This window comes from Ascaphus truei, chromosome 1 (genome assembly GCF_040206685.1).
Source record: "Ascaphus truei isolate aAscTru1 chromosome 1, aAscTru1.hap1, whole genome shotgun sequence".
NCBI lineage: Eukaryota > Metazoa > Chordata > Amphibia > Anura > Ascaphidae > Ascaphus > Ascaphus truei.
Genome location: NC_134483.1, coordinates 275,096,609 through 275,221,440, shown reverse-complemented (window position 1 = coordinate 275,221,440; position 124,832 = coordinate 275,096,609). Strand labels below are relative to the sequence as shown.

Here is a 124,832-nt window from a genome sequence, read left to right as displayed (position 1 = left end):
GCTGGATGGAAAATCCAGACCACAGATTACAATGGCTCTAGTTCTCCCTCACCTGCTCTTCTAATCACATGCACAGGTATTTAGAGCAGAGAGGTTTTGCATTTCTCTCTCTCTCCTTGGAGCCTGGGGGCTGGGGGTGTCGCTACTCTCCTGCATCCAGTATCGAGGTTGACGGCCTCTCCACGTATCACAGTACCAGAGGATTTGCCTGGACACCGCAAACAGATAAGACAAACAAATGGTTACTGCTGTTGCTAAAAGACTGTGCTGTATCTTGTGACCCTAAATGAGAGAGCATTGTTTTAAGCTGGGGAACCAGTTTAGTTGGCCAGCAGCTGTTAGAGAGACTGATTCTGATGTGTAGTTTGATCCCTGAAAGGGATAGGATTTTGTTTATATAATTTGGTTTCTTTTTACTTGAAATAACAGTGTGGGAAATACTGTAACAATGAAATGAGTGAACTGCTGAATGAAAGTATCTGAGTACCTCTAACCTTCACATGTTAAAGCTGCAGTACCTTACTTGGATGAAAATAAAGCAGGCAGAAGCCTGAGTTAAGCAGCTTAATACTTTGCATGATCCTGTTTTTGTATTAAATAACCCTAGAAGACTGTGTCGGGAAGAACCCAGACAGACGTCAGCACTACAAAAGAGGGGCGTTTGTCACAATATATATATATATATATATATATATATGTATATATATATATATGTGTGTGTATATATAGTCTGTGTGTGTGTGTGTGTATTGTGTGTGTGTGTATATATATATATATATATATATAAATATATATATAATGTGTGTGTATGTGTGTTTGCGTGCGTGCGTGAATATATTTCTCAAAGTTGCACAATGTTAATAAATAATTTATTCTCAACACATGTCTTTTTTTTTTAATTTTTAAAATATTATATAATATACAAACACACACACACACACGTTCCCCAGTGACACACAAACACACAGAACACTTCAAAGTGACACACACACACACACACACTGACAGCTACCAAGTGACACACACACACACACACACACAGTGATACCCGCCTCCCAAGCACGCTTGCTGTCTCCTCTGTCAGGACAGCAAAAAGCTCCTGGTAGCGCGAGCGTCAGCAAGCGAGAGCACTGCTCAGCGACGCTCAGTGCACTATGTCCGAGGCCTTAGTTTTCTAAGGAAACGGTTTGCATCTATGTAAAGATCAAAACTGCTGTGTCCCTTCATAGGTGCAAACGATAGACCTTTAGATAATACACTTTTCTTTGTTTCTGATAGGGTTATCTTCCTAAGGTTGAAGACATTCTCAGTGTTTACTTGGCACTCCTTTTGGAGTCCCTTGTGTTTTCTTCTACCCCTCTTTCCTCTGAGAGTCTTCCTCTTTTGGAGTTGCCACTTGATCCCTTCTCTATTGGTGGTTGCTGTTTGTGGTTTGAATCCCACAAAGTTGAAGGGCCCTCCCCTAAAAAAGAAGAAGAATCTGTGCTATTTTGTTTTTTCAGGTCTTTCTTTTCTTTATTATCTTTACTCTCTCTTGAGTCTAGTGAATTGGTCCTACTCTGTTGTTTCCGTGTCCTATCTTCCTCTCTTTTGTCTTTTTTTGATTGGTTTATGGGGGTATAATTAGCTCTATCATTACCTCTATATGGTTCTTTTTTAGGTGAATGGGGTTTTCCCTAGCCATGCTATCCTTATTCTGGTAATCACGCCTCTCCTCCCTTCCCACCTCACCATGTGATTTTTTGTCATAATTAGTATGTCTCTCTCCATGTGTATTCTTTCTATAGTCATTTTTATAATATTTCTTAAAAGTCCTATTTTTTGTTCCAACTTCTTTGTTCTCCCTTTCTGTAGTCTTCCTCATCTCTACGTAGTTTCTGAGTTTTATTGTTATCTGTGTCTCTTTCTAAAGTTTCTAGTTTCTTTTGTAACAGGGCATCTTTCTCTTTGAATTCTTTAGTATTTTCAAAAGGGGTTAATTTCTCTTTTATTTCATTTATTTCTTCATTTAATTGTTTAAGATGAGCTTTCTGTTGTTTGATGACTAAGTCAATGAACCCATGGGAGCACCTGTCTAACAATTCATTCCAGCTGGCCAGAAATGCCTCATCCTCTAAATCAAATGATGGCTTATTGAGCACTCTTAACCCTCTTGGGATTATATCACAATCCTTATATTGCTGTAAAAACACTACATCTAACCACTTCTTTGTGTCTCTAATCATCAATTTCTCTAATTTCGTGAATTCATTAGTGATCAAATTCTCAACATTCTCATCATTAGAAATTTCTTCCTCATCTACTACTTTATCAAAATTAATCTTTCTTTGTAATCTTTTGGAAAACACATTCACATTGTTTGTGCAAATATCCATAGTGTAAGCGTGCTGCCCACTCACCCAAAAAACAACCAGTATATTGTGAAAAAAGTGATAAAGGCGCGAACAACTTAAAAGAAACTGTGATAAAATATAAATAAAAGTGTTAAGGTGATGAAAAAGATAATGTTTTTAAACACCCAGCTCAAACCCTCTGGTGGGACCTGTTTCACGGGTTCCAACGGTTAAAGCAGTATCTCAAACAATCCAGGGGGAGCATATGGGGAAAAGAAAACAGAAGGTACACAAATAAGTGCAGACGTAATGAATTCAATGGAATTTCAGATTGTGTCTTGGCTCATATGGTTAATCTACTCACAGGATGTCAGCAAGTCAAAGGCAGTTGGCAAATAGGGTTGCCACCCATACAGATCGTTGCAGTCAGGACCCCTCTTTCAAACGCTCCGTCAGCAATCAATGTATTATATGTAGGATGAGAGAGAAGACTACATAGTGCGATCAATTTGATAGATAAATCTTTATAAAACGAAGGTTTAAAAATGCGCACTTACAATGTGTCAATAAAAATCATGCATTTATCACACAAATGGTGAAAATGGAGGTTTGCCGAACTGCTCACCGCCTCCCTTGGGTATTCGGCTGGCTCCCACTGCTAGGTGTCTGAAATTAGAACTCCCCTCTTTGCGCCCGTCAGGAAAGATGACGTTACGGCTGCAGGGCTGGTGTGCTACGGATCGCCTCCAAGTCCAAAATAGGTCCACTCAACGTGTTTCGCCCAGCTAGCAAGAACTGTTGTCGGCTTCGTCAGGAGTGTGTGTAATGGTATACAGATGGCTCTTATATACCCTTTGCATGTGCTCAATCAAATAAATAATCAATTAAAAAATCTAATCAGCTCTTATTGAACTCGGGATAAGTCTGGATACAAACTTAGGACATCTTGTATCTTTAAAAGGTTATACATAACTCTGAATAAGACGTAATCAATGGTTATGACACATGGAGGAACATACATAATAATTCACACAGTGTATTTGATGCTACGCATCCAAAAGAGAGTGATCATATATGATACAATATAATGCAGTCCCCCTGTTGGGCGACATAGGTTATAAAATGTCATTAGACAATTACATTTTCAATTGGTGAATCCTGTCACCACCGTGACATAGTATGGTATTGATTTTAAGGGACTTATCCTTGTACAGTCTATATATAATAGGGAACTCAATATAAGATAAAATAAAGATCCAATGAAATTATATCAGATATATATATATACAGTTTTGAGGGGTTCAGAAACATCAACCAAATTTCGCTATCTTAAAATCCTCTTGGTGAGATTATCTATTAGATTTTATCTTGTCCTTAATATTCGTTGCAACACATCCAACAGAGGGTAATCACTCATGATGTAAATACAACACAATACAATCCCCTTATTAGGCAATATAGGTTATGAAATGTCATTGATCGATTACATTTGAAAAATGATGAATGAAGTCCTCACCTTAGCATAGTGTAATAATTATTTATTTACGGGGACAATTGTCTGCACAATACATGTTTAGATGTTATTCTATGACCAAGGAGGCGCGAGCTTCCCCCCCCCCCTTCCTATTACTCCTCTACATAAAACATACAAATAACGAGAGGACACATTTATGGAGGTAAAAGGCCGCGGCTTATTTATTAAACACAAATGGGGATAGCGTACCACCTGTCCGCGCCAGAATGCTCAGAGCTGGGCAACGCAAAGGGGGCACCCGGAAGTACGTCCCGGTGACCTACCCCCTCGCTTCAAACCCCCTGGTTAGCAGCCCCGAGCCACTTCTGGCGGGACAAGCACCTACCCCCCCCCAAACTGCCGCCGCGACAAAGCAATTGGTCCACTGACCCCTCCATCATAATCTTGTCTTCCTTGTTTCAAATATTCTCTTACTTATCTGCAAAAGAAATGTTAACACTGAAAACAAATTTTTTTTTTTTTTTTTTTTTAATTAACTTAACTCAAAGGGATGGGTGGGTGGGAAACTGCTCCAACGCCACGGAACAAGTGACAGTTGCTTGTTCCTTGGCTCTAATTTGAAACCCAACCGCTCCAACTGACTCCCTGATCGCGCTCGCGACCACCAAACCAGATTGGGGGGGGGCACACCCCCCGGTCAATTGCTGTTGCCACCCATACGGGCTAGGCCAGCTCTATATATAGCATAGAGCCTCTAAAATGGAGATTAGGTAAGGAGCTAATTTTAGGAAACAGGGGACAAAGGGAACTCACTAAAAATATGAGGTGTATCGAAAATCTAGTACAGTATGTGTATATATACTTATCATATTATATTCAGAGACATTACATGTAGGTTTGTGTGAAAAAATATTTTATCCGTTTGTAATTGTCTCATTTTCAATAGGATATTGGAGGTGGAAATGGGTATAAGTTTGTTCTACATCTTACAATACATACCCACTCATGGTAAACATGGTAAACTAAAATTAGCTCCTTACCTAATCTCCATTTTAGAGGCTCTATGCTATATATAGAATAACATCTAAACATGTATTGTGCAGACAATTGTCCCCGTAAATAAATAATTATTACACTATGCTAAGGTGATGACTTCATTCATCATTTTTCAAATGTAATCGATCAATGACATTTCATAACCTATATTGCCTAATAAGGGGATTGTATTGTGTTGTATTTACATCATGAGTGATTACCCTCTGTTGGATGTGTTGCAACAAATATTAAGGACAAGATAAAATCTAATAGATAATCTCACCAAGATGATTTTAAGATAGCGAAATTTGGTTGATGTTTCTGAACCCCTCAAAACTGTATATATATATCTGATATAATTTCATTGGATCTTTATTTTATCTTATATTGAGTTCCCTATTATATATAGACTGTACAAGGATAAGTCCCTTAAAATCAATACCATACTATGTCACGGTGGTGACAGGATTTACCAATTGAAAATGTAATTGTCTAATGACATTTTATAACCTATGTCGCCCAACAGGGGGACAGCATTGTATTGTATCATATATGATCACTCTCTTTTGGATGCGTAGCATCAAATACACTGTGTGAATTATTATGTATATTCCTCCATGTGTCATAACCATTGATTACGTCTTATTCAGAGTTATGTATAACCTTTTAAAGATACAAGATGTCCTAAGTTTGTATCCAGACTTATCCCGAGTTCAATAAGAGCTGATTAGATTGTTTAATTGATTATTTATTTGATTGAGCACATGCAAAGGGTATATAAGAGCCATCTGTATACCATTACACACACTCCTGACGAAGCCGACAACAGTTCTTGCTAGCTGGGCGAAACGCGTTGAGTGGACCTATTTTGGACTTGGAGGCTTTCCGTAGCACACCAGCCCTGCAGCCGTAACGTCATCTTTCCTGACGGGCGCAAAGAGGGGAGTTCTAATTTCAGACACCTAGCAGTGGGAGTCAGCCGAATACCCAAGGGAGGCGGTGAGCAGTTCGGCAAACCTCCATTTTCACCATTTGTGTGATACATGCATGATTTTGATTGACACATTGTAAGTGCGCATTTTTAAACCTTCGTTTTATAAAGATTTATCTATCAAATTGATCGCACTATGTAGTCTTCTCTCTCATCCTACATATAATACATTGATTGCTGAAGGAGCGTTTAAAAGAGGGGTCCTGACTGCAACGATCTGTATGGGTGGCAACCCTATTTGCCAACTGCCTTTGACTTGCTGACGTCCTGTGAGTAGATTAACCATATGAGCCAAGACACAATCTGAAATTCCATTGAATTCATTACTGTACGTCTGCACTTATTTGTGTACCTTCTGTTTTCTTTTCCCCATATGCTCCCCCTGGATTGTTTGAGATACTGCTTTAACCGTTGGAACCCGTGAAACAGGTCCCACCAGAGCGTTTGAGCTGGGTGTTTAAAAACATTATCTTTTTCATCACCTTAACACTTTTTTATTTATATTTTATCACAGTTTCTTTTAAGTTGTTCGCGCCTTTATCACTTTTTTCACTATATCACTCATATTATGAATGTACAGAAATAATAATAAAATAAAAAAAGTTTAAACACTTTCCCACTCATGCTTGCAAAATTATGCAGGACACCCTGTGCTCATGCTTGGAGAGTTGGTGATGTCACCGCTCTCAGTGACAGCGTGGACGCAGCCTAATTTTGCAAGTGCGAGCTGCTGAAATATGTAAGTATTTAGACATATTTGTATTTACATTGTATACCGTTTAATAAAGGTTTTTTTTTTCCATGTGATTTTGATTACATCAGGCAGGGGGGCTCGAGAAAATTCATGGATAAAAAGGGGAGCTCGGCATAAAAAGTTTGCTCACCCCTGTAGTTAAGACATTCCCCAACATATATAGCAAGATAGTCTTGTTTTCTAGTGTAAGGGGGTCACTCCAGGTTCCCCTGCTTTTCCTTTGCCCCCTGCCTTACCCCTGTGACAGTGGGGGAAGGGGGCGGCGACTTCTCCCGGTGGGCGCCGCCATCTTGGTTGTGACGCAAGGTTCGCGCAATGCGCAGAGGTTGGCAAGGGTAGCGGTGGCCATTACAAGTGTGCAGGAGCTCTGGGAAGTTGCGCAGGTGCAGTTAAGCGTAGCGGCAGCCATTACAGCTTCGCACAGGCGCAGGAGAGATCGCGCACGCGGTTCCCATAGGAAAGAGGTCCTGAGTGGACTACATCTCCCAGCAGCCTCTGGGGAATGCCCTATGATCCCTGTCACATGCAGTCAGACAGCCACTCATGCTGCAAAGAAGATACAATGTTGTGTGCAGACAGGGATTGTTGAGTCAGGCTGAGGACACAAAGGGGGAAAGAAGAGGGGCAGAGAGCTGGGAGCTTATGCCCTAGGCCAGAAATCCCCAGGCTAGAGTTGAGGCCCTGACTCCCCACTAGTGAGGGTGGGTGTTCATAGGGACGGGCCTTTAGGTAAGGACCCTGTGCCCCTTCAGCTGTGTGCTAGGCAGGGACCTAGTGACAGACCCTGTGCAGTTCATTAGTGTATGGAGAGAGAGAGACCCTGTGCAGTTACTAGTGCAGGGACCAGTGTAGTGTATGCTGCATGTTGCTGATACAGAGACTGTATTGCTGATGTTGCTGATACAGAGACTGTCCTTATGGTGGGACGTTCGGCTGGACCCCATCCACGCGGAGGTACAGATCAGCGCTGGACCAAGCGGTGCCGGTAGATCCTTTGCGAAGACACCCAGGTGTAGAGACACCTGGGCAGGTATTTACAACCTTCCACACGTGCACCAAGTTTAACTTGCTCCTCACATGTGACAGGCCTGTTCACACACTTGGGTGGGCTTGGACTCTCTGGACACGGGGTTGGGAAGGGGGTGTAAGGGTATAGCCCAGTAGGGGCTAAGGAGGTTATAGCCCAGTTAGGGGAAAGGTTATAGTTGCCAGCTAGTGGCAGAGGGTGGTACATATATCTTGTTGTGTATTGCTGATGTATGTGTTAAGTTACATTCTGCATATAGTAAAGACCGTTGCTATTTTACATCCAGTGTATGTGTTCATTTGTATGTGTCCTGCGAGGAACAACTCCCGCTCTGCTGGGAGCCATCGCAGGTGGAGGCGCTGAACCATATAGTAGTAGTAAGAGTAATTCACCCCAGGTTCCCCGTGGCGGAAGCTCAGCCCTCCTGGTGGCCAAACAGGTACAGCACCACACTGATAAGTAGTCAGATACACCTACCCACCCTAATATCACTTAGGGTGCACTATTTTCTTGTTTAATAAGACATTCAGATTATACAGTATGTGAAGATATTCTCTAGTTTTGTATGTTAAAATTATCTTTCTCCTTATTGGATTAAGATATTATTCTCTTATTTGTAGATGAAGACATTCTCTTTAATCTCTACTGTATATGAAGATATTCCTATTTAGATAATATTCACTAATTTACATTATTGTTCGTACTCCATTTTGTCTATTTATTCAACGCCAATAGTTGATATTTTGGCATATAAATGTACATGTATGCTCCTTTAACTACCTGTTGGTGTGATTGATCCTATGATAGGGTTAGTTGATCCCTGGGTTTCAATGTTTACCACAGTTTTTTTTAGACTTTTTAGTCTTTAACAGACATTTTATTAAAATTGATAGTTACTTATCATTATTACTAACTTTATATGCTTTTTGTTATGTTGTTAGTATTAATTAATTAATTGTTCAATGTTAGTTGATGTTATGTACTGTTATGTTTTACGTTTTTATCAAGCATGTGTGTTAGGCATTTTCCTTGTTTCAACACTAATTGGACGGCTATTAGTTAATGGTGCGATTCCCATAGGCTGAAATACTGTTCAGCTCCGGTACTTAAACAGTGCCTGGGAATCCTAAAACCAACCCCCTTAAGAAGTGTCGCTCTGACACGAGACGCGTTGTGATGAGGTCATATGCAGCGAAGCACTGTCCGTGACGACGGGTGACGGGCAACGGAGCTGCCATCCAACATAGCCATGAGGACACAGAGTATAGAACTGATCTGGCTTTTTGACTGGCTGGAACCGCTTTCCTTCCTTTTTATAACTGGGAACCTTTGCATTGTGGAGCTCCAGTGATGTGAAGTTTGTTCCTCGTGGTGTTGCGGATGATTGGGATCACTGTGATCCACATTTATTTTATGTAAGTTGTATGTGTTCCATTTGCATATATAAATTGTATTTTATTTTGACTAATTTTGTCTTTGTTCTTTTTCCTTTGCCCCCCTTTTGTGTGTTTACGTTTGGAAATTGCCCCGCAGATCACGGGAGACTGGGAGCGGCATGGAGAACTACATAGACTAAGGAGATAGAAGCCAAGGACAGTGAGCACCACTTTTCTTTAAAGACCCCCTCTATACACACAAACACACTCGTCAACCCCACCCTCTATATACACAAACACACTCTGCAGTCCCCATACACACTGTGCAGCCTCTACACCCACAAAACACACTGCAGACATCCTCCACCCTCTACACTCACAAAACACACAGCAGCCCCCCTTCTACACCCAGAAACACACTGCAACCCTTGTAATCCCACAAAACTGCAGGTACACACACAAAAACACACTCTGAAGCTCTCATCCACTCTCTACACCTACTGACACACTGCAGATACACACCAACAAAACAGATTGCAGCATCCACAAAACACACACCAGCAGGCCCCCCTCCCTACACCCTGCAGCCCCTGTAAACCCATACACTGCAGACACACACACACCAACAAAACACTCTCCACCCACAAGACACACTGCAGCTCCCCTCTCTGCACCCACAAAACACACTGCAGAGACACACACAAACCAACAAAACAGGCTGTCACCTCTACATCCGCAAAAACACACACCAGCAACCCCCTCCCTACACCCACTGCAGCCCCCTGTAAAGCCACACACTACAGGACAGACACACACACACACACACGCAAAACACTCTGCACCCCTCCCCACACACTGAAGACACACACACACTGTAGCCCACTTCTACACACACAAAACACACACACACCAACTAAACAGATTCTGCTGCCCCCTCTACACCCACAAAACACACACCAATAAAACACTCTGGTGCCCCATTTACACCCACAAACACATGAACAGAATAGACACACACACCAATAAAACACTCTGCAGCCCCCCCCCCCCTAGAGCCACAAAACGCACAACAGACACACAACCCTTTCCCCTCACTCTCCTGTGAGGAGCTATCTGCAGGCAGGGTAGGGGAGCTGTCAGTGCCTTGCTGCTGCATCCTGTCCAATCACCTCCCCTGTATAAGAGCTGATCTCATTCTTTGTGAATGAGAACTGAAAGCTAATTGGTTGAAAAACTTGGCAGGGTGCCAAAAATTCCAGGCCATTACCTGCCAGGTCAGGGTTCCTACTGCTCTAAGCACTACTAAGCATGGCTATTATGCATAGCACAACACCCCAAACTGCACGGCATTAATCCATTTGGGAGAAGGGAACTCGTGCAGAATAGTGAGAGTCTGAATACGGCTCAGACATGGGTTCAGCTTTACTGTAACTCTATCTTATTGACTATCGTACCTAAAACATGGTACCAAGGAAGGAACATCTTGCTGTCTCTATCTGCTTAAGACTTTGTGTATCTCATCATTGTATAGACACCTGGTGGAAAACAAATTATATCTATGGCGCTCGGCTTATATAGAATAATTATACATTTGTAAAGGATATATACAACCAGAAATGATGATGCTGGCAGATCCAATATGATACTCCACGTATGGATGATCAAACATGAAACGAAAAATAAAGATACATAGTACAATACTGTAAAACACTTAATGACAAACAGAGAAAACAGATGCTGAGATGAACAGGTGACTATAATGATTATAAAAAAACACATTTAATATAACACAATGAATCATACAATTAATAAACACAATTAAAATAACAAATGAATGAATATGGGTCCCACTAGTACAATCCTGCTGTGGCAAGAGTGCCCGCTTACCAGAAGATGTAGGAAGTAGGCAGTGGATAATCAGAGAGTATCCCCTCTCATCTGTGGCTACTCCATGCACTCCTCACCGACATCGGCGCCATGTTGTTATAAGCCATGGCTAGGGTATGGGACGGCAGCCCTGCTCACGCTGGGACAGACCTCTGCAGCTCTCTGTATTCAACAGCTCGATACATATGTACCAGGGAAATCCTACTATCGATCGCCTGTAGCAGATTCACCAAATCCATGGCCCGCTGTGCTGTGAAGATGGTAGTGCAAATTTGTCCGCGATCACTTGGCGGGAAACTCGGTAGGTAGTGAAGCAGTATGTACGTGGGACCACCCTATGCATTTCGGAAGACCAGGCTTCCTTCCTCAGGGTCCATGCTGTCAAAAATATTATATCTGCAACACATGTGTAGCTTGCAAATATAGTACGAAGAGTCTTTCTTTCACCTCTACTAAAACTGCTAGAACACATACTATTAAACAACATATTACCTGCATTAGTATTAATGTCATCTATCTCCTTGAATGTCCTTGTGGTCTGCAGTATGTGGGTATGACCACCAGGCCCATAAAACGCAGACTGTACGAGCATATTTATAATATTAAAAAAGGCTTGATCACACATAGCGTATCTAATCATTTTCTCCAGGCGCACGATAAAGACCCCAGAGGTCTTAAATGTATGGCCATAGAAGTCCTCGCGCCTCATTGGCGAGGAGGCAATATCACTACTCTTCTGGTGAGACGAGAATCCTTTTGGATCTATGAACTTCACACTTTGACGCCTATGGGTCTTAACATAGATTTTGATCTTAAATCATTTCTACATGTATGTATTCATTATGTCACCTAGCAGTTGAGATATCTCTACTGCGCATGTCCAGGACTTTAGAATTAGTATACTGTACCTTTAAATTGGGACTATAAGTACATGGACGCACAGGGACTTTATTATCATTTACACACCCCTGAGGAAGGAAGCCTGGTCTTCCGAAACACGTAGGGTGGTCCCACGTACATACTGCTTCACTACCTGCCGAGTTTCCCACCAAGTGATCGCGGACGAATTTGCACTACCATCTTCACAGAACAGCGGGCCACGGATTTGGTGAATCTGCTACAGGCGATCGATAGTAGGATTTCCCTGGTACATATGTATCGAGCTGTGGAATACAGAGAGCTGCAGAGGTCTGTCCCAGCGTGAGCAGGGCTGCCGTCCCATACCCTAGCCGTGGCTTATAACAACACGGCGCCGATGTCGGTGAGGAGCGCATGGAGTAGCCACAGATGAGAGGGGATACTCTCTGTTTATCCACTGCCTACTTCCTACCATCTTCTGGTAAGCAGGCACTCTTGCCACAGCAGGATTGTACTAGTAGGACCCATATTCATTCTTTATATTAATTGTGTTTATTAATTGTATGATTCATTGTGTTATATTAGTGTTTTTTTATAATACTTAGTCACCTGTTGATCTCAGCATCTGTTTTCTCTGTTTGTCATTAAGTGTTTTACAGTATTATACTATGTATCTTTATTTTTCTTTTCATGTTTGATCATCCATACGTGGAGTATCATATTGGATCTGCCAGCATCATCATTTCTGGTTGTATATATCCTTTACAAATGTATAATTATTCTATATAACCCGAGCACCATAGATATAATTTGTTTTCCACTATACAGTATATCACCTGACGTCAGTGTTATATCGCAGGCAGCCAGCTGATCACCTATACTATATATTATTAACTTCAGGAATTAGCGCTACCTTATCTGTTTTTTCTATTGTATAGACACCTACCTTTGGGTTTAAAACTACAGAGGCAGCATGCACAACAGATAATTACTGTGTCAATCATCCCTCAAGTGAAACTTTCGGATCCACAAGAAAGCTGCAACAGAATCTATTTCCAGGGCAATCTGCAGCTGCTGTCCTAATAGCAATACTTCTATACACTACATTTGATCACATATGGTATATACCAATTCAATAGATATACACTAATCATGAACAGTATTTCTGAAATGAACCTTAAACTGTGAGTGAACCTGCTTAAACTTGTGTGTATCTCACAAACTGCATAAGACCCTTACCTTTGGGTTTTAACTACAAACACAGCCTGCACAACAGCAGACTTCTAGTAACTCTCTCATTCAGTGCCAGCTCCAATTAGAGATGCTGCATGCACAGTAGCTTAATTTAGCTCCTAGCAATTGTCAAAGAGTCTGTCCTGCGCTTCCGTGTGCAGAGCAGCAATCTGATAATGTCAGACACTGGGGCATAACACGAGGGAGCTCCGCTTGGCCACAGTTAATTTATTTCCAAAATTAATTGGTTCATTCAAATGTGGACATTGTAAAATATGTCCGAATATGCTTAAGACAAAACATTTTTCAAACCATGATGAAACACGTAGATTCCCTATCAGAACCTTTATATCATGCCAGACCAATTTTGTGATTTATTTACTAAAATGCGGATGTAATAAACAATATGTAGGGCTAACAAGTAGAGCCCTAAAAATCAGCATCATGGAACATCTTAGACTTATTAAAAATCACGACACGACACATCCGGTACCAATGCATTTCAATGTGTGTCCGTTGGGTTCTGTAGAGAATTTTCAATGTTGTGCCATTGAACATATTGCATTACCCCCTCGGGGAGGGGATAGAATAAAGATCTTGCATCAGAGAGAGGCCCATTGGATATGTACATTAAACTCTCTACAGCCCAACGGACTCAATATTGACTGGGATCTGCGCTGTTTTCTTTAAGATTATCAGGATCATATGTTTCTAGGGTGAGTGCATTTAGTATATCCTATGATAGGATTGCTTTAAACTTATGCAATTATTTTGTTCATTATGCCTAGAGGCTCTGTGGCTGTTTCTTAACTTGTATCTCCCACACACACACCCCCATCTTTACCCACCCCTTTCCCTCCCCCCCCTCTCCCCTTCCCTTCTTTTCCTCTCTCCCTCCCTCCCCCCCACCTTCCTGCAGCTCCCCTTCCCCTCCCCCCCCCCAGCCCCTCTTTCCTTTGTTCTCTTCTTTTTTCATTTACCTGGTTGCGCTTAATATACAATGTTGAAGCAGCAAAATTTATATGTTCATTACTTAGTGTGCGGTTTATGGTTTTTCTGTAATGAAATGCATGCACACATTATATAAGTATGAGGCTGCTAAGCAATATATAATATTGATTTAAGGGATTCAACCAGGCACTAGCAGTGTTTTCAGCAGTTTTTTAATTTTCTTTATATACCCTTAATGAGTAACCTGAGCCTAATTCAATACATGCTTAGATTATGAATGCTAGGACATTCCAAGAATCAACGACATGGTATCCCAACAACAGTTTATTTATAGGATCACCTTATATGGGGAACTTGTCAACAGGCATAGGCATTGAGGTGGTTAATGTTTTAATCTTTTATGCCGTTTTCGCGGGCTTTTATTGTATTTAATCAGGCAGCTTCCGCTTCTCCCCACTCCAAGACGAAGCCCTATCCTTGAGGGTGAAACGCGTAGAGGGGGAGAATGCGGTGTTAGCCCTTGTGTGTTTTGCCAATAAAGTTTGTTGAAGAACTCCAGGAGCCTCTCTGACTCAGACATGCGCAGTTGCGCTGAATCCACCATTGTTTCAGCTCCTAGCAGTCTGAAACTGATCACTAAGGGCTGGGACCCGCTGCGCCCGGCGGCACGGGCGACTACACAGGCTTTCCCCACCAGCAGGGGAATCCTCCCGAGCCGGTCCCGGTCCCCCCTGGCTGCACAGCTCACTACACGCTGTGACGCGTCAGCCGCTAGGGGATACAAGAGAATTGTAATCCCTAGCTTCGACGCGTCACGTGGTGTGGCTGTGAGCCAATGAGGAGGGGAGGCTTTGGGAGGAGAGGCTTCGGGGAGCGGGGAGGAGTGTGGAGTGTCTGCCTCTGTGTGTGTGTGTGTGTGTGTGTGTGTGTGAGAGAGAGTGCCTGCGTGTGTGTGAGTGCCTGCATGTGTGTGAGTGTGTTGCTTGTGATTACTTCAATCAGCAGCTCCAGCCCGAGCCCGTGGAGGGAGGGGGGGGGGGGGGGAAGAGTAGCGGGCCCCTCCGCTCAATCCTCCCACTCCCGCCCACCTCCCGCTCCCAACAGACCGCGTATCGCGGTCTGTGTATGTCAGCGCCTCGCCTGTCTGCAGTGCGGGAGCGCTGATGGAGTGAGCGGGGCCTTAGCCTAAGAATCCTGCTTCAGTCAGTGCTAAATTCTAATTAGCAATCATCCCTCAACAGAAACTTTCTATGATCCACAAGAAAGCTGCCCGAAACATCTATCTCCAGGGCAAATCTGCAGCTGCTGTCCTAATAGCAAAACGTCTATACACTTTTTGATCACATATCGTATATATCAATTCAGTAGATATTAATCAATCATGAACAGTAGTTCTGAAATTAACATTAAACTTATTTAACAGCCTTAGTGTCTTTGGGGCTCTATTTATTATTATTTTTCTCTTAACCTGTGTACTCACTACTGCATGCATGAGGTATGCAGTAAACATATGTTAACACTGCAATCAGGATCGCAAGTGAGTCCACTTGTACCACCTGTGCACACTAACACTTGTGCTCTCAACTTCTAACGTGACGTATTCATGTCTATTACCCTAGACACACAGACCAGAGATTTCTAAGAACCCTCTGCTACACTAAGCGCCAGTCTCCTTTTGGCAGATATCCCCACCAACTGTGTCGGTCGTATTCTCTTGGGATCACACGCAACCTCTGCAGATAGTATATAAAAGTAACTAGTGTTCACCAGAACTTCAATAGATACAATTAGTCTATGACACAGACATTTAGCACTCTTTATTTCATTTTTGTGCATGTATCAGTTTACTAAGAAGACTTGACACTAGTTACACTAACGGGCACTGGTTACAGGTACATTATTTACCATACCTAGAATAAACCTTTTACAGTGAGTCTAACCACTGAATTATGTGTATTATTTCTATCACCTGTATGCCTATTTTAACAAACGTATTAAAAGTTGTACATTTTAAGTAACCAACTTAACAAAACCAAACAGTGAGGACAAGACCGTCACAGAGGTCCTGCTAAGCAGAATCTTGCTGCTCCAATACCCAGCTCTTCATTACTCTTTTATATCTGTGGTGCACCAACTAAGGGATTTCTTTCTTCTCTGTAACCCAGTGTACGTTTGTCTGCATATCCACTATCTCCCAGGTAGCACACAGATCTCTGCATTACGGGTTAGAGTGAGCTTTTTCTCAATTTATATATTATCCTTACTAGAGCTGCATTTTCCTTTAAGTTAATCCATTGTAGTTATTTATTTGCCTACCGCATACATTATTCTATGCACGGTTTATTTAATTCACTATTCTAATTTGAGCGCTGGTATACGTACGTACGCTTGTGTGGGTAAAAAGTGACAAAAACCCTCCACAGTAAAGCATATAGGAAATGGAAATATTACTGTATGCACATTTGCATGTCTTAGACAGGTCTGCAACCCCACCTTTCACCATTATCACCCAGCACACAGCACTTCCACTGCAGCAAGGGATTCTTGGAAATTACATGGAAATGAGTACACAGTGCCACCCTTTGCATCAAAACCATATAACATGGTTCCTTGTAAGCTTTTGCTTGCTGCATTTCAAAGCTTTAAGCACAGCTTAGGTTAAGATGCATAGCCAGTAAACCCACCCACAGACAGCCGTTTCGACCTTAATGGGTCACAGTAGGGTGGGGTTGGTTATACTGGCTTTGCAAAATGAAGCTTAGGATAGGGTTCACCACAAATAGTTACATTATGGTGCTAAAAAAAAAAGTGACAAAAACCCTCCACAGTAAAGCATATACTGTAGCAAATGAAAATATTACTGTATGCTCATTTGCAGGTCTTAGACAAAGCAAAGCCAGTATAACCAACCCCTATATCCCCTGCACTAAGACACACCCCTACAAATCCTCCTCACACATTCTCTTTCTATCCATGCTTCTGGGGGATCTCTCCCAATCCTGGTCCCTGCCTTATTTCTGTATGCTCTCATCCTCGCCATCCACATACAACTTCTCCTTCTGGTGTCAACCCCTCTAACCTCACATATATCCCCTGTCACCATCCCTCCTCTCTCCCGTGCCGTTTGGAATGCTCACTCCCTCTCTAACAAGTTCCTCTCTGTGCATGGATTTCTTTTTCTCACCCTCAGTTCCCGTTTGCTATAACAGACTTGGCTCACGCAGTCTGACTGCACTGGAAGCTGCCCTCTTATGGTGTCCTTTCTCCCATACTCCACCCCCTGACAGCAGGGGTGGAGGTGTGGGGCTCCTGCTCTATCTGCCATTACCAAACCCTTCCTACCTACTCCTCCCTCTTGCTTTTCCCTCCTTTGAGGCCAACACTATCCTTCTCCCATCCTACCCCTCTTCCCAACTCTCCATCACTTCATCTATCACTCACCTATCTCTTATTCATCCCCCTTCTGTGTGTCTCACACTGAATCCTGGCTCTCTCTGACTCCTGTTCTCTTTGGGGACTTCAACTGACACATTGATGACCTCTCCCTTGCGCTTCCCGCTTTCACTCTAACCTCTTCTTTTGGTCTTCAACAGTAGACTGCAGCCAGCACCCACAAGGATGGCCACTATCTAGACCTGGTTTTCACTAAACTTCAGATTTCTCCATTTCCCCTTTTTCTCGCTGACCAGCACATCTCTTACTTCTCCCCTTAATCTTTGTAGAGACCTGCGCTCCATTAGCCTACCAGCATTTGATTCCACTTTACGCGCTTCCCTCTCTGTTCTGCTACAGACCCAGCCAACCTGGTCAGGAACTACAACTCTGCACCATCCACATGCCCCGCTTTCTCTGCTGTTCACCATTTGAACCCCAGACCCAGGCTAAATTCCCACATGTGCATGCTGCACTCATTCCTCAGAACATCTCTGGAGGAACTCCCTCTCGCTGACTTTCACTACAAATGTATGCTATCCTGTGTCAACTCTGCCCTCAAGACATACACACTGTTGTGTCTTTGACTCCCTACTCAGACCACACTCTGCTGCCTGTTCTGCTTCCTCCATCTCACCTCAGGAATTTTACTTGAAATAGTCAGCGAAGGTGGAATCCATACGTCAGGCCATCCCCTCTGTATGCTCTTCCCATCCTACCCCTCTTCCCAACTCTCCTCCTGCATTCCTTGACACGCCGCTCACAGAGGATGTGTCATTGCTGATCTCATCTCCCTCTACCACTTGCCCTCTTGACCCCATTCCCTCCCATCTGCTATAAGCTCTTGCTTCTACTATAATCCCTTATGCTTACATTTTTTTTAACTCCTCCCTCTACTCTGGTATCTTTCCCTTTTCCTTCAAAACATACAACAGTTATACCATTACTCAACAGCAACCTTGATCCTACCCATCTTTCCAACTATCGACCTGTCTCCCTTTAAACTCTTTGAAAGTTTTGTATTCTCATCACCTATTCTCCTAAATCCTCAACAATCTAGCTTCCACACTGCTCAATGCACTGAAAACCGCCCTCACTAAAATAACTAATGACCTCCATGCTGCCAAAGACAGAGGTCATTACACTGCACATATTACTCGACCTCTGCAGCATTTGATTCTGTGGCCAACCCTCTTCACATTCTCCATACTCATGGCATCCGTAACAAAGTTCTAACCTGAATCTCCTCTTGCCATCGTACTTCCAGTCTCTTTCTAACCTCCATCAATCTGTGGGGTACCCCAGGGCCCTGTCCTGGGACCCTTTCTCTTTTCACACTCTAGGTGACCTAATCACATCTCTTGGGTTCAAATATCACCTCTATGCCGACGACACAAATGTACTTTTCTACCCCTGACCTTACACCTGCTGTACAGACCAAAGTTTCTGAATGTCTCTCTGCTATATCATCCTGGGTGGCCCTCCGTCTACTTAAATTTAACAGAAACAGATCTCCTCATGCTTCCAAACCTAGCCCTATTACCTCCTTCCACATTGTTGCATTACTATAATTCATCCAGTAGCCCAGCACGCTGTCTGGGGCCACACACTACTCATTCAAAAGGTAGCAAAAAAAATAGTTGTTTTTTCCTCTGCAATATTAGTAATACATGCCCTTTCCTCTGTTGCTCAACTGCATCAACTGACAGACCCTCATTCTCCCATCTAGACTACTGTAACCGCCTGCTGTCTGGCTTTCCTGCATCCCCTACAATGTATACCAAATGCTGTTGCCAGAATTATTCTGAATTCTACTACAGACGCGCATACCAGAACACCCTCTTTCGGTCTCTGTATCTACTCCCTACCAACCGATTAGGTTTTAAGCACTTTGGAGCAGGAACTCCTTTTCTTAAATGTTACTTATGTCTGAAGCACTTCTCCCCTTTGTGTTTATATTTGTTATTTATATGATTGTCATGTGTATTACTGTGGTGAAGCGCTATGTACATTAATGGCCATACATATATTCCAGTTGACATACATTCCTGGTGTTTTCCAGTTGACATAGCAGGTATTTTACCAAATCTGTCAAAAGAACCTTCCCAAACAAATTTACACCTTCAGGTCAACAACCAGATTTTTCATACTGTATTGAAAGATCTTTGGCACATTGAAGGGTGGAGAGCATAAGCAGGTCTAGCAGGTTTCCCAATTTAATTTAGAGTATAGGAGTATTTTTTTTTAATCTGTTGAACAGAACCACAAAAAGTGCCCACTCACCAACTTGGGTCAAATAGTCAAAGTGCAAAATGTATAGAAAGTAGCATTCCAGATGTCCTTGTCTGAAATGTTGGCACTTAAGCAATAAATATTTGTGCTGATGGTTCTCTATACTTTATTTATCCTCTCGGATGCCTTCATAATGACCATAATAAATACTGTAAATAACATAATAAGCACATATTGCAAGTCCAATATCTAAATAATTATACTTTAGATTTAAGTTTAGTTTCGTCTGAACTCTTCCTGGAACATTTATGGTAGCCACAAAACTCCTTGTTATATCCATAAAGTGCATTCAAATTAATGGTCTTGATCACATCACAAATTAGTGAATATATCCCTTAGATGAATTGTTATAAGCGCAAAATTGGTTGTAAATGGATTAAATTTAATCTATTACCAGTGATGCATGCAATATATCAATTTGCCTTGTGATATAAAAAAAAAAAAAAAAAAGCCTGGCCTTGTTGGAAATAAGAGTTACACACTGCATTCAAAGCTTCTGATTTATTTCATCATAGAACTGTAAATAACAAAGTTTAGATGAGATCACACTTTTTAGAAGTGACCGTTACAAAAGCTGTTCAGATTCTCTTTATTGGCACATTAATTCATAAATTAGCTTCTTGGCTCTGCAGAATTGCACGCAACTTCAAAGGAATTTCCAGCTCCTGTGAAAGAAAGATGAAATTAAAGACCTTCATAAAGACTTTGGGGAAAATACTATACCAAATACAGATAACCAAGTGGCAAAGTTTTGGGAGTGTCCAACTTCCCTCCCCTTCTAAATAAGGAGATTCAAGCAGATTTACATTTTAATATTATTTTTGTAACTTTAATAGCCAATGCATCAAAACATAACCCTGTAATAAATGGCAATTCTCATACAAGTACTGTAACTTGAAAGCTGGTTTAAAATAGTTTGTAGCTCTGCCTAAAAAAGGTATACATCTTAAATGTCAGATTAGTAGTAGATACAATGTCCTGCATCCTCTATTTTTACTTTCTAAATATTAAACTAAGGAAATTATAAATTGCAAAATTGGGCACAATTTATATGAACTATATCTAATATTTATTAAAGATATTTTCACACCAGCTTAAAGCAGTCTCAGGACTACACTAATGAATAGGTTGTAATATAAAGCAGTGCAATACATTACTGAATAGTTATTGCAATGCACCATGTTATATTGAATAAAATAGCATTTTTCTATTCAGCACTATGTTCATTAACATTCATCAAAAGACTACATAAATGGCAAAATCACCAGGTTGAGATGTCTGCCTCTTGGAGGCAGAGTAACATTTCATTACATCAACTCATTTCCTACTAAAGCCCCAATTCAATAAGCTTTATATCAGGCGAAAATGAAATTTGAGTCAATTACAATGATGGGTCACCTCAAACTTTATAAGGGGCCTACGAGAACTCATACAGATTGTTGTCCATGGGTGTGGAATCACCGGCAAAGCTCTTCATATTGGAATGGGTGTGTATGACTGTGCACACCACTTGCCCAACTACTGTACAATAATACTTTGTGTAAAAGCCAAGACTTAAGTGGCTCAAGTTGAAGTTTGAAACTGACTGAGCCAGTCCTATTTTTAATCAGGAAATTCACAAGCCATAATGCTTTGTGGGAACTAAAATGATTAAAATATTGTATTCTATCCTGGAGCTTGAAAACTACGATATTAACAAGTGGATGGCATGCAAAAGATCTTACCCGTTCAGTATCAAACCCTTCTGAATCAAAGGCGTCATTGACAAAGGTTTCAGTTGACGCAAAGTTTTCAGTTTCTTCTTCTACATCCTTAGAAGCTTCTCGAGTCAGAGTTCTAGAAGATGCAGAGCTTAAAGTTCTGTGAACATTTTTATAAAAATACATTGGTTTCAGGTTTTTGTCTGAAACAAGCAGTTGTTACTCTAGTCAGTCATATTTTTTTTTTTTTTTTTTTAACAATTAGAATCTACTTTTGGAACTTCTTGTTGTGCGAGATAATTGGGGTTCATTTACTTGATAATGGTGCATCTACAGTACTTGAAGAAAACCAAGTGCCATTTGCATATGGATTTTGTGCAGGTTATGGGTTGAATGGAGATTATCGATTCTCTATATCACCATGTCAAATAAACCAAATCGATCATGTTCTGCTCTATATATCAAGCAACACTTCAGCTTTCCCTGCAAGTTATTAAAAGGGCAATGTTTGCTTTCCATACACATGTAAAGTGATTATCTTTAAAAATGTTTTAGAGTGCCGCTTTATAGTTGAAATCAGACATTTTTCTTTGCTAGAACTTGAAATTAGATTGTGAGCTCTGGGAGAAGTGTCACCTTTATGTCTGAAGCACTTCTTCCCACTATGTGCAATTAGTATGTATATGGTTGTCACGTGTATTACTGCTGTGAAGCGCCAAGTACAAGTGTTTTGATAAGGTATTAAATGGCAAAAGCCTGAAGCCTTATTCCATCCATTAAGTTTATAACTTCAAGAATTATTTTTGTGATCAAGGTCAGTGTCATACACAATAGGGACTTGGTCTCTAAACTATTTTAATGTGCAATGGGAAACACCATTGTTATCCTCAAGAACATTAAAAAATATTGCCAGAATCCAATTCTTCTCACAGGCAGAGTTCATTTCAACATTTTATAATGTTGAAATGACAGTTACAAGTTTGTATTGCTGAAAATATACAAATAGATAGTTAGGTCCAGAAATAATTGGACACTGATACAAGTTATTTCAGCTGTTTACCAAAATAAATTCAAGTTAGTTAAATAATGAATATGGGCTTAAAGTACAGCCAGTCAGCTTTAATGTGAGGGTATTTACATTCATATCGGAGGAAGTGTTTAGGAATTACTTCTCTTTAGTATATAGCCCCCTCTTGTTCAAGGGATCAAAAGTAATTGGACAATTGACACAAAAGCTTTTTCATGGACAGGTGTTGGCTATTCCTTTGTTATTTCATCAATTAAGCAGGTAAAATGTCTGGATTTGATTCCAGGTGTGACATTCACATTTGGAAGCTGTTGCTGTGAACTCAACATGCGGTCATAGGAGCTCTCAATGCAAGTTAAACAGGGCATCCTTAGGCTGCAAAAAAGATAATCCAGAGAGATAGCAGGAACATTAGGAGTGGCCAAAAACCGTTTGGTACATTCTGACAAAAAAAAAAAAAAAACGCACTGGTGAGCTCTGCAACACAAAAAGGCCTGGACGTCCACGGAAGACAGTGGTGAATGATCGTAGGATCATTTCCATGGTAAAGAAAAAGCCCTTCACAACATCCAGCCAAGTGAAGAACTCTCCAGGAGGTAGGCATATCATTATACAAGTCTACCATAAAGAGAAGACTGAGAGCAAATAGAGGGTTCGCCACAAGGTGCAAACCATACTGTAAGACTCAAGAATAGAAAGGCCAGATTATACTTTGCCAAACAATATCTAAAAAAGCCAGCCCAGTTCTGGAAAAGCATTTTTTGGACAGATGAAACCAAGATCAACCTGTACCAGAATGATGGGAAGAAAAAAATATGGCGAAGGCTTGGAACGGCTCATGATCCGAAGAATACCACATCTGTAAAACATGGTGGAGGCAGTTATGGCATGGACATGCATGGCTTACAATGACACTGGGTCACTAGTGTTTGATGATGCGGCAGAAGACAGAAGCAGACCGATAACTTCTGAAGTGTATATGGATATATTGCCTGCTCAGATTCAGCCAAATTCAGTGAAGCCGATTGGACGGCGCTTCTCTTTACAGATGGACAATGACCCAAAACATATTGCGCAAGCAACCCAGGAGTTTAAGGCAAGGAAGTCGAATATTCTGCAATGGCCGAGTCAATCACCTGATCTCAACCTGATCGAGCATGCATTTCACTTGCTGAAGACAAAACTTAAGGTACAGAAAGATGCCTGAAAAAAAACAAAAAACAAACAAAAGACATCTGCAGTAAAGGCATGGAAAAGCTTCATAAAAGGAGGAAACAGCGTTTGGTGGTGTCCATGCGTTCCAGACTTCAAGCAGTCATTGCCGGCAAATGATTCAACAAAGTATTAAAAATGAACATTTTATTTATGGTTGTGTTAATTTGCCAATTACATTTGTGCCCCTGAAATAAGGGGACTGTATGAAAATGGATGCAATTCCTAAACGTTTCATATGATATTTTTGTTCAACCCCTTGAAATAAAGCTGAACGTTTTCACTTCTATTGCATTTCGGTTGTTTCATTTCAAATACATTGTGGTGTACAGAGCCAAAATTATGAAAATTGTGTCACTGTCCAATTATTTCCGGACCTAACTGTATTAGTGGCCATGTCTAAAGGGACAGGGCACGTGTAAAAATAAAATAATAAGTGTGCCCCTCTACCTCCACATTGGAATAAATAATGTATGTTTGAGTAACCAAACCCTGCTTGGAAGATTAAAAATAGGTTCCTTTGCCAGAATAATCAGATTGGCAAACCAGTGTCTTTTTAGCCATAAATGGGACAAAAATCAGCACCAGCTGATCCTTCTTGATCTGTTTCTAAGCCTTTGGACAAGAAGATTGAGAAAATAAGGGGAGTTGCCATTGGATTGAAAATGCATCTTGCATCAATCAGTGCCTGTGAATCTTCCAACCATAAAATCTACTTCTGCACTTTGGTTTAGGTTCTTCCCCTAGTCTTTATAAACTTTTCTACACACTCGCATGGAAAAACAGATAGCGATTGAGGAAGCCCGCCTCTACTGTAGTTTCACCTCACAATATAGACTGAGATCATGTGTATTAATTTTCTGTCCAAGTCATAGGCTTTGATATTTGGATAATTCCTAGCTTCCTCACTGCATCACCTTTAGGATTTATGTACATTATAGCCGTTATGTTGTCCAACCTTGTTTTTATTGCCATCTGAATTGAATTTGCCCCCACTGATGCATTTGCAGTTCTTGCAAATTTCACTTTCCTTGAACAAATTATCCTGACATGAGGGACTTAGCCAAAGAGATGCAAGGATCGTCCAAGTTGGAAGCTTGAAAGTCTTTCTGGTGTGTAAATTTATATCACAGTTCCTGACCTTTGGATCTTTGTTCTATAAAGGAATCTACTTGAGAAAAAGGTAAAACAAAGGGGAACCTTACCCGCAGGGTCATTCCTGCAACACTACTTGTATAAGTAGTTCTGCCACAGGACAGCTTCCAAGAAGAAATGCAACTTCCTGGTAAATGCTGAAGATTCAAAAAGGAAGACCCTTCTGACCCTCGTGTTGAATAAAAGTTCTTAAAAATGTAACTGAGCAGTATATAGACAGAGTTGATGATCCATCCCAATTTTGTAAGTAAAGCCATTACCTTCTTTCAGATTGAGAGCTTGCCATCTGCTCTGAAAGAGCTTTCAGAAGAATTGTCTAAATAAGGGTTCACGGAAATAAATTCTGACGAAAGTATGCTACCATTGGCCATGGCTCCAATGTGAAGGTTTGTGATGGTGTTGCAAACACAAATAGAAGGTGGAAACTGAAAAAATATTGCTGATTTGATGTTGAGAATTTGTCCATCATTGACAAATGCTTATAGCTTACCTACACATTTCCCTCTAAACTGATCAGGACTAACCAGAGAGGTTCCATACAATGATGTTGGACTTACAGAAACTGATCGACCCTCTTCAAATCTATACACTGATCTGAACCCTCTAGACACTTCATGAATCCTTATTTGGAAACTTCTAGTCCTACTGGGCAGTTATGGACTGGAGTGCTTGAAATAGTCACTTCTATGGATTAGAGGATAGAAGGTAATCCTTTTATGGCAGACACTGGAATTCTTTACAACACTTCCAAATTCAAGAACCCACTTGTCTGGTGTTATGGGCCCCCTTATCCAAGAAGGATTGACTTGGTCACTGGATCTGTATCTGGAGCCTGGAAGCTTCAAGACGGCTGCTTTTTTTGCCTAACTCACCTGGACCTTGCAGAGGTCTGGGTCTGAATTCCAATAATTGAGGTTTAAAAATACAAAAGTAGCTTTAAAGAATGTGAACAAGCTCTATGATACCAACTATTGTCTAGGTCATCTTACAAAAGCAGACATTCTTTGCTTCTTCTGTGGTAGAACACCCACCCCCTCTGATATCCAATATATCTGGAGGCAATTAAAAGGCATCTCCAAATAAGAAGTTCCCCAGAAAAGAAAGGATCACTACCTGATATTTTAACGAGGACCCTGTAGACAAAGGCTGGGGCCAGAGTAATCTTCATGCTGCAGATAGTGATGTCAACTTTGTGACATCCATTGGATATTACAAAAACCTTGTCTTCCTCCAAGTACCAGTTTCTAATTCATATACCAGGTTCTAGATTTAGAGTTCTAGCTAGACCATAGCTCAGCAATTGCTGCCACAGAGCAAATCCCAGAGTTTAGTATTGCTTCTTTAGGGGCAATGACCATGCACTCTGGCACAGTTAGATTCCACGTGCAATGACATTGTGGAGACACCATATCGGCACGCATGATTAATTTACATTTACGCACAGAATTGGTCTAACCGAATATGCTCTTGTCCTTGGTGGCAGACCACTCTTTGGTGAGCTTCAAAAGACCAGGTCATCTCTCCCCTGAGCATAACAAAAAGGTACTGCTGCGACACACTTTATTCGAGCAAATACCCAGTATGTACCTGGCAGATACCTGGAATGCGCCGCTCCTCACCTCTGACAAGCCCCGTTGCATTTGCCTTCCCAGCCTGGGTTCATGCCTGGCTGATGGGCGGCTGATCTGTTAAATGATAATGATTAGGATTTAATAGGCTGCAATGCTTCGCGTGTCTACCAGATGGCATAAATTCATGAATTGTAATGCAGTATATATATATATATATATACTGTGCAGAATTGCAGCCAGCGGGAATAAAATGCTTCAATCCCTGCCTGGAAAATAACTCAATGCACTCAGGCAGAAAACAGTCACAAACCTCAATACACCCGGGTATACCCGAATTCGTGGAACTAGCCGAGCTCGAATAAAGTGTGTCGCCAGTGTACAGGTCAGAGGGTTGACTCATCTGGGGAGCATCAGGCTGCCAGAGCCTGGTATAGGCGTCCTGAAGGCAGTCTTTCACAAACAAAATAAGGCAGGTGCTGCAAGGAATGGTAGTAATACAGAGTGGAGGTGAACCATCCTATCATACCCAGGCCAGTAACAAACTGTTCTACTCTCAGCTGAAGGGGGGGGGGGAAAGAGAGGAACACAACAGGTTAGATTCTGCCATGTGGGCTATATAAGTTGATGTATGTATTAGTATGGATTATTTTCCCCTCTTTCAAGGTACAAATCTTGATACAGGCATCCATCCTTAGCCCAAGAAAAAATAAAGCGATATTGTTAGTTTAGTAGGTGAACCTAGTTTGTAGTTTGTAGTGTGTAGTATGCTTTTCTTAATTACAAAAACAAAAGAAGTTTCTTTATATTTGTTCATGGCCTAAAATTGACAGAATTGTATGGCAATTGAAGGGCTCAATGTGTCAAGGCATGAACTCTGAAAACAATGACTGAATAAAGTTAAAATGTCGGTATCGGCTCCATGTGATCCTGGCTAAGTCACCATCACCATGTGCCTCAGGCACTTAATTGTAAGCTCTTTGGGGCAGGGCCAGTAGCTGAAAAATTATATCTTACTATATATTTCTGAAAGCATCATATGTGTCCGTGTCTGTATGTGTCTCCCTGTGTCCCTCCCTGTGTCCCTAGCGGCAATCCCATTGGACCTTGGGCCAGGCCAATGAGATTGCTCCCTTGGCCCGCCCGCCCCCGCACACCTCTCATTGGCCTGAGGCGGAGTGACGGGCCAAAGGAGAGACTGAGAGACTGAGAGACACACACCCCCCCCCCCCCCACGCTCACGCTCTCTGCGGCTCTCCCCTCACATAGGCCGCTCCCCCAGCTGACCATCCCCGAGAGTGCTCCCCACGGCTCTCACCACCCATAGGCCACTCCCTCACCCGGCGTTCTCCCTCACCCGCTCACCCCCCCCGCTGTCCCCTGCCACTCTCCACCTGCCCCTCCTCCCCCTGCCCTCCCTCCCCCCCGCCCTTTGCCCCCCCACCCCTCCCCGCCCTTTGCCCCCCCACCCCTCCCTGCCCTTTGTCCCCCCGCCCCTCCCTGCCCTTTGCCCCCCTCCCACCCCTCCCTTCGCCCCCCTCCCGCCCCTTGGCCCCCCCTGCCCTTCAACGCCCCTCCCCCCCCGCCCTTCCACTCCCCTCCCCCCCGCCCTTCCACGCCCGGGCATATCAGCTAGTTATATATATTTAGTGCTGAATACCAAGTGCCATATCATTTTAGTTACAAGTGGTTGTAAGAGCTAAATGAATACATTTGTAGTCATTAAGTATTTAATATTCTTTTAACACCCTTGAAAGATGGCAGCTGTACTGCATAATTATACAAAAACCTGCACATTCAGTAGTTAAACTGCACAGCATAAAGCCTTAATAGGATTTAAAAGCAACTCCAAAGGATGCGAGGCTGATCTAATTTACTGGTATTTCGGTCTTATAGTTCAGTCAAGCGCCTTTAACGACTGACCGTTTGGCTTAGAGATATGCGTAGGAGTTACTCTACTTTACATTCTTAAAGTCAGAAGGTCAAAGTATTCTGTGTTAGTCAATTCTAGAAAAGCCTGCAATCAGAAAAGTCAAATGGTAATTGCCTTCAGCAGGTATCGTACTCACCTTTGTAATGCTTTTCGTTTTGTTACGTACACAAACAATCCTGCAGCTGCAGCAATTAAAAGGAGGACTCCAATTGTGCCGACTGTCAGTGGAACAGCCAATGGTTTTATCCCATTCTCACAGAAGTCGCCATTATAGCCAAGCATGCACTGACATTTCACTGCACCATTTTCAACCATACACTCTCCTCTCATGTTACAGGTCTCTGTGTTGCAAGGCCTAGACTCCATGTTCTTCCCAAAATCTTCATTACTGTATTCCGTATCTTCTACCTCTACAAATGTAGTACTGCTTTCATGATATGGAGATAGTGTCTTTAAAACTAGCACATCTCCCTTTTCATCATGAAATCCACCTGTAGGCTCATATAGAGTTGCAGCAATTCTCCCTTTGGTTGCTGGTGGCGGTATAGTCACTGGTTTTCTTTTCCGGCCTTTGTCAAGATATTCACCTGAAACAGTGAAAAACGGGAGGTCAAAACACTTACAAAAATGTCCATTCCATTGCACAGGTTGATGGCATTAAAAGGCCACACAGTGTTTGTGAAATAGTTTGCACAGGACCTCGCTCTGAAAACAAAAAAAACATACAAGATCTTAGGATTCCACACTCAAGGACCTTTCCATTATTTAAAGCAGCAGTCTGAGCCGATCATATCCCGGAGCCCAGTGCAGTCAAAAAGTTACCAAAGTTGCCCCAGATGCTAGAGTGTAAGAAAACCATGATGTCACACCCCCCAGGATACAGTCAATGTTCAAAACACAGATTTTGGTGGGGAAAGGGGTGTAAGAAGTTTGTAATAATTCTTTTGCAGATTTTTTTTAATATAGCATACAAACCTTTTGCAACAGTCCCATCTTTACAGAAAGGACAGATTTAACCAATGTTCAATTATATTAGCAATGAATCAGACATGTGCAACTATGTATCTGACAATTAGAAGCCAACATGAAATCTTCCAAAACCACATATTGGACATGTTATACTATCCATTATGTAAACATCCTCATTAGTAAAACGTTGTCTCTGAAGTCCAATTCAATATTCAGTGCTAGCTTTTGGCACATTTATTTGTGGTTGCTGTATCTGTACAGTCTATTAGGCACAATGCAAGCACTAATACAAGACACTTTATTTCCATAGGAGACCATTTTAAAATGGTGAATAAAGATTCAAACCAGACATTCAAGTGCAACATTATATTGCATTAATATCCAACAAACTGTCATTCAGTGCTTAAGGTACATTTCATGAATTTCACATTTCCATGAGTACATTTAAAAATACTGCATGTGAAAGTACCTAGGTACTGTAAAGATCAATTTACATACAGTGTGTGCAACAATTTGGATGATTTAAGTTACTTTTGTAGTATATTGCATGAAATAAGCACAAATTGTACTCACAACTTTTCTCATCAGACCCATCCAAGCAGTCAGCTTGGCGATCACACACTTTGTTCACAGGAATGCACTTCAATCCATCTTTGCAGGGCTGGGATCCTTCAGGGCATTTAGTCTCTTCCAAGCACAGAGTACCACTGGTCAGTCGGTGGCGAGCAGAGCATTTGCATGTGCGGCCTTCAGGGTTTGGCACACAAATCTGACTACAACCCCCATTGTTTTCAGAGCAACCATTGCTGCCTGTGGTATTTAGGGACAAAAAAAAAAAAAAAAAAAGAGAAAACACGGGAGTTAGGGAGTGATCACAAAGCCACACAAATTGAAAAAGTAATAAGTAGATAATAATGGTAATCAAATATGTGGGTGCAAAACTGTGAACTGAAAGTGAATCAAAAAAGGGGGGGAAGGAGAACACAAAATGGATGTGTCTCCTAAAAGAATTCACTATACTGCACTCCTACATTCCTTAAAATTTAACTTTTAATAAATTTACATAAAACATATGTTACCAAAACGCCGTGTATGGTGAATTAAAAATAAATTATATTGACAATACCACGCATCCGTGTCAATGAATATACGTTGGAATGGTCTCAAACAACTAAATGTAGTTGAGACTACAAGACAGAGGACTATATACTATTATCCCTAAGTGCTCTGTGGTATATAGGTTAAAGCAGGACTCCTGAATTTTTATTATAAAATCACACATTGAGTAGGCTATATCTATATATACTCACTTGGTCACATAGGTGCCACAGAGGGGTTTATACCCTGACTATTAGCGTCCTCTGTCTTGTAGTCTCAACTACATTCAGTTGTTTGAGACCATTCCAACGTATATTCATTGACACGGATGCGTGGTATTGTCAATTTAATTTATTTTTAATTCACCATACACGGCGTTTTGGTAACATATGTTTTATGTAAATTTATTAAAAGTTAAAAGTTAAATTTTAAGGAATGTAGGAGTGCAGTATAGTGAATTCTTTTAGGAGACATCCATTTTGTGTTCTCCTTCCCCCCCTTTTTTGACAAAAAAAAAAGGGATCAATATAATTCATATGTAGTACAGCAGGGAGTCAAATTTGTTTTTTTGTTTTTTATATTGCAACAATTAAAAAAAAATTATATTTCGGAACTAGAAGTGAGCCTACTCATTAAGGTTGCCTTTTATGATATTGCAATATTGTTAAAGGTACAGATGGAGCCACCAGTATTATAACACTTACCTGGGAAATTCTGGGGCAGTCTCACAGTAAATGCCTCAACAACATCTGTGAGATTCTTAATGGCCCATCGGATTAACACAGCGGGGGGTCCTTGAAGTGCCATTGAAACTGAATGGGACCCCTGCTGTTAATCCGATGGGCCATTGAGAATCTCACAGAAATGTTGAGGCATTTACTGTGACTGCCCCAGAATTTCCCAGGCAAGAGTTCTAATTCTTGTGGCTGCATCTGTACCAACATGTTCCACAGCATGATAATGGGTGTAAGAAAATAATTTAACAAAAATATTTTAGTTACATTAGGATAGTTAGTCATCCATCATACAAAAGATCTGATCACCTAAAACCAAGCGAGGGGAACATGGAAATCACAAGTTTAAAAGGTGGCTGGCAGTATTAAATTGTTTCGGTTGTTCAGAGAAATGGAAGAGAACAAAAAACAAAAAACACCCTTGATGCAGGATTGGGAGGAGAGGAACGGTGTTCATCATGGGCTGTGCAGATAGAATAGAGTATTTGCAGAGGAGTTGGTCTGTGGATCTGACTTGTGAAGATATGGATACCAGAATAGTGACAGAAAATGTCAAGTACGGAAAGGTGCAGATCATGCTCACCTTGCTGAGTACGTTTGCTGTACAATTTTATATCTACCACCCTTTGGTCCACTTGAAACCATCCATGTTCTTGAACTTCAATTTTGCTATACCAGACTTTTGTTGTACCTATTTCAGAGATGAAACGGAAAATTCTTGGTAATATTGCATTGTCATCAAAATCTGTGGATAAATTTTGCCACAATACTTTTTATGCTCCTTCATGACTAGGCCGAGAGCACTATAGCCTAAAGAATGTTCTTGCAAAAATAAAATACATTTATTGCCTAGTCAATTTAAAAAAAAACAAAAATCAATAGTGTCATTCAGCATGGGTTTAATTTAATAGTATTTTTACTATCTTTAAGCAGTAGTACTACCCCCCCACCCCCTCCTCCCAATAATACATAACCTCATCTGTGGTATTGTAACCTTGCATTCTGAATGGATTTCCCATTTATTTAATAAGTATTCTTTCTAGTAGACAGATGTTTGTATTCTTATACATGTATACTTAGGACAGATTAATAAAGCTTCATGCGTGACAGCATCCTTCAAAATGCCTTTAAATAAAATTATTCACTACAAATATTACCAGCAAATACATTTCTTTTCATCAGCAGTCACTGTCAACAAGCTCATAATCACACTGTTGACCAAGTTAAAAAAGGAAAAATCAGAGTCAACCTTTTCGCTGGGTTGAGATCAGGTTTTGTAAGCAACCACTGTATATGCAAAGGATAATAAAAGTGCTAGTGCATTGGTTATCCCTGAAACCTGGAATGGCCAGTGGTCCTGGAGAAGATTTGTGAACTACTGCTTTAAAATCATAGTGCTGCAACTGTGCAAGCATACATTAACCGTGGTAACAATTATTTTACTATGATATGGTTACGTTGATTTTTTTTTTTAGATTCTACCTGTACGACACTGGAAAATTTTGAAAATCCCAATAATATTTAAAATAACCTACCATTAGAAGGCGTTGTCCAGAGCAACATGCCTTCTCCTGCTGTAAATAGATCCAGGTCATGCAGTCCAATTTGGATAACTTTGTACTTTGATCCATCCAACTTCATTGTTTCAATTGTATCATGCACTACAATAAACACAAGATCAAGTCTATATTTGCTGTATGATAAGTTTTACGGCTCCATCGTTCAAGAGCGATTAGACACAGCTAAATGCCCAAGTGGGGGCATATTGCTATTATGCTCCCAGTTCTATAAATCAAATAACGTGATATTTTGAAAGCATTGATGCACAATACGTTTGTGTAGACTACAAAATGGTCAACATTCTGAAATTCCAAACAAGGACTTCTGCCAACTCAGATACGGTAGCACCATTACACAATCCGCTTTATAGTTGGTATTTGTCTAGTGAGTATTCGCAAGTGGCTAAACAAGACCACACATTATGACCTTTCAGTTAAAAACAGATGCCTTTTATAAGAGCAAACTGTATCACCAAAGCAGTTTTAGACAATTGTATTCAGTTTCTAGAAATCAGCAAATGTCCATGGTACAGTATTTGTGCTACAATTAATCTTCAGTGAAGAAATAGACCCATCAAGAATTGGTTCAAAGTTACATTAAAATTACCACCTCTGAGTACCCTCTTCAAACCTACAAATCTTTATATATTTAATAGTAAGCACTTCATAAAAACTACTCTTTTAAAAAAGGAGAAATGCACATGCAACAGAATCATGTCTGCTACATAGAACTTAATGATTTGTACAAGAAAGCAAAACTATTCAGAAAGTACATTTAGGAAATTACATTAGCGTGTGGTAATTAAATGTTCTTACTTCTATCAGCCCAATAAAGTCGTGTTCCTGAGTCTGTAAACACAAGCCCAACCACCATTTTGCTCTTCTTCCATATGGTTTTCCTCTTGTTTCCATCCATGAAGGCGCACTCTATCTTTGGGTTATTCTTTTGGTCTTCTGAGCCCATATCAGAGTAACACATAGTACTACTGGGTGGGTGTATGGAAATGCAAGATGGACGATAAAGGTCATCATTAATCAATATGGTTTTGTACAGTCCATTTGAAGAAGCAACCTGAATATATGGCTTTGAGGTACTTATCCAGAAAAGGTTTCCAGTTATCCAATCTACAGCCAGAGAAATGACACTGTCTTCTACCGACAAGACTATTTTCCAGTCCTGAGAGTCAGAATCTTTCATTTTAGTTGATGCTACGTAGCCACCGTTTACAACAGCAAAAATAAGGGAACGATCTTGCACCACATAGTCAATAGATGAAAGCTGGTTCACATTCGCCAAAGGTATAACTTTATTCTGTGGAAGAGCCTTACGACCAACTAAGGTTAGTTTTTGTAAATAGATCTGCAAAGAAAATAGATTTTGGGTTAGATCACATTATGGAAAATGTTAAATTGTCCATTTAAACCATAAGAGAAATTAAAGATCGGTGCTTAGGGAACGCATGCACTGTTCAAATATTTTGAACACTAAAAGTTGGACAACTGTGAACTCTTAAGTAGACATGTTCAAGGTCAAACTAGGAAAAATATGTTTGATACACTTAATGCAAAGACTTTAAATAGGGTAGACACCATATTTTGTTCACTGTCTGGTGATATTACTGGACGTTGCAAAAAGCACAACTCATTTTGCGACATTAGCCCTATGAAGTCTGGTGAAACGTTTCACAAGAAAAAAAAATCCACAGTACTGTATAAAAGGTACTAAAAGGGGCACATAAAAAACAAAATAAAAAAAGCGCATGTAACTGATAACAAAAACACGACAGAAAAGTTTGCTACATGGAGCTTAACAGCAATACCTGAGTAACAGATGTTGGGGATGCCATCAGCAGAAATGGAGAATCCGTGAAGGCAACACAGTTAAAGCCATTTGAGAGCAGAAGTCCCATAGGGCACCAACAGCTTCCTTCCAAACCAGGACCAATAAGACACAAGTGGGAACACCCGAGATTCTGACAGGGGTTGTCTACTCTTGGCTGCAACACTTCATGCATCACCTAAAATGCAAGACCAGCATCTAGATTTAATCATGGAGAAATCATTTTATCAAGCAGCTTCCTTTTGCCTGTAATATTTTCCACAAAATGCCACTCAGGACATTGCACTGCCAATCTATAAAAAAAGTGTGTATAAAAAATGCCTATGGTTTAAAGTGAAAGAAGCGATCATTGAACGCCACTGCACACTTCCATGGGAAGTTCTTAAGTCAACAATTTGTTTCAATGAATTGTAAACTGATACCTTAAGTCCATATGGTTGACCATGTCGTTTCATTACAAGGGTCCAATTTTTGCCAGTCTTCTTGTCTATTTTTTGCACAGTTCTCGCCTTTATTTCAGACCAGTAAATCTCATCCTCAAATACAGTCAAGGAGAAGGGACTTTGAATTTTTGTCAGCTGAAGCACCTACACATGGAAAAAATTGAATGCATATATATATATTAAAAAAAAAAAAAATAAAACTTTGTGTGGGTTTGGGGGGAGAGAAAAAGGGAAAAAAAAAACCAAACAAACAAAAAAAAAAAACAGTTGCTACAGTATGTACCTTAATGTCTGTGCCATCCAAATTGGCTGAACCAATACAGTGAAATTTGTCATCAGACCAGTAGATTTTCCAGCTCAAAAGGTCAAGGGCTAATCCAGTTGGCCAACCAAGTTGTTCTGTAATAAGTATTTTTCTCTGACTGCCATCCATGCCAGCTTGTTCAATTCGAGGCTGCACTCCAATTTCAGACCAGTACATTAATCTATACAAAAAGGATTGACAAGAAATGTAGTCAAAATAATGCAGTACATAGAATGGTCTAAAACTACCCGCAATAGCAAGAGTTGATGAACAAATCACTTAATACGTGGCACACAACTTGGCCCCATCACTTGGCCAGACAGGACCACATGGTAGAGCAATGTTTTGCTTGGCCTCCTTAGGGAGAGGGGAGAAGGGAGTTACGAACGCTCCTCCTACAATTATAAAGCCACTACTAAAGCATATGCTTATCTACTGTGAAGACTACAGAGAAGTCTTATAGGGTTTATGATGCTAGAACATGGAAATGTAATTTTGCAATAGTTGAATAAAATTGCAATTAGACAAAGAAAATGGACCTTTGGAGGTCTATGCATCAATTCACAGAAAAGTTTGATACTCTGTTTTGTGCTCCAAGTTCCAAATGCATTGTTCAACTTTGTTACAGAGTGCAGGTTGTTAAACTCAATTTTACACTCTCCAAATCACAAGCTGCCACACATTGTATCAATGTATTTTGCTCTAATTTTAACCCAAGAAGTGCAATATGAAAAAGATGCATACAGCCCTACATTTTATTACAAAGCGAAGGAAAAAACATACATGTTAGTTTTTACTAATTAAATATGCTTAATAGGTAAGCAGTAAAAACCCATTTCTAAAAATAATTTAAAAAACAAAATACGGAAAGGCTTTGTAGAAACTACAAATCCCCAATTAAAATATAAATTGTTTCCTGCAAACGTGATTCTAGTTTAACTTTATTCATAAAGTTCTCACTTTTTGATTGTAAGCAGCACGATTAAAGCACATTCATTGTTCCAAATTTAACAAAAAACAAAGCAAAACATTGGGTCTGGCAATTAAGCATCTTTTCCCCACCCAAAAGTTGCATTAAACAAAGAAAATGCCTGTATGTCAGATTTGTATATGCATATGCTACTAGAAGTAGATTTATAACTCCCAATATCTTCTCCAATGGAGGTGAAATTATTTTCACTGCAAAATTCTGAATTTGGTCATTTGTGTAACTTCGTAGCAATGTAGTAGCAATCAGGGAGTAAGAGCTGGAAATTATCTTTTCTGGCGCTGAGGTGAGGTGTTTGAAGAATATACTTGCAATCTCTTCTGTTGAACAGTGACCTCAGGAAAAGGAAAGAAAAAAGACAAAACATGCAGGGAACCTGCAATGGTGTATTACCCAAGGGATGACAGGGTTATGCAATGAAGGAGCAATTTATTAAATTAAAATAGCAAGGTTAAAATAACCATGGATGGCATTGTTATACACACATATATAAAAAAACATATAAAATACAGATTAAACTATTAGAATGATGGACTCGTGCCTCGGCACTCTCTTGCACTGCGGTGCTTAGTCCAGCAATTCTTATTCTTTGCTCCGTCTGGTATAAAATTGGAATCCTACTCACCAGAAGTGAATAGGAAATAAGCACTTTGTTTATGGTCTTTGCCGTTGATATCGCCGTTCGCCTGGTGCTGTGTTTGCCTCTGATGCCGGGGATCCGATTCAGTCCTTCCACAAGCCTTGCTTCCTGGATTGCACACGATCTGCATGGCTCGATGACGTCACCAGTGTTGAATTTCAGCTACGGTGGCTCAACGGTGCCAAAAAACCTTCCAACGCGTTTCGAAAGTACAAATGGTGTCTCTCTTTGTCAGGGATAGGTGCTGCTTGTATCTTCTCCATTAAATACCCCAGTTCATAATTAAAAGCGCTTTGTGATTGGCGCAATTGCTAATAGAGTAATTAAACCATCTGCCTTTCACCTGTTGTCTTATGGAGGCAGAATTTGTTAGTTAACATTATATTATTTCCAGACATTTGAATACAGAAAGATCTGTGTTCTGACAAGACCTGTGTATATGGGGTACACTGACCACTATTTATGACTAAGTGGTATTTGTTAACCCCTGTTGTCTCCCTCTAACTTTATTAGTTTTGAGCAAAGGGCTAACATTCGCTCCAACATGTGGCCCGAATCATTTTGAGGTACATGTGGATGTACAAAAATTCATTCGAAAGTTGGCATTAAAAAGATTCTTTGCAAAAAACACCAAGACATCTAATACAAATCAAGATGTGAGGACAGAGGAAAAGTTAAAAAAAATTTAAACCCAGTTCCACATTTTACCCAAAATTTGCAAGGGGTAATTTAGTTGAATCATTTGCGGAAATGGTTTCAGCGGATATAGAAAAATGTATTAATGAAAAAAAGACAGGGAGGGAAAATCTGAGCAAACATGAAAAGGAAGCTATCACTCAATTAGAAAATAATGATAAGATAGTAATCAAGTCGGCAGACAAGGGGGGAGGCATCGTAATTATGGATGCCTCCTACTACATTGAGGATTCCAGACATATATTGGAGGACAAAGACACTTATAAAAAGTTAAATAACAATCCTACTATATTAGAACAGGCAGTCATAGATGGAGCAATAAGGGAGAAAGAACAAGAATTCATTTACAACATTCACCCTAGAATACCTATATTCTACATGATCCCGAAGATACATAAAAACTTGAATAGACCACCGGGTCGCCCGATAATATCTGGGATAGGATCATTAACATCAGCTCTATCAGAGTTCATTGATCACCATCTGCAACAGTATGTGGCTAAATTGCGTTCCCATTTAAGGGACACCACACACATTTTGCAAGTATTGGGTGAGGTTCAGTGGCAGGAGGACTTCTTAATAGTGACGGCGGATGTAACCTCACTATATACAGTAATAACCCACACAAAGGGTTGTGAAGCAATATTGTCCAAGCTAGAACAAGACAACACCCTTCCACCAAAGTTGGCTGAATTTTTGTTGGTTTCTATAGAATTCATATTGACACAATTATTTTCTTTTTCAGGAACAATTTTATTTACAGGTATGTGGCACCGCCATGGGGACCAAATTTGCCCCCAGCTATGCGAACATCTACATGGGCAAATGGGAGGATGATTTCATCTGGTCCAATGCGGAGCTGGGGGCCAATTTGGTCCTGTGGCGGCGCTACATAGATGACGTCATTTTTATTTGGAGGGGTTCTGTTATGGAGCTAGATCGGTTCAAATTATATCTTAATAACAACGATAGGAACCTGAAGTTCACATTCAAAGAGAGTAAGGACAGCATTGCATTTCTGGATCTCGAACTGTATGTGGAAAATAAGACCTTACAGACAAAAACTTATTATAAACCAGTGCAGGCAAACAATTCTCCTGGCCAGTAGTAACCATAACCCAAATTGGATAAAAAACATCCCAAAGGGACAACTGGTCAGGATCAAACGTAATTGTTCTGAATCCCATATGTTTGAATCACAGGCACAGGAGTTGAAACAAAAATTCCTAGATAGAGAATATAATAAACACCAGCTAGATCAAGCAGTAGAAACTGTAAGAAACATGACTAGATCAGATCTATTAAAATATAAACCTAAGGATCAACATAATGATAATAATACAGTGGCGTTCATAACACAATATAACACACTAGCACCACAGATAATAAAAAATTTAGCTAAATATTGGGGTTTGTTGAAACAGGATGAATTTCTAAGTAAACATCTGAAAGAAAAACCTGAAATATATTTCAGGCGAGCCAACAATCTAAAAACATATTTGTCACCAAGTTGTCCTTTCAGTAAACACACTGCCACCAAAAATAATCACGTCAAAGGTTATTATCCATGTGCCAAATGTACAGCCTGCCAATTCAGCATTAAAATAAAACATTTTGTATCTAAGGTCACACAAAAGGAATATCCAATTAGAACTCGAATTAATTGCCATAGTCAATATGTTATATATCTCCTAGAATGCCTGTGTGGCCTCCAATATGTGGGCCGCACGGGCAGAACTCTACAGAGAAGACTAGGAGAACATATTTACAACATAAAAAGGGGATTTGAATTTCATAATGTGTCACTTCACTTCAAGAAAGTCCATTCGCAAAATCCTATAGGACTTAAGTGTCATGGTATAGAATGTCCAAATTTCAGTAAGAGGGGTGGTGACAAAATTAATTTTATTTCAAGAAGAGAGTCCTTTTGGATTTTTGAGTTGAAGACTTAGTCCATTAGGTCTAAAAATTGAATTCGATTTATCAGCCTTCTTAAAGTAGTAGTAATCCAATTAAACCTTTGAAGACAACCACCTCATTTGACTGCCGATTTGATTATGATCATGAGTATTATCATTATTATTATTATTAACATTAATATAATCTTTATTGCACTTATTAAACTAACTGAGAAATATCACTTATATAAACACATATTAATATTTTCTTAACACTGAAATCAATTATTAATCACTTATAAAAATTTTTATTATACTCACAAATTAATAGATAATCAATAAACACACATGTTAAGTTTATTAAGTTTATTTTTAAACACAAATCATAAGTAGTTAATATTACATCACTTTATCACTTTATGTATCACTTTATATATCCACTGTAATCAAGGTAGGCTCAGATTTTCCCTTCCTGAGCAACTAAACATCAAGATTAATAGTGTCTTGGAAAAAACAACTGCATTGAGCAAAAACTATATTCCGCAAAAAAAATTATTCCGCAAATCTATATATGAGAATGTATTTGTATATATTTCTGCCATATCTAAGTTGAATTAGATTAGAATGTTTTATTTACAATATTTGTTCATTACAATTTTGTTCATCAATTCGTATTGAAAGTGTATAAAAATCATAACATGTATAATGGTATCATATATCAAAAAATGTGTAAAGATTCACTGACTGTCATTTAAAGTATGCCATCGCAATGTAATGCATAAATATCTCTGAGTTCACCCAAAACCATTTAAAATATCTAATAAAGTTAGAGGGAGACAACAGGGGTTAACAAATACCACTTAGTCATAAATAGCGGTCAGTGTACCCCATATACACAGGTCTTGTCAGAACACAGAGATCTTTCTGTATTCAAATGTCTGGAAATAATATAATGTTAACTAACAAATTCTGCCTCCATAAGACAACAGGTGAAAGGCAGATGGTTTAATTACTCTATTCGCAATTGCGCCAATCACAAAGCGCTTTTAATTATGAACTGGTGTATTTAATGGAGAAGATACAAGCAGCACCTATCCCTGACGAAGAGAGACACCATTTGTACTTTCAAAACGCGTTGGAAGGTTTTTTGGCACCGTTGAGCCACCGTAGCTGAAATTCAACACTGGTGACGTCATCGAGCCGTGCAGATCGTGTGCAATCCAGGAAGCGAGGCTTGTGGAAGCACTGAATCGGATCCCCGGCATCAGAGGCAAACACAGCACCAGGCGAACGGCGATATCAACGGCAAAGACCATAAACCAAGTGCTTATTTCCTATTCACTTCTGGTGAGTAGGATTCCAATTTTATACCAGACGGAGCAAAGAATAAGAATTGCTGGACTAAGCACCGCAGTGCAAGAGAGTGCCGAGGCACGAGTCCATCATTCTAATAGTTTAATCTGTATTGTATATGTTTTTTTATATATGTGTGTATAACAATGCCATCCATGGTTATTTTAACCTTGCTATTTTAATTTAATAAATTGCTCCTTCATTGCATAACCCTGTCATCCCTTGGGTAATACACCATTGCAGGTTCCCTGCATGTTTTGTCTTTTTTCTTTCCTTTTCCTGAGGTCACTGTTCAACAGAAGAGATTGCAAGTATATTCTTCAAACACCTCACCTCAGCGCCAGAAAAGATAATTTCCAGCTCTTAATCCAACTCTGGGTGGAAGATACCAGATAATTCTTTTTAAGGCAGCTCCAGGACTACCATTGGGACTCTGTATCTAAGGTTTATCATTATATATAATTGTTGTTTACATAAGCGCTGATCACACACCTATTATTTCACCTATTAGCAATCAGGGAGTAATTTACTATTTTGGGCAAAAAGTTTGCTTCATATATCCCTTTTAAAGTTGACCATAACATGCAGTCTATTTGCCAACCAAAAACCCCATGAAACCCAATGCTTTGATAGCAATACACAGACTTACGCCAAACACGTGTCTGTAAAAATAGGCTTGTCTGGGACGTGTGGGTGACTTAAGGAATTAGCAAAACAAGAAAAAACACAAAAGCGCACCAAGATGAGAGATAGATATTGTATTAGCAACAAATAATAAAATTAGTAACTTACATATAAAATGTCTTTAATAATCCCCGATTCTGGTGTCTATCACAGGAGTAGGGCATCACATAGGAAGTATAAAGGGTAATCTCAGTTCTGAGAGATCAGACCCGCGCGCTGGGGCTGTCTCTGTTCACTCTCCTGTCCTCCACGTGTGGTAGCGTGGTGCAGAGTGTAGCACACATGTGCAGGAACCGGGGCCTTCAATAGGTGTCCTTAGGATGCCTGTCCGTTTTTGATAGCATAGAAACGATCGGAAATAAGCAGGAACGGTACACTTGAGTGTGTACTGGTGGTGGGTAGTAAAACCGCCAGCCACAACAGTACGGTACACTTGAGTGTGTACTGGTGGTGGGTAGTAAAACCGCCAGCCACAACAGATCACCATCGGGGTTCCGGTGGAGACCACATTTGGAGGTGGGGGAGACACCTCATAAACACAGAAGCAGCAAGAGAACTGAGAGGGACCAACACTCCAAGTTTAAAGAGCCAGAGCGCGGACTGAACTTTTCATGACTTAAGGAATTACTTCAATAAAATCATGAATTAATGTACAATGCACCATTTGTTCTTGGGAGTACAATATAGAGTTAAATATACCCTGCTACCGTACCTACAAGAAGGCTGTAATTGAATCAGTGGTTCTTGTAACCAAATTTAGTGCTCTATGAAATGTCACTAGTGGCAGATCTGCTATTACAGCAGTCTTATGTAGGTACTTTATATATGCTAAACAAAGGTACTGCACCATGAAGGCTTTGTTTTCCCATTCAAGCTGCCATTTCATTCAGTTATGTGCATGGTACTTTCAATTTTATTTTCAAAAGCTATTGTAAGTCTAGCCAGGTCCCCCTCCCACCTCCAGGCTGCGTGAGGGGGGCGGCTGTGTGGTTGCTGGAGGGAGATTGTGAGCCAGCGGTGGCCATTACACCCATAGATCTGCTGGGAACTACAAGTCCCAGCAGCCTCAGGGGCTGCAGACCACATGTTGCCAGGCAGCCGATAGGGCTGCTGCATTTATAAAAGTTAGAACCGTGATGGGGCAGTTGGGGCAAGTGGGACAGTTGGGACAGGTGGGACAGGTAGGGTCCCAGGTGCCAGTAGCCCTGGGACTAGGCCAGCCTTCCCCTGCAGGCCCCAGTTAGTCCCCGACTCACAGTAGGCACCTGTAGCGGTATAGAAAAGCCCATAGTTAGGGACCCTTTTTCCTGTGTTGTGCAGTATCCGGGACACAGAGTACGCCACGCGGCGACGCGTAACTTGGTCTGATCAGACCACCTACGTTCAGAGACTATGGTGGGAGGCTCCTGCTAGAGACCACCCCACGCAGGAGGTTGGAGAAGACAGCCTGTTGACTGTTCAGCTACACCCGGGGAATGGAGCGCCCGGGAAGGTATCTGCATAAGTGCACCAACATTCACGTGGGCAGAGCTGTCTCACACTTGGGGGTGGGAAAAGGCCATTGGGTCTTGACACTGGGACACCTTCACCCAAGTACTGTGGGAATATTCCACAGGTTGGTATACATACTGTATGTCTATTGCTGTTCCTATAGATGTCATTGTTTATTACCTTCCAGTAAATATTGTTTCCCATACTGTGTGTATTACTGGGCATATTGTCTTGGAGGGGTAAACCTACTATGAGGATCCTTCTCAGGGGGAGGCGCTGTTTAGTAGATATATATACACCCCAGGCTCCCCAATGGCGGAGGATCAGGCCTCCTGTTTGCCACATAGGTATAGCAGCACACGTTGTCGCCCTGAGAGGGGGAAAGGGGGCTACATATGATTAAACAGTCACTTATACTGCACTTTTGTCCTTGCTGATTTAAAAAAAAAAAAAAAAAAAAGTTACATCTTAATGTATTTACTTTGTTAAAACATTTGCCTCAAGATGTAAAAGCACCTTATTTGGCACTTTATTTTACTATTGGGATAAAAATGTAAATAAAGTATTTAACATTTGGGAAACAATTTTATTTCAGCACTTTCCAGCAACTACAATCCTTTGTAGAAAACACATCTTTTCATTTGGCTCAGACAAAAAGAGCAGATTTTTCTACTCAACTTGCAAACAAGAGGAAAAGAATGGAAAGCTGCTAGGCTGTAGAAACGGTGCTTAAAGCAGCAATTTCCTCTAGGAGAATATACACAGTTTTACTCCAGTAAGGCTAGTACTTTGTCCACCAGATCATGTTCTGTTCTACAAAAACACACATTTTTAGTGTTAATCTTAAAATGACAAACTAGCAACAGCGGTTACCATAGCAGCACTGTGCTCTGGGTACTCAGAGCTCCATTTTAACCTCCACGCATTTCAATCTTAAACCTCCTGAACAGAGCATATTTAAAAAAAAAAAAAAAAAAATTAAGTGTCTGGAAGAGCAAGAATAGATCTCCAAGAATAAATATCTTAAAAAAAAGAACAAATTGCCATTAGGGCAAACTGCCGCTTTACTTTCTAATACTCTGAAGAACCTACAGCACACCCCAAACAAAGTTTGTTATTCATGGACTACAAGGATTGTCCAGGTTAACTATAGCATAAAGATATTTTACATATTTGCAATGTATGCCTTTTAGCTTTTGGTGTGCCAAGTTCTTCTTTGACTTCTAGGTAACTCACCCAGTCAGTGATTGCAAAACCAAGGAGCGAGGTTGGTCTAGATCTTCATCCAGAATGACTGTATATTCAGGATATCCTTTCCAGGTTGTATTTAGACGAGTAGCAAGGATTTGCCCAGCTGTCCCATCAGTCCAATAAAGGTTTCGTCCAACCCAGTCAATAGCTATACAATCAGACTTAATTCCTGAAACAAACATTTTTGTAATTGCGTGGCACCTAATGTCTCATCTAATGTACAGATTTAACAATACTGCAGCACTACAAATATAGCTACAATTGAAGTCACTGGATATTAGATTTTGTAATGCATTATACCCTCCAATGGCATTTGTAAAGTCTACTGCAATAAACCCACTGCAGAGTTATATATAAAAGATTCTCCAGCAAAACATCTGATGTACCAATACTTAACGGTCATAGTGTCGTTTATAATGTAGATTGGCAGGTATATTACCAGTCATATTCCACATCCCTCAGGAAGGTCCGGGGTAATTATTAAGTGGAAACACTAACCTTTAACTAGTGTCCCTTTAGCTTTTGTGTCCAATGTGATCCACCTTATGCTTTCAGCATTAAGATCCATCCAGAAGACCTTTTGTTCTAGTACATCATAGTCTATAGAAAAGATAATCATATTCTTGTCTGTCGAGGTTACAATTTCTTCTTCAAAACTTCGCAATCTGAGGAGCATCAGGTCAAACTGAACTGCTATCAGCAACACCGGCTCACTGCCTAGATACAAGGCGAAGAAAACAAACAAAAAAAAAAAACACATTAGTACATAGCAGTCATACAGTATGTTGCACTGCTGACAGCCACAAGTACATGACGGTCTATTGGAAGAAAAAATTAAAATTACTATTGTAAAGAATGTATATTTGTATAAAGCGGTTATCCTCGATAATTGTTTAAAGTAGTTTTGACCCCTTAAAAAGAGTCCGATTGGATTAAGGGTGGGGGAGAAAGCCCATTATGAATGGAACCCCCATAAGATCAATGTTTGGCTTAAATTAAAAAAAAAAAAAAAAAAAAGTTGTTTGTCGACTGGAAAAAAAACCTCCATTCTGAGTATTGAAATACATCCATATTTCTTAAATGTCAGGACCACTTAAGTTGACTAGCTTATTTGAAAAATAATGACATTTATTTTTCTATTTAAACAACATTCTTTCCTGCTTTTTGGGGATTCCCCAAGGTTGTTAGTCTAGCTATGGTACTTCCAATCTAAATTTAAAAAAGGAACCAATTACTATCCTGTCTTGAACTTTAATGGATCATATTTGAGGATAATGGTTAAAACCTGAACCAACATTTTATTGGTGAGTTACTAGACATGACAATTTGTCCATTTTAAAAGGTGGAATATTAGAACACACAAAAAAGGAGTCTTGGGGCCAGAAATCCTTTTTTGACCCCTGTTAGGGTCATCCAGGTTAACACGTGGTAAACATGTGCCAAGGCAAAAAGAATCTCGGGAAGAAACAAGACTAGTAAATGGGCAGTAGCCAAGAACACCAAAAAAAAAAATATATATATATATATATATATATATATATAGAAGATCAAGCAATTGCAAAAGGGGTCATTTAATGACTAAAGTCATCCTAGCATCCAACGTCTCAGTGCAAAGCACCTTCGCCTGGGCTTAATCCCTGATTAAAGTAGCTTGCAGTGAAACATTGGACGAGTCTTTAGTCATTAAATTACCTTTTTTGCAATTACTTTATCTCCTGTTTTTGATATTCTTGGCTAATATCCAATATCCTCTAATAAGTCACAAAACACTTTCCTATTTGAATTTATGATTGAAGTGCAACCCTAGGGCACTCGATGCATCTATTGTGTGATGGTCCAAGATGTTTTTTTCTTTTGAAAGACCAAACAAGAGATCGTGAACTGAACCCACTTGTTTAATTAGGGTCCAAGATTAATCTTGACACTTAATATGCATTGTTAGGCCAGCTGCAATGGTAGCCAACCCTCCCACCCCCCATATATTACAAAGTTGAAAATAGCATTTTTCTACCAGTCTTGTTAATATGCTCTCTTATTTGAATTGCTGTCTGAATGTAAAGTATTCTTGCTACGGTTAACCATGTTAAAACATAATGCCGGTGCTCCTACCAAATTGTAATAATGTCACTAGTATATTAAGCCATTTCAAACTCAAGTCAAATAACGAGTCACTTGGTTGCACCTTTTGATCACAACATGATTCAGGAAAACATAGCGCACAAATTCCAAGTGAAAATTACTTTGTGCACAAATTCCCTAGTAAGTATTATTTTTCACTTGGAAATTGTGCACTAAATTTGCCTTCATAAAGGAACTTTGATACTGGATTATGCTATCTTTTAATTGCACCAAATCACAAATCATGTGCTTGATTTATTTAATTGTAGCAGGCTTCCCCTAGGCCCCCCTTACCTCGGCAGAAGAACAGGGACTCCCGCGGTATGTCGGGGAGCATCGCATCACTGGGGGCTCCCGGTGGCATACACAACAGGGTGCCGGAGGCTCGCGCGTAGAAGAGTTGCGGCAGCCATTATAGTGCGCGCGAAAGGGCAGAGATGGCGCTCTGTAGTGCAGGGACACCCCAAGGTCGCGCAGGAGAGCAGTGGCAGCCTTTACAGCATTGTGCACGCACAGCTGACATAGCGCACGCGGCCCCAATAATAGAAAGGCTCTCCAGGGACTACAGTTCCCAGCAGCCCCAGGGACTGGAGCCCAGGTGACACCAGGGAGCCAATGTAATTGTGAGATTTTCCTGAGCAGAGAGATATACATTGTTGCGAGCAGTGAGAGTTCAGTTGGATCCAGGAAGAGATTGGGGAAGGTAGTATACAGAGAGCAGTTCTCTGCTGTACTAGGCCACAGACACCCCAGGCAGGCCCCACTAGGTTTAGTGGGCAAGTTCATAGGGAAGGCCATTAGGTAGGGACCCTGCCCCATTATCTGTTGTAGTCAGGGACGTGGCTGCAGTGCTGTGTGCTCTGACAAGAAGAGTCAGTGTTGCAGTGAATCATTCTCTGCAGAGCAGAGTCTGAGCGGTGAGCTTGCTCAGGAGATCCATCGCCGAGGCTTCGGCCCTGGACACAGACGGGTCCTCTTACACAGTTCTGCGGTACCCGGTTGCAGGAGCACCGGGCAGGTATCCCAAATCACTAACTGCACCACCTATACACTTTATCTTAGTGGGCAGTGCTGTCCCACATGTGGGTGGGGTTGTGGGACATTTGGGTACAAGGACTTTGGAAATACAGTGTGGGGTTAAGGCCCTGCGAGGTGGAGGATAGTTGTGCTTAGTAGTGTTACAGGGTGACACTGATGTTATGCACTGTTGATGCATGTGTATTGTGTGATGTTATAATGCATATAGTAAACTGTTTATATATACTCCGGTGTATGTGGTTACTATATTTTGGTCCTGTGTGGGGAACATTCTACACTCCTAGAATCCTACACAGGTGGAGGTGCTGTAAGTAAGATCGTTCCAGAGAATTCACCCCAGGCTCTCACTGGGAGGCTCAGGCCTCCTGTGAGCCTGACAGGTATATTGCACCACACCTGGTAACATATAGGGTTCCCCCTCACATGCACTTTATGCGATTGGGTGGGGGAAAACCCATTACATTATCTTTCAGGACACTTCACAGTTTAGTCAAACGGACAATAATTTGTATTTAGTGTAGGTACCCACTGAGTATACCGTGATAGTATTAGCAGGCTTGAATCAGATTGATATAAAAAAAATTAAAATAAAAAAAGTGCACCAAATTACTTCTATATTTAGACATGATTTTAAAGTATAGAAATGTCACCAAGATTTTAAGCCAATCTGGTAGTAGCGCAGAAATGGTTCTGTTTTTCAATAATATAAAGCCAAATTTAAATACCACAAAGGGAGGCGAGAAGGTAATATGTATTTATTTTCCCCAGTGTCAGTGGAAAAAGTTCAGTATTCAATAGAATAAAAATCACAAAACACAAAGCTACAGCTATATTCAATTTGCAGGCACACAAAAAAAAATGAAAAGCAACAAACAGGGGAATTCAATAGTGTGGTGCATTAAATGAAGAGGCTTCCACTTAAAAATGTTCCCTTTGTAGTTCTTTACCTAGGACACTTGACAAATACAGTACATGTAATTAAAAATAAATCAATAAAATAGAAAGACTCAGAAGACCCCTTTGAAGAGTTAGAAGAGCAACTTTTTAACTGTGGGTTAAAAGCATGAACACAACAAAAGCACTGTAATTTCTTACCTATTACTTTACATTTATAACCATCAGGCTCCAGGAGATAACCAGGATGACAGGCACAGCTGTAGGTGCCATTTGCATTGATGCAAGACTGACTGCATGGGGATGGGTCATACTCCTTGCACTCATTTATGTCACTACATTGGCCGTTGTCACCACTTAATCTGAAGCCCTTTTCACACATGCATCTCTGTAAATAAAACCGATGCATCAGTAATTTATGACCGCTTAGAATCTAAAAATTTTTTATATAAAATATTTTTATAGAATTATATCCACATAACATGTATTTGTTACATATTAAGGTACAGAAATAGATATGTCTGAAGATACAAGTATAGGGCAAGGGAAAATATAAAGTGCATGAACCAGGTTGGTTCCAAATAAAAATAATGGGTCATAAACAAGGGGTCAGGAGACTTGGGAAGTCAGTCAAGAAACCAAGATCTTTCCAAGTCTGTCAACCGATCCCATGATCATACAAGTCAACTTCTCCATTGTATGTCAGATGCTTTTGATCTAAAAGCTTCTGGGGAGCCGACAGTGGTGCTGCAGCTCTACCTACACACCTGACAGCTGTCAAATGGGGAAATTGTCCAACTTAAAGTTCTGTTCAAAAGCCAGTTTAAAATTACCATTTAAGCATTTGACCAGTTTATTGTAGGGGGAGAGAAAAACAAACAAAAAAAACCCCTTACTTTTAGGGAATAACCACCTTAAGAAACTACCCACCACAACCCCAACTTTCGTTTGAGATATTGCGCATGACTAATGTCAGATATCTGAGGAAGAACTAGTAATTTTATTTAAATTACAGCTCATACCTCATCAGCTCCTGCTCCATCATTGGGCAGAGTTAAATGTAGTATAAATAAGAGGCTAGACCTTCAGTACTAATCATTTTGCCAAACGTTTTTCAAAAATGCACGAGTGTTACCTGTGCTCTGTTAGCTTTATAAGATTTTAAACAAACAGTCCTAAATCTGGGGATAAGGCCATTTAGCAGATTTTTCATGTAACCCAAAGAATGCCAGAAGATGGTAAAATGGTTTAACAAGACAATCTTGTACTAAGTGGAGAACATGTACAGGGAATGCAAGTGCATTAGTGGGGTGAAGGGAATGGATTATATTACAATCCCACACCATTGAGGTGTGCGGTGATCATAAATAAATATAAGAATGGTTTCTCCAGCCGAACGAGGTTATGTAATCCTTGACCTACACTGGCGACACACTTTATTCGAGCTCGGCTAGTCCCACGAATTCGGGTATACCCGGGTGTATTGAGGTTTGTGACTGTTTTCTGGCCGAGTGCATTGAGGTATTTTCCAGGCAGGGATTGAAGCATTTTATTCCCGCTGGCTGCAAAATATATATATATATATATATATATATATATATATATATATATATATATATATATATATATATATATATATATATATATATATATATATATATATATATATATATATATATATATATATATATATATATATATATATATATATATATATATATATATATATATATATATATATATATATATATATATATATATATATATATATATATATATATATATATATATACTGCATTACAATTCATGAATTTATGCCATCTGGTAGACACGCGAAGCATTGCAGCCTATTAAATCCTAATCATTATCATTTAACAGATCAGCCGCCCGTCAGCCAGGCATGAACCCAGGCTGGGAAGGCAAATGCAACGGGGCTTGTCAGAGGTGAGGAGCGGCGCATTCCAGGTATCTGCCAGGTACATACTGGGTATTTGCGCGAATAAAGTGTGTCGGTGCAGTATTGCACCCACTGTCTATTTATACCTATAGTTTATATTTACTAGTGTTTTATTGGACCAAAAGAACAACTGAAAAGCCAAAATCATGCTAGTGCAAGTTTGCCTAAAGGTGGATAAAGCAGGAGCAAGCAGAAGGGAAAAAAAAAATCCAAGATCCCACAGTTTTCTAGATTATATTTTCCAACGTAACAAACATTGAATTAAATTCCTGTTTTGGCATCCAATGGGTCCCTTCATCAGAAGTGAAAGGGGGGGGGGGAGAAGAGATTCAAAATAAAGCTTTTACATAATTTTTAAATGCTAAACATGCTATGGAAACACACAATTGTTCAATAATTGAATTATCCAGAATTGTGTTTCTTTACATTTTGCTTGTTATGTTATGCATGTGCCACAGATTGACGCTGTAGTGAGGGAGGGCTGACCACGTGGTGAGAAGACTGAAGCAGGTGGAGGCATGGTGAAGGACATTCAGCAGACTGGAGCAGAAAGGTGCAAGTGGGAGGTGGAGGCCGCTAGGACCACAGAGACCCACATGGAGGAGGGAGCGAGTGCCAGATTATCAGCAGTTCCACAGATGAGGCACTGATGCTGGTCTTTTTGACCAAATTGAGACAGTGCACAGGATGCTGATGAGGGGACAAGCGGCAGCAGTACGTACGGAGCACAGTGACAAAAGAGGCCAAAAACCTTTTACCCCAAAATGGATTGGTTGAATGCAGCAGTATAATGACACTAGAAAAGATGCCAAAGACCACCAGAATCAACAGTCTACAAGAGATCATCTTGAATGTAGGAGGCTTAAACTCGCTAGCGAAACAGACGAAAGTCCTTTTCCACTTCAAACGCTCCAAAGCGCAGGTGATACATCACAAAACTTCTAAGCAAAGATACAAAAAGACTAAACACCTTGGACTAAAGTGACTGCAGCACCCCACACAGGAAAGCAGTGGGAAATGCAATACCAATGAACAACATGAACTACATAACAAATCTCATGCCCATAGCTGGTTTTCCAGAATATACCACAACCTGGTGTCAGCAAAATTTAATGCAGAAGCAATGGCAATAGATAATTTCAGATCACATACACTGATCTGGGCCACCTTAAACTCCTCAAATTATCTCCCGAAGCTGGCGCATGCCTACATCTCGTTGAATCTAAAGATTTCCAGGAATACGTGAGAAACTAATGGCTCAATTATGAAATGGCTAACTGGCAACACTGAAGAATCAATATATACTGGTACACTTCAAAAAGGAAAAGGCAGTACTTAACTTTTATTTTTTTCCTAGTACTACAGTATATGCAATGATGACTTAAGACAAAACTAAATCCTCATACCATACAAGACAAACACCATACTGAACACAAACAAAAACCTATACCTAGAAACAAGGGAGATACAATGCCCTCCTTAGGGAAAGGATGCAAACAATTACTATAGCAAAACTAATTTGAGATGGGGCAACAAGCCAGGTATCTACTGGCAAACAAAAAGGACAATAAAACAGCCATCAGTACCAAAGAGGGAAATAGAACAGTGAAGACAAAGTCTGTGCAACAGTCTTGAACTTGTATAAAGATCTATACACAAACATCCCAGAAGAGGTAGTGCTAGGTGAAAAATTCATTAAAGATGACCTTCTCCAAATCTCCATGGAACAAAAAAAAAAAAAAAAATAAAGCACTAAACTGAATCTCACAAAATTTGAAGTCCAAACTATCAAAACACATCAGTAAAATCACCAGGATTTGAGTCTCAGTGCAGATTACAATGGACTAAACCCAGAAATAAAGTTACCAATGAAACTTTTCAAATCACAATTAACACAGGAAATGTCACAAGATTTAAACTTGACAAAAATAGTCCTCCCAAAACCCAGAACCAGTATTACAGACTGGAGTCCCTACTACTGTAAAATCAAGATTTTAAAATCTTAACATACGATTTGTCAAAACTGCAACATGGGCCACAAAACAGGACAAAGAAAAACCAGTCAACATTTGTTAAACAGAATTGTTTAATATTGCCTACAGCAGTGGTTTCCAAACTTTTTGGTTAAGGAACCCCAAGTGAAATGCTGAGGAAATAGTTTGTCTACACAGTGACTAATGGTTTTAAGATTGCTACAAGTAAAGGGCTGCCATAGTATTTGAGAAAATCTTAATGCAATGTTAAATGCTTTGATAATCTTCGGAGATTGATACTGTATAGTGCCCTCATGAAATGGATAATTTGACCCAACTGTTACGCGCTCATGAATGGGTGGGGGGGGGGGGGGAAGAGAAGGAGGCTGCAACTTAAAGTGTAGTCAAGCTTTGTTACTTCAACTTCAGAAGGCTTTGCTTTTTTTTTTTTTATATGTTTCTCATCATGATCACATACTGTTGCTCATTCTGGAAATGTTCCCTTTATTTGGTATTCCCTGAATAATGCATATACACTTTTCTCCCCCCACATTTTTTTTTACAAATTCTATCCGTTCATTATGTGCAACGGCATTGTTTCTTCTCGTAGTACATCTAACTAGCAACTAACAAAAGTAATACATTTGGCATACAGATTTCTGATAGTCAGCGGAAGCAATTCTGTACAATGTGTGCCTGTATAAATGTAGGAAATACTGACCGGTCCATAAGGAGAAGGATAACAAGTGTGTGAACAGCCTTCACATAGCAAGCTGCATTTCCCACCCTCATCTGATCCATCCAAACAGTCCTTATTGCCATCACAAACCATAGTGGTAGGAATACAGTCAAATGTGTCACACTGGAATTTGCTATATTGGCATTTCTTGGGTGCACCTGTTAAGATATAAATCACTTGTCAAAAAGTTAGGAAGGTTGTTTAAATAAGTCAACCTAGATTAGAAGTTTGGATTCATTTAATATACTTCTCGGTGACCAAATTAACACATCTGGTCACTTTTAGCATCAGATGAAATAAACGGCCAAGAAGATATCAAGTAACTGGTTGCACATTAAAGTTCATACAAAATAAAGAAACTCACAGCCAGATTCATCACTTCCATCTTCGCAGTCCAGGTCTCCATCACAGTGCCAGAAGTCTGGAACACACTGATCTTCACTTGCACAAGCCCATTGCATTTTACCGCAAGTGATCTTATCCAACTTGCAGTCCTCAATTTAAAAAAAATAAAATAATGGAGTTAGACAAAACATGTTACTGTACAGGCATACCCCGCATTAATGTAAGCAATGGGCCCAGAGCATGTATGTAAAGTGAAAATGTACAAAGTGAAGCACTACCTTTATTCTCCACTTATCGATTCATGTACTGTAATAGTCATACGTGCATAACTGGTGTAAATAACGCATTTGTAACACGCTCTATAGTCTCCCTGCTTGCGCACAGTTTCGTTACAGGTAGGGAGCTGTTCAGGATGTGCCAACAGGCGCATGCGTGAGCTGCCATTTGCCTATTGGGCGATTATGTACTTACGCGCAAGTGTACTTCAATTGAGTGTCCTTAAACTGAGGTATGCCTGTATATCAAAGACCAATACAAAAGCAAATTTATTTAGCAGCATAACTAGGCATGCTCAAGAAATGGATAACCATGTAAAAAAATCAGTTTATCCACAACTAGAATTTAAATACCAGGTAGCTTCAAGCAGGGGGGGGGGGGGGGCCAGAGGGGGAGGACAAAAAAAAAAAAAAAAAGCACCACACACCAGATGTTCACAGAACTTTGCATCCGGAATAAATACCTTCTCATCTGTTCCATCTTTACAGTCACTGTAGCCATCACATTGCCATTCCTTCAAGAAGCATTCTCCACTCTGCTGGCACCTCATTTCTCCCGCTCTACAATGTAGAGGCTTAGTGATGGTACAGTTTAACTCATCTGAGTGATCAGCACAATCATTGTCCCCATCACAGTGCATAGTGTAAGAAATGCACTGGCCGTTGGCACACCGGAACTTTGCATTACTGCACTCTCTATGTTCTGCAAATTAAAAAACAGACTGCTTTTCAATGCATCTGTAGAAATTGTTTTATGGATTATTCAGGAATGTTATAATAGAGTAAAGGATAATATGAAGGAAGCCATGAGAAGGGCTGGGGTATTAGATAGGACATAATATATGCGCTCAAAAAGGAGTTACAAAAAAAAATATTTAAAAGATACAATAGAGCAGAACCCAAAGGCGGCAAACACTGGATAATTCTAAAATTCATCCGAATATGTGGTGCTGTCAAATCAATCAATGCTCTTTACTCGGCTTACATTTTAGCCGAATATTATTGCCCAACAATTCAGAAGCATCAATAGGAGGGAGATCTTACCACATCCTTGTTCATCTGCCTCATCAAAGCAGTCCGGGTTACCATCACAGATCCAGCTCTTGGGAACACAGCGTACGTTCCGATCACAGCGCAATGCACAATTCTCAGTTGGCTTCCAGCAGTCCTGCTCATCAGATGCATCAGAGCACTGGGGTACACCATCACAGCGAAACCTCTCCTGAATACATTTTTTACCATTTCGGCATTGAAAGATGCCTGTACGAAACATAGGAGTATTAAATGTTTAGGGAGACTGGAAGAACAATACTTCACTTTTAGGTTCATGCTGCTGACCAATGCAAAATGTATGATGCCCTCTAACCACAAGAGGGAAAAAAAATAGAACCCCACCACACAAGGACATGAGAGTCCATCACATTTGGCTAATGTTGGTGTCAAGGAGGGTTCTCGTACAACAGTGTCAACATGGCTTACGTGAAGTCTTATATTATGATCGGCTATGCAAACAATGTAATTCGATAAAAGAAAATAAACCTGTATATAGATTATACTGTGGGGAGTCATCAAATCAGTACCATTTAAGATGGACTATGCACTAATCACTATCTTGGCTCGCTCCCCCTCTGGCTGCAAACTTGCTTTGACTAGATCCAAATAGGGGCACAGGATCCCTTGTCCCCTCAAAAAAAAAAAAAAAAAAAAAAAAAAAAGCCACAATGGAAACCAGAATCTTTGTAAATATTCTTGGAGCGGTTGCCAGTCACAACTCTGATCGAGAAACTATTAATTCACCTGGCTTTACGGAATGAAAAGACCCAATCTTGAGTGGTTTCATACTCTCAAATCCAACACTGTCTGAACCCCACTGATGACTGGCATGCCACTAGGACTAAACAAATCCCCTTCATCTGCTGTCTTGATTGTTTAGAAATAACCTTCTCTTTAAGAAAATTTCTTTAAAGCTTAGCACTGGGGGTAAAAGTGCCGAAATGATTACATTGGGACATTTTTGCACACTTAGACAATGGGGTTATTTATGCAACAGTATTGAATTGCTCTCTCTGCCCGATCTAGAACCAGCATTACTTATGAAGAGCTGATCTACAGTTTAGTATCATACTGTAGTAAATATACTTTACCAGAGTTGCTACAGTATGCATTGCAGTCATCCTCATCTGATCCATCAAAGCAGTCCTTTTCACCATCGCACACAAAATCTGAAGAGACGCACTCCTTTCCATCCCGGCATGGAACAAACGTACGTGGGCAAAATGGAGTAATTGGGAAAGTAATGTCATCAACTGGCGTTTCCACATCTGTGAACAGATTGTTTATTGGTAGCACTGTAGTATATAGTGCTAAGCAAGGGAATGGTTAACAGCCTTCTACCAAGTGAATACACAGTGCAACATAATGTCACTTATTACAGTAATCTGCTAAAGTAAAATGAATGTTAAAATATCCAGTAATTCCCCCCCCCCCCCCCAATAAAAAAATAAAAATAAAAAATAAAAAAAATAAAAAAAGAAAGAGACCCAGCCTTTGAACGGCTGTACTTAAATGGAGCACTACAAAAGACAAGTCCATCGAGTGTAACCTATGCTACATTTAGTCAGATATTTTACCCTATATTTCTACTTGAAGTATATTGATCGAGGGAGGCAAACAAAAACCCCAGTGAAATATCATCGAATGATCTCAAATTGAAAAATCCCTTCCGACTCAAAATACTGGCCATCGGATCACACCCTTTCAATATTTGGTATATCCCTGTATACCTTTCCAAAAAAAAAGTTCAACTTATGTTTACAAAAAAAATTAATTAAAAAAAAATCTATTGTATCTGCCATTTCAGTCTTTTAACTGCCTTTACTGTAAAGAACCCTTTCCTACTGGCAAAAGCTCCCTTCTTCCAACCTTAAGGTCTGACCCATGTCGTTTGTACTGCACTTGGGATGAATAGTTCTTTTGAAAGCTTCTTGTATTATCCCCAATATGAAAAAACATACTGGACACCTAACAAGCTCCTATTGAACCCCCAAAATAACCACAACATATATAAGCATATGAGTGTCAGAGGAGTGCTACTGAGCATGGCAATATATATTTAAAACCAGAGACAGAACATAAAACACAGACAGAGCTCAGTTTTAGCACATCCAGTGAAACTCATACACGGTACAGTGCCTAAGTATGTATGTATAATTATCTATTAAGTAAAATGGTCTTTTAGTTTGACATTTTTGGCCAAAATTGTTGTAAGCCCCTGAGCCAACTGCACGGCAGACCACATTTCAGGGGTCCCTAACACTAATATAAATTCTTAATAACCTGTGTAGTAACAGGAAGAATGATTTATAGTAAATCTGTCAATATTAGTTGCAAAGTTCTAAGTCTGATTGAAGCTTTTATTAACCAGTACATTACCAGGAAAAGCACTCTGTATTAGAGTTGTCACAACCATACTGCAAGCACGCAAGTTCCCTGAATGGAAGATGCTATGGAGTGAGCCCTTAACCATTTAAATGTGGGAGGGGGTGAGCTTCAATTAGGTAGGAGGTTGCCACCCTCCAATCAGCCAAGACTAGCTGAACAACAATTGTAAAACATACTGGACACCTAACAAGCTCCTATTGAACCCCCAAAATAACCACAACATATATATAAGCATATGAGGGGAACTTGCGTGCTTGCAGTATGGTTGTGACAACTCTAATACAGAGTGCTTTTCCTGGTAATGTACAGGTTAATAAAAGCTTCAGACTTAGAACTTTGCAATTAATATTGACAGATTTACTATAAATCATTCTTCCTGTTATTACACAGGTTATTAAGAATTTATATTAGCGTTAGGGACCCCTGAAATGTGGTCTGCCGTGCAGTTGGCTCAGGGGCTTACAACAATTTTGGCCAAAAATGTCAAACTAAAAGACCATTTTACTTAATAGATATTATACATATATATTTAGGCACTGTACCGTGTATGAGTTTCACTGGATGTGCTAAAACTGAGCTCTGTCTGTGTTTTATGTTCTGTCTCTGGTTTTAAAATATATTATCCCCAATATGTAATGTATATAGTTATATCCCCCTCTTCGACACCTTTTAAAAATGTAATCAAATCTAATTTAGATAGATTCTCCTCAAATCAGATCCATCCCCTTTATTAATTTGGTGGCTCTTCTCTACACTTTCTAGGTCCATAATTATGTTTACTTCCTTTCCATCCATTGCCCATTTAATGCAAGATAAGATCTTGTTTGCCTTGGCAGCTAATGCAGGACTTTTGGCGCTATTGCCAAACCTGCTGTCTACAAGCACTCCAAAATCCTTTTCCATCCAGGATTCCCCTAATTTAACCATCATGTAATTGTTAAATTGTCTGTTTTCTTGTTTGCCACATTCATAACTTTAGATTTAATACAGAAAAATGTTATCCGCCATTTACCTGCCCAAGTTTCCAGTCTATCCAAATCCTCCTGGAGAGAATTTACATCCTGCTCCGATTCTATCACCTGCCACAATTTAGTGTCAATAGCAGAGATTGAGACTTTGCCCTCTATGCCAACCTCAAGGTCATTAACAAAGAAGTTAAAAACCATGGGTCCCAGTACCGATCCCTGAGATACTCCACTCACAACTTTAGCTCAACCTGAAAAGTTCAATTTACGACAACGCTCGTCTATCCTTCAACGAGTTTTCAATCCAGGTGCAAATATTTTTAACGAGTCCAATTTGCTTTCTTTTGTATACCAACCTTGTGCGGAACCATATCAGAAGCCTTTGCCAAATCTAAGTAGAGGACCTCAATCGCATTACCCTGGTCTAAATTCCTTCTTGCCTAGTCAAAGAAACTAATAAGGTTAGTTTGGCATGACCCATCCTTCATAAATCCATGCTGACTATTACCAATAATTTTTTTGCTTACCATTAGGTTTTCCTGATTATCCTGTACTAAAACTTTCAATTAGCTTTCCCACGATTGACTTTAGGCTTAAAGGTCAAATTCCCCAGTTATGATTTAGTTTCATTTTTAAATATAGGCACCATGTCTGCTTTACACCAATCTTGCAGTACCGAGCCTGTGGAGTCCTTGAATATTAACTAATTGGCAGAACTTGGCATACATCCAAGAGTATAAGGTGCTATTGGGGCCAGATGCCTTACTTTATATTAACAGTTGATTTAAAATGAATGGTTGTGGCTTCCTACTGAGGTACTATTTTTGTAACCAATTCTTCCCTGGTAAACAGAGGCAAAGAATGTGTCAAATACCTCTGCTTTTTTTTTTTCAATTATTTGCCTGCCCATCTCACACGGAAAGGGTCCTACTTAATTTTTTTTTCTAATGTAATAAAATAAAAAAGTGCTTTAAATAACCTTAGGGTTGATCTTACTTTCTATTGCAATCCATTTTTGCTCATTTGATTGCCCTTTTCCAACTTGTTACTACTGCTGCGGCACAGTTTATTCGAGCATTTGCCCGTTCTGTGCCGCAGCAGTAGCCTGGCGCGCGCCCGAGTGTGACGGGCGCGCGCCGAAGCAGCGGAAGAGCGCCCTCCGATCGGGGCGCTCTCCCTACCGCTGCCGGGTCCGCCGGGTCCCCCGGAACCCCCTGCCGCTGTCCCGCGATCGCGGGACACCAGGGCTCCCTCGGGGAGCCCCTGGACACGCGTGCAGGGGGCGCACGCTCCCGATGACGCGTGACCGCGCGTCTATGACGCGCGGCACGCCGAGGGGCGGCCACTAGCAAGCCGGGAGATTTCCCGGCTTGCGGTACCGACCACACTTCAATAAAGTGTGTCGGTAGTGTATACATTCGTTATAATTCTGATATGCCTCTGTCCCTTCTGACTTTAATCAAAATGCCTGCCTCTTTTCAATTTCCTCCCCTACCCATTTAGCCTTGTTTCTTTTACATTAACCAAGGGTACACACGGATAAGTGCGCTTTTTAAAAATGTTTTAAAGACTGCCTAGTTCTTTCACAGCAAAACCACAATATATTCCTTGTAGATTTCTCAATTTATTCAAATCTGCCTTTCTAAAATTTGAAGTCTGTTAAAAAAAACCTACGTTGTGGTTTTCAAAGAATTAGCATAAATTGCTTTCCTTAAACACTAGAAAAACAAATATGTGCTCTTAGTCTGTGGAACAATATTTCTGAAGTGATTTTGTTTAATAGGTCAGTGGCCGAGATGTTCAAATGCTTACTTTCAGTGCAGTTAACACGGTCGTCTGGACACAGGCAGTTTACCACATCTTTAGGACCAGTTACACATATCTCCTCAGGCATACACCCACCATTGACAAAGCTGCATAGAGAGTAACTTCCTTTATACATAAAAAAAAAAATTGACAAGTTATGGAAAGACTAAGCTACTAGTTTTGAAACAGCGTTACATTTCTCCAATGGCAATTTATCATATACTGCGGCTACTTCACCCCCCTATACAGTGCAAACATGGCTCCCCATCACTTAATATTGTTTTGACTAAATACTGAAACAACCCTTTCTGTATGAAGAGTAGATAAAGTTAATACAGATAAGCAAAACTGCCCAACAGAAACTTGTGACAATTCCAGTAATAAAAAATAAAAACTTGCCTTTTACAAAATTTGATGTCACAATTATCATTTTGTTTAGGTTTGCTGCTTTGATTGTTGTGATAATCTTCATGGTTTTCCTTTCCCATATTTCAATAGTCGGATCATTGTAGGATAGGAGATAGGGTTCATAAGCATCTGCCAATTTACGCGACCAATTTTCTTTTAAGGGCAAAAATTTACCTTTCAAAAGACTCAATGCATAGAGACCTACAAAAATATGTAGTAAAAATAGCTATATTAAGCCTTTTACAGATAAAGAATGTTATTGTTTCTCGTCAAGCAATTATATTAATTCAGAAAACCAAGCTTCCATTTACTAAATGTTAAAATATTTTATTAATGGCCATCGACTATGCTGAAGTCATAACTGAATGAATAAAAACTTTAAGCACAGATTTTTTTTCTTGATTTTTTTTAAATACAGCTCAACCCCGTTATAACGCTGTGCTTGGGGTCCAAAGAATCACATCGCATTATAAGCGGATTGTGTTAGAAATAATGTACAATTGTATGCATTGTACAAGTATTTAAGATACCAATAATCGTGTTGTAAAGTATTCATAAATATGAAAACTGGGAGTCACGCTTGCATCGCGTTAGGAGTGGATTCGTGTTGTAAAGGATTGCGTTATAACGGGGTTGAGCTGTATACACAAATTCAAGTTTGTAAAGCACACATTAGCAAGTTGTTTCCAACTTGCCTTCAGCATAGATTTTTTAAATCACTTAAAAACATACAACATCCATGATTTTGGTTTCTTAGTAGTCTGCCACTTACCAAACTGAGAGCTCCACACAAGGCTATAGGATTTTATATCCAATCTAATTTGGTCAAAACCTGGAGCTGTGCCATTGAACACATCTTGCAGTTCACCACCAGTAAGGTTCATCCGCCTGATCATTTTCTGATCTTCAAGCACATACAAAAAAGATTTCTCCCAATTCAGAAACAAGTGCTGTATTGTGCCGTTTGATTTATAGACAGTCTTTGTGCCAAGCCCAGAATATCTTGTAATGAGAATGGCATTTCTTTCACAGGATAACCAATATATATTGCCAGTGGGGATATCAACTTTTGCCAGGCACACTAAAGAGAGGAATTTTTATTTTTAATACTTTCTTGCAGGAAAACACTTTTTGGAAGGCTAAATAAAGACTGCAGCCTAATTAATTCACAATTATAAAAAAAAAAATAAACCACGTTATCAAAGTTTACTTATGTTTGTAAACTTTATTTCCCTAGCATGCATGCATTTAAACGTCATCTACTGTACATAGACTTATCTATGGAGCTCCCAAACAATCTTGCCATGCTGCAGTCGCAATTCATTTTTTTTACAATTTCGGTGATCATGAGTGCCACACTATTTTGAGACGTTAGTAATTCCTAGCAGAAAATAAACTCCTTACCAAATTTGTATTTCATTTAAAGAATCATCCTTGGCTAGTTAAGTGAAGGATACCATCAGTCAAGTGTTTATTGATTTCTATAAATGCAAAAAATCATTAAGTACTAAAAAACCTCCAATGAAAATTGAAGTGAAAATTGAAGTGAAAATTGAACCTGTCATGACAACTGAGAATGCTATGCAATTAACAATGTTACACGCTCCACACACGTTTTTGTGAAAAAATGGCAATGTTCTTGTACATGCAGAGGAAGACCATGTGTCTTGACTACAGGATGCTTAGAATAGGTGGCTCAAAGCAATCCCAGCTTCAGCACAAGTGGCTCACTTTGACAGCATCCTGTGCTGATGCTGGAATATCCTGAAAACCTTACCTTGTGGGCAAGGGCTGGAGTCGACCCCCTGTGCAAAGACAAGGTGACAAAACAAACCTGGACCACCAGATGGGATGACTTGGACACTTCCTAAGACACCATTGGATCGCATTAGTTGTCCATCATCATCTGTCCAGTAAACTAGATCTCTCTTCCAGTCAACATCCATTAGCTTCATGTTGGTCAGTAGCTGCTGTACCAGAGTCTTTTTCAAAAAGGTTCCTTGAAACCCAAACTCAAGCAAGTTTATTTCATTGGCACCACTACACATGATCTTCAAGTCTGAAAAAGAACAGCACAAAATGAACACTTATGTCATACACATACCCCAATGACCAATCCAGGGGTGTTGACCGATGGAGGATGGGTTGTTTGGGCAGGTAATTGGGGGCATGTCCCAAAGGCGGCAGAAGAAACATGTCTAGGACAATTAGCCCGGGGTGCTTGCCGCCAGGTCATTTGGCTGCTGCAGGTAGTGTAACCCGCTAATCCCTTACTGTAAACTCTAAAATGTAACCCCCTTACTATAAAGCCTAATCCCCAACTGAAACCCTCCAAAAGTCAAACTGTAAACCCTACCTCAGGGGCTAAATAGCCACAGCAAATTGCCCATTTGTCGCTTTCGGCAGGAACAGGCTCATTCAGATATGGCAAGTGTCTTAAAGTGTATAAAGATACTTTGATTTAAACATGTCAAAAATACAGTATGCTAGTAATTAAACAGGAGACAGTGAAGCATTTCCAGCACGGATTTCAAAAGTTACATTGACTCAAATTCCCCCCCCCCCTCCCCCCTAAATCTACCATTCGGCACCAGCCCATTTTCTGGGTTCCCACATCAGTAAGGGGCAAGTATCAGCTACAATTACACAAATACAAGCACTTACTTTCACATTTGCCAGATGGTAGAAGAAATTGTCCTGAAGGACAAGCACACTTGTATGCCTTTGCGTGAACTGGTGACAACAAGCAGAGGTGACTACAAGTCCCTGGAGAGCACGGCGACACATCTAAGAAAAAGAAAATAGTCAAATATTTTGCAGTTGCAGATAAATAGATTACTAGACAGCTATAAAGAATTGGTGGCATTTGATCAGGTGACTTATTCAAAACTTTACCCCAAAGTAAAGTGTGGACATTTCTGTGCAGTTATGCTTTTACTGAGGTTGAACAATATTCTGCAACAAGACAGAAGCTTTGATATTTATTCATTCGGTAGGTTAGTTGACGGTGCAATTATTGAACAGAATTATATAATCAGACCAACCGGATTGCACTTTATTCTTTTTAGATATACACGTCACTAGAAGGAATTGGGAGCATTTTCTTGTGTTTTACAATAACATCCTGTAGTATTTAATAGGACAAAAATTAGCAAACCACTGCAGAAAATCTAGAAATATTTTTTTTTTAAAGGCGAAAATAAAACCTTGTTTAAAGTACAGGATTTGCTGCCCTCATTAGGCTTTTTAAAATAAAAATACAAAAAGCACTCTACTACAGTATGTATTTTGGGTGACATGTTAAATGCATTTTTAAAATCAACTTATACGTTTAACTTACTTCGGGGTTGCTGAAGCTCATGCAGCACAGTGAATGCAGAAATCAGAGAAGTATTCAACAGTAATTCTCGCTCAACTGGATTGTTTCGGAATACAGAGGTCAGCGAACTCTCGTTAGCCAAAAAGAACCATCCTTCAAACACTGCTAGACCCAACAAGGTTTGATCTTTCTGCAGTACATCTGGGAAGGTGAATCTACCACTGCCATCAATCTTAATAGTTTCTATAGACTAAAAAAAAAAAAAAAAACACAAGTATACATGACCAAGGGAAGTAGTGTTCAACAAAATCAGGTTAGCAACGTATACATTGCTCATATCACCAGTGTCCGAACAAGTCACAACAGCGGTTTCCATTATGGGTACTCAAAATATATTTGTGATTCAGAACCTATGGCATATTTGGGTATGTAGGCAGACACCACCACCAAGACTGTGCCATCTCTTGCAAACAGCACCAGGTAGAAATGACAGTTCTTACCTCTTTGTATTCACTGATCCAGTAAAGACGTGATGCAACATAGTCAAGAGTGAGCCCCAACGGTTGTTCCATGGGAACAATCGTGACAACATGCCGATCAGATCCATCCATCCCAGCTGTCTCAATTGTAGTGTTTCCTTTTTTACCATAGTTTATCCAATACATGTATCTGTGGAAAGTGAATAAAATCTTTATGACATTCCCTATTAGCGTTTACTACAATCTTATTACAGCATGACTTTTAGGAGAATTGTTACACAGGCTCGATAATGTGGCATATTATTGTAAACTCCAGTACACCTGTTGGTCTAAAAGTTGACATTTTGTGCTTGGTCATTTTAGGACTAGCAAAACAGCAACAACGCCATCATACAGAAATCTTAGACCATTGGCTCCTAAGTTAGAAATTGTAAAGAACGTTTTTCGACTGGCATTCCACATGTATCCACCAAGATCTCACCTGTCCTTGACTTTGCTAAGGAATTAAATGGTCATGAAAAGCAAAATCAACTGATCAGTTGCAATGAAAATCTGTGCATCATTGCAAGAAACCTGGGGTGCCAGAGCCTCAACTGATACATACCTTTGTGTCCCGTTAATAGGAACCAAGCCCTTGCAGTACATCTTTCTGCATTTCAGTGTCATTACCAATTTACTATACTTATTCGACAGCCTTTACCGAGAGTCTCGGTAGATTTTCACTACTACAGTATTGAGTTTTTTTTTCCCCTTGGCTCTTGGTAGTGATATTCCAAGTACCTTCACACCAAGTTTTTTTTGGTTTGTTTTTTCCCCCTCAAACCAATAGCGCCAGTTAAAGTTTTTGGAGGCATAAAAAAATAAAAAAAAGTTAATTCAACTTTAGTACGAGGGCTAAGCTTTCTCTTGCCCACAAGGCTTAAAACCTTTTGAAATAACAGTACCACTTTAACCCCCTGGCCGTTACATTTTTCATTTAGAAGTTAAAAATTCTTTTTCACACTACGAAAACAATGAAAGCTTTTAACAAGAGCTGGAATGGTGCATTTGTTGCACGTCTCTTAACTTCTATTGAAAGCAGTTGTAGAAAAAAAAATCCATTCAATATGTACATCAATATAATCTACACAGACAAGATGTTTCAGAAGAGGAAGGGGTGTGGCTTTGTAAATGGTTGCTATAGGAACAAGAATACTGGTTACATGAAAAACATTTTTTTTTAATGTATTATACATAAGTATTTTCTCAGTACAGAAAAAATAAGGAGCAAGTTACCATGGTTAAAATTGTTCACACACCTTTTATTAGGAAACACAATAAGTTGTTCAGGTACTATGTCCTTTTCCACAATCCTGACATATCCTCTGCCATCACTCAGTCCAACTGATATGGTCTTGTTTTTGCTGCTGGCCCAATACAGTTGTCCTGTGAACCAGTCTACAGATATACTGTTAACACTTCCAACATCTTGAAGTGGGGGGGAGGAGAAGAGAAAAAAAAATAAAAATAAAGATATTGCCTTTTGTTAAACATCCTATTAGAGCTTATTGTACTGTAGCTTAATAGGAGCAGTTCTGCTAAAATATGTGGCAAGGCACAGAGAAAAAAGGGGTTCTTTCCTGGAACCCATTAAGGCTGTGGGCACTGTCAGGTTCACTCCATCCTTTAAGTAGGACAGGAAATGTTATGCTGGTTGTAGTTTAAAATACCCCTCCCACTACTTGCAGGCAGTCTCTGGTTTCTCCTATAGCTGATAAACAAATTCAAACATGGGGAGGGCAAATTTGTTCCCACTGCCATAGTGAGTTCCAGGAAACAAAATTACAGTAAGCCCAAAATAAATTATCTTTTTGCTCCTTGGCGCAGTAGGACAGAAACCATAAAATATCAAACATACAATGCTAAGGTAGGCAAGGAAATTCCTGCCCCAATGAGCTTACAATCCATAAGGGTTAGTGGAAATAACGTACAGGGGGATAAGAAGGTTGGTGCATTTCAAATAGCCGCTTGTTAGTTAAAGGAATTGGCATTGGATAATTGGATTGTGCAGAGGCAGAGATATGAGAGCAGGGTACTGTACAGTGCAAAGATTGAAGGACTTAAATACACATTGGTCTTCAGTAATACACCATTTCAGATAACAGAGCAACTGCATCAGCAAAATGGCAGCAAACATCTTACACGCATTGGTGGCAACTCAGGTGTTGAGTCTGAAGTGAGCACAGCTGAGCAGCAAAAAGACCCCAACAACAGGGATGCAGGGGGAGGGAGGGGTGAGGTGCTTAGAAAGGTTTATTTTTATATCAAACTTCACTTTGACCAAAGCTTAGTCAGCAGTCCTGAATGTCCAATCTATAATATTTTATGTGATGTATTGAAGGACAACCATACGGCTGCCTTGCATATATGTGCAGGAGATGCTTGTGCCTTAAAAATGCCAAAAGACAAAGCGATGTGTGAAACGCGTTACAGTTTCCACCTGTACTCCACGTTGTCTACCGCGGAATAAAGGTGATTTTATCATAAATTTTTGGTGTTCTAGCCCCAATTTGTATTGCAGCTGTGCTCCGCTTTTCTGTTTGGAATTCCCTCTACTACAAGTCAGGCGCGATGCACGCATTAGGATGGATTGCCTGAATACCGCGAGTATCCTTTTTCTCCGTTTATACTTCAGGAGATTGGACTGTTCATTTGGGTGCTGCTCTAGGGTGACTTTTTCCTATTGGACAGACAGACACCTTGCTTATTTGTCCCCACATATTAACATACATGCACATCCAGTCAGAGGAACACACAGAGGCTTATGAGATCTGTCAAGAAAATTCATATATCTTTCAAGTGGTATATATTGCATATTGGTCTTGTGAACTTTGAGCACTGATATTAGGGACTTGTTCCCGTTTTTGTTCTCCAACTGAGGACTACTCTAACAAATACCACTCTTTGGGGCTGTGAAAAACCACTTTGACCCTTCTCCAATTTGACCGTTGAAAAGAACGGTCTTCCCAGCCAATATGATTTTGCCTTTATAATGCAGGCTTTCTGACTTGTGAAATGAGGAATAGAACCTAGCTTTTTCCTGAAGTAAAAAATCCCTTTTACATACTAATGCTTTGAATCCATTGCCATCAAATTTTTTCCCAAAGATCTAGTCTCCTTGAAAAAGGTAATTAGCATAAAGTTATCCTTTGAGGTACAAATCTGCTATCCAGTGTCCAAGCCACAAGGCTCCTCTCCACCACTTAAAGAGCCATAGATTTAGCTGCAAACATCACAGCATCCAGTGATGCCTTGGCAAAATAATCTGTTTCCAGTTTGATTTTGGATAGAGTTGGAAGCTCGCTTGACCACTTTCTAAATTCTTATGGTTGATATTGCAAGCCACCATACAGGACCGGAAAAGCGCTTTCCATTCTCCTATCCCTTGCGTCTCAAGGATATTGTGCAATCTAGCATATCCCAAGAAAGAAATGTAGCCAGGCTACCCAGACCTCAGTTTCTCTTTCCTTTACCCCCGACAGCGGGAGGGCAGTTGCGAGTGAGTCGCCGGGGGCTCCCGGCGACATCAGCAACAGGGTGCCGCCATCTTGTGGGAGTTCGCGCACGCGCAGTGTAGCGGCAGCCATGTTAGGGTTGGCATGGGAGTTCGCACATGCGCAGAGGTTGGCAAAGCTAGCGGTGTCCATTACAGGTGAGCAGGAGCAGCTAGATCTAGTGGCGGCCATTACAGGGTTGTGTATGCGCAGTGGAGCAGGTGCACGCGACCCGAATGTTAAAAAGCTTGGCCAGGGACTACAGCCTCCAGAATGCACAGATGCAGACAGGACACCAGGGACCCAATAGGGCTTGCACCTTCTCCTGCTGGAGAGATACATTGTTGTGCACAGGCGATACGAGTCAGTAGGAGCCGGAACACAGAGAGGGGAGGGTGTGTTTATGCAGGGAGGAAAGTAGCCTCCTGCACTAGGCCAGAAGTCTCCCCTTAGGCCCCACTCACCCTCAGCTTGTGGCTGCTACAGGGATATACCCTGGGATAGGGACAGGGTCCTGTAGAGCAGCTTAAGTGAGGGTCCAGCCAGGAAGCGTGTATATCCTGACCTTGCTGTTAAAGGTGAATCACTCTCTGCTGACACAGATGACATTCTTGAGGATCACTCCATGCAGGAGCAACCCCGCACAGAGGCAGATTGCAATGTGGGATCATCCTTCTGGAGCAAGGGATCTCAAGTCCAACACATCTGCGCGTCCGGGTGTGGACATACCCGGCAGGTATCTGCATCATACACCAAGTGCACCAACCTCATCTCATCTTAGTGGGCAGAGCTGTCCCACACGTGGGAGGGGGACACTTGAGACTTTGATATATGGTGTGGGTTATCGGCCCGTGAGGCCAGTGTTACAGGATGACACTAAGGTTGCTGTTGTCATATTGTTGATGTATGCTGTATTGTGTTTATCTGCCCATATAGTATACCCGTTTTATATATACACACCTTTGGTGTATGTGGTTAATATATGTGGGTGCTGTGTTAGGAGTCATTCTACCCTTAGAATTCTACACAGGTGGAGGCGCTGTTTATGCAAGATCGTTCCAGAGGATACACCTCAGGATCTCACTGGAGGAGGTTCAGGCCTCCTGTTAAGCACCACACACCTGGTAATACATATAGATTCCCTTCACATGCACATTATCTGCGGTTTGGGGGGGGGGGACTGTTACAGAAAGAACCTTGTTTTTCTTTGGATCCCCTGAAGCTAGAAGATGTCCATCAGGAGGGTCAATTAATGGATTCTTCCATTAAGGTTCTTTTGAGGATTCCCACTATTCACCTCCTGAGAAATTCTGATCCTGTACTTCAGACACCTAATCAAAATTCCCACATGAAGGCTGGTCTGAGATCTTGAGCCCTTTGTGGCCATTTAAACACTAAGTAGTGCAGACTAGATACTTTGGTTACTGTATCCTTCATCCAGGATAAGTAATGTGCGACCTGCTTATTTGGCTCCCCACCTGCTCTTTGAGTTTTCAGTTTTTGCTTCCAGCGCAGGTTTGTTGCAAGTTTAACACTCAATCCTTCTAGGCAAACTTTTAGGGATGAGCCTCCATTGCTACAGTACTTAGTTTCCCTCTCCTGGTTGTCCAAGACATACTGTAGCAATATAAATTACATTTAATATTTAACATATATATCACACCACTAACCAGAGACTGTATTTGCAGCAGATTCCATACCAGTTACTTTTACAGCTTTAAGTTAAAACTGCTCACTGGTCTTTGCACAGATCCATACTGCAGAGTGCCTCTTTAAATGTATCCACTATGACAATGTATGACAATCGTTGGGTCTACAATACTGCGGGAGCGTGCGCCAAAATGTTGTCCCTACTGAGCCTCCTTACTGTTCCATTCTGAAGATGCATTCAAAGTTGGCACTGGTCGCTAGAGCCATAGACATGACAGTTGGGGCTTCAGGCTGCAGGATAGGAAAGACTGTCTGCAGATAGTGGGAGGGGTCTTTTACACTACCTGCAGAAAATTTCCTGTTCTACATCAAGCCAATGATGAAGTTAAATCCCCACTGCCATGGGGGGGGGGGGGGGGGGGAGAGGGGGGGAGAAGAGGGGGAGAAGAGGGTAAATAGAAAATGAAACAGTCTTCATTTACTATATGATGACCTGATCCCATCTGCCCTAGTGGGAGCAAACTAAACATTTAGTATGCAGACCCATAAACCCCTGCCTGTTTTCAGTAGACAGATCTATGGTCAACCTCAATATGATTGAAGTAAAGAAAGCTTACAAATGTGACACTATAATTTTAACACCTAGGTCAATATCACCCAAGCCAGTTTGAAGAGCTGGACATTTACCTGGATAAAGAGAAGTATAATTTTTTCCTCCAATTACGTAAGTATGTAGAGTTTTCATCTCATCTACCCAATAGTAGGACTCTCGAAACAAGTCATAAGCAATTGCAGTAGGTACAACTTTTATGGATACAAGACTCTGGTATTCTCCGGTCCTAACATCCACTATGGCAAGTTCAGCCTTTGCTGCCAGCAAAATAAGTGTGGCATTGTCTGGGGGAATAAAAAACAAACACATGAGAAAAGAATATATTATCACATTATTAGCCTCTTTGTCAGGTATCTAAGGATACTGTACTTTTCTGAAATGGCACCCAAGCAGGTCTTCAATCTAAACTAAAAACGCAATTAATCTGTTTCAAAAGCCATCATGCAAGTCATTTCCGAACGGTTAGTCAAAAAGGAAAAAACATTTGTGCAACTACACCCTAGCACCAAAGCCAACAAGTCACATCCAAAAATAAGGAGGCCCAACTATAGGACAAAAAGTTTTTTTTTTTTTTTTTAAATGACAAATTATGCCCACAAATTAAAATAAATAAATAAAAAAAAAAAAAAAGTCAATATCTCTTGGCCCAATGAAAAGGGGAGGTTGTATATTCAAGCAATCAAAAAAAAAAAAAAAAAAAGTAAAATCAAAGTTAGGCAGTCCAACACCGACTGTTTACACATTTGTACGTACCTATAACTTCACAAACGGTTTGCCCCTTAAGCTCATATCCTGTAATACAGTCACATGTGAATGACCCATTGGAATTCCTGCAAAGTTGGTGACAAGGGCTGTAGGACATGGAACATTCATCAATATCTGGGGATGGGGGGTAGAAGAGAAGGGGAGATTTTTTTTTTTAATCGTTAGACACCCAAGACTGACAAGTGTTGACTTAACAAGCAAAGGGCACTCAATGTGAACACTGTTGATGTAGCATGGCTACCTAGAAAAGATCAATTGCTACAGTACATCATAGTGCAAACACTTTATCCCCAGTTTTATGTCTAAATAGTGCAAGGTCTGTCCATCAGTTTATAGAAGGGGATAGCTGTATACAGTATTCCCATAAGTTATCAATTTTAACAAGCTTGTTTAGACCAGCGATTTCCCACACAAGGAATTTTCTGCAAAATATACTTTGCCATGTGAGGAAGAGTTCTCAAACTTGATATGGTAAAACTTTGGCTTACATGCTCCTACAAACCATATTCTATACATTTAAAAAATATCCAACGATGGAAGTACACAGTACAGTATGTGTGCACATTTCTCTGTATAACCACTATTTAGATTGCTTGCACGATAATATAATAGCCCCAACATTAAACATGTTTACAAAGTACATGGTAAATGATCGCATTATTTCTGAACAGTACTAAATCTGTCCACACAATTAGGCCTCATTTAAAAACCATCAGCCAGCTCAGAATGTATGCATAAAACATTTAAACTGTAAAAAAAGATTTACTGTAACAAATTGCACTTAAACTGCACAATGGTTTTTACAAAAAGAGAAGGTGGACATCTATTGCAATGGTCCAGTATGCACGAGACAAGGGGTGTATAAAGTCCCTTCCATTAGTGTTGTGGAGATCTGGTCATGAAGACCAGATGGTACTGTATAGCAGACTAGTTTACTACAACTTATTTTCTTGAATGCAGGCAAGTATATTTTCTTTAGTCTATTCCATGGTTATAAGATTAGTAGGGACATGCAGTTTAAGGGCCACTAAAATGCAATTCAGTGGCCAGAATTGTGTCATGAAGTGACAAGTTAAATTCCCTAATTTACATTTTAGAAGTGAAATGGGCTGAAGACAGATACAATTTAAAGTTCTGACTATCTGAAATGTTGGGTTTGTGCCTCAACATAAATAGTTGAGCTCTCGCTGAAGCAAACACCTGCATACAAAAGTTATTTGGTGCACAAAACGAGACATACCAACACAACTCTGACCATCCAGGTCAATCTTCCAACCAGCATGGCAAGAGCACTTTGCACCCCATGTTACTTCTTCGCATTGGTGCATGCAGCCTCCATTAGCAACAGAGCACAGTTGATCTGAATTACACATTCACAACAAAAACAGGTTATATACAGAATGTACAACTGCAAGGGAAATACAAATGTAAGCTTAATTTGACAATGTACACAGTGTTTGTATTTATGTGGCAGCTATCCTCAGAGAGGAAAAAAATTATATTTGCTTGTACAGTACTAATTAGCCCAAATCATTACAGATGAGGTTTATCTTGAGCAGTAGTCTGCCCAATTTAGCAGCCTTCTAAATCTTCAAGGCAGTAATGGAAATATTACATACACTGTCTCCTATACAGAACCAAAATTTCTACAGATGTCCTGCAGAAAAGAAAATGACAGAAAATGCCAGTGAAATTCAGTTGTGTGGCTTTTAACATAGATATTGGTTGGCTGCAGATGGCAATGAATTGTGCAGAAAAGACCCAGTAGTTTATACAGCCAAATTAGTTTGCGCCAAAGATCTAAGACAGTGGATTATTTTTTGCAGGTTATGAATGCCCACAGGATGTGCAGTGTCATCTCCAATGTTAATTGTGATGACTCAAAAAGTCCCTCTATATGTTAAACAAATGTCCATTTTTTTTCTCCAATCTAATTTTACTATAATCTCTGGAGTTTGGAACTTCTAAAAAGTTAAATTGCCACATAAATTTACCAAATTACTTAATTGTCCACAAAATTGAACCATGTCAATGGCACCAGACACTTTTCAACCAGTTGTACCCACAAATTAGGTCAAGCAGCTAGTACAAGAGACAATTGGTCCATATTCCAGTACTATCCCTCGACCATGCTCCCTGCTGGCGTGCTGAGGCGCGCTAAGGCACAGGGAAAGCTGGTGCTTTCCCTGGCCTTGCGGTTGCTTACCGCACGCGCTGTCAGCGGGCCGTCAGGGGGCGGGCCGGGGCCGGGGGCATCACTGGCCGGGGGCGGGCCAGTGACGTCACGGAGCTGGTTCGCCCTCATTGGGCGAACCGCTCACGTGACTGGCCTGTCGCGCTGGCAAGCGGGGGAATTTTAAATTCCCCCAAGACCTGCGCTTCCGCACGCTAGCGGAAGCGCAGGTGAGCCCCTACTAAAACCGCTCTAATTGCGACTGTAGGGGCTCAGTGCTGAGCGGGAGCACGCGTCAGAGCCCTTCCGCCATCAAGCAAGGAACATGGCCGAGGCCTTTATAGAGTAGATAGTGCTAAATCAAATAGCGTATCCAATGAGCTATAAAACAAAAAAGGTCAATGTAGGTCAGTACATTGCCCAAAAAAGTAAATATTTGATGCCATCAAAATACAAACCCCCAGGTAAGTGATAAACTAAAAATAGTATGCCTTTGTTGTATTAAAGTATAACTTTGACACATTGATAGAGTGTAGACTGATTGCATACACATTTAAACATGGGGTGCACAGATTTGTATCAATTTACTCTTTTGGTCCCAGATACTTTTCTATGGCTACTTTTCTATGGCTACTTTTCTATGGCTACTTTTCTATGGCTACTTTTCTATGGCTACTTTTCTATGGCTACTTTTCTATGGCTACTTTTCTATGGCTACTTTTCTATGGCGACTTTTCTATGGCGACTTTTCTATGGCTACTTTTCTATGGCTACTTTTCTATGGCTACTTTTCTATGGCTACTTTTCTATGGCTACTTTTCTATGGCTACTTTTCTATGGCTACTTTTCTATGGCTACTTTTCTATGGCTACTTTTCTATGGCTACTTTTCTTTGGCTACTTTTCTTTGGCTACTTTTCTATGGCTACTTTTCTATGGCTACTTTATCGAGGTCACGTGTACACCTTCCACACCCAAGGCATTTGTCTAGCAGAATGATTACATTGTAGATGGAGACAAGCACAGCAACCCCTCAATTACCAGAAATAGCCACAATGACTCAAGTACAGTACTATTGTATTAATACAGTATGAATACAAGCATAGTGTTTGCCTTTAATGTGAGCGAGTATCAAAGAAGAGCTACAATATGTAGCAATTTGTATGAAATATGTAAAATATGTAAAATATGTACTAAGTTGCCAATTAATAGCCCTCTAATGATCAAATTTATTTTAGCTGCACAATCACAGTCCATCTACATGACTTAAAAATTAATAAAGTCTAGCATATACTGGAAGTCACATACCACAAGAGTTTGTTTCATCAGTCCCATCTTCACAGTCCATATCCCCATCACACATTTGCGTACCATTAAAGCAGTGCCCATCACATTGGAGGTCTCCAATACAGGGTTCTTGAAAACAGAATGTTTAGCCATATATCTACATATTAACTCACAATATGTGCCAGAGTAGAACATTTTATCACCAATGTAATTTACCATTGTACCCATAGTTGACAGAATGGGCATCTCAGAATTCTAATATGCAAGTCTAGTCTTGAATTCCATTATTTTCATTCTTGAAAACATGGAACCTTGAATGGAAGGTGTTTGTGACAGGGTAACACCGATTCCAGTAGGACAAATTAGGTCAATGAATATAATTGTAGCTACAGTATTAGTTGGTGCCTTATAGCCGCCCCTTTAGTAATCTATGTAAACATCCTACCTGAAACCATGACTAATAAGTTCTCCCAGCATTTATTGCAATAAAAACCTGTAGGGGGAGAGATTTTCTGTAACTGAACTAAACTATGGCAACTAATGTTAATGGCACGAATCCAAGCATATCAGGGCCCATATTTAGAAAGAAGTGCTACTCCAGAAAACAATCCCTGCAAGCCGTGAACCCAGCACCCCCCACATATTTGTGTCAAAAGGAATACTATTGGGGTGACCAAATGTACTGCATACAAACAAAAAACCCCAACGCCACATCCAAACAGTAATTTGGATGTGGCATTGGGGCTTTGTTTGTTTACACGTCATAAGACACCAGCAGATCCAAGTGATTATGCTTTATCTTCCAGAACTGGAAAGAGTCTACTGGAATACCACAGCTTGGTAAATATGGGCTTTAGACAAAAGGGACTGAATGAGTCAACATTTCTTCTAGTAACTCCTGACACTATATCCTCCAAACACTCCATGTAGAGCAAAAATGACTCCCAATTCCACTAATGTGCCAGTTAACAGAAAATAGGGCAGTAGATTAAATTGCCGATCGTACCCTAAAAAGGGGAAATAAAAAGCAAGACAATAGCTTCCTTATATCACCTCTGTGGCTGTATCTAGAAGGGCAAATTGTTCAGCAACACCAGAGCAATATTGTACAGATCTAGCAGATGTCATTGTTCCTGCTGGCATGTTGTTGTATGTATACTGTCACACCAGCAAGTGCAGTTGACACTACAGTACTTCAACCGATTCCTCAGCACTATGGGATATTGTCAGGAGTGAACACTTGGCCTAATTACAATTTGAAGGTAACTGTTTGTAGTACTCCATGCAAGGACTGGAATGCTGCTCCCATTTCAGATATCTACATTTCAATAGGGTTTCCAAGTTCGTGATATTTACCCAAATGTACTTATTTTTCCAAGAAGTGGGAAAAATCCTACCACATTGATCTTCATCTGATCCGTCTCCACAGTTGTCGATGCCATCACATTTCCACGACTCCATAATGCACACCTGGTTTTTGCACTGCCACTGGAGCGCCATGCACTTTCTTTCAGGGCAATTCTCCTCATCAAAACCACCCTCACAATCCTGGTGACCATCACACACTTCCCATGCATCTATACACTGGTCATCATTGAGGCACTTAATTTTTTCTGCTGCACAAACTAGTAATTGGAGATACAAATTAAAAAAAAAAAAAAAAAAAAAAAAATAAGAGTTATGGAAAAAGAATAACTAATGGAAGGGATTTACACAATATATTTTCCCAAATGAAGTTTATGGTTCCAGCACTTACTTGTAAAGATCAAATTCCCACTACATCACTAATTTAGGAACACTCCCACCAACCCACTATTAGGTCTTCTCCTTAACGGATTTTAAATATAAAATATCTAAAAAAAAATTAATCATCTCCACTGTCACTTGTAAGACTTGCAGTAGCTTACAAACTTTTTGGAATTCATCCCATACTCGCCCCATTGCCTACATGCCCTTAAAATGGCTTTGAAAACACCATAAAAAGAAGTTAACATGACAGTAGAGACACATTCTTCTCTCCCACTCTATATGCATCTTCCATCAAAATCACAATGTGATATAGTCGGTGCCTATATATCAAAAAAATTAAATAATATGTGTGAACGTTCAATTGTATGTGGCTTTGCTTTGGGGTTGAGAAAGGTCTACTGCAATGCCCTTCAACTAGTCCCCGAATAGAGACAGATCAGAAGGACTACAAAAAACGCATTAAAAATAAATAAAAACACCCCACACAGGAGTCACTTAAACACCTTTCGCAGACCAGATTTGTCTCTTGGGGTGCAAGTTGAAGAGCTCTGGTCTGCCGAGTGCCTTCCAATATTGCAAAGAAACCTCAACGTGTACTTTAGGATGGGCACAACATTGAATGAGCTTACAGTACCTGGAAAACATTTTAATGAATATTCTAAGTTGTACATACCACATTCGCTCTCATCGGAACCATCCAGGCAATCACTAAAGCCATCACATTTCCAGCTACTAGAAATGCACTTTCCATTATCACATTGCCATGCATTTTTGTCACCGTGACATACTTCATCTAAATTTGAGAGAATAAATTTTTTTTTTTAAAAATTAAAAAAATTGAGGGCCATCTTAAATTTTGTTTGCCAAAGAGAGAAAGTGAGCAGAAGAAATGAAAGCATGAGGCTTCATATAAATTGCATTGTATTCTCAGCAAAACCATGACCCACTTTACGTCATCCGTAAAACAAATAAAACCAGTAAATCGTTTTAACCTTGCGAAAAGCAGCCCCATCACCATCAATAATGCCCAGCAATTACAACAATTTTATCAGTGTCATTTAAGGAAGTACTAAAACATTAAATGCAAATGGGTTTTGTAGTTGCTTTAAGAGTTAAGGTTCAGAGTGCTGTTTCTGGACTAGATGTGCAAATGTGTCCCAAAGTGGTTGCAAATTGGTTTACATGTTTTGTGAAAGGCAAAATGTCACATTGCTCAAAAAACAAAATAATTTAGCAAAAAAAAAAAGTAGAGTACCCATTGACTTATACCCCTTAAACTTTTTGATTCTGTGATCTGCTTAAAGGAAAAATGTTTCTGAAACTATAAGTACACAGTAAATATTAGTCCATTAAAAACTGCATCCCATGTAGCATTTAACATCTAATTTGTTCCTCCAAAAGGTTACTGTCTAGTACATCTGCAGATGCTGGTAAACCAACGAGTATGCAAGTGATATTGCATTTGATTCAAAGCTTACCAGCTAGAAATGTGCCCCAGTGTCTAAACATTTGTTTTGTGTGTTCAGTGCGCAGTGCACTTTAACATTTTACTGAAAAGATACAAGACATTGGCAAATTCAAGATCATACATGCTTTCTAGGGGGGGGGGGGGGGAGAATATATAAATATTACAGTATTATATCTTACCACATTGTTCATCTGTACCATCAGGGCAGTCCCGGTCTCCATTGCACAGCCAAGAAATGGGTATGCATTTCTCCTTGCATGCAAACTGCTGAGGAAAACTACAAACTGCAGTATCTACAAGAGTTGCAAGGAGAGAGGGGGAAAAAAATAAAATAAAAAAGTTAGACTGCAGGATTGACAAATGAGATTTTTTTATTTTGTTTTGAAAGTGCTTTTTTTTTTTAAGTTTATTGCAACTAAAATAGGGAATGATGTTGCCAATAATTAATTTACAGATTAACTTTAGGGAACCCTATGGGCCCCCAGAGGTCATGTGACAGATAAACCTAGTGATCCACCAGGATGAGCATATAAAAAAAAAAAAAACATACAAAGCCATAGTATCCAAAAATCTTTCCAATTTTTCAAGCCCTAGTTTACATGCATAGATGTGTAACGGGTATTCCCCCACCCAATCGCATATAGTGTACAGTATGTGAGGGGGAACCTATATGTTACCAGGTGTGGTGCAGTATACCTGTCAGGATCACAGGAGGTCTGAGCCTCCGCTAGTGAGAGCCTGGGGTGAATCCTCTAGAACAATCTTATAATTACAGCCCCTCCACCTGTGCAGGATTCTAGGAGTGTAGAATGTCCCCTACACAGGACCCACATATATGAACCATATACACCAAGGAGTAATATATTATATATAATATATTATATATAATATATATTATATCAAATATATAAAATATTATATATAATATATATTATATAAAATATATAATATATATTATATAAAATATATAATATATATTATATAAAATATATAATATATATTATATAAAATATATAATATAATATATATTATATATAATATATATTATATAAAATATATAATATAATATATATTATATATATTAATTATATATATTAAATATAATATTAAATATAATATAACAGCAATAATAATAATAATAACAACAAATATATCTCTATCTATCTATCTATCCATCTATCTATCACAGGTTTACTATATGGGCAGGTAACACAATACACATGCATCAACAATATGACATCAACAGTACATAACTTCAGTGTCACCCTGTAACACTACTAAGCACAACTCTCCACACACCTTGCAGGGCCTTAACCCGACACAGTATTCCCTAAGTCCATGTACCCAAAGTCCCAAGAGTCTCACAACCCCACCCACGTGTGGGACAGCGCTGTCCACTAAGATGAAATGTATAGGTGTTGCACTTGGTGACTTGGATAATACCTGCCCGGCTCTCCTGCAACCGGGAATCGCAGAACTGTGGAAGAGGACCGTCTGTGTCCAGCGCCGAAGCCTCAGCGATGGGGGTCTCCTGAGCAAGCTCCCTGCTCAGACAGTCTCTGTCTCTGCAGAGAATGATTCCTTGTACACTGACACTTCTCGTCAGAGCACACAGCACTGCAGCTGTGTCACTGACTGAACTGACCGCTAACAGGACAAAGTCCCTACCTAAGGGGCCTTCCCTAAAGCAGTCACAAGCTGAAGGGGAGTGGGGTCTAACTGGGGCCTAAGGGGAGACTTCTGGCCTAGTGCAGGAGGATACTTTCCTCCCTGCACAAACACACCCTCCCCTCTGTGTCCCAGCTTCTTACTGACAATCCCTGTCTGCACACAACATTGTATCTTCTTTGCTGCAGGAGAATCTGTAAACAATATTGGCTTCAATGCAGCAGGTGATAGGGGTGAAAGGGCAGTCCCCAGAGGCTGCTGGGCATCGTAGTCCACTCAGGACCTCTTCTCTATTAGCGCAGCGTGCGTGATTTCTACTGCGCATGTCTGAAGCTGTAATGGCCGCCGCTACTCTTAACTGAGCATGCGCAACTTCCAAGAGCTCCTGCACACATGTAATGGCCACCGCTACCCTTACCAACCTCTGTGCATTGCACTGCACAGGAGCGAACTCCCGCACCAACCTCAACATGGCCGCCGCAACGGCTGCTTACGCGCAAGCCTCCGCACATGCAAACACATTAAACATGGCGGCGTCCTGCCGCCGGGAGCCCCCGGGGAAAGCTCTCGCCCCCGCAGCAGCACACACGCAAGGGGGGAAAAAACCGGCAGACAGGGGGACCGGAGGGACCCTGGCTACAGATGGATAATCAACTTTGCTTGGCTTTCTGATTCACTGTTGTAATGAAGTGTCACAACACCTGTCCCAGAAGTAGATGTTAATCTAGTATACCCAGATAAGGAACACCAATAAATTGAGCTGTATATTCCATTCAAGTATTTACGATTTTCAGAGCTCTGTACAGTGGCCAATATTGACAGTGGTAAAGGAGTTGAGAGAATATGCCACAACTACACTAGCGAAGGACATTTATATATCTGTGTCAAAACATTTGTCCTAGCCCAACTAGAAGGGAGTAATATCCCAGCTGTTTTCGGAATGCCATAGAGCCGGCCTGCACAACTCCAGTCCTCAAGGGCTGCAAACAGGCCAGGTTTTCAGGATAGCCCTACTTCAGCACGGCTGGCTCAATTAGTGACTATGACCAAGCCACTAATTGAGCCAGCTGTGTTGAAGTAGGGATATCCTGAAAACCTGGCCTGTTTACAGCCCTTGAGGACTGGAGTTGTGCAGGCCTGCCATAGAGGATGCTGGGGGGGGGGGGGGGAATTTAAAAAAAAATAAAAAAAAATAAAAATTTAAAAAAAAACTCAGTGAGTCAAGACACGGATTGGCACTGTTTGAAGCAGGGGAACCTGGTTCAATTCCCAGTGTCAGCACCAAAAACAGATTGTAAGCTCTACGAGGCAGGGACTGTGTCTGTAAAATGCCTCTGAAAAGCACTACATAAAACTAGCAGTGCTTAATAAAAATAAATTATTATTATTTAAACTTCCACACAAAACAAGTTAACCCGCACCAAATGGTAGTATAACTGACTGCATACAACTTTCCTTCTGGTTGGAACGTCACACAATCCAAACAGTCATGCTCGCAGGCACGTTATGAGTTATAATTTTGGAGGTAGTTTGAGTGTTCGATATGTTCTAAAAACATCTATTTAAAGAGAAACAGAGGACTTGTGTAAAAAAGAATTTTAAATAAAAAAAAAAAAACATTTGTAAATTCAGACTTTCATGATCTGTAGTTACCTTGCATCGTGGGTAAACTCATCCTATTGTGGCCAAACATGTAATAAAACCTCAATTTAAATGCAATATTTCATATACTGTACAGTAGTTAAAGATGTGCAGGCCTTCATGTAGCATGACAGAAGTAATACGAAAGGGTTAATGATGTAATGTTGGGTTTTAGTACATTTGGATGTGCATGGATTTGGTTTTGATTTTAGCTCTTTTGGCCACATCGCAAAAGCACTCCAGTAATTTGTAATACACTAAAACCGAGATGTATCCCCTTAGATGTCTGAGGCTACCCTTAGGAAAGCTTTTGGGCACTATTCACAAAATACATGCTGTACCATCCATGTGCAAATATTAACCCGAGTCATGATCAGTGTGACTAGCATACCTCTTGGGCTTCTAAAGGGGTTTTTAATAAGTTATTCATTGTGAATATGTATTTTCATCACTTATTCTAGGTTGATTAGTCTTACTATACCTTGCCTGTACATATAGTGGCCATTATAGACAAGGTAAGTCCAACTCCATCCTGAGGTAGGTGATACAAATTTGCACTATTTTTGGCAGTAGACAGAGGCAGAGTTTAGAGAACAGCATGTGAATAATATGCATTTGCCAATCTGAACCCCTTCAGTCTACAAAATCACCCCAAAGGCAGATGCCTGTTGGGGTTCCCCAAGAGCTTCCGCTCTGCACATGACCAGCATGCTATGGGTTAACTCTGCATTTGCCTACTGCTGTGCTTAGTCAGCCCCACCCTCTGGAACACTAATGCCCTAAGGGACAAAAAGGACTTTGAAATCACAGCTGCATTCATTCTGAACCCCTTCAGTCTACATCTGCGTTGCCCCACAGGTGCACAGCCAAAAGGGTGTGAGCCTTTTGGCTGAGGTTTGTTGGTGTTAAAGTTACTGTATTTCAAATCTGAAACTCTCCAACTTTTTTTTTATCCTTTGCACCTAATTTGCCTTCTCCAACAGGTCTATGAAATATCTGAATTGACCATTATAACTGTTCCCAGGACATAATTGAAAACATAAGGTAACAATTTATTACTTCCTGGTAAGACATTTTATAAATAAATATTTCCATGCTAGTTAAACTTGCCAATCTGTATGATATTCATTATTTTATGCAGCATTAATGAATTACCTGGTAAGCACAACACCAATGCCTATTTATACCCTAACTGGAATTTAGTGAATCCAAGCGTATGTTGGAAAAACCAATCAGGCCCTTTAGACCAGTATGAAATCAGATTCACCAGATCAAAACACCAATCCAAGGACGCCTTTGGGACAACACTTTTCCAAAGTAGGACACTTATGACAATGCTAGAATACGGAGTATGACAATGCTAGAATACGGAGTATTAATGACTTGCCAGTATTAAAATCTTAAAGGACACACAAACCAAGAGTAAGTTTCTAGACAAAATTTAAAAAAAAAAAAAAAAAAAAAAAAAAAAAAAAGATACAAATCTTAAAGATATTGGTTCATGACACCATGGTGTAGTTTAATCCCATATCATACACTCCATTCTCCTCCTCACTTTTAAGCTTTACACTCTTCCTCGTTACATCTCAGCCCTAATTTCTTGCTATGCAGCATCCAAACTCATTCTGCTCAAGGATTTCTCTCTACCCCTTTGTATCTAAAGCCCTCCCCCACACCTCCAGAATACCCTTCCCCTCAATACCCAACTAGCACACTCGATCCACCTGCTTAACGAAGCATATGTGGCCAATAATATACACCTGATACATAAAGCTTGGCCCCTTGCAGACACTTTGGTTGGAGAGGTTAGATTAAACAGCAATTTTACCATAGAACTTAGAATGACAGGAGGGAAGAATCCATGGCCCACAGATGGACCATTTCCCCATTTTCCCATCTGCTATAAAACCTCGCAACTTACTTGATGCTTGACTTTTAATACATAGAAACTGCCAAGAGGTTCTTCCAAAACTTTAGAAATCAAAGCCATGTCTGTGGCGAGTAGGGGGTTAATCAGGCCTAAATAAAAAGGTATTATACCCGGCTGATTAACCCCAACTCGCATTGGGAATGAAGGGGTTAAAAGTATTTGCACTGCACTGCTGTATTTGCCCTGTCCCAGCCTTCTTAACCCCCATTTGCAGGCTGTTCTCTGCCTGCTGTAATAAAAGAATATAGCACACATTGCATTTACTTCAAAGGCACAAGATGGAGTTATGAGCGCCAAACCCAGCACTGATTGAAGCGTGGCTGCGGTTTAGAGGTCTGTTTGTAGTATCCATTTCTATCTATTTCGACCTCGTAACCACACGTCAATTGAATAAGTGGCTTGCAGTTAGATTTGAAGTGGTTTACAGATAAAGTGTACTGTATCCGTACCTTGTTAGCCCCGTAACTTGAAAGGCAGAAAGTCTATTGCCGTGGGAAGTGTGTCAATTGACGTGAGAAGTAGGTGAACTGGACTTCCCACAAGCAAGCATTTCCATTAAGAGGTCTAACTCACGAACAGAGGCACCCACCACCCTAATTTTTGGTGTACAAGTATAAATAAATAAATAATGCACCTATACAAAAAGTAGAGTTGTGGTACACCCAGAACATGTTTAATAAATTGTATAATACTGTGAATTTAAAAATGTACAGGCAGGAACCGTTTTTTCTGTTAGCCCGGGAAAAAATCCTTTGGCATGTAAATATGCTAGGGGTGAATGAGCATGGGCATCCGCAGAAATTTTTTCAGGGGGGGGCATAATTTATAATCGCAGCGCAATGGCGGTCCCGGCTGCAGCACAGATTGGTCCCGACTTGGGAGTGAGACGGCTTTCATTGGTAGGTAGTGTTACCAATGAGAGCCGCATCACTCCCGAGTGCTACCAATGACAGTGCGCTGCGCTTCCTCCTGCGTAGCAGCATAGGCTAGCCTACCACTAGCTGCCTGCCGCGGCACCAGGGGGGTCCACCCACCTCCGTCCCGGTCCACCCACCTCCGTCCCGGTCCACCCACCTCCGTCCCGGTCCACCCACCTCCGTCCCGGTCCACCCACCTCCGTCCCGGTCCACCCAGAGTCTGTTTTTGGCGTTTATAGCGCCTTTAACGTACTGTACAGCGCCATAAATGCCAAAAACAGCCCAGGACTGCGAGTGATCCAGGCAGAGGCGCCAACAGAAATCATGGGGCCCAGGACAAATGAAAGGAGCAGCCCCCCCGAACCCATAGCGCCCCCCCCGAACCCATAGCGCACCTACCACGAAAAAATATCTTTTAGAGCGCAACTTTTACTTAACTGTTTTCTTATTGTGATACAGAATAAAACATTACAATGCAACCTGTTTATTTTTATATTTTCAACAAAAGACATGTGTCTGCCTGCCTGGGTGGGTGAGTGGGTGAATGACAGTAGAATGACAGTGGGTGAGTGGGTGAATGACAGTAGAATGACAGTGGGTGAGTGGGTGAATGACAGTAGAATGACAGTGGGTGAGTGGGTGAGTGGGTGAATGACAGTGGGTGAGTGGGTGAGTGGGTGAATGACAGTAGAATGACAGTGGGTGAGTGGGTGAGTGGGTGAATGACAGTAGAATGACAGTGGGTGAGTGGGTGAGTGGGTGAATGACAGTAGAATGACAGTGGGTGAGTGGGTGAGTGGGTGAATGACAGTAGAATGACAGTGGGTGAGTGGGTGAGTGGGTGAATGACAGTAGAATGACAGTGGGTGAGTGGGTGAATGACAGTAGAATGACAGTGGGTGAGTGGGTGAGTGGGTGAATGACAGTAGAATGACAGTGGGTGAGTGGGTGAGTGGGTGAATGACAGTAGAATGACAGTGGGTGAGTGGGTGAGTGGGTGAATGACAGTGGGTGAGTGGGTGAATGACAGTGGGTGAGTGGGTGAGTGGGTGAATGACAGTAGAATGACAGTGGGTGAGTGGGTGAGTGGGTGAATGACAGTAGAATGACAGTGGGTGAGTGGGTGAATGACAGTAGAATGATAGTGGGTGAGTGGGTGAATGACAGTAGAATGACAGTGGGTGAGTGGGTGAATGACAGTAGAATGACAGTGGGTGAGTGGGTGAATGACAGTAGAATGAGTGTGGGTGAGTGGGTGAATGACAGTAGAATGACAGTGGGTGAGTGGGTGAATGACAGTAGAATGACAGTGGGTGAGTGGGTGAATGACAGTAGAATGACAGTGGGTGAGTGGGTGAGTGGGTGAATGACAGTAGAATGACAGTGGGTGAGTGGGTGAGTGGGTGAATGACAGTAGAATGACAGTGGGTGAGTGGGTGAGTGGGTGAATGACAGTAGAATGACAGTGGGTGAGTGGGTGAGTGGGTGAATGACAGTAGAATGACAGTGGGTGAGTGGGTGAGTGGGTGAATGACAGTAGAATGACAGTGGGTGAGTGGGTGAATGACAGTAGAATGACAGTGGGTGAGTGGGTGAATGACAGTGGGTGAGTGGGTGAGTGGGTGAATGACAGTAGAATGACAGTGGGTGAGTGGGTGAATGACAGTAGAATGACAGTGGGTGAGTGGGTGAATGACAGTAGAATGACAGTGGGTGAGTGGGTGAATGACAGTAGAATGACAGTGGGTGAGTGGGTGAATGACAGTAGAATGACAGTGGGTGAGTGGGTGAATGACAGTAGAATGACAGTGGGTGAGTGGGTGAATGACAGTAGAATGACAGTGGGTGAGTGGGTGAATGACAGTAGAATGACAGTGGGTGAGTGGGTGAATGACAGTAGAATGACAGTGGGTGAGTGGGTGAATGACAGTGGGTGAGTGGGTGAATGACAGTAGAATGACAGTAGAATGACAGTAGAATGACAGTAGAATGACAGTAGAATGACAGTAGAATGACAGTAGAATGACAGTAGAATGACAGTAGAATGACAGTAGAATGACAGTAGAATGACAGTAGAATGACAGTAGAATGACAGTAGAATGACAGTAGAATGACAGTGGGTGAGTGGGTGAGTGGGTGAATGACAGTAGAATGACAGTGGGTGAGTGGGTGAATGACAGTAGAATGACAGTGGGTGAGTGGGTGAATGACAGTAGAATGACAGTGGGTGAGTGGGTGAGTGGGTGAATGACAGTAGAATGAAAGTAGAATGACAGTGGGTGAGTGGGTGAATGAAAGTAGAATGACAGTGGGTGAGTGGGTGAATGACAGTAGAATGACAGTGGGTGAGCGGGTGAGTGGGTGAATGAAAGTAGAATGACAGTGGGTGAGTGGGTCAGTGGGTGAATGACAGTAGAATGACAGTGGGTGAGTGGGTGAATGACAGTAGAATGACAGTGGGTGAGCGGGTGAGTGGGTGAATGACAGTGGGTGAGTGGGTGAATGACAGTAGAATGACAGTGGGTGAGTGGGTGAGTGGGTGAATGACAGTGGGTGAGTGGGTGAGTGGGTGAATGACAGTGGGTGAGTGGGTGAGTGGGTGAATGAAAGTAGAATGACAGTGGGCGAGTGACAGTAGAATGACAGTGGGCGAGTGACAGTAGAATGACAGTGGGCGAGTGACAGTAGGCGAGTGACAGTAGAATGACAGTGGGCGAGTGGGCGAGTGACAGTAGAATGACAGTGGGCGAGTGGGCGAATGACAGTAGAATGACAGTGGGCGAGTGGGCGAATGACAGTGGGCGAGTGGGCGAATGACAGTAGAATGACAGTGGGCGAGTGGGCGAGTGACAGTAGAATGACAGTGGGCGAGTGGGCGAGTGACAGTAGAATGACAGTGGGCGAGTGGGCGGGTGAATGAAAGTAGAATGACAGTGGGCGGGTGAATGAAAGTAGAATGACAGTGGGCGAGTGAATGAAAGTAGAATGACAGTGGGCGAGTGGGCGGGTGAATGAAAGTAGAATGACAGTGGGCGAGTGGGCGAGTGAATGAAAGTAGAATGACAGTGGGCGAGTGGGCGAGTGAATGAAAGTAGAATGACAGTGGGCGAGTGGGCGAGTGAATGAAAGTAGAATGACAGTGGGCGAGTGAATGAAAGTAGAATGACAGTGGGCGAGTGGGCGAGTGAATGAAAGTAGAATGACAGTGGGCGAGTGGGCGAGTGACAGTAGAATGACAGTGGGCGAGTGGGCGAATGACAGTAGAATGACAGTGGGCGAGTGGGCGAATGACAGTAGAATGACAGTGGGCGAGTGGGCGAGTGACAGTAGAATGACAGTGGGCGAGTGACAGTAGAATGACAGTGGGCGAGTGGCCGGGTGAATGAAAGTAGAATGACAGTGGGCGAGTGGGCGGGTGAATGAAAGTAGAATGACAGTGGGCGAGTGAATGAAAGTAGAATGACAGTGGGCGAGTGGGTGGGTGAATGAAAGTAGAATGACAGTGGGCGAGTGGGCGAGTGAATGAAAGTAGAATGACAGTGGGCGAGTGGGCGGGTGAATGAAAGTAGAATGACAGTGGGCGAGTGGGCGAGTGAATGAAAGTAGAATGACAGTGGGCGAGTGAATGAAAGTAGAATGACAGTGGGCGAGTGAATGAAAGTAGAATGACAGTGGGCGAGTGAATGAAAGTAGAATGACAGTGGGCGAGTGGGCGAGTGAATGAAAGTAGAATGACAGTGGGCGAGTGGGCGAGTGAATGAAAGTAGAATGACAGTGGGCGAGTGGGCGAGTGACAGTAGAATGACAGTGGGCGAGTGGGCGAATGACAGTAGAATGACAGTGGGCGAGTGGGCGAATGACAGTAGAATGACAGTGGGCGAGTGGGCGAGTGACAGTAGAATGACAGTGGGCGAGTGACAGTAGAATGACAGTGGGCGAGTGGGCGGGTGAATGAAAGTAGAATGACAGTGGGCGAGTGGGCGGGTGAATGAAAGTAGAATGACAGTGGGCGAGTGAATGAAAGTAGAATGACAGTGGGCGAGTGGGCGGGTGAATGAAAGTAGAATGACAGTGGGCGAGTGGGCGAGTGAATGAAAGTAGAATGACAGTGGGCGAGTGGGCGGGTGAATGAAAGTAGAATGACAGTGGGCGAGTGGGCGAGTGAATGAAAGTAGAATGACAGTGGGCGAGTGAATGAAAGTAGAATGACAGTGGGCGAGTGAATGAAAGTAGAATGACAGTGGGCGAGTGGGCGAGTGAATGAAAGTAGAATGACAGTGGGCGAGTGGGCGAGTGAATGAAAGTAGAATGACAGTGGGCGAGTGGGCGAGTGAATGAAAGTAGAATGACAGTGGGCGAGTGGGCGAGTGAATGAAAGTAGAATGACAGTGGGCGAGTGGGCGAGTGAATGAAAGTAGAATGACAGTGGGCGAGTGGGCGAGTGAATGAAAGTAGAATGACAGTGGGCGAGTGGGCGAGTGAATGAAAGTAGAATGACAGTGGGCGAGTGGGCGAGTGAATGAAAGTAGAATGACAGTGGGCGAGTGAATGAAAGTAGAATGACAGTGGGCGAGTGAATGAAAGTAGAATGACAGTGGGCAAGTAAATGAAAGTAGAATGACGGTGGGCAAGTGACAGCGACTGAGCGGGCGGGAAGGCGGGCGAGTGGGCGGGTGGGCGAGTGACAGCGGGCGGGCAGGTGGGCAAGTGGGCGAGTGACAGCGAGTGAGCGGGCGGGCGAGTGACAGCGAGTGGGTGGGCGAGTGAGGGAGTGGGCGGGTGGGCTGGTGGGCGGGCGACAGCGAGTGGGTGCGGGTGGGCTGGTGGGCGGGCGACAGCGAGTGGGTGCGGGTGGGCGGGTGGGCGGGCGACAGCGAGTGGGTGCGGGTGGGCGGGCGACAGCGAGTGGGTGCGGGTGGGCGAGTGGGTGCGGGTGGGCGGGCGGGCGAGTGACAGCGAGTGGGTGCGGGTGGGCGGGCGGGCGAGTGACAGCGAGTGGGTGCGGGTGGGCGGGCGGGCGAGTGACAGCGAGTGGGTGCGTGGGCGGGCGAGTGACAGCGAGTGGGTGCGTGGGCGGGCGAGTGACAGCGAGTGGGTGCGGGCGGGCGAGTGACAGCGAGTGGGTGCGGGTGGGCGGGCGAGTGACAGCGAGTGGGTGCGGGTGGGCGGGCGAGTGACAGCGAGTGGGTGCGGGTGGGCGGGTGGGCGGGCGAGTGACAGCGAGTGGGTGCGGGTGGGCGGGTGGGCGGGCGAGTGACAGCGAGTGGGCGCGGGTGGGCGGGCGAGTGACAGCGAGTGGGCGCGGGTGGGCGGGCGAGTGACAGCGAGTGGGCGCGGGTGGGCGGGCGAGTGACAGCGAGTGGGCGCGGGTGGGCGGGCGAGTGACAGCGAGTGGGCGCGGGTGGGCGGGCGAGTGACAGCGAGTGGGCGCGGGTGGGCGGGCGAGTGACAGCGAGTGGGCGCGGGTGGGCGGGCGAGTGACAGCGAGTGGGCGCGGGTGGGCGGGCGAGTGACAGCGAGTGGGCGCGGGTGGGCGGGCGAGTGACAGCGAGTGGGCGCGGGTGGGCGGGCGAGTGACAGCGAGTGGGCGCGGGTGGGCGGGCGAGTGACAGCGAGTGGGCGCGGGTGGGCGGGCGAGTGACAGCGAGTGGGCGCGGGTGGGCGAGTGGGTGCGGGTGGGCGAGTGACAGCGAGTGGGTGCGGGTGGGCGGGTGGGCGGGCGAGTGATAGCGAGTGGGTGCGGGTGGGCGAATGACAGCGGGCGAATGACAGCGGGCGAATGACAGCGGGCGAATGACAGCGGGCGAATGACAGCGGGCGGGTGGGTGAATGACAGTTGAATGACAGTGGGTGGGTGGGTGAAGGACAGTTGAATGACAGTGGGTGGGTGGGTGAATGACAGTGGGTGGGCGAATGACAGTGGGTGAGTGGGTGGGCGAATGACAGTGGGTGAGTGGGTGAGTAGGTGAGTAGGTGGGTGGGTGGGTGAATGACATTAGGTGGGTGGGTGAGTGAATGACATTGGGTGGGTGTGTGGTTGGTTGAATGACGTTGGTTGGGTGGGTGAGTGAATGACATTGGGTGGGTGTGTGGTTGGTTGAATGACGTTGGTTGGGTGGGTGAGTGAATGACATTGGGTGGGTGTGTGGTTGGTTGAATGACGTTGGTTGGGTGGGTGAGTGAATGACATTGGGTGGGTGTGTGGTTGGTTGAATGACGTTGGTTGGGTGGGTGAGTGAATGACATTGGGTGGGTGTGTGGTTGGTTGAATGACGTTGGTTGGGTGGGTGAGTGAATGACGTTGGTTGGGTGGGTGAGTGAATGACGTTGGTTGGGTGGGTGAGTGAATGACGTTGGTTGGGTGGGTGAGTGAATGACGTTGGTTGGGTGAGTGAGGGAATGACGTTGGGTGGGTGGGTGAGTGAGGGAATGACGTTGGGTGGGTGGGTGAGTGAGGGAATGACGTTGGGTGGGTGGGTGAGTGAGGGAATGACGTTGGGTGGGTGGGTGAGTGAGGGAATGACGTTGGGTGGGTGGGTGAGTGAGGGAATGACGTTGGGTGGGTGGGTGAGTGAGGGAATGACGTTGGGTGGGTGGGTGAGTGAGGGAATGACGTTGGGTGGGTGGGTGAGTGAGGGAATGACGTTGGGTGGGTGGGTGAGTGAGGGAATGACGTTGGGTGGGTGGGTGAGTGAGGGAATGACGTTGGGTGGGTGGGTGAGTGAGGGAATGACGTTGGGTGGGTGGGTGAGTGAGGGAATGACGTTGGGTGGGTGGGTGAGTGAGGGAATGACGTTGGGTGGGTGGGTGAGTGAGGGAATGACGTTGGGTGGGTGGGTGAGTGAGTGAGGGAATGACGTTGGGTGGGTGGGTGAGTGAGTGAGTAAATGACGTTGGGTGGGTGGGTGAGTGAGTGAGTAAATGACGTTGGGTGGGTGGGTGAGTGAGTGAATGACGTTGGGTGGGTGGGTGAGTTAGTGAATGACGTTGGGTGGGTGGGTGAGTGAGTGAATGACGTTGGGTGGGTGGGTGAGTGAGTGAATGACGTTGGGTGGGTGGGTGAGTGAGTGAATGACGTTGGGTGGGTGGGTGAGTGAGTGAATGACGGTGACTGGGTGACGGTGACGGGGGTGGGTGACGGTGACGGGGGGTGGGTGACGGTGACGGGGGGTGGGTGACGGTGACGGGGGGTGGGTGACGGTGACGGGGTGGGTGACGGTGACGGGGTGGGTGACGGTGACGGGGTGGGTGACGGTGACGGGGTGGGTGACGGTGACGGGGTGGGTGACGGTGACGGGGTGGGTGACGGTGACGGGGTGGGTGACGGTGACGGGGTGGGTGACGGTGACGGGGTGGGTGACGGTGACGGGGTGGGTGACGGTGACGGGGTGGGTGACGGTGACGGGGTGGGTGACGGTGACGGGGTGGGTGACGGTGACGGGGTGGGTGACGGTGACGGGGTGGGTGACGGTGACGGGGTGGGTGACGGTGACGGGGTGGGTGACGGTGACGGGGTGGGTGACGGTGACGGGGTGGGTGACGGTGACGGGGTGGGTGACGGTGACGGGGTGGGTGACGGGGTGGGTGACGGGGTGGGTGACGGTGACGGGGTGGGTGACGGTGACTTACCTTGACCGGGTGGGTGCAGCTTGTCGCCGGACGCTTCCCCCTTCTGCCCCCGATATCCCCGCGGCAGCTGCCAGAGACGGGAGGTGGGTGCGCGGGAAGCTGGCCAAGGGGGGGGGGGGGGGAAGCGGGCCGCAGAGGAGCTGGTACTTCCCCCTCTATCCCACGTTGGGAGCGGGAGGGGGAGCGGGCCGCAGAGGAGATTGGCTTGTACTTCCCCCTCCGTCCCACTTTGGGAGCGGGGGGAAGCTTGGCCCTGCGCATGCGCACCGGGACTCGGCACCATTCTTTTAAACTTTTTTTTTTTAAATTTATTTAATTAACTGGTGCCCGGCTGCGCAGAGGGCCCGGCCTGACCCACGGGGCCCTAGAAGCAGTACCCTTTGTCCCCCCTGTGCCCCCCTGTTGGCGGCCCTGGATCCAGGGGGGGGAGGGGAAGCGCCCCCCTTGCGGATGCCCATGTGAATGAGCTGAGGGTATTTTCCTTCCTGCACTTCAAAGAGGTCCCAACAAGCCGGAGACCCTCAGTCTAGCGAAGTGACAGGGATGAAAAACCTTAGATCACCAAAGTGTAAACATGGCCGGAATCTTGATAAATGCCAGATCCCGGGCCATTGACAGCTTGGGACCAAACCCCAGACTAAGGGGCGCCGAAAAAAAAAGGGTGTATCCCAGGTATGCCAAGTTGCATGGGTGTCAAGCGGACACATGCGCTCTGCACACCGGAAAGCCTATTTGCCCATTTTTGCAAACTGCGGACAAAACGGAGATTGGTGGGTGACATATTCCCAAGGAGGGGGATTGGGTGTACATGTTAAGGATAGACTCGATCACCCTATAACTGTGCCCGCCGAACTATCCCCAGTGTGATCCAGATACGATTCATGATGTATCCCCATTGGTGTACATCTTGATGGTGATATAGTCTTTTTACTTTTAAAAATACATGTGTTAAATGATGTACATTCCCAGAAAAACTACAACAAAAAAAACACAACGGCTCAGGAAGAGGAATATTGACAAAAGGCAACAGTCTCATTACAAGTCACAGCTTGAGGCTGAAGCACATTTGAGGTTAAACTGAGGCAACAACTCAGCAGTTTATTGCAACAGTTAGGCAAATGGTATAAGTATAGTAATTGACTTAGATAATTGCTGACAAAATAAATTAATCCTCAAACAAAGGGAAGATTCTACCTCTGTGCAGATCAATGCTTGTTAGGAACAGGCTTCCCCCCCCCTCCATATTAAGTACATAATACACATACCCAAAGCCATCAACATATACTGATGAAACAAGTTGCGCACACCAAAAAAAAAAATAATAAAAAAAAGGGCCACACATAGTTAGATGAAAGAAATCCTACACAATTACATTAACATGGTTTCTTCTATAACAGAACGTCACAGACTTTTCAGAGGTACACTTAAATCTCTGCCTCAGTTTACAATCAAATTTTGGTGTAAGGCACATGGAGGTAAAGGGACTTGCCAAATGTCATGAGAAGCACACACTGGGACTTGAACCAGGCTCCATTCAGTGGCTTTACCCAATCATTCTTCATTATCACTTAACTGCAGAATTACAGTACAGGCAGCTAATAACAAACACGAGCATTGCCTCAGGTGTTCCAGCAGTCTACTGCCAAATTAAGGGATCTGGATTGTTAGGCTACAGCATACTGTAGATACGCAGTTATGTCAATAATAGGACAGAGCGCCATAAAGAAGCAAAGACAGGATAACAAACCAGGCTAAAACAATGTGGTAATTATTAAACATGGGAGGTGAACACCACCCCACCACCAACTGTTTTAGAACTAATCACAATGAAAAAAAAAGCTTCCAGTGTTTAACCATATGAATTGGAAAATAAATGTTAAAGGCATCATCAAATGAAGGTTACTAAAAACAAGCAGTTTCAACAAAAGCTGCCAAACAATCTGTGTAATACAAAGTTGTGAGACAATGTGGATATATAACTATAATCAGAAATCAGCACAACTGATAGCCAATAGAATTGTGATAGGAAACAAATGCAACATATAAGCTATAAAGTATTATAGTCTCAACCCACAGTGCACTACAATACATACATATACATTAAAAAAAAAAAAAAAAAAAAAAAAACACAGAGAAAATCCACCCTGCTCACCTGCTAAGAAAGCATCGGGAAGGAGACCACATAAAATAGCTAAAACCAATCTCGCACAGATCCACCCCATACTCCAAAGAAAGCTTATGCATAGGATAGTTGACAAAGCTGGTAACAAAACAAAAAAAAGGAGGCACGAGATTCAAAAGGAATTAAAAAAAAAATTATTGTGGGAGGAGGACTCTTATCTAGCTGATTGCTGGGCATGCTGGTCCATCATTGGTTGAAGTTACTTGGCACCTGGAGAGGATTCAGCAAGGCAATTTAAGGAGAAGATTCTGTGCAGCTGCAAACTGATTCACCGTACACTGTGTGGCAGGAGAGTCTGCAAAGGTGTGAAATGAAGGACACTTGGAAATAAATATAATTACAATGCACTGTTGTTGGCCCCTATGACTTAGTGCCAGGGCAATGTTTAGTTTATCTCGGTGATCAGACACATGTTTTCAGTATTTTTTTTTTTTTAGACCTGTATAACCCCGGTTTCCCAAACTTTTGGAAAATTTGCAATGATACTGTACAGAAATATTTTTCATGTGATTTAATTTTCAGATTTATTTTTATTGCTTGTATGGTTAGGGTAACTTTACCCTTGGCTCCCCGATCACTATCACCATGAAAAAAGATAAAGACACACTGCACACACAGAAAAGAATTAAGTTTCCAAAAAATATTTTTAGAAAAAATACAATGAGCAAAAACAAATTAAACAATCAGAAAAATATTGGACATAATAGAACTCATATGAAAGAAACATACAAAAAGTGTATTCTTATCCTTTTTTAGTTTCCCTATTAGGTCTGGTCAAGGGGTTTCCACTTAGATATGTGCCTACTACAATTACTACTATTTGTATTAATGATATAACATTTTCTTTTGGATGTTCCTTTTTCTATAACTTGCAGTATTCCTGCAAATATCGAAATAATTCACAATGGTCTGTACCTCGCGCTCTGGATCTCCTACAGTTTTTTCTACCTGGTCCTGCTACTCCTGCATCAAAATAAATCTCTACATCAGTACACTAGAGAAATACAGATGCAGCGGCCGTTATTCGAACAAATCAAGGTGCCGTTTTCGTGTGCGCTTTTGTGCGCTTCTGTACTCCACGCGGCATTAATGCCGCCAATCGCCCCAGGCACACGTGTTTATTGCGGTTGCTTTGTTTGAATTTCATGGATGGTGTGCAATTAAATTGTATTGTGTACATTACTGTGCTACTGTGCCAATTTCAGTTGTTTAAAAACCAGAACACTAAAATGCAATTTTCTGCACTCGCCTGCACTCGCGTCTTAAGGCGGTACGGTTGGAAGAAATCCCACGCCATGACATGGCCGCTGCATCTGTAATATATTTACATTTAAAATATATTGACCCCCTTCTTTTTTTATAAATATATTTTGTTTGCATTTCCCTTGAGTTACGTTCTGTGCATACTTGCAGTCTACAGCTAGTTGTACATACGGTATTTGTTCTGCAATATTTTTTTTGTAAATGTTGGTTCACAATCATTTTTCTATTTATGCCAGCATACAAAATGTGTTTTCCTCCTTAAATTGTTTTGTTTATAATGTGGATAAATTGGAACACTGAGGCATTTACTGAGAGTCCTGTCATATTTATTCATTTACAGTTTTATTTGGTTTATGTAAGGGAAATGAATCCCTGATGGGTGCTCCAATAGCAAACAGTGTACCCGTGAATCATGTATATAAACAAATCTGTCTCACATAAAAGTATACTTGTGGTATAGAACAGTTCTTGAGGTCAACTCTCCATTAATTGAATCCAATAGCCCAGTGTTGTGTGGTGTATAAAATCAATGCATAATCACCTTTTTACGCTGCCTGGAGCCCAAATGTAAGGGGGAAAATGCAGTTGACCTTGTCTGTCTTTGCGTGGATTCCGCGTCAACAGTAGTTCCCTGCGAGGCAGATCTGTCTGATTCCGTGGCTTCGTGACATGCAGGCTTCGCTTGAACACACCACACTGGCTGAAGGAAAACTGACAAAACAGCTAATAGTCATCCGTGAACTATACTCACGCCCCGACGGGGAAGAAAAGGCTTCCTGTGCGTGCTTCAGTCCGGAAGTGAAGGTAAGTGCAAGAAGGAAGGAGTGAGCACTGCGAATGTAAAGGCTAGGCTGGAGACAGGTAAAAAATATAATCATTTATTAGGCATAAAAGCCAAAACTAAAAACAGCAATAGAATCATCTGACGCGTTTCCCGCCTCTACGGCGCTTTATGAAAGAGTGATTCACGTTTGGCAAACAGCCCTATAAGTAGAAACCTCCCTATGGACAGGTGCACCCTTCACACAAATCAGCCCGATCTAAGAGACAGTGTCGTCTTAATGCATGGGCACGCTGGGCAGTTGCCATGGGGCCCCACGAGTATAGGGGCCCCATGCTAATCTATGCACAGACCAGAATTTAACACTAATTTTCCGATCACCCCCCTCAACATTCAAATTTCCCACTAACTCGGTAGAAGGAGAAAAATTACAACTTGTAGCGGAGAGTTGACATGTCTGCATTCGCGAGAGAAATTTTGCCATTTTTATTGCTTGCAATGTTACGGAAGCAGAATATTGTAATGGATTCGCGGGAGGCAATTAACGACTGGGGACAACAATTGCTGTGTAGGCAGGGCCCAGTGCACTGCTTTGCCCAGGGGCCTATAGCGCTGTTTAGACGTCCCCCCTGCTAAGAGAGTCAGGTAGAATTAGATAGAAACTGGCCAATGAGGGTCCACAAGGCCACCTGGAGGCAATCCCACTAACAGGATCACGTAAAAAAACATATAGGAATCATTAACATGTGTAACACCTTTCCCGCCCCCTATCGCAGATGGGGACCATGTGGGGAAATCTACACTTATGTTACCTGGTGTGGTGCGTTACCTGATAGGCTCACAGAAGACCTGAACCTCCGCCACTGGGAGCCTGGGGTTACCTGATTCGTCGTACACAGCGCCTCCACCTGTAATGGTTCCCACCTGAGTGGGATGGTCCTCTTACAGGAACCACAATAATAAGACACGCACACAGTGTATGCTAATAACTGTTTACTATTGCTAATACTAATAACTTCGGTACCTGTACCACACAGAATAATGCAGATAGCCGTACACATACAGTAGAAGTGCACCGGGTGCACACATCAACATAAGTATTCCCCAGAGTACCTTATGTCCAAACCCACCCACGTGTGATGGAGATAGCGCTATCCCTGGACGTGTTGGTGCACTATTTATAGATACCTGCCCGGGGCTCCAGCCCGCAGGTACCGCTATACAACCGGTATGGATCCGTCTGATCCGATGTGATGTCCTCCTACGCGTGGGGTGACTTCCAGCGTGGATAATATCACCACAGCTCCACACCGTCTGTACCTGGACGGGGATCCGCCTGTAGCCGGCAGGCCACAGTCACTGCTTGGCTTGGCCTCCACGAAGATAGTCTCTATGTAACTGAGGGGTCTGAGCCCAGACCCAGCAATCAGGCTGCTCGACACTGAGCGTGTCCTAACTTAACCAAATAGCTAAAGGGGCAGATCTCCTTACGTAGGGCTTGCCCCTGAAGCAACCACAAACTGGGGTATGGTAACTTATCTGGGACCTCTGGGGGTAACTAGGCCTAGTGCTAGGGGCTACTGCTCCCTGCACACTCCCTAACTCCCCCAGCTCCCAGCTACAACTCCCAACTGCCCACTGCAAACTGCCCACTGCAACTGCCAACTGCAACTACCAACTGCAACTGCTGAGATTCCTTGAGCCCTATTGGCTGTTCTGGGTCAACTGGGGCTTCCTCCCTAGGTCTCATGGGAATTGTAGTCCCTCGGAGGCTATAGCTGCATTGGGGGCGCGTGCGTGCTCTTACTGCGCATGCGCGACTTCCTAATGGCCGCCGCAACTCCCTAGTCTCTTCTGCGCAAGCACGACCACTGCGCATGCGCGCGCCTTTGTAATGGCGGCCCCCGCTAGCCGGGTGCGCCGCCGAGACTCCCAGGACCCGGAGCGCTCCCTGCTCCGGCCGCCACCCTTGCAAGCAGCCGGCGGGTCCGTTGCTGGCTACGGCGGCACTCGCGACCGCGCTGCCTGCAAGGAGGGGGATCTCGGGAAGCTCAATGGAACCGGGGCTACACATGTATATTAACACAATTGCTGTCGGTATCACTACTTTACCGAGAAACACTGCCGCCACAGTTAGAACCCTAAACCTTGAAAGTCATGATTGTTCTTATGTATTGGCATATATGCCAAAAAAGTTTGTAAATATAACTAACCATAGGTGGATTAAACCGCAGTCCAGCAACCCACGCGGAAAAGGCTACCACAGTACATCATAAACTAACATTTAAAACCGAACATACCAAACAACCACAACACTAAGGAAAATACATAGAAACATACAGTATATTAAAAAAAAACATATGGACTAACCATAAATAGTACAATTTTTTTTTTAAATATACATCTAATTGTGTGGTGTCATGTAGAACACAGACATCACTTCACTCTGCAATGATATTCAGTTAATTGATTGCTGTTATAATCAATGGTATCAAAATCATCACTAAATTGCCATAAATCATTTAGGATCATGGGTTATTGTGTTCTATAGGTATTTGGGTGAGGGCAACAGTAGGACACAATGGGGGTCATGCACTAAGCAGCGAAAAATTGCTTTCGCCAGGGTTTGAACTCGCCATGTTTTGTGCGTGTTGCCCTCGCAGTATGCAGGAATGGCCGAATCCCTGGCAAATCAATGCGAAAGCAACATTTCAAAACATGGCGATTAGCCGGTGGCGAGACAGTCGGCCTGGCGAGAAGGGCTCCCCTGCCGATATCAGCCTGCAGCAGAGAGAGAGATCCTCCACTCTCTCGGCGCAAACCTCGGCCCAAATAAAATTATATTCATAGTGTAGATGTTCAGGGGGTCTGAACCGCATTGGTTTCAGGTCTGGGGATCCCCTGCTTCCCGAGATACAGCCCCGTTATGAGGTGCCAGTATCCCTCAGCATTTAAATGTCCCGATCACGTGACCACGGGATGTAAACAAAGCAGAGGGATACCCCATAAAGGGGTCTGTATCTCGAGATGCAGGGGGTCCCCGTACTTAAAACCAAAGCGGTTCAGCTCCGGAGACCCTCTGCACATCTACACTATGAGTAAAACACCCATATCAATAAACAATAATTCCTTACTATAGCAGCTATCCGCTATGGTAATGAAGAAGCATTAATGTATTTTTAATAATAGTGTGCGGGTGCAGGGGTCCCCTGAGCTGAATCGCATTGATTTCAGCCTCAGGGACCCCTGCTTCCCGAGTTACAGGCCCCGGTGTGGGGCATCGGGTGCCAGTGTCGCCACCATCTTTATAGCGTCCAAGACACGACGTGCCCGCTTTAAAGATGGCGGCGACACTGGCACTGATGCCCCAAACCGGGGCCTGTAACTCGGGAAGCAGGGGGTCCCTGAGCCAGAAATCAATGCGGTTCAGCTCAGGAGACCCCCTGCTCCCGCACAATATTATTAAAAATACATTAATGCTGCTTCTTTACCATAGCGGCTATCTGCTAAGCAATGAAGGGTTAAGGCATAATAGCATATTTATTGGGGACAATTTCCCCCAATAAACATTGCAATAAATAACATACACCCCCTGTGTCACAAACAACCCCTATACCCCCTAACATACAGTACATATATAAATTGTTTAGGATGCACAGCAATGATACTATAGGCCAGCGGTGGCCCTCGGATTTTCCCCGCAGGTGTCCCCGCGGGCCTGCAGTACCAATTCTGTGCCCCCCAGAAAATAATTTCCAAACACGAATACTTTTTAATAAATGTACACCCCCCTATCACATACAGTATAGTAATGGGCAAAATTACTATTATCCACATATGGATAATAGTGCATTTGCCCATTTAAAATACATAAAGCACAATAAATAAAATAAATATATATTGCACTCACCCATACCCGGCTGCCACGATGAAGGCCATCCTCATCTTCATCACCGTCCAAGCCCCCCTCCGATGCTGCAAAACATAAACAAGAATAAAAAGAGCCAATGTAATGTCCCCTAACCCCTTAATCACCATAGCGGTTATTAACCGCTATAGTAATTAAGGGTTTAACCCACGATCACCCACCACTCAGAAGGCCTAAACACCCTCCCCCACTACCCACCCCGTGAGGCCTAACCACCCTCACCCACTACCCACCGGGAAGCCTACCCACCCTGGCTTGGGGACAACACCCCCGCTGCCCACAATAATCATAACTATATTTAATAAACAATACATAACCCCCCCACCCCCTGTACCCTCCCATAAATACATGATTTATTATTTTATATACAGGGTTAATACCCCAGGCCCACGGGAGTCCCCGGTGGTCCTGACGGGTGTCCGCAGGCCCCACAGTGGCCCAGAGGGGGGTGCCCAGAGGGTCTGGAGGCCTACGGGTGGTCCCCGCCAGGCGCCGTGGTCCTCCGGGTGGTCTCTGCGGGTCACCGTGGGTCCCAAATGGGGTCTCCACGGGTGGGCCCGTGGTGTCTGGGTGGCCCTGGGTCAGCCCCACAGGTGTCTGAGGGTCCCCGGGTGGTTCCCATGGGGGTCTGGGGGCCCTCGGGTGGCCCCTATGGGTTTACAGGGCCCCCACAGATGTGGGGCCCCCAATTCTTCTCCGCAGGTGTCCCCCATGAGTCCGCAGCCTGGTACCCGTGTGCATCCGGGGAGTTCTCAGGTGGTCTCCAGAGGTCCCCGCAGACCTAAGGAACCAAACCTGTATTTAAAATAAATAAGCCTGTCCTATTCATTTAAATAAATAAATACCCCCCCCCCCCCCAAACACATACAGTACAGTAATGTGCAAAATAACTATTATTCAGATATGGAAAATAGATTATTTGCCCATTATGAAACACATAAAACAGCATCAATCAAGTAAATAAATAGAGTTCTACTTACCCCTGGCAATGAGATGGCTGTCCGGTCATCAAACGGGCTCCGTTGGCAAAAGAATACATTTCAAATGCTTTCAAATGCCAGTTAACCCCTTAATCGCCCGATACAAACCCTTCACCCATTCATTTGTACATCGTGTAATATATATATATTTATATCTCCCATATACATATACATATCATATCATATACATATCATATACATATTATATTATACAAATTTAAATAGAGATTTCTACTTTTTAGGGTATTTATATTTAATAATGTCCTCTCTATCCAAAGAATTTGCATATTCAAAGGCAACAGAAATATCTTGTTCGATTTATTTATATATTGGTGTTTATATATAAACACCAATATATAAATAAATCGAACAAGATATTTCTGTTGCCTTTGAATATGCAAATTCTTTGGATAGAGAGGACATTATTAAATATAAATACCCTAAAAAGTAGAAATCTCTATTTAAATTTGATGATAATTTTGCATGTCCGTCATTTATTTCCACCTTTAATTAACAATCACATTTAATCAGAAAGATTCTCCTTAAACATTGGGGAATATTATCTTTGGATTAAGATATTGCCTCTCTTATACAAGGAGGTCCAAAGTTTATTTACAAAAGAGCTAAAACTTTGGGATCTCATCTCTCACCCAGTTTATTTACTTCAGTCCCTCGTGGATCCTCTATGCGTAATATTCCCAAAGGCTTTTTCCCATGTGGGAGATGTTCTACTTGCAAATATGCTAAACCCATTAAGAATATCTCAAATGGTAGTAATAATTATCGTATTGGGAGCTTCATTAATTGTCACACTAGTCATGTGGTTTATTATCTCCAATGTGGGTGTAATATGTCTTATATTGGTTGTACAACTAGAGCATTAAGGATTAGAATACAGGAACATATAAGACTAATTATCAAGAAAGACGTCTCACATCCAGTGTCACGTCACTTTTCGTCATGTCCTCATGGTAATATTGCTAGTTTCACCTTCTCAGGATTAGAACATGTAGGATTGCATTCTAGAGGATGAGATAGATTGCATAGACTTAACATGAGAGAAATGTTTTGGGTTTATACCATAAATACTTTGTGTCCCACCGGCATTAATGTTGAGTGGGAACTGAAACATTTTTTTAACATAAAGTGTACATGGTATTTATCAACATATATTAATTTTTGATTGATGTTTTTCATCTGTGCTATCAATATGTATGTCATGGCTTTTGTATATTAATTAATTATTTTTATGGTTTATTTATCTTTATATTTATGCATCTTCTTGGTTAATGAACTTTTAATTAGCTATTTTATGTAAACATTAATATTATTTGGCTACTAGTTTTTACTTTCCATTTCATTAGTGTAATGTTTCTTGGGATCTGATTATTTATTCATTCATTATATATTGTGATTTTTCATTTACATGATTTGTTATACCGTATTTCCTCGATTCTAGGACACACTTTTTTTTCCTATTTTCACATTGCTAAAATAGGTCTGCGTTTTAGAATCGATGTATTAAAAAAAAATCAGTTAGGGGGCGCTGCTGCAGATGCCGGCTGGGATATTCACAATGTGCATGAAAAGCACATGGCTGCGATCACCCCCCTCCCCTTCCCTTCCCATGAGGTGCACAGGGATCGGAAATGCCTGTCAGGGCACATCAACATTGCCCAGAAGCCCCCCCCCTTCCTGAATCCCCGTGTGAAATGCAGGAAGTGCAGAGGTAGCTGTGTCTCTCTGTGTGTCTCTGGATGTGTTTCTGTATCTGTTTGTCTCTGTGTGTGTGTATGTGTTTGTCACTCTATGTGTGTGTGTGTGTGTGTGTGTGTGTGTGTGTGTGTGTGTGTGTGTGTGTGTGTGTGTGTGTGTGTGTGTGTGTGTGTGTGTGTCTCTCTCTCTGTCTGTGTGTCACTCTGTGTCTCTCTCTGTCTGAGTGTGTGTGTGTCTGCTCTCTGCAAAAGCAAGAGATGCAATTGTTAGAACATGTTCTTTTAACTTTAAGGAAAGCAATGAGTACAGGAAAAAAGGGGGATTGGTAACATCATAAAAAGGGGCCACTAAATGTAAATAGCTAAAATCCCCCCACACTGCCACTGTCCCTGCCATATCTGTCTCTCTCTCTCTCTCTCTCTCTCTCTGGTCTGTGTGTTCTCCCCCCCCCCATTTTCTCCCCCCCTTTCTCTTTCCTCCCTCCCCCCCCTCTCTTTCCTCCCTCCCACCCCTTCTGTTTCCTCCCTCCCCCCTTCTTCCCCCCCTTCTCTTTCCTCCCCCCTTCTCTTTCCTCCCCCCTTCTCTTCCCCCCCATTCTCTTTCCCCCCCCATTCTCTTTCCTCCCCCCCTATTGTCTCCCCCCCATTCTCTCTCTCCCCATTCTGCCTGTTGCTCCCCATTCTGTGTCTGCCTCTCTCTCCCCATTAGTTATTGAAGTGTCATGTGACCCTGCTAGTTAAAAAAAATAAACAAAAAAATTATGCACATTTAATACAGTGAGATTTTTTCCCCCCATTTTTTTTATTAAATCAAGGGTGTGTCTTAGAATTGATGGCGTCTTACAATCAAGGAAATAGGGTATATTTTTTCTTTTTATAATAGAATTATGTTATATATTCTTTTTTCTATTTATGTTGCCCTTTTGCCACTTTGATACTGGTTCTTTATATAGGTTGTTGACCATTTACAAGATAGGTTAACATACTTATATTTGTTTTTAATGTTCTCATGTTTTGTTTGTATGTTTTTAACGTTTGCTTTGCACAATTGTTTTGTATATAGCTTTCAGTGGTCCCTATTGTGTGATTCCCTATATAGGGTTAATATGGTGATATACCTTTATGGAGGAGATGAGAAATGTATCTAGCAGGTGTGTTTTCATTTGCATATCCATCTAGTACCTCCAATCAGACTCCTGATATCACTATATAGGTTACACTGATTGACCAGACCAGTTACTCTTTGACAAAGTTCTATTGGTGGACGAAATGCGTCAGAGTTGCCTTGAGGCAGAAGGTTTTTGTCATGCACCGAATAAACAGCCTACTCTTCTGATTGTGTTTGGACTGCCTTTATTGTACCCCCACGGTGAGCAGTGAACCGCCGGATGTCTCTCCCTTTTTACTTACCTGAATACTGGGCTGGAGCACGCTCTTTAGCGCATTGGATCACCGTCCCTATCAGACGACATTGGAGGAATTAACTCGTCGTGTCAAGATCGTGAGTACCTGCTTCCTATTTGGGGTTTGCAGCTGGGTATGAGACGCCAGGATTAGTGAAGGCAGTGGCGGAGATCAGCTGGTAGTAGCCGTATGTGAGTTCCTGTGCAGGGAGCGCGGCTTTGCTGTTTTCTTTTCTCCTTACCACTTCATAGCCCCATCCTGATGGTCAGACTCATACGCCCAGTAGTATTGCTCCATGACTTCAATTATATACTATCAGGACTATGATTTATTAGCGCTACTTATTCTTTTTATATTTACATGAACATTGTGGATTTTGTCTACACTATCTGGAGCATCGGTTTTGGAGTGCACTCTCCATATCTCTCTACACATAAATAGTTAAGGATTACAGAAAAATGCAGAAATTAAAACATGACATCTCAATCTCTAAACCAGCACATTGCATTCGAAAATGAAACCAGCAGCTCATTGCAAAATAAATAATCTCTCATCTACCAGAATAAAACAGCACCACACAAATACATATATACCAAATTTCAATCAAAGCATTGCATTTTAGTGTGTACATGATGCAATTAATCTGTGCATCATGTAACACTATTCCAAATCAATGTTAAAAATTAAATAAACAATTACCAACAAGATACAAAAACTAAGCAAGTAAACATAAACATATTTACCATCAATCAATTAATCTAATCAAAATCAATTACAATCCAATCAAAATCAATAACACAAATCACTATTCAATTCCTAAAACCAAACCGTTAAAAAAATTCTACTTCAAAGTAACCACCATCATACAAAATCTAACTACCAAAAATAAGCCAATATTAAAAAGCAAGCCCCTGAAATAAACTATTGCAATGACCTTCAAAAATTACATTTAACTAAATAACAATTACATTACACACCAATTTCTAACCAATTGGCAAGTGACGTCATCACGTCAGAGGGGCGGGACTAACGCTCGTGATCGGAGCGCTCCCGGCACCCACACAAACTCCCCAATAGAGAGTTTGTTTAAGCATTGAGCTTGAGACTTAATTATACTAAGCAGCAACCGTGTGCGTACCAGTGTGATCACTAAGCATTAGCTAGTGTGTATACAGCCACAGAACAGAAGCACGGTGCTTGCCTTTTTATGCTACCAGCTTCTCCTGTGTTTTTATTGTTCCTGAGTGTATGTAGACACTACTTGTGTACTACAATATTTTTTCTACCTACCTGGACTTATGGTCACTTGTGTACAGCAGATACATCCATCTAGATATCTGCATTTAGGTACAATTCAAGTGAGTGTATGTGAGTGATTGACTTGTTAACCTCCATGGTGGTCTGAATTGCTGCCCCCCCCCTTCCCCCAGGGATCAGAGCAGCGACCTGCTGATACAGACTACCCTATGATTGGTGACTTTAGTCTGTCCCCTGGGAACCTACTTTAGCTAACTACTCACTTGTTTCACCTACCTATATATACTTGGTGATGTGATATACATATACATACCACTCACTATAATAGCCACAAGTGGCTGTACCTGTGACCACGTACTTACGGACACAGTCTCCAGGAGGCACTGATTACATCTGGCTTTACCCTGCACATATCATCAAGGGCAGTAGCCTACACTATACACTTGAGACCTGGTATTTTTTACTTTCGCTGCGCTTTTTTGGCTCTATTGAGTCTCATTTATTTGGGCACCTAGCGTCCTACTATATTTTAATATTGAGTTAAGACTCTAATAAATGGTTTTTATCGTGTACATATTACTTTGTTTAGTGTACTCTGTGCATCTGCTTGAGTGCTCTCCATTGGGGTCCCTTTCTCTCACAAGTATCAATTTCTAACCAAAGCTGCAAAATACATTTTAAAAACATCAAAAGAACATAAATAAACATTTGCAAAACAATCATTTATTATCCCTGTATGTCTAGCCATATCGAGTAGACATTACATACAGGGGCAATAAATGGGCATAAAAATCATTACATTACATAAAAAATTAAAATACAATACAACCATTCAGTGTCCCTGTATGTATGTAAATCCATAGGGACATACATAAATACAGGGCCACTAAATGGACATGAAAAAAAAATCACATAGAAAATAAAAATCCAAAACCTGTAAAAGTTAAAAAAAAAATAAAAAATTTGTTTTGTTTTGTTTGTTTCAGTCACCGAATTCCCGTTTACTCTCGAACAAACAATCCACAGACCCCGGCATCAATTCCAGGCAGGAAAATGGCCTGATTTTTTCTAAGTGTTCCCCTTGCCGATGCTTCTCTCCCACCAATTTGCGTGAAAATCTCCATTCTAGAGCGACGAGTAGCGGGGAAACGCTGCTTGGGGCTACTAGAATTGAGCGGGTTTGAAAACCTGGCTATTAGCGGCGATGAGTGCCTTTTCGCAGCGCCTCTGCCGAAAAAAAAGCGCCAAAAAACATGGCGCTTTTTTCACTTTTCGCCAACTTCTCTGGGCTTACTGAATCGTAGTAGGCATTTTTGGCACAAAACGGGCGAAAAGTGACTATTGTGGTAGAAAATACAATGTAGCACAATCCATAAATCCAGCTACTTAACTACACCATTATATGTGTGTTGTAGATCCATTATAAATACTATACCTATGTTAACCTGAAAAACATGAGGAGTCATATCGTCTCAGATCTAATATGAGTGATACCCTAATGTATACAGTATATTGACTTGGTGGCATAATTGATCAATAATATTCCAACCAAAAAGCTTAGCACTAATATGCATAAATCCGATATAACAACTGTAGACCAGATAGTAGTCTTGTCTATGTCAAACTAGACCATGGATGAACCTGATAGGAGGTCCAAAAGGAAATGGGGGAGGGGCGGGGGTAGAAAGGGAAAAAGGCCCAAGAATGCCCTGTACTTATCATTTGGCCACAAGATATACACATAATTCAAAAAATGTATAAATATAATAGGACAAAACACACCGCTCTCGCAACTTAGATGTATTACAAAGAGCTAATTTGTTATTAGATAAATGCAATGGGTGCAACCTATGTACTTGAATCAGTACAATAAACATATAAATGAAAAACTGACAGAGACAGTGATCATTCAAAGAAAGTACATTTTGGTGCACTTCAATTTTTTTTTTAACTTGCAGTGAATATACATAGGTGAAAACACTGTGCAATAGTAAAAAAGAAAACTATAAAAGTTAAAATAACACGTGGTGCTCGCAATCAACAGTAAATGGTCGCTATTGTCTCCTTGCAATTTGATTGAACAACCATATGGTGAAAATGCACAAAACCCTACATATAAATTTAGGTCCCTTGTCTAATATCAACTTCATTCCTTTGTCCAATTTCAATTACTCCAATGCTTTGAAACAATGGATCATACAGCATCAGCTTGTCTGCTCTGTTGTGTAATAAAAAATGGTGAAGAACCATTTTTTGAGGCCGTTGTTTATTTTTCCCTTTTTAATAGAGAGAAGATCACCCCGATTCAATTGTTTAACTGCATCGAGTGCGTCATTTAGATCTAGAGGCAGTCCTCGGTTATCCAACGGAATCCGTTCTGGAAATAGTGTTGGATCGTGAAACCGTTGTAAAGTGAGTCCCATGTTAATCAGTGGCGGTGAGCGTTGGATAACACATTCCGGCGTCGAAAAATGGCCGTAGTGTTGCATTGGATATGCCATTCATTGTAAAGTGAAACGCTGGATAGCGAGGACTACCTGTAGATCATAATATCCTCTCGCACAAAATCCTGCCATCAAATCTTGAGATTGCATATCAAAGCTTTCGTCTGTAGAGCATAACCTGTTCAACCTTAGGAATTGTCCTTTTGGTATTCCTTTCTTCAAATGTCTAGTATGGTTACTACGAACCATGAGGAAAGAATTCCTGGAGTTGGACTTCCTGTACATGTCTGTCTGAATATTACCACTAAGATCTATGTATAACATATGATCCAAATAATAAATATGATGAATATTGTGTTCATGAAGTGAAAATTATAATCATTAGTATTTAGTGTATTAATTAAGTCTTGTAATGTCTGTGCATCATCATCCCAAATGAAAAGTAAATCATCTATGTAGCATCTAAAAAACTTTATGTGATGACTAAAGGGATTATGATCACCGTAAATAAAATATGACTCCATAACCCCATAAATAAATTAGCATAAGATGGTGCAAAAGAAGTGCCCATTGCTGTGACCCTAAATTCTGTACATACAACTATGAATTAAAACTAAAATAATTGAGTGTGAGTAAAAATGTGATAGATTCAATAAGAAATGTGCAAAAAGCTGGTGATAAATTAGAAAGATTAAGAAAATGTTGTGTAGCCGTGATATCCTGTTGGTGTTTAATAATTGTGTATAGTGACATCACATCCATAGTAACCCATCGAAAGTTCCTTTCCCACTTGATGTTTTATAGCTTCAAGTAAATAATTTGTGTCCTTAAGAAATGAAGGTAAGGACTGAACTAAGGGTTGTAAGTACCCATCTATATAACGTCAGAGGCCATCTCCCAAAGTCCAATGCTTGACACAATCGGCCTACCCGGCGGATGTGTCAGCGATTTATGGATCTTTGGGAGATGTTAGAAGATGGGCACCACAGGAAGTGAAGGATACAGAAAGTCCAACTATTTAGGATTGAGAACATATAGTATCTGACCTATTTCTAATAGAACTCTCAGCTCTTGTTGAAAGACATGGGTAGGATCTGTAGTCAATTTTTTATACGAATTGACATAATTTAATTGCCTACATGCCTCAAATTTATAATCGCTAAAAGACTGTACAACGATTGCTCCTCTCTTGTTAGCATTCTTGATGACAAGGGATTTATCTTGTTTAAGATTTTTGAGTTCATGCCGCTCATTCTCTGTCAGATTGTTTTTTTAAAGAAGGACCCCTCTGCCAATATCTTTAGGTCCCTTTCCAACAACTTTTCAAAGGTGGTGATAAAGGGTCCCTTCGAGGCATTAGCACAAAGATGGAAGGGGGAGGGAGGAGGGAAGGGATGTAGGATAGGAATGGGAGAACGGAGAGAGTGGATGGAACGGCCGCGGAAGGCTGTTGAGACGTCCTTAATACCGCCGATTAGCCGCAGAAGCCGAAGTAAGGTATAGATGAGCGATCTCATGGTGTGTGAGGTATTTATTGTGGGCAAGGGCTTCACCTCTCTGTAGGAGAACGCATCTATTACTATTATAGCCAAATTGTGTTACGCTCTACCCCGGGGATGTCTGTCTGAGCTAGCCAAGGAGCCCAAACTTTTAGATAATTATCGCCAGTGTCATTAACTAAGCTCGTTAACTTTTCCATCTGGCATTTAAACCAAATACGATTCCGAATCTTTGGGATAATTGGAATTTTGGGGCGTTTCCATAATGCTGCGATCTCACACTGCGTTGCTATTGCGAAATGTGCAATGAGTTTATTATGCAACTTTGTCAGGCCTTTTAAGGGTCTGTTTAATAGAAACAGCCATGGGTCTGGGGGATAAGAGAGGTAGAAAATCCTCTGGATCCAATTCCTGATTTGTTCCCAAACTAGGGAGATCCGCGGGCAGGACCACAGCATATGTAACAGGTCAGCTGTTCCTCCACATTGTTTAGGACACAGTGGGGAGGACCCAGGTATGAATTTCAATAATTTGAGTGGGGTGAGGTACCATCTCATAAGAACTTTATATGCGTTCTCCTTCAGTGTGGTGCATATAGAACTTTTGGCAGTAGCCAAGAATATGGTGTTCCATTCGTCATCCTCTAGGGTCTCCCCTAGGTCTATTTCCCAATGATTGCGGAAAGATGGTATTTGCTGTTTTGATGCTACTGACTCAATTACCTCTCCATATAACGTAGATATAAGTCCCTTAGTGTCGGTTTCTGTCCGACAGAGCTTTTCGAAATTTGTCAGGGGGGGGGGGAGGGGAGGGGGTGCGGGGCGGATTTATTATAAAATGCTCTAAGCTGGAGGTATTTATAGAATTCTACATGGGGAATGTCTTTTTCTAATCTGATATTGATCGAATGATTTGATTTTTAGATTATAGCCCTCCAGGTCTTTGAGTCTGGTATATCCTTTTAGTTTCAAATTGAGTGATTGTTACCAATAAGGCCGGGCGCAAAGCCGGGGTTGTTCCAAATGGGCGACATCAGCGAACTTCCTGAGGTAAGCGAGTTTTTTAATCTCGTTCCTTCCCAGACCGATATGGAGTTGGTCATTGAGGTAAGCGGTAGCATAGCCAATTTTCTTGCAGTTTTGGGTAGCCAAATCAGATTGTTAAGCTCTAATGGGGTGCAGGCCGCACTTTCTAGCTCCACCCATCTTTTTAGTTTAGGATCAGAATGCCATTGTATAATATGACTTAATTGAGCCGCTTTATAGTATGATAACAGGCAGGGTACCGTTAAGCCACCCGCTAAGATAGGTCTTTTCATATTTAATTTATTGACTCTCGGTTTTTTCCCTCCCCAGATAAAGTTAGAGATTTCAGACTGAAGTGAGAATATGTCCTTCAGTTTTAGTGGCACAGGTAATGTCTGGAAGAGGTAAAGGATACGGGGGAGTAAATTTATTTTAACGCTGTGTATCCTTCCAATCCAAGATATCTTCTTGGAAGACCATCTGATGAGGTCTTGTTTTAGAGTCCGAATTAGGTTGGGATAATTTGCATTATAGATGCTTTTTGCATCTTTGGTGATGTGGATCCCCAGGTATTTTATGTAGTTCTTTTGCCAGTTAAATTTGAAATTTAGTTTCAATAGTTTCTCTGTACAGTATGTCTAGGGAGATTGATATTCAGAGCTTCAGACTTAGATTGGTTTATTTTGAACCCAGAGACCTTAGAAAATTTGTCTAGTAGATCGAAGAGGTTAGGTAATAATGTGAGGGGTTTTGAGATGATTAATAGGATATCGTCTGCATACAGGGCCGCTTTATGTGGTTGAGAGTAAGCGTTTAACCCTGAGATATCCGGACTGTCTCGAATACGTGCCGCCAGAGGTTCGATACATAGAGCAAACAGGAGGGGAGATAACGGGCACCCCTGTCTCGTGCCGCTTTGAATTTGAAACGGGGCCGAGGGGAAGCCCTGATGTATGACCCTGGCCGACGAGCCTGAGTACAGCGACATAATCGCTCCGCTCACCCGATCCTCAAGGCCGAATGCAGCAAGCGTCTCTTTTACGTAAGGCCAGTCTATCCTATCAAAAGCTTTTTCCGCGTCCAGACTTAATAACATCCTTTGTGCGTTATTTTTGTTTGCCAATTCCAGCAGATCAATGAATCGTCGGGTGTTATCCGCTGCCTGCCTTCCTTTAATGAAACCGACTTGATCCGGGTGTATTAGTTTGGGTAGGATTAGACTTAATCTATTGGCCAGTAATTTAGCGTATATTTTTATATCGGTATTGATTAGTGAGATTGGCCTATAACTTTTACAATTTAGCGGATCCTTGCCTGGTTTGTGTATAAGTGATATAGACGCCCACAGCATGTCAACTGGGATTGGGGCTTCTGCTAATATACTGTAGCATTGAACAAGTGGAGCAACCTTGGGGCGAGTAAGTTAGAGAACTTCTTATAATATAGCCCCGAAAAGCCATCGGGGCCTGGTGCTTTTGATGGCTTGATTTCTTTAATTGCTTGCGACACTTCTTCCAATGTGAAGTCAGCGCCCATAGCTTTTCTGTCAGACTCTGTCAATCTCTCTAAATTTGAGCTGGCTCAGAAATCTCTCAGTGCTCTGCTCGTGTTGTTATTATGTGCCACCTTCTTCCATCATATAGGGAACCATAGAATAAACCGAATTCTTCTACTATTTTTTTAGCGTTAGCCGTGGGTGTACCCGATTTTAAGCGTAAACTTGGATTGCTTATCTTTCAGTGCGCGAGCTAGCATCGTATCCGGCCTGTTAGCTTTTTCATAAAACTACCTCTTAGACCAACAAAGGGAATTATCCGCCCGGGAAGTCAATAACATATTTAATTCAATTTTTGTATCTTTAAGTTCCTGTGTCGTCCGTGGGTCAGGATTTGTCTTATGGCTCGATAAGAGGGAATGCAATTTGGATTGGAGCGTCCTGATTTTGGAGTCCCTCGCTCGTTTTGTTTTGGCAGTGATATTGATTAATATGCCCCTTAAAGTTGCTTTAGGAGCCTCCCATAAAACCGTATGGGACTCCACAGAGCCTGTGTTTATCTCAAAGAATTGAGTTATTTCTTGACTTATTGTTTCGCAGGTTTCAGGTATTTTAAGGATAGACTCATTGAGTTTCCAGTTTGCGCCCGGTCGATTGGCACCATATTGTTGCACCAGAGCTCAATTGCTGCATGGTCAGACCATGAAATATCATGGATCTTTGGATGATTGACCTTAGGAACCAAGTGGCACGAAACAAAGAGATAATCGATTCTGCTGTATGAGGTGTGTGGGTGGGAATAAAAAGTGTAGTCCCTTGTCGTAGGTGAAGCTCCCTCCATATATCAACTAGTTGATTGTCTTTCAGGGCATTGTGCAGGGAGTTTTGAGCTTTTTTATTATCGGAGTCACTTCCCCCTGATCTGTCTAATGAAGATTGCATTGTGATATTAAAATCTCCTGCTATTCTAATGTATCCCTTAGCTGCTGAGTTTAGTAAGCGGAAAAATCTGTCAAAAAAAGACGCATCCTGTGTACAGGGGGCGTAGAGGGAGGCCAATGTGATGGGCTGCTCATGTATGGTTCCTGTTAAAATGATATAACGATCCTCTACATCTTTTTGATTGTCTGGGGCACATGGAATTGAGTTGCTAAATTCGATGGCTACCCCTCGTTTTTTGACTGATGCTGATGCTGTGTAAAATTGGGAAAAGCCCCTGTCTAGGAACTTAGGGGAGTTATTTTTACCAAAGTGCGTTTCTTGTAGAAATAACACATCCGCTTGTTTTCTCTTGTAATCTGTAAAAGCAAGCTTTCTTTTGATTGGGCTATTAAAGCCCTTCACTTTGTGAGAGATTAATGTTAATGCCATGTTTTACGGAGCAGGGAATGATGCATATAATGATCTGTATACTTACTTGTGAAATTATTTCTGAGGTTTCTTTTGGTTGTGTCCCATCTATCGTGTCGGCTAGATGCTCTGGGTGGAATCAATGCATCCTGGAGAGGGAAGGGAAAGGGGGAGGGCAGGGAAAGGTAGACAAGACAGGGGAAGCGACAAGAGGGCTAAAAACAAGGGCGTATCTCGGGAGCCCCCGAGAGTAGCTCCTGTGCCCAGAGGGTGGGTCGTCCGACTCCATCCTAAAGATGCCCCAATCTCCTGTGTTGAAGACATCCCACCCTGGGTCTTGAAACCGGTCCCTCGGATCTGGGGACCGATGAAGGGGACACATGCTCGAAGGAGAGTACACCCCCGGCACCTTTCCAAAAAGAAAAAGTAATGCATACTTTGTAAACTGCGACAGAAAATGATAGTGACAATAACCCAGAGCCACTGACAGTGACCATAGTGACCACCAACAGTGAATCATAATTGCAACATAGATAGTAATATTATTGGTAATGGGGCTAGCGAGATTAACCTTGATAAAATAACAGTAACCTTAGGCCGTAGAGCCCTTATGTTTGTGTTCTTATCTAATGTGAACAGCATCTAAACAACTTTTATTAAGCTAACTTATCACATTTCAAATATGTATATATGTATCCGTATACTATCTTCCTGAACATATAAGGCAGATATGACACGAAAAACAATAGCCTATGTATAAGAGCATATGGATACAATACGTACGGTAATTTCAACACGTAGAAAAAGATAATACATAAAGTGTATTGTATGTATCCTCCGTATAACCTACTCCCTATATAGAGATATCCAAACATACTTGTACCGAGCGAGTCCGTGTGTGCTAGAATGTCTCCGGTACTGATGTAGTCCTTACGACGTGACATAGTAGACCTTCTCATAGCCTACCGTAGACAGCCAACCGAAATAACAGATAAGTTTAAAAGCGAAATCCTATATATCTTATATAGAAATATATAACAATATATATGGTAAAAGAAGAAAAAAGAAGGGTCAAAAAGGTGCACTCAAACAATATATATTGAAAAATTAGAAAAAATGTACTTTATTAGCAATGAGTAATAAAAAAACACACAAGACAGACCCAAACAAATACCACATAATAAATTGCTGTGCGTAGATACAGTTATAGATTATACACCAAATCACATGAAGGTCTGGTAAGAACCCAAAACATTAGAGTTTATATATATCATAACAAGTCCAGGGTAAATAAATTATTCCCACAGTAATGAGAATGAGATCGGCCGATCTAAAAAAGATGTTAAACAAACCAGACCAAATGAAAAATAATTTTACCTCAAATACCTGCTAGTAAAGCAGCAAAGAGAGAAATGTCTGCTTAAAATACTGCATAGAATGACATGAACATAACAGGCATGGTAAATGGGTGTGATAATGAGAATAATAAAACACATAGCATGAGTACCTAACTGGCTGAGAGAAAGATCATAAATAATGTAAACAAAGCCACTCAGGTAAGTATGCAGATGACCCTACAATGTGCTGCAAATGAAATAAATAAGCTGATGCCAGTGCTATGCTGTACACATAAGATGAACAGCAGAGAGAGGGAGTCCAAATCGTGCACTAATAGTACTCATGATAAGTCCCCAAATGGTGAAATCATGCTGAAGGTAAGCAGGGGTCAGAATTAAGCAACCCAGGGACAGAGCGCACTGCAGATGGATAGTGAGCAGGGCAGTGGGGGAATCCCACAATACAAACCAGTGTCCCTGGCTCGGGCATCAGCAGTGTCACAAAGAAAAATCTTGAGGATTACGGTACAGCACACGGGTCAGGAGGTAAGGGTGCTGTCACAGCTCTGCTCGACGGCCGTTTCGCCAAAACGTCTTTAAATTTATTTATTTATTTATAAAATATTTTACCAGGAAGTAATACATTGAGAGTTACCTCTCGTTTTCAAGTATGTCCTGGGGATCCATTAAAGGATCCATTTTCGCGCCAAAAGTCATCTCGCGGCGAAAAATCTTGAGGATTACGGTACAGCACACGGGTCAGGAGGAGGTAAGGGTGCTGTCACAGCTCTGCTCGACGGCCGTTTCGCCAAAAGGCTTCTTCCGGGAGCGTGTAATGTCGGCTTCCATGACAGCTCTTTAAAGGATCCATTTTCGCGCCAAAAGTCATCTCGCGGCAAACAGCCAATAGGAAAATCTAAAGGAATAGAAACGCGTCATCTGTTGCCATGTTAAAGCAAGGAAGACTTATAGAGGCAATCTGGCTTAAAGAGACAGTCATGGAGAAACCAAGGAATTAAAAAAAAGGATATGAATACAAAGACATAAATACTAAGCAAAAAGTTAAAAGGTGAAGAAAAAATGGACAAGGACAAAATAAATAAAGACAGATCATAGCAATAAAATAAAAAAGAGAGTAATGTAATAATCATTGAGATTAGTGATCTTATTGTCTGAAAGATTATATTGTTTTGTATATATAAAAATAAATAGTAAATTATGAAAAAATACAAAAACAAGAATTGCAAAGGAAAAGATTATTAAAAGATATCATAATGAAAATTTAGGAACATAAAAAGACACAGCATATATGAAACTAAAGAAACATTGCGAAGCTGAGATAGTCATTAAGTCCTGTTGGGATCATAGTACCCAACTGTACTATCCATCTGCATTCTTTTTTTAGGAGTAGTTGCTCCACATTACCGCCTCGAATACCTATGTTGATTCTGTCAATGGCAAAGGCCACCAGGGATGAGGGATCTGAGTTATGCACATCACGAAAGTGCCGTGCCACACTTGTGATTTTTTTGAAAGATGCCAGATCTTTTAATGGCATTTTTGATATTTCGTGTGTGCTCCTGAACCCTAACACAAAATTCCCTGGTGGTCATGCCAATGTAAATCAGGCCGCAAGGACAGCTGAGATGGTAGATAATGTTTTTTGACTTACAATTAAGGAAGTGGAAAATCCTAAATTTACGGGTGCCTTTAGTATTATAAAAGATGTTAGTCTGTTTCATATATCTACAGGCAGAACAGTGCCCACATTTATAGTATCCTGTTATTTTAGCTTGGTTTAGAAAAGTAGTGCCTGACGGGGTAGTATAATGACTCCTCACCAGTAAATTCTGTAGGTTAGGTGCCTTTCTACTTGTGAGGTTGACTCTGTCACCCAAAATGACCCTGAGGTCCTGATCTCCTAAGAGAATGTCCCAATGTTTTTGGAGAATATTTTTGAGGCTGTTCCATTTGTTATTGTAGGTTCCGATGAACCTAATTGTTTTGGATGATGTTAGTTTAGGTTGTAATAGATCTTGTCTATCCAGTTCACAGCTTTTCTTTAGACCCCGTTTGATGGCTGATCGACTGTAGCCCCTTGCTCTAAATCTGTTTGTCATCTCCATTGTTTGAGCTTTAAAGGTATCTGCTGTCGAGCAGTTACGGCGGAGTCTAATGAATTCTCCATTGGGTATTCCCTTGATCTGGTGCATAGGATGGAAACTATTAGCATGTAGTATAGTGTTGCAAGATGTTGCCTTCCGATAAATATCGGTAACTATGCGTCCATCAGAGGCAACACTAATACTCAGATCAAGGTACTTAACATTTGTTTTGCTAAAGGTGTAAGTGAGCCTGATATTGATGCCGTTGTGATTGAGAACATCGATGAACCGTTTAAGCAGGGCTGTGGTACCCTGCCAAAGAATAAAAATATCATCGATGTATCTCAACCACAACAGCACATGTGACGTAAACTCACTTTTAGCCTCTGAGAAGACCTCTTCGCGTTCCCACCACCCCAGGAAGAGATTCGCATAGGAGGGTGCACATGTTGCGCCCATAGCCGTTCCTCTGATCTGTAAATAATAAATATTTTTAAATAAAAAATAATTATGTTTCAGAACAAAATCCAAAAGTTGTATTAAGGTATTGGTAAGATTTGTGCTTAGGTTCTGCATGGATATAAAAATTTTTGAGGCAAAAAGGCCATCTTCATGGCGGATACAGGTATATAGTGTTTCAACGTCACACGTGACTAGTATGGTGTCAGTATCAGCAAACACATTATCCAGCCGTGAGAGTATATCCATGCTATCCCTGAGATAAGATGGTAAGGTTTCAACAGATAAACGTAAAAAAGCATCAATGAAACGGCTTATGGGCTCACATAACCCTCCCATACCTGACACAATAGGTCTTCCCGGGGGGTGGGAAAGGCTCTTGTGGATCTTAGGCAAAAGATAAAGTGTGGGTGTGACTGGGTATTTGGTGATTAGACTGTCGTGATGACGTTTTGTAATGATACCCTCTGCCAATGCCTCACGCACCAAAATATCTAATTCTTCCTTGAACTTACTGGTGGGATCCCCCTGCAACTCTCTATAACAGTGTCTATCCCGTAATTGTTTGAATGCTTCTGCTTCATATAACTTTCTAGGCCAGATGACAATGTTACCCCTCTTGTTTTATTATAACATCAGGTAGGGATTTTAGTTCTTTAATCGCTGTCCATTCTGACCAAGAAATGTTACTGGGGCCTCCTACATCTGACAATTCAGAGATATCACGGATTACCATATTAGAAAATACCTCCACCTGTGATACCGCCTGGATAGGAGGGCAAAAGATGATTTTGCCTTGAAGTTTCTCACAGGTTCAAGCTCGTTGATGTCACGAGTTAATCCCTCTTGTTCTTGCGTAGGGAACACAGGATTTGTGACTGGAGTATCAATCCCCAATTCTGATGATTCCTCAATAGTAGGAGTTTTAAGGAAATGCTTATGGAGCAAGAGTTTCCTACAAAAAAGTTGAACATCCTTAATCCACTCAAAAGTATCACAACGGTGTGTAGGAGCAAAAGACAGGCCACGTTCTAGTACTTGGATTTGTATGGGGCTAAGTATTGTATCAGATAAAATAACAACAGCAAGAGGTTTTACTTCCGCTACTGCTTGCCCCTCTGGTACTTGTATCCGAACAGGCCTCTGTCCCTTAGACTTCTTGCTCCCGCGTCTCGTCCGCCTCCTCCTGTGCCCGTTGTTCCCTGATATAAAAAGGGATTGATCCTGTTGCCTTTGCAGATGGATTCATAGAGTCACAGTCAGAAGAGTCCATCTCTGACGTAGTGGCTCCTGATGACACCGATGTTCCTGCTTTGGGGTTCTTCTTCTTTCTACGATAACCCGGTTTAGAGTGACTCCATTTGTAAACCTTTCCTAGCTTATAGTCAGATAAGTCCCGGTCAAATTTACCCTTCTTCATCAATTCAATCTCACTTTCATATTTCTCAAGTTCCACCAGAGGGTTACTTTTTACCCTGACCCCTGGTTATCCTAACAATTAGACCATATTGGGGTGATTTGACTGCGGCACCTATTCTGTGTTTAATTTATATTTCTGGCTGGTCTTTCAGTCATTTCCAGGTGCCAGCTCAATCATCCCATTTGGGTATTTCATTTTATAATGGACTTTGCTAGCAATGAGTCTAAGCGTCTTACTAATGCTGCAAGGATTTTTTCTATCCATGATGATGTTGTTGATTTGACACAGCACCCAGGTGCAACTTCAGATCAGGATCAAATTAAGGAGCTTACATTACTTATGAGGAAAAGATTGAGAGTCTGGTGGAATAAAATAGCCTTATGTAACTATCTGGAATTTAAAATGATTCCGAGAGGGCTCAGAATACAGACTTTTCCATCTTTTGCCTTTAATGATCCTGGTCTGAAAGAGCGCTGGGAATGTGCCCTGAATACTTGTTCTATTGAACTCATTAACACACTTATTGTTAATGATGAAACAACTTTAGTAGAAACTACATCTTTGATTGATTCACTGCGTAAAGAAATGGATTTAATGGATAAAAATGTTTATGATACAATTTGTCAAGGATTGGACTTTGGCTGAAGTGGATCCCAGTGGCAGGAACAGCAGGGAGCGAAGTCAGGAAACAAGCAGGGGTCCGAGGCAGGCGGCAAGTAGCGAAGTCAGGAAACAAGCAGAGGTCCGAGGCAGGCGGCAGGTAGCGAAGTCAGGAAACAAGCAGAGGTCGGCAACGAGGAAACTGGAACAGGATGATAGCAATAGCTAGCACAGAAGTAAACACAGGAACCTTGCAGAAGCTAAGGAACCAGTATAAACAGGCAAAGAGGAACAGGAAAGGGAGGTTTATATAGGCAGGCTGGGAGGTGGTGCAGAGGTGTCAGGTATCAGAGTCTGGAATGTTCCTTAGTTTAGCAGCAGCACTCCCGGTGGGGAAATATAGGTACTGCAGGCTAGAACCAGACATTGAGAGTGGCATCAGTCCCGGTGGCCAAGCATGGGAACAGCAGGCTAGAGAATATGACATTACTCCCCCCTCCCAAGAGCGTTCTCCGGACGATCCTTGCTAGGCTTGTCTGGATATCTCCGGTGAAAAGCTTTGACTAGTCGCGGAGCATGTACAAAATCTTTGGGTTCCCAAGACCTTTCCTCTGGGCCATAGCCCCCCCAGTGAACCAGGTACAGTAGTTTCCCTCGGTGTAACCTGGAATCCAAAATTCTCTCCACAATGAATTCCTCTTCGTTATCCACGAGGATGGGTACAGGGGGAGGAAGTCTCCATCCAGGAAACGAATTCTCACGGAAAGGTTTCAGCAGAGAAGAATGAAACACAGGGTGTATTTTGATGGTCTCAGGAAGCTCTAATCTGAAGCACACTGGATTTATTAGTGCTGAGATGCGAAATGGCCCGATGTATTTTTGGCCCAATTTAATGGTTGGAACCTTTAGACGTAGATTTCTTGTAGAAAGCCAGACTTTATCCCCAACTTGAAATTCTGGGGAGGGTCTGCGGTGTTGGTCTGCTGCTCTTTTGTACTTTACTTGAGTCTCACGAAGTGTCTCTTTGAGGGTCTCCTGGATGTCTCGCAGAGTCTCCAGTTTCTTTGTAACTGCCGGAATGGGGCCCGAAGATGGAAAACGAGGAATAAAGGTTGGATGAAATCCATAATTTGAGAAAAAGGGGCTCTTCTGAGTCTAAGAATGATGTGAATTGTTGTATGAAAACTCAGCTAATGGTAGGAAATCAATCCAGTCATCCTGGAGATGACAAACAAAACATCGTAAATATTGTTCCAAAGTCTGATTGGTCCTTTCTGTCTGGCCATTGGATTGTGGATAATAGCCAGACGATAAATTTAAACGAATTCCTAGAGAGGAACAGAAGATCCTTCAAAATTTTGAAGTGAATTGTACCCCTCTATCGGATATGATCTCATCAGGAGCCCCGTGAAGCCGAAACACCTCTTTCACAATCAACTTGGCTGTCTGGTCTGCAGAAGGAAGATTCAGTGCTGCAATGAAGTGAGCCATCTTTGTAAGTCGATCCACCACTACCAGGATGGTATTATGTCCACTTGATCGGGGCAGGTCAACAATAAAATCCATTGATATGGACCCCCAAGGACGAGTTGGAACCGGAAGAGGCTGCAGTAAACCCACAGGTGATGCTCGAGGGGTCTTGGTCCTAGCACAAGTCTCACAGGAGAGGACATAGTCTTTAACATCTTGTTCTAATTTAGGCCACCAAAAAGAGCGAGACAACAGTTCCTGTGTCTTGAGGACACCTGGGTGACCAGCGGGTCGGGAGTCGTGCATTAATTGGAGCACCTCTAATTTTACCTCCTTAGGGATGAACAGACGATCCTTACAGTTCCAGAGACCATCACATAGATATAGTTCTGCTTCCGGAGGAGGGTTTTTAAGAAAAGAGTCATTTGAGTAGGCTCCCTTTATTCGTGTGAGGAGATCTGCGGAGAACGTGACGCCCAAAAAATTTATTTTTGGAAGAATAGTTTCTTCTTGCTCTTTGTCTGAACTAGGATTAGGAAAGGACCGTGACAAGGCGTCGGCTTTTCCATTCTTGGAGCCAGGGCGGTAGGAGATGTGGAACTGAAATCTTGCAAAGAAGAGAGCCCACCTGGCTTGTCGCGCAGACAGTCTCTTTGCGGATCGAATGAATTCTAAGTTCCTGTGATCCGTAAAAACCGTAATTGGGTGATTGGCCCCCTCCAGTAGATGTCTCCACTCAGAGAATGCATTTTTTATAGCCAAGAGTTCTTTGTTTCCAATGTCATAATTTCGTTCAGCTGTTGACATTTGGTATGAATAAAAGGCACATGGATGAAGGAGCATCTTGGGTCCAATTCTTTGTGACAGAATGGCCCCAACAGAGTCGGATGCATCCACTTCCAAGATGAATGGTAATTCTGGATTTGGATGGATGAGGATAGGGCCAGATGTGAAGAGTGACTTCAATTGTTCGAATGCCGCATCCGCTTTAGGAGACCATTTGAAGGGGAATTCCTTCCGTGTGAGTTGGGTGATTGGGGCAATAATGCCAGAGAAATTTTTAATAAAACGTCTATAGAAATTGGCAAAACCCACAAATCTCTGAATGTCCTTTTCATTCCGAGGGATTGGCCATTCCACCACGGCTTGAATCTTGCCTGGGTCCATGCTCAAACCCTCGGGAGAGATGATGTAACCGAGAAATTGCATGCTGGTTTTTTCGAATTCGCATTTTTCTAACTTGATGTATAATTTGTACTTACGGAGACGCTCAAGGACAATTCGGACATGTCTCTGGTGATCTATGATGTTATCTGAGAAGACTAGGATGTCATCCAGGTATGCCACTACGAATTGGTCCAATAACTCTCGGAGGACATCATTGATTAAATGCTGGAAAGTAGCAGTTGCATTACAGAGTCCGAAAGGCATCAACAGATATTCATAGTGCCCATAACGGGTTCGGAAGGCTGTTTTCCATTCGTCACCGAGTCGAATGCGGACCAAATTATACGCTCCTCTGAGATCTAATTTGGTAAAGATTTTGGCTGACCGAATTCTTTCCAATAGTTCAGGAATCAGAGGTAATGGGTACCTGTTCTTCACCGTTATCTTATTTAGTTCCCGATAATCAATGCAGGGGCGTAGAGAACCGTCTTTCTTTCCCACAAAGAAGAGCGCAGCGCCTGCTGGAGAAGTAGAGGGTCGGATAAAACCCTTTGATAGGTTCTCCTGTAGGTAGTCATTGAGGAACTTCAATTCCGGTTCTGAGAGGGAATAAATTCTTCCAAACAGAATAGCAGCACCCGGTTCTTCTTGTCACACACATCTAAAAACTCAGAGTAAGGAGCCGGCAGAAGATTTTCTTGAGACGAGGAAATCTTATGTATTCCTACACACTCTGGTATAGGAGTTTTAGGTAGACAGGCTAGCTGACAGTGCTCCGAGGGAAACGTGAGTGTCTTGGTCTTCCAGTCGATTAGTGGGTTATGGATCATGAGCCATGGAATTCCCAGAATCACTGGAAACAAAGGTGATGGAATGAGACCAAATGAAATCTTCTCCTGGTGATTGGGCTCCATGATTAGTGTTAAGTTACTGGTTTCATGGGTAACAGGTCCAGAGCTCAAGGGAGAACCGTCAACGACTTCCATCCTTTCTGGCGATTCCTTGGCTACAAATGATACCGAATTGTTCTTGGCGAATTCTATGTCCATAAAATTCCCTGCCGCCCCTGAGTCGACCATTACTGTGGTTGAAAAACGATGTGTTCCTTCCTCGATTATAATAGGAACCAGGAGGTGAGGGTGTAGCGAAGGAGGGTTATCTTTCCTTTGAGAAGCAGAGAGAACAGTTTTTGAAATAGCGTGCAGCTGATTTCTTCTAGGGCTCTGGAAAGAAGACTGCCTGGACTTGTTTGGGCAATCAGCGAGATAGTGCCCATCGTTTCCACAATATAAACAGAGATCTTCTGTTCGGCGTCTATTCCTTTCCCCGGTTCAGATGGGTCCCCGCAGTGTATTTACTTGCATTGGCTCCTCCTCAGTCTCCCTGTAACGTCTTGGGGTACTGACATCTCTAAACCCGGGGTTGCTTGGCATGAACCCCTGTCTCTCCAATCATCTTTCCGTAAGCCTGCGATCAATTTGGATGCATAAACGAACAAAGTCCTGAAATCTCTCTGGGGTCTCCACCCGGGCAAGTTCGTCTTTAACTTGCTCCGAGAGACCCTGCCGAAAATGATATTTCTGCGTGGCCTCATTCCACTCAGTATCGTCAACCCATCTGTGGAATTCAGCGGCGTACTCAGCTGCCGAGCGTCTTCCTTGACGAAGATTGTTCAGAGTTGCCTCAGCGGTTGCACTACAATTTGGGTCATCAAAAATAAGACTCATGGCATCGATGAACTCCTCCAGATCCCTTAGTAGTGGGTTATCCTGTTCTAACATAGGGGAGACCGAAGCAAGGGCCTCATCCTTGAGCAGGGTTATGATCAGTCCAACCTTGGCTTCGTTGGTATTATAGATGGTAGGCTGAAGCTTGAACACATGTCTGCATTGATTAAGGAAATCCCGAAAAGATTGTCTTTTTCCTCCAAATTTTTCCGGAAGGGTTACACGGGGCGCGGTTTGCACAGTCAGAGTCTTTTGAACAGATGCGGTAATTAAAGCTGCACTTAGTTCACGGTTTTCAGCTTCTGTGGCGGCAGCTCGTTCCTCTGAGCGGAGGGCACATCCTTCTGCGTGGACGACACATTCTTCCCAGCGGGCATCACGTTCTACCTGGCGGGCATCCCGTTCTTTCCGGAGGGTATCCTGTTCTTCCACGTGACCAAGACGTTTGATAAGGTGTCCTTGTTGTTCTTGGAAACCAACCAGGATACGTTGTAAGTCCTGCAGTGTCCGAGCCTGGGCCAGGTCTGTTCCGGCGCAATCCATGGTAGGGCCTGTTTATTCTGTCAAGGATTGGACTTTGGCTGAAGTGGATCCCAGTGGCAGGAACAGCAGGGAGCGAAGTCAGGAAACAAGCAGGGGTCCGAGGCAGGCGGCAGGTAGCGAAGTCAGGAAACAAGCAGAGGTCCGAGGCAGGCGGCAGGTAGCGAAGTCAGGAAACAAGCAGAGGTCGGCAACGAGGAAACTGGAACAGGATGATAGCAATAGCTAGCACAGCAGTAAACACAGGAACCTTGCAGAAGCTAAGGAACCAGTATAAACAGGCAAAGAGGAACAGGAAAGGGAGGTTTATATAGGCAGGCTGGGAGGTGGAGCACAGGTGCAGAGGTGTCAGGTATCAGAGTCTGGAATGTTCCTTAGTTTAGCAGCAGCACTCCCGGTGGGGAAATATAGGTACTGCAGGCTAGAACCAGACATTGAGAGTGGCAGCAGTCCCGGTGGCCAAGCATGGGAACAGCAGGCTAGAGAATATGACACATTTGAAGTGGAACTTGAGAAATATGAAAGTGAGATTGAATTGATGAAGAAGGGTAAATTTGACCGGGACTTATCTGACTATAAGCTAGGAAAGGTTTACAAATGGAGTCACTCTAAACCGGGTTATCGTAGAAAGAAGAAGAACCCCAAAGCAGGAACATCGGTGTCATCAGGAGCCACTACGTCAGAGATGGACTCTTCTGACTGTGACTCTATGAATCCATCTGCAAAGGCAACAGGATCAATCCTTTTTTATATCGGAACAACGGGCACAGGAGGAGGCGGACGAGACGCGGGAGCAAGAAGTCTAAGGGACAGAGGCCTGTTCGGATACAAGTACCAGAGGGGCAAGCAGCAGCGGAAGTAAAACCTCTTGCTGTTGTTAATTTATCTGATACAATACTTAGCCCCATACAAATCCAAGTACTAGAACGTGGCCTGTCTTTTGCTCCTACACACCGTTGTGATACTTTTGAGTGGATTAAGGATGTTCAACTTTTTTGTAGGAAACTCTTGCTCCATAAGCATTTCCTTAAAACTACTACTATTGAGGAATCATCAGATTTGGGGATTGATACTCCAGTCCCAAATCCTGTGTTCCCTACGCAAGAACAAGAGGGATTAACTCGTGACATCAACGAGCTTGAACCTGTGAGAAAATTCAAGGCAAAATCCATCTTTTGCCCTCCTATCCAGGCGGTATCACAGGTGGAGGTATTTTCTAATATGGTAATCCGTGATATCTCTGAATTGTCAGATGTAGGAGGCCCCAGTAACATTTCTAGGTCAGAATGGACAGCGATTAAAGAACTAAAATCCCTACCTGATGTTATAATAAAACCCTCCGACAAGGGGGGTAACATTGTCATCTGGCCTAAAAAGTTATATGAAGCAGAAGCATTCAAACAATTACGGGATAGACACTGTTATAGAGAGTTGCAGGGGGATCCCACCAGTAAGTTCAAGGAAGAATTAGATATTTTGGTGCGTGAGGCATTGGCAGAGGGTATCATTACAAAACGTCATCACGACGGTCTAATCACCAAATACCCAGTCACACCCACACTCTATCTTTTGCCTAAGATCCACAAGAGCCTTTCCCACCCCCCAGGAAGACCTATTGTGTCAGGTATGGGAGGGTTATGTGAGCCCATAAGCCGTTTCATTGATGCTTTTTTAAGTTTATCTGTTGAAACCTTACCATCTTATCTCAGGGATAGCATA

General features: G+C 41.9%; 1 protein-coding gene across 1 annotated transcript; it reads right to left on the bottom strand.

Annotated features, from left to right (window-relative positions):
• Positions 1 to 20,193: 20,193 nt before the first annotated feature.
• LOC142496247 (low-density lipoprotein receptor-related protein 2-like) lies at positions 20,194 to 93,385 on the bottom strand. Its single transcript, XM_075602874.1, has 34 exons — positions 93,118 to 93,385; positions 77,360 to 77,473; positions 76,386 to 76,505; positions 75,361 to 75,588; positions 73,985 to 74,092; positions 71,745 to 71,864; positions 70,493 to 70,618; positions 69,814 to 70,023; positions 65,242 to 65,410; positions 63,965 to 64,133; positions 63,486 to 63,714; positions 62,810 to 62,932; positions 61,980 to 62,204; positions 60,918 to 61,226; positions 60,137 to 60,346; positions 59,744 to 59,863; positions 55,670 to 55,846; positions 54,570 to 54,785; positions 53,990 to 54,228; positions 53,270 to 53,399; positions 52,888 to 53,063; positions 48,438 to 48,624; positions 44,685 to 44,903; positions 44,172 to 44,355; positions 35,165 to 35,366; positions 34,861 to 35,025; positions 34,419 to 34,616; positions 33,415 to 33,958; positions 32,575 to 32,700; positions 31,623 to 31,730; positions 29,781 to 30,017; positions 28,375 to 28,825; positions 21,368 to 21,503; positions 20,194 to 20,308 (listed from the first exon to the last, which is right to left on the bottom strand). Exons 1-34 carry the CDS (start codon positions 93,185 to 93,187, stop codon positions 20,249 to 20,251), a joined length of 6,405 nt encoding a protein of 2,134 aa, XP_075458989.1. The 5' UTR covers positions 93,188 to 93,385; the 3' UTR covers positions 20,194 to 20,248.
• Positions 93,386 to 124,832: the final 31,447 nt, after the last annotated feature.

Bases quoted from the DNA above. Each gene is read 5' to 3' on its own strand.
- LOC142496247 (XM_075602874.1), bottom strand. From the start codon at position 93,187: ATGGGGTGGATCTGTGCGAGATTGGTTTTAGCTATTTTATGTGGTCTC. The intron at 55,847-59,743 runs GTAAGCATTTGA...ATCTGTTCACAG, and splicing joins CCGTGTTAACTGCACTGAAA to ATGTGGAAACGCCAGTTGAT. The intron at 35,367-44,171 runs GTGAGTTACCTA...CTTTTTGTATAG, and splicing joins GTTTTGCAATCACTGACTGG to ATTAATGTACTGGTCTGAAA.